This window comes from Watersipora subatra, chromosome 5 (genome assembly GCF_963576615.1).
Source record: "Watersipora subatra chromosome 5, tzWatSuba1.1, whole genome shotgun sequence".
Lineage (NCBI taxonomy): Eukaryota > Metazoa > Bryozoa > Gymnolaemata > Cheilostomatida > Watersiporidae > Watersipora > Watersipora subatra.
In genome coordinates, this window is record NC_088712.1 from 28,965,557 (window position 1) to 29,089,820 (window position 124,264).

The 124,264-nt window shown below is 35.3% G+C and overlaps 2 protein-coding genes across 4 annotated transcripts; both read left to right on the forward strand.

The window, feature by feature from the left end:
- The first annotated feature begins 2,369 nt into the window (after positions 1–2,369).
- LOC137396412 (centrosomal protein CCDC61-like) lies at positions 2,370–32,029 on the forward strand. Of its 3 annotated transcripts, XM_068082676.1 has the most exons (15): positions 2,370–2,520; positions 2,606–2,688; positions 4,695–4,855; positions 6,340–6,445; positions 7,490–7,536; positions 9,216–9,312; positions 13,822–13,839; positions 15,332–15,451; positions 19,103–19,275; positions 20,493–20,809; positions 22,286–22,396; positions 22,842–22,970; positions 24,042–24,199; positions 28,368–28,440; positions 31,382–32,029. In XM_068082676.1, exons 1-15 carry the CDS (start codon positions 2,370–2,372, stop codon positions 31,471–31,473), a joined length of 1,836 nt encoding a protein of 611 aa, XP_067938777.1. In that variant the 3' UTR covers positions 31,474–32,029. The 3 variants fall into 3 exon arrangements, with proteins under 3 accessions (XP_067938777.1, XP_067938779.1, XP_067938780.1); XM_068082678.1 differs by lacking the exon at positions 13,822–13,839; XM_068082679.1 differs by lacking the exon at positions 2,606–2,688 and having other exon boundaries at positions 2,400–2,520.
- A 6,714-nt stretch (positions 32,030–38,743) lies between these two features.
- On the forward strand, positions 38,744–112,003 carry LOC137396306 (sodium/glucose cotransporter 4-like). The gene is made up of 16 exons (XM_068082522.1): positions 38,744–38,845; positions 46,753–46,821; positions 54,757–54,861; positions 59,012–59,071; positions 65,506–65,610; positions 65,861–65,966; positions 68,986–69,066; positions 74,385–74,528; positions 75,101–75,219; positions 81,401–81,536; positions 82,819–82,935; positions 93,621–93,762; positions 94,432–94,594; positions 97,380–97,598; positions 105,845–106,040; positions 111,328–112,003. The coding sequence occupies exons 1-16, from the start codon at positions 38,744–38,746 to the stop codon at positions 111,525–111,527; spliced, it is 2,064 nt and encodes a 687-aa protein (XP_067938623.1). The 3' UTR covers positions 111,528–112,003.
- The last annotated feature ends 12,261 nt before the right edge of the window (positions 112,004–124,264 follow it).

A 124,264-nucleotide genomic window follows, 5' to 3' on the forward strand; every position in this document is an offset into this window, starting at 1 on the left:
GTTGCAGTCTGTAGTAACAGTCAATGATGAATTACTTGCTTATTCATACTACTATAAGTTCGGTATCATCTGGGCCTTTAGGCGTTTTTCATCAGCGCAAAATTACTGTACCGAGTCCGCTAGAATAAGCTGGCTGCTGAAACTAAGGTTGAACTAGGCGACTCCATCACTGCGGTCAGGTGCGGCGTTATTACTTGGAACCATTGAACTCAAAACCCCATACAAAATTCTCAAATTCAAAATTCTCATCATACAGGCTACTCCAGAAGTTGATCAGTTTGTGGAGATCACAATGATTTCAGATGTCTAATTTCTGTTATAGGTAAAACGTATAGTCTGTACAGCTGGCTACATTGTGCAAAAGCTAACTAAAGTGCTGTCGTGACATGGGCCGTCAGTCGCTGGTTACCACTAAGTCAAGTATCCAGTACTGACATTTCTATACTCTACTCAAGCTACAAAACAATGGAAGATTGGTGCGTCCATCAGACGATGTCATCAGCATCCTGCTAGTTGCAGATCGATACTTTCGTATTAATACAAAGCCAGATCCCCTCCATTGTGTGGTGTATGTTATCAGCTGTGTAAGATCTAGTGATGTGCTATGCCTTGGGAAACACCTTACGGACACGGAAGATGGCATATCCAACCACTGCGTCATTGATGAAAAACCTTATTCAGTCGTTTTATGTTCTTCGACAGCATCATTATGCTAAAATCCTACATTCAAACTGCAAGGTGCATCTGTATGGCATAAAATACTAAAGTAGTATTTTTTTAAAGGCCAGTAACAATGTAATCACTGTAATATTCATCTGTAGCTGTTGTTGTGCTGTTATTTCTAATCTGATTTAGTTCTAAGAAACTCTGATGCACCTTGGCTCAATATTCAGTAGTATACAAATCTCCTTTTACACATTTTCTGTAACGTGTATGTATAAGTTTAATCATCTGATTACACCAATGCCTGCATTTCCTTGTTTGCATTGTTTTGATTATCCTCTATTACAACTGTTTTTAAATTCCGTTTAGTTGTTGCAGTAGTTTCTTCCATCTTTTACAAATACTGTATTATACATATCATACATTCATAAGCTATTATCACTTAAATCTTGAAAGCGGTTTCTGTTTTGGCAGCATTTGTGTTGTTTTTATCGAAATACTTCACATGCTAAGTTTCTCCATTATGGTTTATGCATATGTAACATAATTTTAAAAATAATGGAAAAGTTGTTATTTGCCTGAATATATCATTTGCTGAGTTTATGTATCTGTAATACAACAGTTTGTATAACTAATATGGTCCACAAAAATCTATTTTACGTCTACTTATTATTTATTATATTCCACTCCATATGTTATAAATAGGTTTTCTTCTATCAGGGCACTCTAAACCTTGTGTAGGAGAAGTTTTTGTTAAAACCCAGCTAAAAAATAACTATTCAACATGTATGTTTCTCTCATTCTTCACTGTTTGTTTACAAACGGAACTAGTATACGATTAGCTCTCCAATATGGCGCCTGCATTACATATCGCTATCAATGTAAAAGTCACGTGATTTCCATTACAGGGGTTTTAAGTTCAGTTCTTGGCAGAGCCATCGAGTGTAACTCGATGGTTACACTCGATGGCTCTGGTTCTTGGAACGTGATGCCTGATACTCTTCCACTCCTCAGCATGATGCATCGTTTTTGTATTTGAGGAACTAAGGTTAAACGAGAGAAGCTATTTATTCTCTTTTAGCGAAAAGCCCACGAGCCGAACCGCCATAAGTTTAAAAAACATTTGGCGGCGCTGTTAGCCCAGCCGCTAAACATATTTGTATTTCAGTTAAATTATAGCTAAAAGTTTAGTAATGATAAACAAGGAGTCGCTAAATCCAAGTTGAAATTGAGGGCCAGTTGTTTACGATTGTGGCCTTGAGCGCACCGTTTGAAACATTTAAGGCTGTTGGCTCAAAGTTTTACTGAAGATTCTTCTTACTGCACTTAACGTTGTTTAAGTGATGAGGCGATACTGAATCACTTGTTTCTTTATCGACTCATATTACTTTTTGGAATTTTTAGTTTACGCCAAAAATAGGTGAGCAATGGTTAAGAAATGTTAATTTCCAAAATGTTTCCAAGCTGAAATTATAAACCCACTTCCGTAAATTTAGTGTGGATACTCATAGAATTTGTCTTTGGGCTTATAGTAATAAAAGGTTTATATGTGAATTAGAATCTTCAATTAATAATCAGAAACGTTCGTAAGTTTCTTTTGCCTTGCAATTGTTAGTCTGTGGAAAATATTAATCAAAGATCTAATGTAATCTAATTTAAAACTTCAACATAATAGAACATGGAAAAGCTTGTAATTTTGTAGGGTCATGCCGGAGAAAACATCACTTCAGGGTGCCTATAACTTTAGAGGCACCGAGTATGTCATAAACATGATAGTAAAAGGAGACTCCTTATTAACAGTTACGGTAGAAGATCGACTCACAGCCAACCAATGGAAAGGCTCATTTGATGCCGCTTGTAAGTGGTTGTGAAATTCACAAATTTAACATTTTTTATCTTTGGACTTGCTCTCTGGCATAAAAGCTTTGTTACTATGTTACAGACATTGAAGATATGACACATAAGACAGGAAACTATAAACAGTTTCACATATTTGTAAATATGCTGGAATCTGCCATATCTCAGGTAGATTTTTATATTTTTTCTATTGACTGCAGGTCATCAAAGCTTGTAGATATTCTTTCATGCATAGTCTATTACTATATTTATCATTTTTAATTAGAATATCGCATTGTTTAATGTAAATATTAAATATTTCTAACCAGTTTTTATCTTCAAAACTATGAGAGTTGAAATGATTTTGATTGAATATTGACCTTGCTAGTGCAATAACTAGCCTACTGACTAAGCATTTGGTTCTTAGTCAATCTATAAACTGTATAGCATTCGACTGGCTTTTAATGAAATTACATTTTATGGATGTTTCCATTTTTCTGTGGATGTTTTTTTAGCTTGTTTGAGCGAAAAGATGTGTATTTAGACATTGTAAAATAAAAAGTAACTATTGCTTATACAGTAGGTCTACTCAAAATTTTCCAACAATACCAAAGTGTATAAATAATAAGTACCGTAAAACCTCTATTTAAATGCCATGGCGCTCTATTTTTCAACCCTTTTTTATAGTGACGCTTAATTAGAGGTGACGTTCAAAAAGAAGGTGGCGTTGTATTTTTAAATAGCTCGTCATAATTTTGGTAAGATAAATTAAACTTGTTAGCTCTACAAATATATATTCAATGACAGGTAACATAAACAAAACCATATTCATAATACATGCATTAACAAAAATTACCATTTTCGAAACAAAAATATTTGCATTGTTTGCTCAACCAGTTGCGTTCTGGTCGTTGCTTTCGTTTTGACCCATTTTAACTTCTTCTAGCTCTTCAATACCTTCTACATTGTCTTCTGACCTCAACTCTTCTTGTGCACTGATGAACTAAACTGTTACGCGTTGCCGTTTAGAACACACCCGTCGCGCAAATAAAGAGAAACCATGTGTAATCTTGCACATCTGTGTTAAGCAGAAGTCGTAGCCTCAAAATGGTAGTGCAGATTCCATTGTGAATGTTAAACGGTTTTTCACATACGTCGAAGATTCAAAACCGCGTTAAACAAAGAACTACCATTAGCCTGATACAGTTACTAATATTTCTATGGTGTTGCTTTTGAAATCTTAACGAAAAACTGTCAAGCATTGGAGTTGAAGAATGGACATTGATACCGACAGTTACAACGAAAGGATTAATTGTTATTGCTGTAACCAAGTCATTATTAGTATCATCTTGTGGACAATTTTTAACTGATCACTTATGACTTAGAGATCAAAGAATGTCCAAGCGGCGCTCGAAAAGAGGTTTTACGGTGCATTTTTTCATGACGAGACCTGCTACCATTTATATTCACCAGTCTGTAGTGATCCTTTGTTTTTTGTTATGCCTGATTTTGTGAAAGTTATTTTATATCTAAACTAAAACTCACCCGTGTTAAAGATATTTATATTTCTGAAAGTTTGTCATCGTTGTATATGTCCAGCTATACATGCAGTTATATATGTCGCTATTAAAATGTTAGAATAAAGAATCAGCCATATGTAGCTGTTAAAATCTTTGAATGAAGAATCTAATATCGCAGGAGATTTGATCTCAGACTCTCCCATTCACCAGTTCGACGCCCTATCAATTTAGCCACATGAGCTTGATAGATTTGCTAGGCGATATATGTTACTATAAGGGAGCAAATACGCTACACTTTCGGTCACGACGCGAAGTCAAGGTGTAACATCATGAAAAGCCGTCGCTTTTATTATTAAGGTTACTCAAATTACCCATTGACAATGTGCCAGGCTAATAGCAAGTGGCAGGCAACTCTCATTACCTTTCATTGTTTATAAGCTGATTTTTAATACCCGGGCAACGCCGGGTAGCACAGCTAATATATATATGTATACACAAAATTTGGACAAATGATGAAGTGAGAAGTCAATGAACGTTTTATTCCAGAGTGTCTCTGAAATGTTTTCTGACACCTTAGTTCACTACATCAGATCGATGATGTCTATGATGTCTTACAATATATCCTGATATTCGATTACATATATTGTGTTTCTGATGTCACATGGCTTAATCTAGACTAGTGATTCAGTCACTATGGATTTGCTGACATTTGGAGATCTTGAGTTGTTGAGAAAAAGAAAAGCTGGTGTCGGTACTCACAGTATTCCAGGAGCCAACAACTCCTCGCTCACACAGAAGAGATATCTCATTTTAACCTATGCTGTAGAATTTGACAAGTAGGTGACAGTTTTAATATCATGCTATGTCCTAGACCATATACCAATGTTAGTATTTAGTGTATATAGTGATATACACCAATCAATTTGTTCCTTGCGGATTAAAACTCTCCGAAGATATACAGCTTGAGGTTTTAGTTTAGGCTTGTCTGGTTCGATGTAACATGAATTATTATTTGCGTAAAGCATTCTGATTGGCTGTGTTAGGAAAGAAAAGAATTGCTGAAAACTGATAAGTCAAAGCTTGTAAGAAATTGCAGTGAACTGTTATTGGTTACTCTACTACAGTAATGCTGAGACCTGGTTTTACATGAAATTATGTTATATGTGAAATCTTACGTTATTATGAAAGTCTTACGTTTTATATGAAATCTAAATTTGTGTACAGTAGAACCCCCTGCAACGCAAATAATCCGTTCCGAGGATGTTTACTTTATCGGGATTCCACTTTATCTGTAGCATAAAATACATGTAAATTGCCTAATCTGTTTCAAGATTGACCCAAACTCATCTCTCTAGTCCTTAAAAATGAAATAACTTAACTCATTAATTTAATGAATGTACAGCACCTGTGGTGTTATTTATTAGTTTGTATTAAAATTTTTCTCCTTTTTCTTATTATTTCCCTTGGTTCATTATTACAGTAATTTTATGTCAAGTTAAGCGCACACTTTCAACATGAATTTATATAAATTGTTTCAGTCTTTTTTTATCTACAGGAAATTCGATTCTACAAAGAAAAGAAAAAATATTGTAAATTCATTTTATATACATAATATAATGATAACAGATGCCCCTATCCATCGGTTTTTCTCGTAAGCGCGACCGAAGAGGTAATGATATTTTTAAGGCTAATTATGGAACTCTCGTCATTCAAATCTGATTTGAAAACTTGCACCAACTTTACACTTTGTGTAAATGAAATTTCTTACCAAACATGAAGCAAAAATTTTACATAAATTCTTTACACTATGCGGAATTAACGTAAAAGGAAGTTTACAATATGGGCGTGTCTACTGTGTATTAAGAATTGGTTCAAACTTGTGCAGTCTATAAACAGCAATGACTGTGGTGAGTTTTCATCATAAGTCTTCAGTGATAACTTATTTTGTTTGAAGGAGTTTTAAATTTCTATGTGGAGGTTAGATCAAAGTTTTTTGAGAAACCTGTTATATATTGTGTTAAAATTTTAATTGCTATACTAAAGTACAAAAGAACAGTTGCAGCTCTTGTCCGATTTCTGTTGTTGTTGCTAGAAACATGAAATCATAATCATTATCGCAAAACTTCAAACCTTTCTTGTTGCAAACATGGCCTGCCTTTTTAAATTACTTTCTCTTACTGTGTGGCTGATTTTGTTTAAGCATATTGTGGAGTAATCCACCCTACTTGTGACCTTATTCATCCAACTCTTTCTATCCAATGGACTAGAGGTATTTATTAGCTCATGTGTCATAGTCTAATTTTTGTATTCTTTGTTACAGAATTCACTACCCGCTTCCTCTGCCCTACGCTGGCAAACCAGACCCAGAGGTCTTGCAAGAAACCATTCGTCGTCTTCAGGCAGAAGTTAAAGCACTTCGTGCTCAGGTAGCATTTTTGCGGTCCTAGGTTAAATTAAATTTGTACATCATTTAATCTATACTCTTGTGGTTGAAGGTTGAATCAGTGTAGTATCTGGTCTTCATTTTCATATATTTTCAGTGAAATTAGTATACAATCTTATCTTGAAACTTTGACAAACTCTCTACTGTCAGACTAAGCTAAATTAAGCTGAACATGCAATGAGGTGTTTTAACCATAAGATCTAGGCTTCGCATGTTCACAGACAATAAAGTTACTTTTTTCCTTTTTCATATTTTATAATGAAAAGTGTCTGCGCTGTTTTTGAGTTATTTCAGTAGCCTTCAGTAAATGTTATGTGTTTCTTGAAAAGTTTTTTATGCCTTTGAAATGTCTCTGCTTCATAAATACTGGTAAGACGTGTTGAAAATTGAGGAAAAGTTCTTTCTTTTGCTTTTACAAAAGAAAAAAGGTTTTTTGCTTTTACAACAGTACTTTCTTTTGCGTTTGACCAGAAAAACAGTTTGAAATGTTACAGGTCCATTAGAATTACTCTGCAATGAGTTACTTTTAAACCTCCAATTGAATGCCACTACAGAAGAAGGGTTGAAAATGAAGCGCCATGGCATTCACTTAGAGGTTTTACTGTATTTGTAGTTACTCTGTTAGATGCTGATCAGGATGCCCTCCGCAGTGTTGCCTTGTTAATATCTTATGTATTGAGTTGTTTTGATAAGCTGTAATATTTACTGCGGTCCTAAGGTACACCTAGTCTCATCTGTAAATGATGCCACTCACATGCAATACGAGTGTTGATCAGTTTCATCACAAAGTAAATAAACAAACAAACACGATGATTTGTCTTAAGTGTTCTTAGGCGATCAGGTCATTAAAATCATGAAATGTATGCCCAAAGATTTGCACGCCGGTTTTAAGGGGCCTTTTTAAAGTTGACTGCTGCGTTTATTTTAATCAGCGACTCTCACAGACAAGATTTGCGAGATAGTAGATTACAGAGTTCCCTGTACCTTGAGATATTCTAACTGTACGTACAGTAAACTTTCTTTGTAGGACTCCAAAGACTACAGAATAAGGGAGTTGGATAAACTGAAGGCAGCGTGAGTCTCTCAATCTTCAATTTTATTGGATACTAGTTTAATGTCCGGCGTTGCCCGGGTAATAAAATTATTTGCACAGAAAATTTATGTTTATTTAACAAATAACTACAGTTACCATTCCAACTTTCCAACTTCATATCATGATAAAAGTGTTTTGTGCAGTTTAATTGAATTAAGAGAAAAAAATAAAACGGCTGTAAAGGTTTTTAAACTTTGTCAAATAACTGTAACTTCATATCATAATTCTCATGTTTACATATGTTGGAGTTATGTAGTGTTCTCATGTCTACGTATGTTGTAGTTATGTAGTGTTCTCATGTTTACATATGTTGTAGTTATGTAGTGTTCTCATGTCTATGTATGCTGTAGTTATGTAGTGTTCTCATGTCTATGTATGTTGTAGTTATGTAGTGTTCTCATGTTCACATATGTTGTAGTTATGTAGTGTTCTCATGCCTATGTATGCTGTAGTTATGTAGTGTTCTCATGTCTATGTATGTTGTAGTTATGTACTGTTCTCATGTCTATGTATGTTGTAGGTATGTAGTGTTATCATGTCTATGTATGTTGCAGTTATGTAGTGTTCTCATGTCTATGTATGTTGTAGTTATGTACTATTCTCATGTCTATGTATGTTGTTGTTATGTAGTGTTCTCATGTCTATGTATGTTGTAGTTACATGTATGTAGTGTTCTCATGTCTATGTATGTTGGAGTTATGTAGTGTTCTCATGTCTATGTATGTTGTAGTTACATGTATGTAGTGTTCTCATGTCAATGTATGTTGTAGTTATGTAGTGTTCTCATGTCTATGTATGTCGTAGTTATGTAGTGTTCTCATGTCTACGTATGTTGTAGTTATGTAGTGTTCTCATGTTTATGTATGTTGTAGTTATGTAGCGTTCTCATGTTTATGTATGTTGTAGTTATGTAGTGTTCTCATGTCTATGTATGTTGTAGATATGTAGTGTTCTCATATTTATGTATGTTGGAGTTATGTAGTGTTATCATGTCTATATATGTTGTAGTTATCTAGTGTTCTCATGTTTATGTATGTTGTAGTTATGTAGTGTTCGCATGTCTATGTATGTTGCAGTTATGTAGTGTTCTCATGTCTATGTATGTCGTAGTTATGTAGTGTTCTCATGTCTACGTATGTTGTAGTTATGTAGTGTTCTCATGTTTATGTATGTTGTAGTTATGTAGCGTTCTCATGTTTATGTATGTTGTAGTTATGTAGTGTTCTCATGTCTATGTATGTTGTAGATATGTAGTGTTCTCATATTTATGTATGTTGGAGTTATGTAGTGTTATCATGTCTATATATGTTGTAGTTATCTAGTGTTCTCATGTTTATGTATGTTGTAGTTATGTAGTGTTCGCATGTCTATGTATGTTGTAGTTATGTAGTGTTCTCATGTCTATGTATGTTGCAGTTATGTAGTGTTCTCATGTCTATGTATGTTGCAGTTATGTAGTGTTCTCATGTCTATGTATGTTGCAGTTATGTAGTGTTCTCATGTCTATGTATGTTGTAGTTATGTAGTGTTCTCATGTTTATGCATGTTGTAGTTATGTAGTGTTCGCATGTTTATGTCTGTTGTAGTTATGTAGTGTTCGCATGTCTATGTACATGTATGTTGCAGTTATGTAGTGTTCTCATGTCTATGTATGTTGTAGTTTTGAAGAGTTAAGTAGAGAGAAACAGAACGTCGAACAGGAGTATATTCTCTATAGGAAGGAGCTAAAGCACACTGCTGCTGGTGCAACTACTAAGGTTGGTAACCTTCCTCTGATTGGCCAGTCAATACAAATCGTAAGCCAATCATTCTCCTTATTTGTCTAGTTACTAAAACCTTTTCATTCGAGCTGGATTGTTTCTTTCTCATATGTATTTGGGTAAAGTCACAGTATTTCCGTTATTATACAAGGGACATCCTGAAGCACTTAAACTAGAATTGTGCTTTGAGTTTTTGGATTTTGGTAAACAATTTTCTCATGCTGAAGCAGTTCAGTAGGATGAACAGTTTAAGACAAAAAACTTTAAAATTGCTCAAGTCAATCCATAATTATAAGGTAATTAAGGCCCATCATACAAGGGACGCAGAAAAATCGCTAAAAACGAAACTTCAATTTTAGGCTGAAAACTCTGTGAAGTATATGCTCACATTTTAAATTCCTTTTAGCTGATGTTTGCTATGTATGTTTCAATGTTCAGTGTGAAAGAACTAACAGATTCCATTAATGTTTCTCATTAAACCACAGATTATTTACCACTAAGTTTGATCATACAAGGGACATCATACAACGGACATTTCGGATCACTTGATTTTTCCACAAATTTTATTGATAGACAGTAAAGTATCTAGCTAAAAGAAACAACAACCATTTTAATGGAATACTACATCTAAAACTAGCATGCACTGAAACCAAAACTAAAGCTATAGAGCTAAAAAATGTTGAGTTTACAGGAAGTGACCAGACATGTCAAAAAACGATAAATAATTGATATCTTAGATAAATATTGGAAATTAGATAAAGAAATGACAAATAAGATCACAAGGACATGCACCTTGCAAATTTACATGTATTTACGCTTATATTGACTGTAAGCAGCTTTGACTGCCTCAGCATTCAGCAGCCGATAGGCTCGACAATTGTTGTCGCATGGAATGAGCTCTGGGTTAATATCGAGGATAAAGTTAGAGTGGGTGACTTCGATATCTCTTGGGGTGGGCCACATCCATTTCTCTCCATTTCTTTTCATGTATTCGATTTTTAACATTTTAGATGTGACATCTTGTACTTGTCCGATGTAGTACTCTGTATCATATGCAACAGCCACCAGTTTGTTGTATGTACTAGCACTGTTTGACGGTAACGTGGTTGTGGTCGAGGTAGTTGTACTCGCATCAATCTGAGTTGTGAAGTCGGACCAACGTTTGGAAGCCACGGAGTCTTCAACAACAAATAGATGGTGTGCTTTTCGAATCCCAGGGAAAGGTAGGGCATGCTCCCACCTACTCTGTTCTGACAATTTAACCTCATCCATTTGTACGAGCAGTACGTTGATGTTTTTCAACACATTTTTCGCTATTTTAGCGAATGTATCCGCAGAGTTGACAAAATTCTCACTACTAAAGGATGAAAACAGAACCTTGCGCTTGGCTGTAACGCCAATACCATCTGCTGCACCCTTCCCATGGCCTGTCTCAAAAAACGACCAATCAGCAGTCGCATTAAGCTCATCTAAGTGGTGTTTGAGGTTTTGAACGGTGTAACGGTTCTTAAATTGCGAGCTTGGTCCGTCTGTAAAATAATGAACATGCTCAAATTCTGTATGCTTCCTCATGTCTTCTAAAATAGCTTTGTTAAACGCATATACACTGAGTTTGTCATGGTTAAGACAGTCACTTACTACGATGTAATTTCGGTGTTGTAAGTCCGCTCCGTCGGTCAGCCTGTAGTACACTACCGCAGTAAATATTGTTACAGATATTTGGTTATAGTACGCAGATTGTATTTCTACCGGCTGCTTGCAAACGAAATTTTCGCTGAAATCTTCATGTATTAGGACGTGACTTGGTGGGAGTTTTTCTTTTAACGCTGCCAGCTCTCGCTGCTGTCGATGGTCCCCATACTTATGGATTGGATATTTTCTGAGGTTTGTTTCGAACAATTCAAGAGCTTCGGAGCATGATAGAGTTTTCTGTATTTTGTTAACATACCCGTTTTCTCCTGATTCCCAACTGTAGAGTGTTATCTGGGTGGTTAAGCGGTCTCGTAGTTCATGAATCACATGGTCAATTTCTTCCGAACAAATCTCACACTTCCCTTCACAGCATGCTTCATTGTTAAGATCGCATAATGTAGCCTTTGTCATCTGGTGCATGTTACTGATGCCTATCGGAATTAAGCTGGCCTGGTGGAATGCTGTAAAGCACAGTTCGGAGTTCTCACATATAATACATGCACAAACAACTTGTTCATTTTCACTGATAGGCAAAACATATGGAGGTCGTAGCGATTTGAATTTAGTTAGTCCTATGGTAATTTCTGGGTTCTTCTCACAAAATATTACATAAGCATCAGACAGAGTGTAACATAAATAGCGTTTTTGATAAGAAGTCCTTTCACCATTCTTCTTCACTGATTTATGATCTTTCATCCCTGGCATGATTCTGCTAATTTGGTTCTCGAGGTAGAAGTTTATTACACACTCTGTATCTGTGTCAGGCAAGGAATCTGAACGTGTTTTCCTGCAAAAGAGAAACGGAAGTTGCTGTAGCTACATTTTACAACCAAAAAAGACCCTTGCAGAAGTTAGGGATTGATCCATCTAGAAAAAGTGTGGTAAAAATATGATGTGAAAGCATAAAACGAAGCATGTTATGATGCACATGTGGAAAAGATTATCATTCATGTCTATCTTACCTTTCTTTACTATCGAGTTGGCGACGAGCATGTTTCACCGCAATATCCTTTTTGGATGGCGTCAAATTGGATAGAGCTTTTCCGAGAACTATTGCTCGCTTAGTAGGGGATTTTGGCAATGCCTTCTGTACCTTCCGTGATGCTTTTCCTGTAAAAAAATTAGAGCACTTGGTTATTAACCTTTGATACTTGTACTTGCTACAAAGTGATCAAAGTCAAAATTTTATAACACAATTCTTATTAATTAAAACCAATGCAATTGAACTGATTGATTTTGTTACAACTTACCAAGTGCTTGAGTAGTTGTGCATCCTGGTGTTGACTGATTACTGGTGCTTGCTTTCAGCTCATGAGCCTTCTGACGCTGAGCAGCCTTCTTGAGCCGTTCCTTCTCTCTTCGAGTAGCCCTTTGCTCCTCTGTAAGGCTGGCTGTTACTTTTGCCCATGCCTGGCGTACTTGTTGCGAATGCTTAGCCTTGCACAGCTCTGGATTTTCCGATTTCTTTTTAGCTATATATTTCCTTTGCGCGGCACAATGAGCTGCAGGCCTGTCTTTGACAACCTTTACCGTTGACATTCCGGTTGAGACAGGCAGCTTGTGAAAAGTAATTGTTCTATTGCATTGACCAGCAGCAGTGTCTTGATGGGATTATTTATTAAGGTAGCCAGTCAGGCAATCACAAGCCGACAATGCTATGAGAAAATATGCCAAGGCCAACTCATGAAGCCATCACTATTCAGATCGCGAGAAACTAAATTTCGACATAATGGGATTAAGTGCAATTAGGCTGGGAATATGTTGGGTACAGAAAAGATTATGGCCTTCCTCCACCAACAATGGTTAAGAAACCACTAACCATTTAAAATTAAGTTACGGACTGCCGAGTATAATAACTTTCGTATGTATGTTAACTATACCTCATGAAAATTGTCTAAAATAACATGGCCATCTTTTCAACGCTACTATTGTGTCATGAACATTTTCTTAATTTTTCTCAAGTAATTAAATTATTTTAAAAAACTAAACATGCCATCATGAACCTCTCATGGTACTATCGGAAAATTCTAACTATAAATTTTTTCACATGATTTGTTTTCAAAAAAAACAAAAAAATGGTGCCCAAATTATCATACAAGGGACACGCATGTATTTGGAATGCCTCTTAAGCAAGATTTATTAAGGTTAGAACTTTGGAAACTTTTCCAGTCATAGAAACTTAATTGGATTAAGAGGTTCCTGGTGACACAATTTGCAATTTAAAATATGCATCTAAAAAAATCCAAAAAATCCAATGTCCCCTGTATGATCACATAATCGTCTCTTGCTGCTTAATTTTCTCAATTTCATGAAAATCGTTCATTATTTTTAAAAATCATTATTAGTTATGGAAAGTTTGGACTTTTAGCTTTCCAATGATGTGTAAAACTTGGTTCTATGATAAAACTTAAAAATCACATCTTTGGTTTCACAATACTGTGATTTGACCCATTTATGAAAGAGATATGTTTTGGTAGGGTTCTCTTCTTTTCTTGTTGGCCACTTCATCTTTTTTTCACAGGTTTATTTGTCGCAGGTTTACTCATCACAGGTTTATTTGTCGCACATTTATTTGTCGCATGTTAATTTGTCGTAGGTTTATTTGTTGCAGATTTACTCGTCGCAGGTTTACTTGTCGCAGGTTTATTTGTCGCACATTTATTGGTCGCATGTTCATTTGTCATAGGTTTATTCGTCGCAGGTTTACTTGTTGCAGGTTTATTTGTTGCAGGTTTATTTGTTGCAGATTTATTTGTTGCAGGTTTATTTATGAATAGAGGGTTAATAGTTTAAGCTTGTGTTTATATTCACTAGAAAACTGGAGAGCAAAGGGTAAGGTTTATTATTTGCTTACGTTTCTCACTTATTAGTTGATTATTTCTCTTCTTACTAGCTAGAGAGCCTGTTCACACTCGAGTCTGATCAACTTATTGTTCCACTTCTTCTTATACCATGATTAGTTCATCAGCTCTCGGGCCTAGAGCACCCTGTGAACACATGGTTAGGGTTTGATTCCTGAACAGGCCACTGATGGTGACTAGAAGGCCATTCAACACCTAAACTGCTTCTTCATACCGCAAATCTAGTTAGGGTTGTAATTATAGTGCGTAAATTGATCAGTGATTTGTCATATGACAGCATCTCTTTGGCTCAGCTCAGATAGTAGCTCTTGCTTTAGTACTTGACAAACATTAGCAGAGCTCAAAACAGACTTTTCATTGAATAGGACATTCAGACATCACATATCCTACATAGTTGCGTAGGCAAATTTTAATTTGCTTGTAGGAAGTAGCGCAGTGTTACCGTTCCTACAAAAACACAGCATTGTTATACAATAAATTCTAAGGGTAATATTTGTTTCGAAATATTAGAAAGTGCAAAGTTGGAGTCTAAATTTTGATTATATTAATCAGTAGTGCATTAAGTCAAACGGTAAAATTACTTCCTGTTGAAATTTATAAAGATACTGACGCTAAAGAATCGAGTAAATTCGAAATATATATACCAGATATACAGTTAACTCTCTTGACTCATCTGCATTTACATAGGCGAATAGTCTGTGACATAGCGTTCTCGTTACATAATTCAGACCTTGAAACGATGATATACTAGTCCTGCAGTAACTATCCTGAAAAGAAATCTATATAGAGCAACCTGCAACAGCCAATCACCATCGCTGAAGTGATGCACATTGCACAGACTGTTGCGGATGTTCGGTGAAATTTCGGAAAAGTTTGGCATACTGCTATTATTCTCGACAAATCCGCACTGCTTCAACGATATCCTCAGTTTATGGTACGCATAGTCAGCGAATAAGTGATGGGAGGACAACTCCGATATACCACAATACACTGTGAACCAGTCTTTAGCATCACTGACAGTAAGAGGGAATTTTACGGTGTCTCTCCTCTTTACACAGCACACTGGTTTTTGGACAGAAAGTTCTTCAAATGTTCCCCTTATCCACCTCTTGATGCTGTATGGTATTACTATGACTCATCAAGATTGAAAAATGATGAGTATGGACTGTAATCAGCAGTTGATGGCCTGTGGTCTATATTAGTCAGCAGCCTGTGCTCTACTGCCCATAGTCTATTATTGTCCGTGGTCAATACCATAGGTTATAATTTTTAGGTTGATCCCAAGATATGCAGAATGTGGTAAAATAACTAAAACAAACACATAATTATCCTAACACATTCAAACAAGTAAAGTTTAAACTTCACAGTTGTAGCTTCTAGTAATTTGACTGAATGAACTGCTTTGATTTCGTTTGCTAGCTAGAACTGTCGAGAGAGCTTAGGGCATTCATGACTGGTTGCAGGAGATTCGGGTGCTGAAGGGAGTTGTCAAAAACCTTGAGGAAGAGTTGATGAAGGAGAAAGCCAAACACCAAAGAGCAACAGCTAAAAAAAGAAAAGAATGTCAGGATTTGCACGAAGAGGTTGGCAAATATTTGCTATAATAGACACATAGAGGAGGAGAGCAGATATTTGCTATAATAGACACATAGATGAGAAGAGTAGATACTTGCTATTATTATAATAGACACATAGATGAGGAGAGTAGATACTTGCTGTAATAGACACATAGATAAGGAGAGTAGATACTTGCTATAATAGACACATAGAAGAGGAGAGTAGATACTTGATATAATAGACACATAGATAAGGAGAGTAGATACTTGCTATAATAGACACATAGATGAGGAGAGTAGGTACTTGCTATAATAGACACATAGATGAGGAGAGTCGATACTTGCTATAATAGACACTTAGATGAGGAGAGTAGATACTTGCTATAATAGACACATAGATGAGGAGAGTAGATACTTGCTATAATAGACACATAGATGAGGAGAGTAGGTACTTGCTATAATAGACACATAGATGAGGAGAGTTGATACTTGATTTAATAGACACTTAGATGAGGAGAGTAGATACTTGCTGTAATAGACACATAGATGAGGAGAGTAGATACTTGCTGTAATAGACACATAGATGAAGAGAGTAGATACTTGCTATAATAGACACATAGATGAGGAGAGTAGATACTTGCTATAATAGACACTTAGATGAGGAGAGTAGATACTTGCTATAATAGACACTTAGATAAGGAGAGTAGATACTTGATATAATAGACACATACAGTAGATGAGAAGAGTAGATACTTGCTGTAATAGACACATAGATGAGGAGAGTAGATACTTGCTGTAATAGACACATAGATGAGGAGAGTAGATACTTGCTGTAATAGACACATAAATGAGGAGAGTTGATACTTGATTTAATAGACACTTAGATGAGGAGAGTAGGTACTTGCTGTAATAGACACATAGATGAGGAGAGTAGATACTTGTTATAATGGACACATAGATGAGGAGAGTAGATACTTGAAGTAAAAGACACATAGCTGAAAAGAGTAGATACTTGATATAATAGTAATCAAGTCTTTCAACTAACTCATCATATTTCGGTATTATCAGAAACATTAAATAAGTTCTTTTTTTTCCAAATTTTCCAGTTTAGGCGTGATTTAGGCATATTGGGTTACTTCAAGGCCCAGTTATTAAATATGCTTATGGGTTATTTAAACCTGGATGAGCATCTTTCTGCGCAATTTCTGTTTCTGGGAACTGCTTTTTTCAATTGCGGTAACAATAAACTGAGATTGTTTTTAGTTTTCAGGTAGAAAGTGCAACTCAATACTGTTTTTGCCAGGAACTAATTCTTCCCTGCAGATGAAAAATTTAGCAGTGAGCTAAAGTTACTCAGTTATTAGAGTACAGCCAGATGTCAATATACAAGGGTAGTCTTGTTTAATAAAGTACCGTACTTTTCGGACTATTAGCCGCTACTTTTTTCTGATGGTTTGTGAGCCATGCGGCTTATATAAAGGTGTGGCTATTCTGTGGTGTTTTTTTTCCCCGCTAGGGCGCATTAACCGTAATCTCCGGTTAGTGCGTCTCTAGCGGAAAAAGAAAACACGAAACAATTCCTAACGGTACTGTTCCGTTAGGCACTAGGCTAAAAAGCATCTGCTAATTTGGAACAGTGCCTAACGGCACTGTTCCGTATTGACCAGCAAAGTTGCTGCCGTGTTAAAAAGCACCGTCATTGGTTCTGCGGCCTATACAAAAGTTGCGGCCTATGTATTGTTTTATTATCGGTTTTTTGAAAATAAAGCAGATGCGGTTTATATAGGGGTGCGGTTAATAGTCCAAAAAGTACAGTAGATGCTCCTGCAATGTACATAATTCGTTTTGAAATGAATACTTTATAGGATTTTTACGTTACACGAACCATGAAATACGTCTAAATGGGCTCATCTCTTTTCTCTCCAAAGGGCAGCAACAGAACAAACAATGTGTTCAAGGCTAACTATGACTCTCTCATTATTCAAATTGAATTGGAGTATTTGCACCGACTTGATGCTTTAGTAATTTTTTACGTAATGTCAAGTAGAAACGAGATAAAGTCTTTAAATTTTGTGGAATTTACGTAAAAAGAGATTTATGTTATAAGAGCGTTTACTGTATTTGCTTCCTATGTTAAAACTTTTATATGTTATTGTAAATACTTAGATTATTAAAAGAATACATTTCATTTTGTTTAGTTTGTTGCCCAAAAACAATGATAATGGCTTAAAACGATCACAGGTAATATTAAAACAAATGCAATATATGAAATATGTAAAAAAATCTAAACACCTAAATTATATGTAAAAATTAAATGATAATCATAATCTGTCAGGCATTTAATGCGTTAAAAAGACGTTTATATGCGTTAAAAAGGTGTTTATATGCGTTAAAAAGGCGTTTATATGCGTTAAAAAGGTGTTTATATGCGTTAAAAAGGCGTCTATATGTGTAGCTACTTGATTTTAGAGATGTGTGAATTTTATTTTCTCTCGACTCTTATTTTCATTTTGTGTTTCGAGATATTTTAGGCGTCATTTGTAGGATGTTACTCTATGTTGAGACGAATACTTGCTCAACTTTTATGTGATATCAAAAATTTCATACGTAGAGGTGATCAGAAGTTGAGGTTAGACTGTATAAAGTGTGCCCTCAGGTCACAATGTCCGTGGTATATGATTTTTTTGCCTTATGACGTGGAACATGATGTTTTTCGTCCCCCCATATGACATTTTTTTGCCATATGACATCAACAAATATTTCTCTAGAAATTCCAATTTGGCAGTCAGTTTACTGAATACGTCGGAATAATGAAGATGCCGATATGCTATTCATCTAAATACTTCCCACAGCGCTTGAAAGAGATCCGATGCTCACTCTCTCTCTCTCAGTTCAGTGTTATTCGTTATTAGTTATAGGGAAAACAAAACCGGAAACAGATAGATGATAAAATTTAGACGATGAAAAAGTTAAAGTTTAGTTTAGTAAAATAGATACTAGACATTATCTTCAAGTGTGTGTTTAGTAAGCTAAATTCATCTAAGTTAAATTGAAAGCTTATGTTATACATCTGTCTTGAAGGTAAGAGCTTCCTATAGTATGTACTGCACGTACTACATTGTAACGTTACATCTTGTTGCAGAGCATAATCGGTAAATACACTAAATACACTAAAATTACTGTATGTAACTATAGTTACTAAGATTAATATACTATTTTGTTACTGATTTTTAATATGTACAACACTTATATAAAATTTTGATGGTTTGTATCAGAGGGTGTTTGCATTAGATATTTACTACAAGTTTCTGTACCCCTCTATATGATATTTTCACCTTACTATACCAACACTGGAACCAATTAATATTGAATGGGGGGCTCTACTGTAATCTGCTAGACTCGTTAAATACATGTAACACGTTAGAATGTTAACTTGAGTTTTGGAGTTGTGCTTTTACATCACAATGAGTTTCTGAGAAATAGTTTTATTGCTCAATTTTAAATCTATTGTTTTTAATGTTATTACATGGACAAATTATTGTAAACTGCTGGATGACATCATATCCTGTTTTAATCTATCATTCTTAAGTAGTGCGAAGGCTGCGCTCTTTTAACTAATAAAGTTATGTTTGAGGTTAGTAAGTGTTTAATTATATCTAACTAAATATGTACTTGTAGGTCCAGGAACTGCGAGTGGCAGAGAGAACTCTTAAAGTCAGAGTTAAAAGTTTGACCAATGAATTGGCAGTTTACAAACGAAAGGCAATTGCTGTTGAACATAGTCAACCAATGGCTCGACAAGGGAGGGCGGATCGGCAGAGAAACAGTGTCTCCTCTTTCAGTAGGGATAGGTCAGTAGTGTTAGTGGCGGAGCCATGAGACACATTGTGTTGACCTAACCAGTTGTTAGTAATAACCTATTCTGTTGTTAGTATTGACTTATTCTTGTTAGTACTGACTTATTCATTTATTAGTACTGACTTATTCTGTTGTTGGTATTTACTTTTTCAGTTGTTAGTGTTGACCTGTTTAGTTGTTAGCATTGACCTATTCAGTTGTTAGTATTGACTTTTTCTGTTGTTAGTACTGACTTATTCTGTTGTTAGTACTGACTTATTCAGTTGTTAGTACTGACCTGTTCAGTTGTTAATACAAACCTATTCAGTTGTTAGTAATGACCGATTCAGTTGTTAGTACTGACCTATTCAGTTGTTCGTATTGACCTATTCAGTTGTTAGTATTGACTTATTCTGTTGTTAGTACTGACTTATTCAGTTGTTAGTACTGACCTGTTCAGTTATTAATACAAACCTATTCAGTTGTTAGTAATGACCGATTCAGTTGTTATTACTGACCTATTCAGTTGTTAGTAATGACCGATTCAGTTGTTAGTACTGACCTGTTCAGTTATTAATACAAACCTATTCAGTTGTTAGTAATGACCGATTCAGTTGTTAGTACTGACCTATTCAGTTGTTAGTAATGACCTATTCAGTTGTTAGTACTGACCTGTTCAGTTGTTAATACAAACCTATTCAGTTGTTAGTAATGACCGATTCAGTGGTTAGTACTGACCTATTCAGTTGTTCGTATTGACCTATTCAGTTGTTAGTATTGACTTATTCTGTTGTTAGTACTGACTTATTCAGTTGTTAGTACTGACCTGTTCAGTTATTAATACAAACCTATTCAGTTGTTAGTAATGACCGATTCAGTTGTTATTACTGACCTATTCAGTTGTTAGTAATGACCGATTCAGTTGTTAGTACTGACCTGTTCAGTTATTAATACAAACCTATTCAGTTGTTAGTAATGACCGATTCAGTTGTTAGTACTGACCTATTCAGTTGTTAGTAATGACCTATTCTGTTACTTTTGCTGATCCTAAATTTTCTCTTTGCACTATATTACCATAGTATATCTGGAAACACTCCGCTCAATTTTTGCTGCAGTTTTTCTATTTTTGTTTTAACTTTTGATGCAAGTTATACCAGTGATAGTGTATATTAATGTAGTTTAATTTGGTTTATTTCAGGGATGCATAATCTAAAAATTTTTTATCTGCCAGGTCAACTTCTCGAGACAGGGGAAGGCCGGCATCACGAGACAGGGGAAGGCCGGCATCACGAGACAGGGCCAGGCCAGCGTCACAAGAGAGGGGGAGGTCAGCATCTCTGGAAAGGCCTCGATCCGTGGAACGACGCACAAGCTCTAGGTATGGTACACCAAGCTCCCGGCTCACCTCTCCTTTAAATAGGAGGACAACTCCGTATGATAGACGACCATCACCATATACAAGAGAGTTGAAGAATGCTGACATCAGAACTAGGTCTAGTCTAGGTAGAACTCCTTCCCCCGGACATAGCTGTCGACCTTCACCGGCAGGTTGGTAATTTAGAATTTAATTGGGTAGAAACATGGAAGTCTGGGAGATGTTGTATACAAATCTGTATAAAATAACTATTGACATTTTAGACTGGTGTAAAATACAAATGGGTCATGATCACAGAAACCATGGTTAAGTCGGGTGTGTGAGATTTGGAGCTATCTACACTAGCAGAAGGAGAAAATTCTCACAATTGTTTTGCAAAAAAGATTTTGATTTTAGCTCAATTACAGCAGATTTTATGGTTAATAAACTGAATGCATGTTCACCATTAGTGCGAAAACATAGTTCTGAGAAACCTGGTGTTAAAGTTTGAGAAATGAAAACCAATGCACAATTTTGTCTACATTTCAAAACGTCATAGCAACCAATATCAAGAAATTGTGATATTTATCTAGATTTCTGTATTTATATCCAAAAAATTATGCTGAATTTAAAAATCTAAACAGATATTTGCTAGCTGTCATAGAAACAACTGTATATCTATTAGAAAATGTATTACTTATTTTTAATTTTGCAGATATTAAAAATGGCTTGGCAGTAACTCGATTTTGGGCACAACGGTAGTATCACCAACAAAATCTTTAGAAAAAATAACAGTGACATATTGCACACCATCAGACACTATATTCTCCAATCTTGTAAATTCGAATGATTATTCTTATAATTAAATATTATAAGAATCGTTAAGAAAATATCATCGTCATTCTCCTTATTTTCACTGCTTTCGACATCAGTTGGAATACCAAAGTACTCATTAGAAGTGTCCAAAATGTCAGAGTTATTTTTAAAATCGGCAAAAAAGAATCGATTACTTTTATCGGACACCATTTTTCAGCACTTCCTGTTTAGCATAGCAACGGTTTTAAGGGGGTTTTTCCAAAGGTTAGAGACTTCTATTGGCTAAGCTGACTTCAGATTCAGAAAGATCACTCTTTGATTGGTCCAGATGCATGTGTTGCAAAAATCGTTACCAATACTATAAATTCAGATAGTCCAGCTTCAAAGTCGGATAACTAAACTTCGTGATTTGCGACTTCACCATGATTTCTGTGACCATGACCCAAATTGTTATTTTGGTTACTGGGCATATGAGACATAACAAGCAGAATTTAGTTTGTTGATATGTCACAGCTGGTGATTGCTGTGTCATGGTGGCCTTGCTATGTTGTTGACAGGAACAGCTCGCGCTTGTCATGTCATGGTGGCCTTACTATGTGATTGACAGGAACAGCTGGTGCTTGTCATATGGTGTCCTTATTGTGTCATTGACAGACACAGCTGGTGATTGTCATGTCATAATAGCCTTACTATGTCATTGACAGGCACAGGTGGTGCTTATCATGTCATGGTATCCTTACTATGTCATTGACAGGCACAATAGGTGATTGTCATGTCTTGGTAACCTTATTGCGTCATAGACAGGCACAGCTGGTGATTATCAAGTCATGATAACCTTGCTGTAACATTGACAGGAACAAGAAAGCCCAGATTTGATCCGACAGCATATATAGCAGAAAAGAAACGACAGCAATCGACACGCTCTAGGTCTAGCCCTGGAATGTATAATGAAAAACACAATTCAGGTAAGGCACAGTGACCATTAGTGTCGGCAACTGAATCTCGTATGAATTGAGGTTGATTGTTTTTTCTCGTTGCTCCTTAGGCTCAGTTATTGCCTAGAAACTTGCTAGCTTCAGGTCTAATCCTAGTTGAGTCTGTTTGCATAAGCTTTTGGCAGTTTTCAGCATCCTTTGCAGTACATTTGAGCTAAGTTTGTAAAGTTCATCATGTTGGCTGGCTGGTACTTGTCAGCACATCACCTTAAGTTTTGTCAGTGGCAACGGAAATCTTATATCAAATTTGTCACAGATTCCCTCAATTCTCAAATATTTATGTATGCATCATAGAGTTATGAAAGAACTTAGTCATAGAGTTATACATGTGGCATGGAATAGTAGGCTATTCACTGGAAGACTGCCTAGTTCTCCGCTGTGTGATGACGGTTGAATGTTGTTGTGTTGTCTACAGGCTCGGGTCGGCTTCGGCCTGTCAGATCTTCTCCTGCGCAGGCTGACTATAGGTGTTCCAGCAACATCTACAGGGGGCGGAGTAGGGAACGGACTGTAAACCATGTTTCACGAGGAAGGACTTCTTCTGGTGAGTGCTAGCGACTTGAAAAAGGTCATACAATGGTTTATGGCATTCATGGCCGACTAAGGCTGTTGAAGGAATCCTTATCCAAGTCGTAAACTTTGTGAATATGCTTGAAGGAACTCTACGATCAAAAGTACAAAGCTGTTTCTTCTGACCTTCTCGCTAGTAGAACTTGTCAATTGGATAGAGATAGTGTTAGATAGTAGCCACTGTAAAGCAGCATCTCATTTGCAAGACATTCAAATAAAGCATTTGTTGTGTGTCATAACTGTTGATCTGTAATGCTTTCTAAAACTGTTCATAATTCATGCCAGGCCGTTTTTGTTCTAAAGTGTTGAAGTTCATTAAAGGGTTACTTACGTCAAATTTTAAAAAGTTCTATCAGAAAATTGCGATACTTTTTTATCATTTAAGATTTTGTTTGGTGTTTGAGGTGATTTGACTGCCACGATGTTTCAAGATTTAAATTGACAAAACTTGATCTCGGTTAAAACGCTCATAAAAATGATGTCTCTAAAGATCACCGCCGTAATCATGTTTTCTGTTTGTCCCTATCGCTATGACATCATCGGCTATTGTGTTCAAGTTGCAGTTTACGCGTTTCTATTGACCCATATTTTATTTTGTATTTGCTGATTATTGTTAGAATAATAACTTCAAATATCGCCTCAGATATTTTGCGATAGATGTTTCAAATGATTTAAAAATTGTTTTTCAGAAATTGTCTGATTTTTTTTCTCTAAATGCTGAGTAAACATATAAGTACCAATGCCAATATTTATCACATACAAGCGATATGCATGATTAATGAATCACAGCATATCCTTTTCTTCCGAGTGTCTCAGCCACACTCAAGTTCTACCGATTTCAATCTTGAAACATCCTGGGAGTTAGATCACCTGAAGCAACAAATGAAATCTCAAATGGTAGAGGAATATTTATACTTTCTGATAAACTCTTTTAAAAATTGGGTGTGGGTAACCCTTTAGGGAAGTAAATTTTGCGATCTCCTGTTGGACATAGTCCCATAATTAAGATACAGGGTTGATGTCTGTGTATGTTTCTATATCGCAGTTGAAAGCCTCGGATCAGTTGGCTCAGCTAGGAGATCTTCTAATAGTTACTATAGTGATGGGAATATGTCAGACGGCTCACAGAAGGGATCTCGCTCTAATTCTAGGCGTGGACGTAATGTTGGATGGGAGAGTGACACACCATCAGAGCACCGATATGTATGTCTGACCATTTCGATATTCTTGTTATTAGTAGTTCTTGACTGCAAGTAGCAATCCAGAAGCTTCTAACCCGACATTCTAAGTTAGGTTTGTAACTTGTATGGTTTGGAAATTCAGCAAATGCAAGCATTGACTGTCGCTGACAAGGTTTAGTGACGCTTTAAAAGAGGAGAAATCACTCTATACTGCTTGGATTTTAACTGGCTAATAAGTTAGCGCCAGTCTGTGGCATTTTCCGATATCTCAAACTTACTGTAAAACCTCTATTTGCGGTTGTTTCATCATTATACATTTTTTCAGATTCGTTCAGAATGTGATTTAAAATATTACCTGAAGACTAACTTTTTCACTACCGCATTAAATTCTGCCCGAATGATTATTCTGACCGAATTAATTCAAACAGATTTGTGAAAAATCGATATACCACTAGTATTTATGCAATATCTCGAGAATCAATGCAGATATGGTTTTACTGTAAAATGAATTTTATTTGTAACAAGATTCTCTACAAGATAAGTATAAAATTGTTTAGTGAATCCCACTCTCACAAAATTTTCTGACGCTTCCTTTGCATTGAAAGAACGCGGTGAGTTTATTATTGCCATGACGATAACGATTTGGTTTTTCCGTTTTAAAAAACAATTAGAAATGAAAGTGCTTAGCAAAAATTTTTTCGGTTGGTTGCACATGATTGGCAACAAAGTTGTTTCATTGGAGACGAAATTTGATTGGTCTAACTAATGCGTAGGCTTTGTAATGAAAAGAAAAGTGAAACCCTATTGATAAGCTTACGGTCTGTACTTCTATTACTGCGAAAGCCAATACATCGGCTTATGGTAGCGAAAGAGTTAAAGAGTTTTGATGAACGATGAAGATACTATGTTGAGAAACACCGTACAACACAGTAGCAGACATTGCTATGGCGCATTCTAACTTGTAACAGCATATTCTGACTTTGGAATATTAAAAACGTTTCAAAAACTTTAAAATGTTATTCGTCCATTTTCTAACTTCAAAGCTTTTTAGGGTTTTTCATTGAAACTTTGAAAGTGACACTATAATAATAATAATTAATAACAGTATCATGGCATCATGCTATTATTTTAATAATCAAAGTAGTTCCTCGTTTAACTGAGTCTGATACTTGGATGTATATGGAAAGCGGTTTAATAAACATGCTGAGGTCAATAGCAGACGATCTGCCCACATGAGAGTACAAAATATAGGCGAGATTAGCATCACTTTACCCATAAGACGGTTAAACTTATTTTCCCAAAATTCTGATGAGTTAGTCGAAAAATACAGCGCTACCCTTTATTTGAACGCCACCTCTAATTAAATATCACCATCTGAAAAGGGTTTAAAAATAGAGCACCATGGCGTTCAAATAGAGGTTTTATGGCAATAGTAATCTCACTGGCTGTATCTCACTTCTTTCAACTGTATGACTGACTATCTTTAGTTTTCAAAGTTTGATACTCTAGTTACTGCCATGACTGAGTGGTAAGAAGATATTCCTTACCTTAAAAAGGATAAAATGAATATAGTTTCTTATCAAAGGCTAACTATTGCAATTTAAGGGTAAGTTTTGTTTTTATGTTATTTTTCTAAAACCATGTGAAGACAACTCTGTTTAGCAACTAGTAAGGTGTTGTAGGGACATCCCAATAAACATACATGTGCAAATATATTCTTCCTTCAAAAGCGTAGGGAAAATTATAAGAACAAAGGTAGAAAAAATTGTCTGGATTGTTATTTTTAATTTGAAAATATCAATAACAAGTTTAAATGAAACTGGCCGGTCCAACTCTATTTAAAACTGGAATTCCATGGACGCATCCAGGAAGCTGTAAAAGATGGCTGACAAAGAGTAGTTGGTTTACTTTGTTCATGGTGATATTTTATCTTTTGAGAACTACTTTTGGTAAAATCGCTACTACAATCCTACATAACTTAGTACATACCTTTCAACAAGTTGTTATTTTCTGGTAGCCTTGTTCATCTTTCTTTATGCAAAGTTTGATTTTTTCAAAGGTCATCCTTAAAGGTTGACTTGCAACAAAGTTCACATTACAGTTATTTGATATGAAAAGATTCACCATGTCTTACTCTGTTGTGCTGTAGATGTAAAATATGTGGAAATGTGATTACAAGCTCTTAAAAGCTCCAAAACGAACAGTTAATCGCAGCCACACGAGAGCGCCGTAGTTTGGATTCTCTTTCCAAAATGGCTCAAATGTGACGTAGCTGTGGTAGATGGTTTCTGTTTACACTTTTATGCAACCTTATTCGTCGAAATATTTTCACAAATATATTTCACGCATTCAATAAAACCATGTCTATTGTTCTTACGCGTCTGTTTTATCGTCATTGTAATGCTGTCACTTTTAGCAGTGATATCTTATAACCTACTGTAAAAATTTGTTTAATTTTTCAGCCTTACCTTGAAGGAGTAAATATCATTGTCTGATAATCATGACGAGCCTGTTGGTCACTTGTGATAATCAAAAAGTGCTGCAGAAATTATTTGCCAAGTATTGGGTCACATGATCAGATTACGACTTGCCAATTAGACCAAACCGAAACAAAACTGTAAAGTAGCGAGCATCTATATTTGATACGGGGTTTTCGGTAAAATCCAAAGTGTTTGTCATAAACTAGTGCTACGATAAGTTTTATGTTAAGCCTTTTATTGGCCTTTCATTTCACGTGAGAACATCACGCGACAAGACAATAAATAAATTTCATGACTACGTCAGAGAAATAAAGAGATTTCGATCTACGGCGGCTTTTGTTTTTGAAATTTTAAGAGCTTGTAATCACATTCCCACATATTTGGCACCTACAACACAACAGAGTAAGACATGGTGAATCTTTTGATACCAAATAACTGTAATGTGAATTTTGTTGCAAGTCAACCTTTAAGCAGTAGATATTATTATCAGAAGCCTAGCATATATTTCATATCAGGTTATTCAGAGTTGTGCCAACCTTTTTTGATGTGGAAATAACTCCGGTACCCATTAAATTGCTTAATTAACTTCCCGTAGAGCACAACTGTAACGAAAACAATTATCAGTAGAGTGCAACTTTAATGAGGTCAGTTACCGATAGGTCACAGCTGTAACTAGGTCAGTTACCGATAGATCACAGCTGTAACTAGGTCAGTTACTTGTAGAGCACAATTGTAACTAGGTCAGTTACTTGTAGAGCACAATTGTAACTAGGTCAGTTACTTGTAGAGCACAATTGTAACTAGGTCAGTTACTTGTAGAGCACAATTGTAACTAGGTCAGTTACTTGTAGAGCACAATTGTAATTAGCTCAGTTACTTTTAGAGCACAACTGTGGCTAGATCAGTCATTAAAATTATTTTAGCTTACCAATGTTACAAAAGTAGAACAACGTCTCAACTATTTGTGAGTTGAATAGTTCTGTTGTTGTTTCTACCCTCTGACCATCTCCTCTATAGACCACTCTTCTTTAAAAATAGTGGTGATAACTTAATAAAAGGCTTTGTTATCACGTGAATGGTCATCTTTCGGGTTCTGACTTATTTAAAAGTTGTTTCACATCGCCACAAAGGGCTCACTCTTGGAGTTCTTATGAGAAAATAATTTTATGGTATCAACATTTTATGTTTGAAAAGGGTCTCTGCTATAGCATTACCGCTATAAATGCATATCTCAACATCTTCAAAGCCATTTAGTCTTTGACATTAGAAACAATGTCAATGAACATAGCTTAGTTTTTAATATCAGATGCAGCATTTCAGTAGACAGAGATTAGGTTTTGTATTATGTGCTGTTTTGTGTATCAACTCATTCTGCATTTAATTATTGCTAATGTTTTCTCTAGCAATAATGGTGTAACCATCTTCTAATACCTGCAGAAATTTTTGAGAGATCCTAGATGCCATAGCATGAAAAACCTAGTGACAAACCTCTTTCCTTGGTGTTCAATATAAATAAGAGCTAAAGAAATTAGGTTTAACAGATAAAACCATGCTAACATATATAATTGATACAAAAACACAAGGTCTATCATTACTGCAGTTATTGGTCTGGAGGTAATCTTCTCCTGAGTGAATAAACAGACTCTTTGTGTTTGAAGGTTGATATAAAGTACTAGTTATCAACTGTCTGTGCTACTTGTTTGTCTGTAGGTGACAAAGTCTACACCGAATACGAGTACACCAAATGCTCAGCGACTGAAATCATCAGGTCACATATCTCTTGGTAAGTAAGTAATACACTACCAGGTATTACACTATATTATAACTCTGATAGGTAAGTTATACTCTACCAGTTATTACACTATATTATAACTCTGATAGGTAAGTAATGCTCTACCAGTTATTACACTATATTATAACTTTGATAGGTAAGTTATACACTACCAGTTATTACACTTTATTATAACTCTGATAGGTAAGTTATACTCTACCAGGTATTACACTATATTATAACTCTGATAGGTAAGTAATACACTACCAGGTACTACACTATATTATAACTCTGATAGCTAAGTAATACACTACCAGGTATTACACTATATTATAACTCTGATAGGTAAGTTATACTCTACCAGTTATTACACTATATTATAACTCTGATAGGTAAGTAATGCTCTACCAGTTATTACACTATATTATAACTCTGATAGGTAAGTAATACTCTACCAGGCATTACACTATATTATAACTCTGATAAGTAAGTTATACACTACCAGGTATTACACTATATTATAACTCTGATAGGTAAGTAATATTCTACCAGGCATTACACTATATTTTAAACCATAACTGTCACGAACAACTTTTATTGTATTTACTAGGTAAATCAGACACGCTGATTCTGATTTTGTAGTCAAAATAAAGATTAGTCCACTAACCTTCAAAGTCATTTAGGCTTTTTTAAAGCGTTTCAATATCCGTTTCGAAAACAACACAATCGGCATTACAAGCTCCGCCTATAAATATGTGACGAAACCTAGCTTTTTCAGAAACGGAAGTTAGGAAAGTTTAGTCCGATTTAGAATAATAGAGATGGGTGTCTTAAAACCCATTATTATCTAAATCCAGCCTGTAAAATAATTTCAGTTTTTTATGAAAGGGATATAAACTATTTAAAATTGCTTGCAGCTTGTTACATGACGTTTAAATGGGCTGGACGCCGAGAAAAATGAGCTCAAAAAGCGCGGTTTTATCACGAGCTAGCGTTGTTATCGCGCTTTTTAAATATGCAATGCTAAATAGCTTATCTACCTTTCAGAAAAGACTGATATTATTTTTAAAGCTGGATTTAGATATTAATAGATTTTAAAACAGCCATCTCTATTATTCTAAATCGGTCTAAACATCTCTACGTAACTTCTGTTCCTAAAAAGCTAGGTTACGTCAAGTATTTATGGGCGGAGCTTGTTATGCCGATCGTGTTGTTTTCGAGACCGATATTAAAACGCTATAAAAAATCCTTTATTACTCTGAAAGTTAGTGGCCTAATCTTTATTTTGATTACAAAATCGGAATCAGCATGTCTGATTTACCTAGTAAATGCGATAAAAGTTGTTCGTGGCAGTTATGGTTTAACTCTGATAGGTAAGTTATACACTATCAGGTGTTACACTATATTATAACTCTGATAGGTAAGGTATACTCTACCAGGTATTACACTATATTATAACTCTGATGGGTAAGTAATACTCTACCAGGTACTACACTATATTATAACTCTGATAGGTAAGTTGTACTCTACCAGGTATTACACTATATTATAACTCTGATAGGTAAGTAATACACTACCAGGTATTACACTATATTATAACTCTGATAGGTATAAAGTTATACACTACCAGGTATTACACTATATTATAACTCTGATAGGTAAGTAATACACTACCAGGTATTACACTATATTATAACTCTGATAGGTATAAAGTTATACACTACCAGGTATTACACTATATTATAACTCTGATAGGTAAGTAATACACTACCAGGTATTACACTATATTATAACTCTGATAGGTATAAAGTTATACACTACCAGGTATTACACTATATTATAACTCTGATAGGTATAAAGTTATACACTACCAGGTATTACACTATATTATAACTCTGATAGGTAAGTAATACACTACCAGGTATTACACTATATTTTAACTCTGATAGGTAGGTTATACTCTACCAGGTATTACACTATATTATAACTCTGATAGGTAAGTTATACTCTACCAGGTATTACGCTATATTATAACTCTGATAGGTAAATAATACACTACCAGGTATTACACTATATTATAACTCTGATAGGTATAAAGTTATACACTACCAGGTATTACACTATATTATAACTCTGATAGGTAAGTAATACACTACCAGGTATTACACTATATTTTAACTCTGATAGGTAGGTTATACTCTACCAGGTATTACACTATATTATAACTCTGATAGGTAGGTTATACTCTACCAGGTATTACACTATATTATAACTCTGATAGGTAAGTTATACTCTACCAGGTATTACACTATATTATAACTCTGATAGGTAAGTTATACTCTACCAGGTATTACGCTATATTATAACTCTGATAGGTAAATAATACACTACCAGGTATTACACTATATTATAACTCTGATAGGTATAAAGTTATACACTACCAGGTATTACACTATATTATAACTCTGATAGGTAAGTAATACACTACCAGGTATTACACTATATTTTAACTCTGATAGGTAGGTTATACTCTACCAGGTATTACACTATATTATAACTCTGATAGGTAGGTTATACTCTACCAGGTATTACACTATATTATAACTCTGATAGGTAAGTTATACTCTACCAGGTATTACACTATATTATAACTCTGATAGGTAAGTAATACACTACCAGGTATTACACTATATTATAACTCTGATAGGTAAGTTATACTCTACCAGGTATTACACTATATTATAACTCTGATAGGTAAGTTATACTCTACCAGGTATTACACTATATTATAACTCTGATAGGTAAGTAATACACTACCAAGTATTACACTATATTGTAACTCTGATAAGTAAGTTATACTCTCACAAGCTCAGTGGTACCATGTAACCATGTTCTCCGTTGTTGCTAGGACAGTTTGTTATCACTGTTGTCACGATAATGGTGACCATTGTAGAGGCAACAGATTATCTAGACCATTCCGCGGACATTGACGATATTGATGCACGGCTTCAGCGGATCCAAGATATGATGAAAGGTGGCATCTAAAATATACAAGAGCATTTTTTGGAGCCTCTCTTTTCCTTCTAGTGCCTTTCTCTCCCTTCTAGTACCTCTCTTTCTCCCTTTAGAGCCAATTACTGCTCCTTTTTATATGTCTGCGCTTATCTCTATAACTTCCTCCCTGTCTCATCTTATACCTCTACCCTTATTGACTCGTCTGCCCTATATTTGAGTCATGCCTGTCTCAATGTTTCGTGTCTACCTAATTACTCCTCACTCATAACCCTGACCCTCATCTTGCCACTCTCAGCACATCTTATGACTAAGCCTTGCCATTTTAATCTTGGTATTCAGTTACCCAGAAACCAACTCTCTGAATTGACTTACTTTTTTGATAGTCTGACAGTCGTGTCTTCCCGTTGTACAGCGTGCCTTGACTCACCAAACCTACGGCCAAACTGCACCCATTCCTTTATTTAGTAATATATTTATTTTCAGTTTTAACTCCTTGCATATATCATAAATATTATATTGTTCTAGATCATGTTTGGGTGTTGTGTTGATACTAGGTGAATGAATAAAATGCGTTTCTCATTTTTAATTTCCAAACTCCCTGCGTTCCTTCATCGTTCTTTCAAAGTAGAGTTTGCGACTACCTAGACGTGGCTGGTCACCACACGGTTTTGAATAATGTCCTGGGTAGAACTTTGAGAATAGATTTTTAAGAATCACTCATAAAGTTCAAAAATGAGTTGCTTGTGTTCTCCATCTGTGAGGGTATTCAATGGGTGTTGCCATGTTGAGTCGTATTATCTTACCTTCAATGTAAAAGTACTGAAGTCAAGTTAAAATACCTTGCCATAAAGTAACAAGCACAACTTTCTACTTAGTCTAATTACATAACAAATAGTCATCTATTTGTATGACCGATCGTTATATATTTCTATAATATATAGTTATTTATTTCTAACAAGTATTTACTTATTTATATAACAGATAATCATCTATTTGAATAACAGATAGGTATATAAATATATAACAAACAGCTTTTTATTTATGTCTATATATTTAGCCATCTATTTATATACTGTAATTGATTGCTATTTATTTCTATAAGAGAGATTAATTTATTTATGTAACATACAGTTATCCATTTTTATAACATCTATTTACCTATTTATTAAGCAGTTACATATCGGATATTGGTGCATTTTGGTGTGGCTTACTTAAGCTGTTATATTCAATGGGTTTCTTCTGACGTTCAATGTTGTTTGAATACTTTGTTCTACCAAAGAATTTCCAAAGAACGAAGTTCTGTTCAAGTACATTACACAAATGTCTCTATTCAAAGTTGTCTGTACATGGAGTCATTTGTATTTAGACTCATTTGTACTTAGAGTCGTCTGTACCTGGAGTTGTCTGTCCTTGGAATCATTTGTATTTGGAGTTGTCTATATATGCATATGACAACTAAATAAATTTAGCCAAACAAGACATGAGTGTTTAATTACGAAATGGATAATAGGAGGCTTCACAGAGTGATGAAAACATTAAAAAGTACTGATTTTCTCATAAATCCTTATTCTGGTGGAAGATCTGTCAAAATTATTCTAATCTAGTCATGCGGTAGCCCCTAATGATAAGGTAGACTCTGACTAGTACATGTATTTACCTTTTGATGGTTACAGGTAGAACAGTGAGTTTGTTGCCAGGTTGCTTCAATTTTTAATGAATGCTTACCATAATCTCCATCCACCTTGAACCAGTTAGGTTCCTTTTTTTATATAACTGTGGTAGTGGTATATAGACAGTCATTGGTAATAAGTTTTTTTATTCAAAAGAGTTTGGCATTTCACTAGGTGGCAACACAGTTGACGCAATTAAAAATATGTAGAGGAGCAGGGGTACAGGTAGTTGTAGAAGGTTAAATACGGGCATATGAATAATATAACACACTAAATGCAATAGTAGATAATTGCAAATTGAAACGTCATGATGTCCATAGAAGGAAATTTTAGCACACGCTCAGAATCTTCAAGTAATGCAATATACCTGTATCATACATCAATGGTTCGAGCTGCATTCACTCAAATTCTATTGATACAGTATTTTTGCTTGACTAGCCTCAACTTCAACAATCTTTTCTAAAATATACCGCAAAACCTCTATTTGAATGCCATGACGCTCTATTTCTCAATCCTTCCCATATAATGATGCTTTATAAGAGGTGATGTTCAATTAAAGGGTGATGTTGTGTTTTTCGAATAGCTAGTCTGTATTTTTCAAATAGCTCGTCAGAATTCAGGGAAAATAAATATAACCCTTTTTACGGGTGAAGCAAATGCCGCCTATATTTTGCGTTCTCCTACGCGTGGAGCGACATTAATCCTTTGGGGCGCAAGAAATCTGTATAACTCACCTTCAATGTGTAGATCTCTAAAAACATTTACATTGGGAAGCCGAGGAATATCTCTACCAGTTGATATATTGTCTGCTATTAACCTTAGATGGTCTTATAGCCTGCTTTACAATTTGTTAGTTTTCAATTTTATATTTCACTTTATATTTGAAGGTATATTGTTATCTTATACCTATATTAACAATGTTACATAAAACTCATTGCACTCATTGATATGTTTGCTACAGTTTGCAGCCGAAACTGAGTTTTTATGTGCCATAGAAGAGGAGTTATGAGCCTCTATCCATCGAAAGCCGAGTATAGATAACGGCAATGGTGCTATCAAATAATACCATATGCTATAAATCAGCAAATTTATAAGTTATATAATAATAATAATCTATCAAACGCTACAAATATATATTTAAGAACAAGTGATGTAAGCAAACCATATTTATAATACATGAAGAAACAAAACCTAACATTTTTGAAATATAAATGTTTGCATCGTTTGCTCGGACAGTTGTGTTCTGATTGCTGCTTTTGTTTGGACCCATTTCACATTCTTGAAGCTGTTCAATACCTTCCACTGTGTCTTTTGATCTCAACTCTTCTTTTGCACTGCTGAACTAGTCGATATTAGCATCCAAACAATTTTTTAGCAGATCAAAACTTACGCGATGCCATTTTGAATAGAAACTTATAGCGCTAATATAAGGAAACCACGTGTTATCAAAATAGCCTCAAAATGTTAGCTTCAAAATACGTAATAACAGATTTTCCATCGTAAATGCAAAAACTTTTTCCCACATACATTGAAGTATGAAGACCGTGTTAAAAAAGAAACTACTATTAGCCTGATACAGTTACTGAATATTTCTATGGTGTTGGAAGTAATTGTTTTTTATGTAACCCAAGTCATTATTAGTACCATTTTGTGGACACTTTTTTACTAATCACGTGCTATTATGGATTCGTAAAGATCAAAGAATGTCAAAGTTGTGGTCAAGTGGAGGTGGCATTCAATTAAAGGGGGATGTTCTATTTTTCTACTTTTCTCCTATCGTGGCGGTCAAATAGAGGTGGTGTTCAAATAAAGGCGTCGTTCAAATAGAGGTTTTACAGCTCCTGTATGATATCCTACTGATTCCAGTTGAAATCACTCACGCTGCAATGATACAGCCTTTCTGATTGACTAGCCTCTATCTTAACAATCTGTACATTTAAATCTCAGTGTCCGTCTGTCTGTTTATCCAGTTATAGTGACAAAGTTTTAGCAATGAAAAGTTTGTTGCACACTGGGTTTTGAATTCGGAACTTCCAGTTTGGCAGACAAGTATTTATCCAATAATTATTCGGTCCAGTTGGAATAAATCATGCTCATACTTATTACATCTGCTAGTCTTTCATGGCTTCACGCTTAACACTCCAGCTTGTGAAGTGTGTGAAGCTTTACTATAAGAAAATTATGTGACGATATATGAAGAAAATTACTTAAACTATTGTACAGAGCCGTATAGCTTCACAGAGTCTCGCGACCAACGGAAGAGTATATGTGAGCTCGCTTGATTCCAAACAAACAGGCCGCACCTACTATATTTATATAAGTTATAATGGAGAGGCCGCAACATTAACCAACAGCAATTACTTCCATTGGCAGTCGCTTTAACGTTGATTGTTGTATCATATACCATTTGAAAGAGGACAAATTTCCCTACAAAAAGCTACTAATAACATTTTTGTAAAAACGTAAAGTAAATGCAAAAAAGAGCGGTATTGAGAGCGAGGTATGAATATTCCATGAGAGATCAGTATGTCGGTCGGGTTCGTTTGGAAACAAGCGTTTTTGTTTACGGTTTTTGGCGCAGGACTCTGTGGAGCGATACAGCTCTGTTATTGCAAGACTGTTGCAATCAGTAAAGAGCTGTAGTGGGCACTGCAGCTGGTACAGTATGAATTACAAAGAAATAAACACAGTACACAGAAATAAACAAACACCTTCATTTAAAAGTTAGAATGGCAAATGTTGTATATGTTGATTAAAAGTATATTTTCTGTGTAACAACTTTTTTATCACCCGTGCCATGCCAGCCATTCAGTTAGTCATTACTTTAATAAAAGCTCTGTCGTCCTGCTGTCTTGTCTGCCCAGCTGTCCGAAGCCACCTTTGGAGATTGAAAGAAAGATTGCATCATACGGGATTCAAACTTTGAACTTTTAGCACAGTAGACAGATGCTCCAACGCCCGCACCAGCCGCATTTGGCTATGTGGTATAATATTTGGGGTTGCTAACAGAATCCTACATTTACAGGAGTTTCTTGAAGCATTTAGACCAGAGTGATTTTTTTTGCTAGTTTTAGAACTTACGGATGCATTTATCAATAAAATATAAATTATCAATAATCAATTAATCAATAAATTATCAATTATCAATAAAATTATCAATTTAAAATAATCAATTTAAAATATAGTGAAACGTTTAGACAATCTCTACTATAATTAGAACTGTGTCTGTCTGAAACTCGGGAAAAAATTGCATCACATCGAATTCAAACTCGTAAAGTCAGCGTATCAGCCAGACACTTTACCAACTGTATCACTCCACCACATTGTTGCTTATTGGAATAATTATGCTGATACACCGGACGACCACTTATGACGCACCCGGCAATGAGGGTATTAGTAGCTACAATACTTGAGGCAGTAGCACTTATCATACTTTATAACACTGAGACCGTAAAGATTTTTTTGTAATTTTATTTTCACAGAAAGTTTCCTGGTAGATTTGGCAGGCACTCATGTCATGCTCACTCTCATGCGTGTGAGTAATGGCCAGATGGAAAGGCATAACGTATAAAGCACAATCATGGGGAGTATAAGTAGTATTCATTACAGGTACATATATATGAGCCAAAGAATATGTGTATCCAGTTTTCTTTTGTTCATATACTCTTATATGTAATGGAAAAGCAGAGACTGATCAAAATTTTAGCATTGAATCACAGATGTTGCATATAGCTCAGTAGGGGTTTTACCTCTCCACCCCTCACTCAAACTGCCACGCTCAAGCCATAAGTCTACAGTCCTTGAGATTTCATGGATTCTCAGTGAGTTTGATTGTTTTACCAGATTGTATCTCACAGCCATGCATGCGTTTCAATATTAGCTCCTCCACTTCTCTATGTATACATAAGTGATGAGATTAAGGAAGAAGACTGCCTGAGGGAGCTCCTCGCTCCCATAAGCCGTCAGGTGATATTCTTTCCTACTACTGAGAGTTCAAGTGGGTTTATGAAAGTCAACAGAAGGTGAGGGCGGCGGACTAGATATACGGGATAGATGAATATTATTCAAGCTAGCAAAGTGACCGTGTGTCTAGTCGAGAAGTTATACCTTTTACATCTCAACTAGTAGCGTGTATATTGAGTCTGGAGCAGACAATTCCTATGAGATTGTATAATAAGCAAAACAGTACATTTATACAGTGAGTGTTTAGTAGCCAGTGTATAGGGCAACGGATTCAATACTTTCAAAATATATCTCAATCAATAAAACCAAAGTTTTTAATGATTAGTCAGACAGACTCAACAAGTTACCATAAGTCCATCCATTTTCTGTTTTTTGTGACACGACTTCAATTGTTTTCAATTATGATTAAATCAACCTATCATGAAAGTATCATTATAGAAAAAAAAAGATAATATAAAATATATCAAAAACAGAGATTGCGAGTCATCCAATAAAGTGGTAGCACTCGTCAGCACTAAATTGACCAGAAGTTGTTCAGTTGTATGTGTTTAGGAATCAGTTACTTTATCTGATTTTACCAACCGAAGCTTCCGATGTCAGTTCACTCGCTGTCTGGACACATTACTAAATTTATTATTAATATCATAGCATTATTAGGTTTCATCACAGTTTAGGCTGGTGTTATTAGCAGTCATAGACCTAGTTTCACTAGGCTGAGATAGACGCTGCCTGATTGAGGATGTTAGCTAATCTTAATAAGCTTGTCAATTGTAACAATGGATATTTCTCACATGAACTCTCAGTAGAGCCATCCAATCAGTAACCCGATGTTTGGCACCAAGAAGTCCTACTACGACGCGGATAACTTTTCTGTTGTCTTCCACATCTGGATTACCTCCAGTGCCAGGTAATAGCATTTCTCAATCTTCTCTGATATCATTATTGTTGCTATTACTAGTATGCTGGCAGTTCCACGCGCCCTGAGAGATTGTCATGTGTAATAACTACATGTGCAACTATGTTTAGCTCAAGTTGAGTGGTGCAGATAGTAGTGTGCCATGCTGCGAGTCTGAATTTTTGGGTTAAATACTCTGGTGGGGCTGTCTGTTTTTCTTTATTATTTATTTTTTCTTAAGGGCTGCATTATTGTACCATCAATGCAGCCCTTATGAATGTTTTGCTACAAGTTGTTCCAATTGTTGATCACTATGGGTTTCCTGCAAAAACAACTTCAAGTACACTAAACTACTGCAAATAGATTGTGCATATAACTGTTGCAAAGAAAAATATTTTATTATGCGGACAGTATCATTTTAAAGGCTGCATAAATTTGTCTACAACGCTGTCACATATAAAGCGTGAGCACGCTGGCTTCCTACTCACTTAGCATAATTTGTCCTAATCAAAACATCCCATCTGTTAGAACTTAAAACCCTGTCTCGATGCACTCGGTTCACGCCGTTACGTAGGGCAGCAACGATGACTGCGCTATTAATAGACAGTGCGCGTTTGTTTATGTCTTTCGCTATCTGTCATTGGTCGAACTCATCTGACAAGACATGACATGTCTTTTCAAGGGGTCTAATTAATGCATACAACAGGCATTGTCCACAGCCCTAGTGAAGAACACAGATTGAGCGTAACGAAGTTAATCATTCAGCCATACAATGTCTGTGCTGGAAGACCTCGCTGCCAACTCGAAGTTACATTGGAGTGATTATTTTGTGCTTGTGCTCTATTTTCTCATTGTCATTGGAGTTGGAATATGGGTATGTAATTCCATGTCTATGTCTGTCTTACTGGTTGCATAAGCATTAGATTATCTACTGCAATCAGGTTAGCCACCAACAAATACTTTGTAGATGCCTACTACGCTGCAGTTTATCTGTTTAGCCCAATTTACAGTCTTAACGATCTGAGTGCGGGTGCTTTACTAACAGCCCCTCAAGTGGATTGACAGTTGGTTCTGGTACAGAAACCAGCAAAAAGAAAATTGTGTTAAAATCCATACAGCTCAATTTATTTGCCTCTTTAATCCTAACCAGTAAATTTTGCATAATTTTTCGTAGCTCATCAAAGTTTTTGTTAGAATTTAAGTTCTTTTATTGTTATTTCAAGGCAGCAACTCTAACAAGTCTGAGATAAAAGGGTGTATTCATTGTGTCAGCCTGCAGTAACACTTCAAGGCCAATTCTTTATATATAGATAAAGGTCCCTCATTCTAGACCAAGGATGTCAAACTCATTTGCACAAGGGGTCGAAATTTAAGACACACTGCAGGTCACGGGCCGAAAAAATTTTATTGAACACAATAAAACTACATGTTTATGGAACATAAATATGAATAAAAACATACATGACTATCATTCCGATACAGATTCCGATACAGATTCCGATACAGACTTAATCCTTAAATAACTTATATTTAATATTTTGCTCTCAAAAATATTTCTTGGGAAAATTATAGCATTGTCAGTAAACGTATACTTAAGTTTCCTATTGGTTATTAAAAGCTCTGTTTTCAGAATCAACTTTTCTAACTCTGTAATATCTTTTAATAGCTAAACTTAATGAATAAGAAAAGTACACAGTAAGGCAGCTGGAGTGTTGCATTATGGGATCTGTAGCCGAAACCCCGTATTGCTTCATATTGATGGGTCATGAATAATGATAATGTAAAATGATTTTGCGGGTTAGATACGATTATATAGTGTGCTGGATTTGGCCCGGGGCCGTGAGTTTAACACGTGTGTTTTAGACCCTATTAACAACTTTTCATTAACTGGGAAAGCACTTAGGATAGCATGAGTCATTTTAACTGAATATTATATTGTTTCATAATGAAACTGCAAGCTTGCAGAACTCAAATACAAATCAAATAGTTCTTTTCACATTGTTTAAAGAAATGCTGTTTTAGAGATCACTGAAGAAACATAATGATTGCAGTACACCGAGTCTGATAGAGTGTGTTTATTTGTCACCGGTACCAAAAACCAATAGTTTTAGGGTAAATCTCGTGTTGCTGAGAAAATTTTTAGCTTTGTCTACTCTTGATCCTTCATTACCAACAACCAATCAGTGGGTCACTAGGAACTAACGTTTTGACAGCAGCCATTTCTAATTTTCGATTAATTAGAAGTGCCCTTGGTATTTTGAGGATATCTAAAGATCTAATCGGCTTGAAACTTTGGAATTATACGTAAAACCTGTAACTCACAAGGCTACCAAAATGTCGTGACTACATGAAACCCAAAGTGCAGAAAAACAAAGCAAAACGGGGCTGCTGAGTTTACTAAAGAGTTGAATCAGTTGGGAAAACAACTCCCCAAATAATCTCTGGCCCAGACCTTAGTGTTAACATTCAATCTTTATCTTGTCTTAATCTTTATAGTGTCAGGCCTGTACTTCCTGGTTGCAAGTTGGGGGTGCAAATGTTAGGCGACTAGTTATGAACACCTGGGGATTTGGGGGCGGTGTGAGCCCCCAACAGGGTTGGGGGCGGCGCCCCGAAGCTTTGGGCCTTTTAAGCATCAACAACCCTCAAATTATGCATAAATGCAATCAACTGTAAGCATCGAAATCTACATAAATATATTGTTTTTGGTTCACGGTAGGTAACAATTTTTCTTTTTCTTTATTTAATGAACGGTATAAAACTTATGACACTTATTGACAAGCTTGGGGGTTTTCTTCACACCCCCACTATAAGCAATAAACTACAGTCCAAGTGAATGAGCTTAGACTGCACTTCTTAGTACTTAGCCGCCAAAAATCACAAAAATGTTGGGGCGTCTCAGCCATACAGCCGCCCCAGGGAATACAGGCCTGGTGAGTGTACCCAAGGGTTGATCCTGGAGTCAGTTATTTTCATAACAATAATTGTCACCAAGTTCATCCAGCTGATACATGTGTAATGACAAACAGTTATAATATCATTTACTACATGTATTGATGCTGGTTGTATTTGAGTCTGTTCAGGTTAGCATGCGCTGTTTCCATTTTTGCTTATGACCGGCGCCCTTTGTGTAGAAACATAATGCTGCAAGAACTCAGTGCTGTTTCAATGACCGGCAGCTCGTGCCAAAAATAATTCATGACGTAGACAGTGGCTGGCACCGCATCAACATTTTGGGTGGGATCTCCATATTTTTAGACGGCAAGTGTCAGTTACTAAGATGTAACAAACAGTAAAATACGACTTGTAATCCAAAGCAGAACTGTGAACAAGATGAAACAGAAAATAGAGCGCTAACTAAAATGTGTTGTTTCACCTCATAAGAAATCCCTAAATTGGCTTGTTTATCTTTCTAATGGTAAGAATATGGGCTGACACATTTTTATGAGTGACTTTTTCCCATGTAACCTGTGAAAAACGAGTTATCTAGGGATGATGGTCCCCAAATGTAAATGTTTTTGGCTAATAGCTCACATTTTCATTTGTACAAACTATTGTCAAGTCAATGTTGTCAAGTTAATTATCAAATTAAATTGTCAAGTCAGTGTTGACCCTCCAACTACTCCTAACTGCCTGAATGAGAAGAGGAGAGGCCAGCTAAACTGTACATAAATAGTTCGAAACAGTTTTTTCCAAACCAAAAATGGTGCACCACACGGGTGTTTCGATTCCAAACACCGACACTGAATCACGACAGAATGAGAGCGACACGGCTGTTTCCACGATGGCATTGCAGCGCCATATGGGCCTTTTACGGGGACTTTATGGGCCTTTACGGGGACTTTATAGGCCTTTACGGGGACTTTATGGGCCGTTATGAGGATGTGTCGCCACACTATCGCTGTATGGAAACTCAGTAATCGGCATCCTGTTCTTGGTACAGACAGAGCTAACAGCTTTCAAGATCAGTTCACCTTCTAGGTTGGGTTCAATCACCAGAAAAGGCTGCAGGTGGTGACAAAAAGATCTTCCAGTCTTAGCAACTGGACATCTCTCCAGTCACCAAAGTTCCGTTACTACATGCCCAACAAATATCACAGAGCCAGTCACTATATTTTCATTGTGCATCTGATACGGACTCGGAGTTGTGCGCTCATTGAGTTACCATGTGATAAGTGTTTCAATGGACAATCGCATGTTGTTGATTAACTCAGGAACTTTGTTACAAAAAATAGCGATTGCTACATCAGAGGTTGTGTCCGCGCATTCGGAACAGCTGAAATTGAAATAGAAACTGCTGAAATAGAAAAAATGGTTAAAATGGAATAGCTTGCTCGGTACTTTTTTGCTCATTATTCGCATAAGCTATTTTCAACATTCGCAAACATGAAACATCTAGTAAAAATTGACGAGTAATAAAAACTGACTGGCTTGTGGATTTGTGCTATTTCCATTTTACTGATGATACAAACTCATGGTAACGTAATGATGGTTGGTGCAACATCGCTCGTAGAAACACGCACAGCCTCTTCTTGTAGACATGCTAGATCCATGAGGAATAATCAATCATATACGCATTGGAGCAGTTGGGAGAAGTTGATGCTGTTGTTGCAGCATTATTTCTTAGTTGAGATTTTTTGCTAGTTCAAGTTGCGGCGGAAGGAGGGAAGACATACTCAAATGAAATGTACAATCATTAATGAAAAGACATACTTTGTTTACTTATCAGTCCATCAGTCAGTATATAAATAGACTCACAATGTTAGCTGTTCAAACATCAGACTGTAAGCGTATTACATATATACTTATGAATGATTTTCTAACTTGTATATTTGTTACCATATTCATATTGTTCCACATTATTAAGCCTAGGGCCAGTGAAAGCGCATATGCTACCTGTTAGACTGGTAGAATGACAAACGAGACACTTTTCGCAGAGACATCGGTGTGTAATAGCATCTATCATGCACAAAGCATACTTGTGCCAATATCCTATTAGACCTACCTCAGTAGGCTCTTATCTCATTGTCATCAGTCCTGCAGATTACTGTTACTTTCGACAGAGTCAAATTACTTAAAGGTTTACTTGCAACAACATTCACATTACAGTTATTTGGTATCAAAAAGTTCAACATGTCTTACTCTGCTGAGTTGCAGGTGCAAAATATGTGGAAATGTGATTACAAGCTCTTAAAAGTTCAAAAACGAACAGTTAATCGCAGCCATCACGAAAACCTCGTAGTTTGGAATCTCTTTATTTCGATGACGTACACAAACATTGTGGTTATTGTTTTGACACGTGATGATCACGTGAGTTGAAAGACCAATAAAAGGCTCAATATAAAAACGTCTTGTAGCACTAGTTTATGACAAACACTTCGGGTTCTACCGAAAAGCCGTATCAAATATAGATGCTCGATACTTTACATTTTTGTTTCGGCTTGGACTAATCATCTAGTCGTAATCTGATCATGTGACCCATACTTCCTGCCAAACAGCGCGAATAATTTCTGCAGCATGTTTCGACTATCATAGGTGACCAACAGGCTTGTCATGTTTATCAGAGGATGATATGCATTCCTTCAAGCTAACGTTAAAAAATTGAACGAATTTTTACAGTAGGTTTTGAGATATCAGTGCTCAAAGTGACAGCATTACAATGATAATGAAATAGACGCGTAATGACAATAGACATGGTTTTATTGAATGCGTGAAATAAATTTGTGAAAATATTTCGATGAATGAGGTTGCATGAAAGTGTAAACAGAATCCATCTTGTTCAACTACGTCGCATTTGAGCCGTTTTGGAAAGAGATTCCAATTTACGGCGTTTTCGTGATGGCTGCGATTAACTGTTCGTTTTTAAGCTTTTAAGAGCTTGTTATCACATTTCCACATATTTTGCACCTACAACACAACAGAGTAAGACATGGTGAATCTTTTGATACCAAATAACCGTAATGTGAATTTTGTTGTAAGTCAACCTTTAAGGGTTGTCTAGCTTTTCAACTTGCATCCATTTTTTCTTGCAGTTTTGCGCAATAATTATAGTTTCATATGCGCTTGCACCGAACCATTTTTTATTAAAAAATATAAAATGATTTTTCCCATTCAAGACATAGCATGTCATTCGCTGGTGCACAAAATGAACTTGATAAATTTACTGTGTTCAAAGATCAAAACCAATACAATGCGTGAACTCACAACAAATTACATATCTATTTATCGTAAAACCATTATTTGAATGCCATTACGCTCTATTCTTCAACCCCTCTCTTAGAGTGGTGCTTTATTAGAGGTGACCTTCAAATAAAAGGTGGCGTTGTATTTTTTAAACACCTTGTCAGAATGTTGAGAAGATAATTTAACCTTTTCACAGGCAAATTGAATGCCGCCTATATTTTGCACTCTTTTTCGGGCGGTGTGACATCAACCCTTTTGTATTCAAGAAATTTGCTAACTTACCTCCAACTTGTTGTAAATCTTTAAATAAATAGATTGAGCTGATATGTGTCTCTACCAGTTGATGTCTATTGCATGCTATTAACTTACGATGATCTTAAAGCCTGCATTGCAATTTGTTGGAGCTTTAAAGTTTTTTATTTTAAATTTAAAAGCATATTTTTATTTCATAGCTATATTTAACAAAGTTGCATGAAAGCTCATTGCACTCTTCAATATGTTTGCTACAGTTTGCAGCAAAAACTGGCTTTTTATGTGCAGCAGAAGTGGAGTTACGACTGTCGATCCTTTGTAAACTGAGTTCAGATAACTGCAATCATGCTATCAAATAACATGCTATAAATCTGCCAATTTATAAGTTTTATAATAATAATCCATCAAATGCTACAGATATATATATATATATATCTTATATATATATATATATATATATATATAAGAACAAATGATATAAACAAACTATGATTATAATGCATGCAAAAACAAAAAGTTACATTTTTAAAACAAAAATTCTTGCATCGTTGGCTCAGCCAGTTGTGTTCTGATTAGTGCTGGGCTCGGGTAATAAAACTCGTTAAACTCGTAGGTTTATCTTCTTTTGAGTCTCGGGTACTAGAAATTTTGAGTATTTCGATCTAGCGGGTTCAGTTTTTGACTTGCGAGTTCAGGTTTTGGTACACGAATCCATCTAGTAGAGTGGACAAAACCTTGATCTATTACGCCCTGCGCTCTCAGCACTGTTTAGCAAGCCGCCTGTTAACGCTGTGAGCACGAATATTGGTCGATAGAAAATAGTAAAAAACAATAAATAAATTGAATAAAATTATAATTGCATTGTAAATTTTAAGCTATGTCTGATGTTTGGTAATTTTAGACATAAAACCTGTATGAACAAACCCGATACCCGAAAAACCCATTGGCCTAGAAGTACTTGTGCCAAGCACTACCAGCTGCCCGGTACTAGAAAAACTCGAACGGAAGGGGGCGAGTCTAAACTCATTGGCTTAGAAGTACTCGTGTCCAGCACTAGTTCTGATTGTTGTTTCTGTTTCGAACCATTTCATACTCTTTTGGCTGTTCAATACCTTCTACAATGTCTTCTGACCTCAACCCGTTTTCTGCACTGTTGAGCTAGTCAATATTGCCGTCCAAACAATTTTTTAGCAGAGCAAAACTTTCACGCGATGTCATTTTGAATGAAAACTTCTAGCGCAAATAGCGAGAAACCGCATGTAATCAAAATAGCCTCCAAGTGTTAGTCTCAAAATATATAGTAGCACGTTTTTCATCGTAAATGCGAAAACTTATTCTCACATACATAAAAATATCAAGACCACGTTAAAAAAGGAACTACTATTAGCCTGATACAGTTACTAATTATTTCTATAGTGTTACAATCAAAGTTTTTAACGAAAACACCTGATGATTTGGAGTCAGAAAATGGACTTCAATACAAACAGGAACAGCGAATGGATTAATTGTTATTGATGTAATCGAGTCATTACTAGTCCGGTTTCATGGACACTTTTCCATTGATCACTTGCTTTTGTGGGTTCGTAAAGATTAAGAATGTCAAATAGTACCAGTCAAATAGAAGTGGCGTTCAAATAGAAGTGTCGCTCTATTTTTCAACCCTTCTCCCTTAGTGGCCTTCAAATAGAGGTGGCGTTCAAATAAAGGTGGCGTTCAAATAGAGGTGGCGTTCGAATAAAGGTGGTATTCAAATTAAGGTAACGTTCAAATACAGGTTTTATGGTATATAAATCTCTGTGTCTGTCCAGTTATTGTGATAAACTTAGGAATGAAAATGAAAATGACTTCGTACTGAATTTTAAATTGACGCCTCCAGTTCTGGAGGCGGTGAGCTCACCCGACTACATGTGTCCAACAAAGCATAGTGATTAGTAATAGTGAAGATATTAGTCACATCGGTTAAAATATTCATAACGACATTGAGTCACTTGTGGCGATCACCAGCTGGCTTCAGTTTTTTCTTGACAAAACAGCTCAATTTTGTCTGGTCAAGCGAAACAGCACGTAATATTACGTAGATCTAGTTTACTTGCAAATGTCTCCAGCAATGGTCGGTTCAATTGTCATTCAAAACCCTTTTTAGCTATGACCGAGCTTTATACTACATATCAACATTTTTACCTCTTTGAAACAAGAGCCAGAGCTAGCTCGTGTCCTACTTGTTTTCATTTGCTCCATAATGTGGTTGGGTTATGCAGCAATTCAGTAGATCGACTGAAGTTCCTCGAGCTAAACGCAACTGTTCATGAGATATTAAACGATAAACCCCTCTATTTTATATTTCAGTCCTCCTGTTTGAACCGAGGGTCTGTCGGGGGATACTTTCTAGCCGGAAGAAATATGAACTGGATCTTGGTGAGTCATTTTGTTTTCATACCAAATCATCTAAGCATTTATAAATATTTGCTGTAAAACAAATGCTGATTGTCCGATTTTAGTACTTTGCAACACCATGACTATCTTTTTGACTTCGTCAATTCTCTGCTATAAAAGGAAATAAGTTTTACTTACAATATGCCACTATATGCGTCTTTTTGTCAAAACTGTATCATGGTACTAAATATTATAAAGTAAGTCAACCAACTTATGCACTACGCCGCACCAATCTCCAGAAAAACTCACAGTTTGAAGTAATGAGTATATTTTTGCAGATAAATAATTATCACGATATAAACATATACAGAGAAGACACAAGAAGCTTCTGTTGCTTCTTTGTGATTGCTCATATTTACACTCTCCTGGCTGACTAGGCTTCGCCCTCCAGCTGGGTGCCGAGTCGACCTTTTGCTGATCCTACTGAGGGCTGGCCATCCTATGACCCGGTCGCCTATCCTTGCTGGCACGGCTGGCTCCCGCCACAGTATTTACTTACTTGAGTTGCCCCTATTTGCCCTGTCCTTTTGTCTTTCCAAAGTTCAAAAGTTTTTACATCCAAAGCATATGAGAAGTAGAATATAGGGTTTTTTTAAACGCATAAGAAGTCAAAAATTCGTTAAAAATCTTCAGTATTTGACATTTATACTCATAAGCTAGTAGTTTGAATATCTATAGCATTTTTATAATTTGTTTTTAAATTAACTTTAGTTTTCAGGTAGGTTACACAGTCAAACCTCGGTTTGATCCCTCTAATATAAGAATACTTTGACATACTGCACTGTAGTTCAGCCAATATTTGTTTTCACACCTGGAAGAATTTTCAACAAAAGTGCCTAAAGTTTCTTAAAACAACACAGTTTAGTAAATTAATATATACTTATTCAGTTATCCTTCACATAGTTTTGTTCTAGGGTTTTGGAATGATATCAAACAGTGCTCCGTACATTCACATTTTGGTTTTTAAACCAAAGATTCCAAACTAGTTAATGCAAGTGGGAGTATAGTGGCAAGGAAAGGAATGGTTTTCTAGAATTAAAACTATAAATATTATAAAAAACATGTGGCAAACATCATTGGATAAATTCTTAATTTTTAACATACTATGTTTGTAGTTTTTAAAACCGTACAGATTGGTAAATCAGTACATATGCACTCAGTTGTCCTTGACCAAGTTTCGTTCTATGATCGGCATGCATTCCTTTGTAGTTTTAACATTCCAGTGAAATTTGCTCAAGTAAATGTAAGTTTTTTCCTTCCCTCAAAAACCAAAAATTATAGAAAACTTGAGGAAACATCTTCAGGTAAAATTGTTAAAAATCTATGAAATCATCCAATAATTATTATGAGGGAAAAATAAAGCCTGAATGAAGTAGAGAGGAAGTGCAACGGTTGGATGAGTTGATTAAAGGTGAAATGTAACAAAATACGTTGTTTTGAGGATAATAATATTTGCTGAGAACATTTGACAAGTTTGACAAACAAAGCAAATATTGAAATTGATCAACTTCAAATGTTAAAGTTTGACTGTATGAGCAACCAAATTTTTATCATTCCAGTGAGCGCCCGTTCTGTAACGAGATTATTGCTAAAGAAATTATTGCCAATAAAGTACTATATACATTATATATATATATATATATATATATACTAGCTGTGCCACCCGGCGTTGCCCATGTAACAGAAGAGTCTTTGGATAGAAAATTGATTTGTATTTAACATATAACAACATTTGCCATTATAACTTTCAAACTACATATCATGAGAGAAGTGTGTCGTGCAGTTGAAATAGATTAAGAGAAAAGTAAAAACAACTGTAAAGGTTTTAAAACTTTGTCAAACAACTGTACCTTTCAAGCTAGTAGCCTGGCATAGTGTCAATGGAAAACTCCACTAAGCTAGTCAATAAGGTTGGGCTTCCAATGACGGTAAGCCATGACTTTGAGTCTGTATTGTTGTCCAGCTCAGCTGTGCTAATAATAGCTATAGCAGGATTTCCAACAGACGACACACGGACTTTGAGAAATATATACATGTATATAGATATACAATGAGAACACTAAAAGCACGGATGGGTTTGTGATAGCGTGAACAATGCTATCACAACTGTGATAGCGTGAACAATGCTATCACAAACGATCGCCGATTTATTTTGGTATTACTGCGACACTCACTATGTTTCCATGACTCGCATAATTAGCATGATTCGAACGATTTGCAAGTTGAGTTGCTTCCGAATTCAGCGTTTCAATGAACACCTGCCGATGAGGATTTAACGCCAGCGCTTGACCCCATAGGTCAAGTATTAGCCTAATTAATGACTCTATAAATAGCTAGCAATCTTGTTTTGTCACGCTAAGCTTAACAGCAATCGTTCGGAATGTTGGCGGACTGAGACTGCTGAAATCGAAATAAAAAACGACTGAAGCGTAAAAATGTTTTTAATGGACTAGCCGTGAATAATCTAATCCGCATGGTTCGCAAGTGCCGTTTCCATGATTCGCAAGCATAATGGATTCGGTAAAGTTTTGCGAGTAGAAAAGCTCGCTTAGCTTGCGGATTTATGTTGTTTCCATGATGCGGATGGCTTGGGATTGGCTCAAATTTGTGAATTATGCGCATCATGGAAACATAGTGATAGTGTGAACCAGCCTTAAATTGCTTCTTGCGCTTGGCATGTCTCCAGTCATCAGGGTTGCCTTGACCCTCAGTGCCGACATGTCAGACATTTGAGCAACATTGCTCTTAACAAGAAGTAAAGTAGGCATACTCTATCTCCGAGGGATTGCCTCCCCGCACATACACCCGTGATGCACACAATTACTGTAAAACCCCTATTTGAATGCACATCTAATAGAATACCACTATAGGGGAAGAGTTAAAAAATACAGCTCCTTGGGCACAAATAGAGATTTAATGGTAGCTCTATATTTCTACTGAGTACTCTTGTGTTCGGCATGTCTTGGCAGGTGTACAGCAACCAGAAGTATCTGTTTGACATAAAATATTGGCTGAGATAGTTGGCTCACAAAATAGAATGCTTTGTTTATCTATTATGGGAATGTAAAAACAATGAGGTCTGTTTATGACCTACTTATTTCGAAAACGAGCACAAAGGGCTTGTTGTGCTGCTGATTCCTACCTGCGAGCATCTGTTTCCTTGGACTAGCTTCACATAATACTGACATGGCGTCAGCATGCACAAACACTGACCTGAGAGCTTTAGCTTTAGAAATGTGGAGATCTGTAGCTCTCTACATACATGACTGGTAATAAGATATTTCCATCTGCTGCCGTACCCACACTGAAGCAGTTGCAAAAAGCAATGAATGTCGTCTTACTTGTTATGCAGTCTTATATGATATTTTTTCTTACTGAATCTGGCTAGGCTATTATCTACTAGCTGGGCAGGCAGGTTTGCATGCGTTAGTTTGGCGGATAGCACTATTAGGGTCACCACCAGCGATATTTTAAGGAAATCGAGCAGCAACCTGCTGTTAAGAGGTCAGAGACTCTAGACAACTAAGAAATGACTGCTCTCTATTCCTATTTGTTAGCAAATCTGCGGCAACTCTGCGAGCCATGAAAGTATCACTGATAAAAAATAGAAGATTGTGAGGGCAACTAGAAAAGGTGCTCTTAGGCTATCCTACATTTAGCATAGCAGGTACTAGCTTGAAAACCATGAAGGTCATAGAAAGGTAACAGTAAAATACTTCTGGCTGTCACAGAAGGTGTCACTGACTGTTTGGCAGCGAAAGGGTTAAAATGTTTGAGGACAGCAAAACTACAGCCAATGAGTAATCACATGGTTTTTAAATTACGGTGATAATAGTATGATACTGGTATTAATCACAGACAAACTCCTTAACAACAAATAAACAAACTCCTTAACAACGAGTAGACAAACTCCTTAACAACAAATAGACAAACTCCTTAACAACACATAGACTAACCTCTTAACAATGCATAGACAAACTCCTTAGCAACGAATACACAAACTCCTTAACAACGAATAGATAACATCCTTAAACCATAACTGCCACATACAGCTTTTATAGTTTTTTCTAGGTAAACCGGACACGCTGTTTCCAATTTTGTACTCCAAATGAAGATTGGTTCACTAACTTTTTAAGTCATGAAGGCTTTTTTAAAGCATTTCAATATCCGTCTCGAAAACAACACAATCGGCATTACAAGCTCCGCCCATAAATATGTGACGCAGCCTAGCTTTTTAGGAACGAAAGTTAGGGATGTTTAGTCCGATTTAGAATGATAGAGATGGGTGTCTTAAAACCCATTATCTAAATTAAGCCTGTAAAACAATCGCAGTCTTTTATGAAAGGTAGATAAACTATTTAAAATTGCTTGTAGCTTGTTACGGGATGTTTAATAGGCTGAATGCCAAGAAAAATGAATTTAAAAAACCGTGATTTTATCTCAAGCTGGCGTTGTTATCGCTCTTTTTTGAGCTTATTTTTAAATATGTAATGTTAAATAGCTTATCTACCATCCAGAAAAGACTGAGATTATTTTGAAGCCTGAATTTAGATAATGAGTTTTAAGACACCCATCTCTATCATTCTAGATCGGAATAAACATTCCCAATTTCCGTTCCTAAAAAGCTAGGCTAGGTCACATATTTATCGGTGGAACTTGTTATGCTGATCGTGTTGTTTTCGAGACCGATATTAAAATGCTGTAAAAGAGCCTTCATTACTCTGAAAGTTAGTGGACCAATCTTTATTTTGAGTACAAAATCGGAATCAGCGTGTCTGATTTACCTAGAAAGAATGATAAAAGATGTACGTGGCAGTTATGGTTTAACAACGAATACACAAACTTCTTAACAATGTATGAACAAACTCCATAACAACCAATATACAAACAACATTGGGTCCATATCAATGCAGCCATAGTTATATTGACAGTAAAACTAGTTTTTCTGGTGAATATTAGGTTGTCTTAAACAAGGCGCTACAACTACGTCAGACACAAGAATTGCAAGCATGACGATGACTATTAATTATTTTTTGAGGAAATCACTTCTATTAAAATAAAGCAGCCTATCTGTAGCTTTTTTTATAGACTTTACTGCTGCCAATCTTTAATTCAGAAGTTGTCAAACTTATTTTAGTAAAAGTTTGTTCACCATAAACAAGATGCGACACTCAATGGAGAACACAAAGATGCCAAATAAATTGAAAGACAAGAACAAGTGAACAGAGCGTAAGATTTATTTTGAAGCAACGAAGAAAATGCTATTTTATAGAAAGAGGAGTCTTTAAAAATACTCGTATTACTTCAAACAAGATGGCAGTATTATCAAAAGGATCTACATATGTATGATAAAATATAATAGTAATTCCTCTCATCAAATACCACAGCATACTCATCGGTTAATAATACAATTGAGTCACTCAGAGAGTGATGAAGCCATTGATTGACATTCGACCCATGGAAATCATCAAGTTAGCTTTTGTCATGGGAATGAGAGATCGCTATCAGCAAGTTAAAATCCTGACCGCTGGAATACATAAAGTTCCCCATTCCTAACATATCTCATGAGCTGATACTTAATAACAACATATAATAACCACCAAGATAAAATCTTACTCTCGGCATGACAGCGATTAAATTGCGCTATTTCCTAATTCTGATTATTATGGAAACTAGTAACCTGGCAGTCTAGGTAAGAGATAATTAAGTGCTATAATTACATGTACTATTATTCTGCAATGCTAGTGAATAGCTGATTAGAGCGAAGCTAAATGTGTCAGGTTCGAATCCTGTACTGTGCAATCGTTTTTCTTATTATCCAGTCATTGCTTCTGACAGACAGATGAGACTGCATTGACTTTTATTATAGTAAAGATTATCGACTCAAAGCTGTATCAAGTGTCGGTTACAGACACCTGTTATTGACAGTAAATCATATGCTTTGCTGACTCAAATATGGGCCAAATTCATTCAATTTGGCTAACTGCTGACTTTCTCTGCATTAAAGCAAACTGATGCAGTCTACAATTATAATATTAATTAAGTCTACCTACATGTATGTTACATACGCTGTAACTTATCAAGATAAACAGATTTGCATTTTCCACTTTGCTATTTAGCTTTCTTAAACATGAACTTCTGCAAATCTTTGTAGATTTTATCAGAAAGTGTCGGTATTCTTCTATCATTTGCGATTATTTTATATGTCTGAGGGGACCTGACTGTCAGGATGTTTCAAGTTTTAAATCGACAAAACTTGATCGCGATTAAAATGCTCAGAAGCAAAGTATATACAAAAATGACGTCACTAGTTGCTATCATTGCATTGCGATGGTAGATATTGGCGATTGTGTTCAAATTGCAACGTTACGTGTCTCTATTCTGTCGATCTCTTTGCAACTATAGATGTCATAATTGCACTTTCGTTTGATCTGAGCATTTTAATCTCGATCAAGTTTTATAGATTTTAATCTTGAAACAGCCTCATTATCAGATCAGCTCAAACATCAAAAACGCAAATGATAGCAAAATCTTTTTTTATAAGCTGTATAAAAAATAAAAATAAACGATGAGAAAATGGAAGTGTGCAAATAAAAAAAGGTTACTGTTGCAGCAAAAGCTCGTTGTAATCAAAGTTTTGATGGACCCTACTGGTACCTCTAGATACTGGTACAAACTTAAAAATGAGATATCCGACGTTCTTTGTCCGATACTTTATCTGACCAAATGGAGAGAGAATGTAGAGGCAATTCCTACTCTAGATAAAACAATCGTTCATTTCAAAAGCATTTAGCTTTTACAGATTTACTGAAACTGGAAATATGAGTGTAACGGCACATTTGAAAATTACAAATTAAAAAAATAGGATGTAATGGTAACAAAAATTAGCTTAAAAAATACAAACGAAAAAGGTAATATTAATTAATATTGTACATGTGGACCCTTGCCATACGAATTTAGTTCATTCCAGTGTAGGGTAAAAATGTTGTATAAAGGGGTATAGACACCCATAGTAATTATCTAATGTAAACAACCTCTAGTAACAATCATCAAAATTTTATATGCGTGCTGTACATATTAAAAATTAGTAACAAAATAATATGTTAATATTAGTATCTATGGTTACCTACAGCAGCTTTAGTGTATTTAGTTGTTATGATCTGCAATGAAATATAACATTACAATGTACTATGGGCAGTACATATTTTAGTATGTATTAAACTAAACTTCAACTTTGTCCTCAGCTAATTTTATCACCTATCTGTTTCTAGTTTTGTTTTCACTATAACTTATAACGAATATCGCTGAACTGAGAGACAGTGAGCATCGGATCTCTTTCATGTGTTGTGGCTGGGTAGCATGTTCAATATTCCGACATATTCCGACATATTCGATACACCGACTACCAAACTTTAGTTAATATCGTATGGCAAAACAATTGCTGTATGACGAGGGCGAAAAAGCATTATGTTTCACATCGTAATGTAATGTATACAATATAATGTATACATACATTATATTTATGGTATGTATGTTTAAATATAACAATCATACACATAAATATAACACATATATATCAGGTCTTCACTCATGAGTGAATAATACAAGTGTTGACTAATAATTTATGAAGATTTGAACCTAGATTGATTGAACAAGTTTTACCAACGGCTGATAAAATATTTTTTGTGTTAGTACCATATCTATGGTATTTAATAATATTAAATACTATAATATAATGAATATTATAATATAGTATAATATTTATGAATGAATATAGTATATAGCATATAATATATAATATAGTATCATGTTTATGAATTATAATGAATATGTAATACTTAATATAATAAATATTATAATGACCACAATATTAATGTGATCATTATACGTGCATCACAGCTTAGGGATATTTTGTAGGTTGGAGCCTCACTGTTTGCCAGTAACATTGGAAGTGGACATTTTATTGGCCTTGCGGGATCAGGAGCTGCTTCCGGCATAGCTATAGCTATATTTGAACTGAGTGTGAGTGGTCTTATATATACATCAACTAACCCACACAAACTGGCCACATGTGGGTACACACAGCCACTGACCACATGTGGGTGTACACAGTCACTGACTAAAAGTGGGTACCCACAAAAACTTGCCACATGTGGGTACCCACAGCCACTGACCACAAGTAGTGCCCATAGTTACTGACCACATGTGAGTGCCCACACAAGCTGACCATAATTACACGCCTATGGTAACCGAGCATCGGTAAGATCTGTGAAAACTGTGAGCTCCACTATATTAATCTTAACTCAGTAAGCAAAGCCCAAAAACTGTGTATGTATTAATGTGTTCCTCTGAAGTAGCCTAAAGCCTGATTCCCATATCGATTGCGAGACTCCGGCGGTAACTTGCGCAGCAAAACGCTTGCGACGTTAGGCTCGGCCGCATCTGTTCACATATAAGCTGCATCGCTAAACATAATCGTGTAATCAAATAAAATGTTCACTCGCCATGCCGTTTCTATAATGGTGACCTTCACCCGTACAGTGCATTTCGGGAAGGTTTTGCTTGCGGCCTTTTGCGAAATTTGAACAGCGCTAAACAATTGCGATGCCGCCGGCAACTACCGGCGGTCCTTGCGATACCCGGCGCGTAGGTTACCATTTCACCGCTAATAGCCTGCGGTGCTGTCGCCAGTGCTTTGCGACGTATATGGGAACCAGGCTTAAACTAACAAGTTGTAGGAGTGTTACCAAAACTACATTGGAAGGCCTTTTATTAACTGGCAGCATCAGTTAATAAAATCTTTGATCCATAATGACCATACCAGAGCCTGCATGTTTACTAAGACAGCACAAAAGCTAGACGCTGACCTCTGTCACCTGTTTTCATCATTATTTTAAGCTAGACACATCACATTTTCTGTACTTTTAGGCTGAGACCATTTGAAATCTGTTCTGTTCCCTCTTTTAAATATGTAACCCTTTCGCTGTGAAAAGCCTTTATAACAGCTAGCCTTAGTACCTATACAACAACATTTATCACGAATCACAGAGTGGCAGAACCACCCAAAATATTGCTACATAAATATAGGATATCGGGTTATCATTTTACCAAAACGTGAACCAGTTAGTTTTCTTTTTACGCAGAATTCGCGGCATAATGTCGCGGTTTCCAATTTTTTAAATTTTTAGTTTAGAATGGAAATTGTGAACAGCGACCTAAACGTACTTTTGCTAGTGAAATTCTACAACATTTTGTCTCAGCTATTTCTGATCAGTATATATATAATATATTTTTATATTAAAAATTATGGGTCAGCATTTTGGTCAAACTGCAAAAACGATAGCATTTTCATTTGCAGCAGGTTTGACCAATGATATACAGCCCAAAAGGATAGCCGACGGCTATCATATGGGCGGGGTTTAATGATGGAGCTCTATTAGGATTGTGCTAGCCTGGGTTTCAAAGCAAACACAACACTCGCGGGGCGGTCGCGTTGCCTTGTTAGGTTTTAGAAAACACGAATCGCTGTTATCGTTTCATTAGCTTATTCAGCCAGTAGACCCCGCGGGTCACAATAGCAAACATTGAATTTCTGCAATGTAGGGGTAATACCTAACCAAAATAATGTATCTAATCAAAATAAAACATTTCAAATTACCTACTTTTAGTAATTTTAAAAATAGTAAAGGTCGTAGTATATGCCTAAAGTTGAATATAATTACCCGAACAACGGCATTTTTTTTCTAGTATATTTTGCCACTCCTGATATAAAACGACAAAGTCTTTTATCGGTTTCACATTGTTTTACCTTGCCAATAAGATGGGACAGCAGGCAAAGCTGTGCAGTGTAGTTTTCATACTCAAAATCTAATGCAAAACCGAATTTGAGCTATTTTACGATTGTGACTATTAATATCACGAATGCTTGTGAATGGCAACTGACTGATCATAACGGTGACAATATTGAGATACTATATTTATTTGACAACAAAATGAATTCAACAGATAAGTAAAATAACCACTATAGTTCATAATATTCGTAAATTTACAAGGTGCTTTATTCAGCATATTTGTTTGTTCGGGTGCCGTGTTCGGGTTAATCCCAACAGAGCTTCATCATTAAACCCCGCCCATATGAGCGCCGTCGGCTATCCTTTGGGGCTGTATATCATTGGTTTGACTAAACTAAAAACTATTAAACACGGCGGTTTGTTTTTGTCAAATACATTGATTCTTGTGCAGAAGTTTTTGCTAATTCCCGTTAAAAGCTTTATAATTCTTTTATATATTTCAGCTCAATTGCAGAGCACCTCTTAGCTAATACCCTTCTGTAGGAGCTGCAAAATCAGTCTGTTTACATGAGCAATTTAACGTTTCCATGTTATTGAAAAAAAGGAAAATGCTTTTTATCTACTGCTCTCCTGTTCTCCGTTCTCTTATATGGAGAGTTCAAATATACCAGATTCTTTACAAGTTTAAGATTTTAGGTGAAGTTCGCAGGCCTGTAAGTGGGAGAAAATGCGCAATTGACCTTTTTATTTTTATTAACGATGGAATGCACAAAAATAGTAATTTAAGATACTGTTTTTTCCAGTTATGAGTCTTTCATCTGAGAGAGAATTGTTCAAGGGTGCCATGTGCAATTATATAAACATATTTAAACATGCAAAGCCAAGATAGGACACTCTTAAAATATATTTATATTTGGCTACAGTCACTAGGTTGGCTGCTGGCCATAAAATTGGATGAAGTTCTTCGTCCCTATCAAAATTAATAATAAACGCACTTAAAAAGAGAACTTCAGCACAAATTGTCTACATTCTTTATGGATCCTAATATCTTTGATATAATTAAGAAAATGAAACAGTTTGACTCTCTTGTTTATGACACGACAAGTATTAACTTAATAAATACTAGAAAACAATATAGCAACTTATGTAATAAAAACAAACCTAGCTAATCTGCTGACAAATTGCTGCCATACTGGCTTTAGAAATTAAACAGTGCTAAAAGATTAGGCATTGTGAATTGTTGAAAACTGAAAATTTGTATTGTCATTTATTTTAAGAAAAAACACAGAATTTTCGATCGGTTAACAATGGAGTGTGGTAGACATAACGATGCATACCCATCTAACATCTTAGAACACAAGCTATTTTTAAACCCAAGTGACGGGAGTGGTGTATAAGAAACATATAAAACATATTTGTAACATGAATATAAATGATTTACCAGTTCGTATCATGTTGAACCTAGCAATCAGAGCTCACAGTTTCTTATCAGACTGTAAATCTTTCACAAGCGTATTCTGTATACGACACATCAACAAATAGGCACTAGAAAGTTTGAGATAAACTCTATGTTTCCAAGACACGAATGACTCGCATGTTTATGCTGTCCCCAGATAGCAACAGTAAAAACCCGCAAGCCAAGCGAGTTTTGTTTCACAAATTCTTAGCAAATGCTTCATATTTGGGAAAAATAGAAACAGCACTTGTGCGCAAAAATGAGCTGCGCAAGCTATTCCATTTTAAACCTTTTCCACACTTCAGTCGCTCCTACATTAATGTGAGCATTTCTGAATGCGCCGCTATGACCTCTGCAATAGAATTACTCATCCTTTTTAATAAAGCATTCGAGTTAATCTGCAACATCTGAATTTCTATTGAAAAACTGATCGCACAGTTAACTCAATGTGTGCACAACTCCAAATCCACATCATCCACGCAATGGAAACAGATATCTTTACCAGCTCGCAGATCCTTTGAGTCCAACTGGTGCATACCACTGGTTATCGACTCAAGTCCTAAAGTCAGACATTTGAGCAGACTGGTGATTAGCAAATGAATGCTGTAAACTTGAAGAAAAACAACAGAAAGTTGCAAACAATAACCTGCCACAGGGTGTCACAACTTGACAGCTAAAGCTGATAAGAGGTTGACTTAGCATATGTGGATACTCACAAAATTGCTTAAAAATTGGCGCGAAGCTTTTCTGGCGTGAAGACATGTTTTTATATCATTATATCTTAGTATATTTTAATGACAAAAACAAAATAGTTATTTTACCATATTTACTGTTGCTGATGACCCCATGACCTTATACAGTGGCTGAGCTATTAAACAGATATAGCTCATTATAATGCTGCATAATTATTTGATATATGTTGCAGGCAATATTCATACTCTTGCTCCTTGGATGGGTATTTGTACCTGTGTACATCACATCAGGGGTAAGTATGTCATAAGTGTACATTGTATCAGGGGTAAGTCTGTCATAAGTGTACATTGCATCAGGTGTAAGTATGTTTTAAGAATGTAAGTCTACAGTGTATGTTGCATGCCTTACAATTATATATAGTCGAACCTTGAGATTCAACCTATAGATTCAACCTATAGATTCAACCTAAATATTCAACCTATAGATTCAACTTATAGACTCAACCTATAGATTCAACCTATAGATTCAACCTATAGATTCAACCTATAGATTCAACCTAAAGATTCAACCTATAGATTCAACCTATAGATTCAACCTATAGATCCAACCTATAAATTCAACCTATAGATTCAACCTATAGATTCAACCTATAGATTCAACCTATAGATTCAACCTATAGATTCAACCTATAGATTCAACCTATAGATTCAACATAACTCAATTCTAATATTTATTTCAATCACAGAACCATCATATGTTGGATCTATACTGCTACAAGAATATGCTGTAATTTATTTATTTTACTTCACTACCCAAAAATCCCGTAGTCGTAATAAATGCTTAAGATAATTGCTCATAACGTTAAAGCAAATGAATTTTGTGAGACTAAACATAGAAAGGTAACTTAATAAACTAAAACTACAGTGGAACCTCTGCGTACAAAAGATTCGTACATATGAAATTTTTAACGTGACGACGAGTTTTAAGTAAACGACCTCTAGTTGAAATTTGGCTTCGACTTACAAAATATGTTTCTAGCTACAAAGCCTTTCGTATTTTGGTCCTATGTGCTTCCCATGGGTACGACGTGCAACGAGTCTCACTCAGTTTCATTTGCCGGCGAAAGTCCTTAAATGACAGATATTTTATGTTCATTCGTCATTTTATTTGGAGTTATCATACACCATATGCAGAGTAGGAAAACTTTTGTTTTTAGCAATTCAAATTCTATGTTTTCTATATTATAGCAGCTTTTTAGTTCGTGCGGATGTAATTGAATCTTTCTGTTTACATTCTTACAAAACATTTATATTGAGCAAAAAAAAATTACAATACAAACCCCGACCTCTTCTGACCTCCAATTACCCGCGGCCTTCGCTTAGCCTCGTCTAGACAGCCAACGACAAAGGTAAACAAACATACCGTAGCTTTTATTCATTAGATCTCTGTTTTTTCTTTCGACGCGTACTATTTTATTTATTATATAACAATATAATTCTAACATGTATTTGTTTCAGGTTTTAACCATTATATGTATTTATAATTTAAGCCAATGTTATGTCCGAGTTTTTGTGAAAGCTTGTAAGAATTAGAGCATTTTTATGGTAAAATCAATTTCTACTTACAAAATATTTTGCTTATAAAATGACTTTTAGAACCAATTATTTTCGTAAGTAGAGGTTTCACTGTGATCAATATAAATTGGTTTTTATTGTTAGTTTACCTTAGAGACACATACGCAGACGTATAGGCTAAGCACTGCATAGATTCAGAAGTTCAGGTGGTGCTAAAGACATATGGCATAACATACTCTAACATAGACTAAAGGTTGTGGTATCACAAGTAGAGGTTTGACTGTATGTTAAGGTGATCATAAGTAGAGGTTTGACTGTATGTTGAGGTGATCATAAGTAGAGGTTTGACTGTATGTTGAGGTTATTATAAATTGAGGTTTGACTGTATGTTGATGTGATCATAAGTAGAGGTTTGACTGTATGTTAAGGTAATCATAAGTAGAGGTTTGACTGTATGTTGAGGTGATCATAAGTAGAGGTTTGACTGTATGATGAGGTGATCATAATTAGAGGTTTGACTGTATGTTGAGGTGATCATAAGTAGAGGTTTGACTGTATGTTGAGGTGATTATAAATTGAGGTTTGACTGTATGTTGATGTGATCATAAGTAGAGGTTTGACTGTATGTTAAGGTGATCATAAGTAAAGGTTTAACTGTGTGTTGAGGTGATCATAAGTAAAGGTTTGACTGTATGATGAGGTGATCATAATTAGAGGTTTGACTGTATGTTGAGGTTATCATAAGTAGAGGTTTGACTGTGTGTTGAGGTGATCATAAGTAGAGGTTTGACTGTATGTTGAGGTTATCATAAGTAGAGGTTTGACTGTGTGTTGAGGTGATCATAAGTAGAGGTTTGATTGTAAGTTGAGGAGGTCGTAAGTAGAGGTTTGACTGTAATGCATTTTATCATCTCACGCATAAACCCATATTAGCAACTGTCACTGATCAGCAACCTCATGTTTGTTTATGCAAATCTTAGCTAGGTACTTGCACTGAGCAATCCCTTCCATGTTAGCCATAAAATTCAACTGGTATACGCGCATAGGTCATTTGTGTAAGCCTTTTAGGGATATTTTATGACAGCCGCTACATTCTATGAGAGCAACAATTTAAATTATCCCGCTAGTTTATTGCAGTTGATCCTTTGAATCGCTCTTCTCGATACGACTATAGCTTAGTTCATAAGCTGACTGTCATCTCCTGAGATACATTGTAATAATAGTACGTGTGAGCAAAGGTAATACTAAACGCTCTACTTCATGTCATTTAAGGATGGTGCTACCTTGACAAATTCTTCGCATTTGTTCAGGATAGTTACAGGGGCAGACAACTTCATTTCAATCAGGAGTAATTGCTTTTTGGATTAATATGGTAATTGCCTGACACACGAGTAGAGACAAAAATATTGACATTGTAACTATGCAACCTATTATTCATACAGTCAGCTGGTAGACATTATGTTACGGGCAACACATTGAATCTGCAATTTTTTGTAGGATCTCGGCCTAATACTTGCTGCAAGAACTAGTTTAACTGATACCATACACCTATACCATACATATACATACCATATACCATACATACATAGTTTAACTGATACCATACACCTATACCATACATATACATACCATATACCATACATACATAGTATAACTGATACCATACACCTATACCATACATATACATACCATATACCATACATACATAGTTTAACTGATACCATACACCTATACCATACATATACATACCATATACCATACATACATAGTACAACTGATACCATACACCTATACCATACATATACATACCATATACCATACATACATAGTTTAACTGATACCATACACCTATACCATACATATACATACCATATACCATACATACATAGTATAACTGATACCATACACCTATACCATACATATACATACCATATACCATACATACATAGTACAACTGATACCATACACCTATACCATACATATACATACCATATACCATACATACATAGTTTAACTGATACCATACACCTATACCATACATATACATACCATATACCATACATACATAGTATAACTGATACCATACACCTATACCATACATATACATACCATATACCATACATACATAGTTTAACTGATACCATACACCTATACAATACATATACATACCATATACCATACATACATAGTTTAACTGATACCATACACCTATACCATACATATACATACCATATACCATACATACATAGTACAACTGATACCATACACCTATACCATACATATACATACCATATACCATGCATACATAGTTTAACTGATACCATACACCTATACCATACATATACATACCATATACCATACATACATAGTATAACTGATACCATACACCTATACCATACATATACATACCATATACCATACATACATAGTACAACTGATACCATACACCTATACCATACATATACATACCATATACCATACATACATAGTTTAACTGATACCATACACCTATACCATACATATACATACCATATACCATACATACATAGTATAACTGATACCATACACCTATACCATACATATACATACCATATACCATACATACATAGTTTAACTGATACCATACACCTATACAATACATATACATACCATATACCATACATACATAGTTTAACTGATACCATACACCTATACCATACATATACATACCATATACCATACATACATAGTTTAACTGATACCATACACCTATACCATACATATACATACCATATACCATACATACATAGTATAACTGATACCATACACCTATACCATACATATACATACCATATACCATACATACATAGTTTAACTGATACCATACACCTTGTTTATGAAAAGATCATAAGATCCTAAAATATTGCTGCTGTCTATCAAAGAGACAGTATTTAACTTCTATTACATTATTTTGAAAGCCAAAAAGTTCTGTTTAAATAATATTTTATCAAATTTTTTAAATAGTACAGAAATGATTATCGAGTTTCTCATTTTTAGCTACAATAAATAGTTACTAGAAATTCCCCTGTCATACACCCACGACCAAAGTGATATTGAAAAAAAGAAAGGGTACTGATGGTTGAGAAATGCTATATTAGCAGTCAAATGGCACTGCAATGCAATAGGATAACTGCAATGGTAACTGCAATGGTAGCTGTAATGTACTGGGTGTTACTATGTACAACAAACAGCAATAATGAAAGGAAAAGATTATATGTTTATATCTCTCCCCTGCAATAGGAGAAATATTAGAAGTAAAATGCACTGATATTATTAGAATAACCAATATTATTAATATAGTAATACAGTAATAATAGAAAACCAATGCACAATTTTGTTTACATTTCAAATTGTCATAGCTAACAATATCAAGAAGTTGTGATATTTATATAGATTTTTAGAAAATTTATTTAGTAAAACTATTTAGAAAAAATAATAACAGTAACATATTGCTCAACATCGGTCACTATATACTTCGATCTTGCAAATTCGAATGCTTATTCTTATAATTAAATCTTATTATAAAATCGAATAACTATTCTTATAATTAAATATTGTAATAATCTCATAAGAATCGTTAGAAAAATATCATTGTCATTTCCTTTACTTTCACTGCTTTGGACATCAGTTGGAATACCAAAGTACTCATAAGTGTCCAAAATGTCAGTTACTTTGAAATCGACAAAAAAGAAACGATTACTTTTCAGTACTTCTACGTTAATTACAGAAACCTTCGGCAATTGGACAATGCCATAGACTGGTGAAATGTGCACATTTTTTTGTGTGAAATGTGCACGACTTAATGGTTCTATTCTCTGTCGCTCGGCGTTTCATTTGCCGGTCTTAATTTTGATAAAAATAAGGCTTGTCAAGTTTTAATAACGATTTTAGGCCGAATTAATCTGTCTATTTATGTATAATCCGATCATATGGGTATGGTTTAGGAAATTTTCTACTAATAATAAAGACTTGGTAATATATTTAAATAGGTTTATATGTGTTTTGTATCGTTATTATACTTAAACGACTTCATTGAAAAATGGTTAAATTTGTTGATGAGATTTCGGTACAAGGGTTGCGACGGCCGTTGATGAATAATTTTCGTGTGTTGTGTGCACATATGCATTTACCATAAATCTCCCAAACAATTGCTTCGCTCGTGTTTGGTCTGGGAAAAGTAACCCAATGTTCAACTCTCAGTATATGCACTCAAATGATGAACTGCATAGACAGCGGTAAAATACATAGTTGGCAGCATTTGAACCCCGTCATATTAAAGGGACAAACCAGAGGAGACAAATCCAAAGTGGATATTGACAAACCAATCATGTTTAGAGTTAGTAGAGTTCTCAAGACACCTTTAAAATCGACAAATCATTGAGAGGTTTCTGCTGTAACATTGCGAATGTTTCTAAACAAATGCTGACAAGTTTGCAGGTTCATTCCTTAATCTGCTTACATTAAAATCTAATTTTTACTATAATAAGACCTGCCAGTCTGTTCGACAGTCTTGGTTAAAGATTGAAAAAACGATTGCATCGCATAGGATTCTAACTCACAACTTTTGGCATGATGGACCAACAGTCTAACAACTGAATCAATCAACCAATCAACATTTATTAGGAATAAATGTAAAGATATTAATTCTCTGTGCTTTTTTGATACGATCTCTCATGGCACATCAGACTACCAGAGGACTCAGCCGTCGGTCTATCCGAAGCCTTGTTTGAAGGTCAAGAAAAAAGATTGCATCAGATTGTATTTGAACCTATAACATTTAGCCTAGCAACCCAACACTTTTATATCTGAGCTGATCGTCCAGCACGCTAGACAGCCAGGGAACTATGTAGTAACTCATCAAATGAACAGAGTGTAGTTTCACGAGACAAGACTTTTTCTATCGAGAGACAAATCTATTAGACTTTACCACTGGCTACATGCTAGTTTTCTGTTGTTTTTACACTGACCGTCTATTGCTCTTTAACCCTCTAGATATTTGGACATCTATGGGTTTCTAACACTCCATCTCATTGGACAGTTAACGAGTCTGTAACACTCCACTTCATTGAACAGTCTATGGGTCCCTAACCCTCTATCACATTTGTCATGATAGGTTTACACGATGCCAGAGTACTTGAAGAAGAGATTTGGAGGGGAAAGAATACGTGTTTACCTGGCTGTACTTGCTGTCATTCTCTACATATTTACCAAAGTTTCTGTAAGTAGTTCTCTCAACCTTTTGACCTTGACACCGACCTCCCGCTGCATTCCATGTCAGTGATGTTCAGTCTGCGTAACTGTAAATTCGGTACCTGCCTTGGCACACTTTTTAAAAAAATTGGTTTACAACTTTTGAAATATCAAATTGAAACATATCTGTAACGTTGATGCACTGTCGGTGAACCTGCAGTGAAACATCCTGTTGCGGATACTTGTCTAAAGTTACTATCAGATTTTCTGTGCTGCAGGCTGACTTATACGCCGGTGCTGTCTTCATTGAGCAGAGCATCGGCTGGGATATCTGGGGGGCCATTATAGCTCTCCTTGTTTTGGCTATGCTTTTCACTATAGCAGGTAAGAGTGACATCTCTTACTATAAGCTGGTAAACTTGAACAGCGAGCTTTTGGTTAACGCTAAAGCTGCCTCATAGTTATAGCATTTTGGTAAGTTGCCATTCATAACTGATTAACAGAAGTACGAGTGAGTCATGTTCGGTCGACAGGCCCTTTTAAGTTTTCTGAAAAATCAGACATCTATTCAGTGTCGGAAAGTTGAATGATCTTATTTCCATGTGATGAGTGTCTGGCTGAAACTTTCAGTTGCAATGTACAGTGCACCCTCGAGATACAATTACCCTGATAGACGATTTTTTCACCTTACGAAGTCAAACATTGTGATATCTTCACCTCGCTATACGAATTTTATTTCACCATACGAATTTGAGAAAAATTTCGCCCGAGCTAAAATTTGGCCGTCGGTGTGGTCATAACACACGTCAAAATAAAAAAGACACCGAAATATAGTTTGCCGAAAACATTCTTAGAACGTTTAGAAGAGACACGATGATCGACTTCTCTCATGTCCTCGTGAAAAATTTCGTGTAAAATACACAAGCGAGAGCAAATGTTCATTTGTAGCGTTATTATATCTTTTACTATAAACTTTTAAGTCAGCATACATATATAACTACAAGTATCTACATTTAATTCGTTATCTATGGAATCTGAGACCGATACAAACGTTACAAAATGAAGGAAAAATGATTTCTATGTCAACAAAGTTGGATGTCGTAAATAAGAAGAAAGGGCCCGTATTATTAACATTGTCAAGGAATATGATCGCAACCAATCAGCACTTGCAATTATTATTAAAACAAGAACTCCATTAAAGCAAGCACAAGAAAGAGCTTCCGACTGAAGATTTGAATGAGCTAGGTCATGCACGCGATCAGCATTCAAAAGGAGCAACCATTTAGTAAAGGCAAGGATGTAAAAGATACAGAAAACCCCACATTTGCAGAAATATTTCAAGTGTTTAATTTACTGATGTGGACTGGTACATTAAAATAATGCATGTATAATATATATTATTTATCTCTTGTGTGGCATGTTTTTCATATTTTATTCATTTTATTTCTTTCCTTTTGATTTTATGTTTTATTTTCTTGTTTAACCATGTCTTTGCATATGGTCTTGTTATCTCCTACGTGAATACAATTCATCGTATGTATGTATGTAACTCATATAACTAGCTACTCAAGATAGTTGACGCATCCACATTACTTTCTGAAACTTGCTAAAGCCCTGCCCTCTAGGGTATAAATACATACAAACTTTGTATGTATGGTTACATTGATTCTTGTGCACATTTCATACAAGACAAACTACTGTACCACATTCTCTGGATCCTTTTACAAGCACTAGCAAGCAATTTTCTGCATTACACCATCAATTTTTTCTTTTAAACCAGTAGAAAAATTGGACAGGAATGGACAACTTCTTTTAGCCTGCTAAAAAATTCCAATTCGTTACGTTTTAAATTTATTTTGAAGTGTACAGCACCATAATTAGCATTGATAGGTTTTTGCCTCCTCTCTGCTTTACTCGCTACATGTACCAGCTAAAGCCACGTTACTCCAAAGGTATGTACATCCTGTATAGAAAATAAAATTTTATTTTTCTTTTCGGTAGCCATTAAATGGTCAAGTGTGCGAGAGGCCGCTTTCTATAACTGCATCGCTCGGCCTTATTGATTTAGGTTGAAAAAGGTTTCAACCAGATAGGCTAAGGTTTATAGTGAAAGTGAAGATAGGAACTGCTGAAGGATAAAATTTCGTGATAAAAAGTTGAAATTCAGTAAAATAGTTCAAAATACATACTAAAACTTAGTTTTAATTGTAGGCTTAGCAAGCTAAACTTACTTGAAGTGAATTCAAAGTTTATGTTATGCGTACCTTTTGAAGGCAAGAACTCCTTACCATACGTACTGCATTTGGTACACACATTATAATTTTGCGTTTTATTGCAGATCATAACCATTAAAATACACTAAATACAATACAGTTACTGTAGGTAACTATAATTACTAAAGTTAACATACTATTTTGTTGCTAATTGTCAATATGTACACATTTTTATAAAAAAAAATTGACGATCTTTACCAGGGGGTGTTTGCATTGTATAATTACAATGGTCTCTATACCCCTACATACGATTTTTTCACCATACGATACCAACTCTGGAACGATTTAACATCGTATCTCGAGGGTGCACTGTATAGATGTATAGCTTTGTTTTGGCACCTGGAAACATAAGCATAAATGTGCCTTTAGACTAGTGTACCTAAACCTTATTTAGTTTTTTTGTGTGCTAAAAAATAACATGTGAGTGATGAAGAGGGTTACAGGCTTGCGAAGGCCACGGGCTACCCAATAACTCTGGTTGTAATGGGAATAAACAGCCATCACAATTAACAATAATATTCGGTAGAATACCTTTTACTGTGCTGAGTAATTTTATTTGCATTTTACTGTATAGACATCAACGAAAAATACTTGGCGCATGGCATAGGATTATAGCTCACCATCTGTAGATTTAGTAGAAGACAAAGCTTCTACTAGAAAGAATTGAAAGTTTATAGAAAGCTGTTGAACTTTTTATGCGATAGAGGCATCGTGGTTGGAATCCAATTATGTACTCATGACCATTGTGGAAGAATGACATTAATCTTAGCGATGGTCGGGTACACGATGTTAAGCTCGAAGTTTCCCTGACAGTGGCTATGCATAAGCTTCTATGAAACATCAGTAAAACGTAGCCTGATTTAACGTTTACTTTGATGTGATGCGACTTCTTGCAATATAGCCAACAGGCTCGGTAAATGCTGAAATTTCTTTTATTCACTTCATTCACAAGTACCCCCTAATCGATAAAGTAGCCATGGTGTCAGCTGCAGACCGGTGAAAGCAGTGAGAGAGAACAACTCCGAATTTTAGGCCCACATAGGCTTTACCAGTTGCACCCCCAGTCAGGGATAGATAATTCTCCCATGTAGCCTTTTGAAGGGTAAATATGAATACCTTTTCTGTTGCAGGCGGACTGAGTGCTGTGATATGGACGGACTTTGTACAAGTGTTTATTATGGTCATTGGAGCTTTCGTTCTTATGGTCTTGAGTAAGTTGCTTAAAGGACCTCTGATGTTAGAAAAATCTATTGGTTTTGAGAAAATAGTTATGAGACTAACAACTAATCTGCAATGATTTTTTATGGAATAATTTATAATTGATTTAAGTTAGCAGAAGAACAGGTAAATTATGAATATGACCTTGGTTCACGACAGCTTTATAGTTAGCTTTCATAGGAATATCTGAGTCATATGGGAACGCATCATTTTATACACAACTCTCTTGCAGAGCCCAACTACTTAAATGTACCTCAGAACTTAAGTCTATCTTCTTCTGCTTATCATCATGAGCAATATTATATTATTGCTATTATTATTATTATTACTATCCTTGTTGATGTCCTCAGCTCTTCAGCTGGTGATACGTTGGTATCGGGCTTCAACCCCTAACCTGGGGTATCCAATAGAGATGCCCCGATTCTAATTTCACCAGCCGATTCAGATACCGATTCGATATACCGATTCTTATTGAAAAATAATCCGATTCAAATACCGATTCAGATCTTTTGGGTTGCATAGATAATTGTTAATTTTATTATGCAAATATAAATATAATGCAAAGAAAATATAAATATTCATGTATTATTTGTTTGTATTTATGGAAAAAAGACATACATTCATATACTGCCATACCGTGCATCTAGTAGCAAAACAGTCCATGGTTCATGAAATCTGTTATTAATAATGGTAATTACTGTTAGTGGTACAGCTTTATCTGTAATAATTAAGTCTTTCTTCTACTGCTGAACGAACTGCCGCGCCTGTACTGTTTAGAGCAAATAAATGTTTCGTTTAATTACCGTTAGTGATTCAATTATCTCAGTGAGATGTCTTTATCTTCTATCACTATCGATGTAGCCAGTAGTACTGAAGGCTCACTTGCCACAGATGACGGAGGACAGGCTAAATACCGATAAGCCACTGAGGTTAATTTATGCGATACAAACGATACATCATATAGTCAGGATCAAGAGACAGATAGATAACTTTATGGGTTTATGCATCGGCTGCTCAAATTACTTTCGTAATGCTAGTAAATAGAAACATTACACCGCATTCTTGTTTCTCATGATTGTTATTTTGTTCGTGATTGGCTGCAATAAATCATATCGCTGTAATTGGGCAATACCGCACTTTGTGATTACGTCCTGACTAAAGCCAAAATATTCCTCAGCTGTGTGAATGTTTATTAGGCTATAGACATGAAATAGATTGTGTGACAGGCTCGGAATTCATTAGGTAAAAAGAAGGAACTTGCAGCTGATGATTTGTTATTAGTGTAGCAGGCTAAAATACGGTTTTCTGCTAAATAGTTGACCTGTAAAAAGTATCTGAAGTTTCCAATTTTTTAAGAAAAGATCGGCCGATACCGATTCAAATACTTAACACCCATATCGGCACCGATACCGGGTCCGATATTAGAATCGGGGCAACTCTAATATCCAACACCTTTCTCAGTATACTCACTGATCCTAGTAAGGCAGAGAATTGTACTCTATCTACTTCCTTCTTCTCTATGTCTAGCAGCTGCATTTGCCCCCACGGTGATTGATACTACCGTCGCCGATGTTTTTCATATTCTTCTTATCTCTCCTGCCATGTCTTCATACCTCTCCACTTTCGTTTTTTCTGTTATCCTTGCGTCTTCTGACACGGCTATGTTGATGATCCATGTGTGGTCGATCTCTTTGTCTTGCTTAACATTGTCTGGTCTGCGGGCTGATATGATTTGGTCTGTTTGTATAGAAAAGTCCCACAGTATCTTTGCTTTGTCGTTTTCTGTCACACTCTCTGCCTGATGCTCGTACCAATTCCTCTTGTGATCTAATCCATACCGCTTGCACAGGTTCCAATGAATCAGTTATGCAACCTTGTCATGTCATTTCTTATACTCGGTCTGTGCCATTTTCGAACACTCACTGAGTATATGAAAGGCTATCTCTTCCCTGTCGTTACACATTCTGAAAAATAGTGTTCCTCGTTGTTTCTCTATATGAACTTTCTTCCATCATGTTGGTAGTGCCTGATCCTGTGTCACACTAGTCCTTCTGTTTCCTTTTTCATAAATCCATTCTTTAGACATTTGTAGGTTTTCCTTGTGTCTGTTTTGTCTGCAATTTTGGTGCATTGTCTATGTAGTGCTTTGTCCTTCCTTTCCTGTTGTTTCTCTTCTGCCTTGGTGTCTTTATACTCTTGCTTGGTCTCTTCCTTCTCAAAATTCTTATTACTATTATTCTCCAAAAATTAATTATTATTGTTATCATCATTACTGTTTTTATTATCAATATTATTATTATCTCACTGTACTTGCTGTTTCATTTTAATTATTTTGTATTAAACAGAATACTTTACCTGTTTAATTTTCATAAAAGTGACAATTTAGGATCTCCTACGTTCATCGGCTCTAAAAATATGAAACAACCCAACTTATTAGCATCAAGTGTTGCGGAGGCATTGTTAAAAATCTGCAATCAGCAGCATTTAGACATCATCATTTCACGGAGAGCATATGGGTAACAAATCTACATTTGTTTTTTGGCCTAAACCAGCATTTGATAAGATTACTATTATTGGATAAAGATTGTCTATAATTCAGGTAGGTACAAGACTTCCTTAAGTACCTGCAACAAATTGTCAACAACTCAGACTTATAACAAACAAGTAAAGTGTGTACTCAAGTTGATATGCGTTATTAACTAAATATCTTGTTAGCTATATATACAAATGAACCCCAACTTACGAATGAGATAGGTTCCGAACGGCCACTTGTTAAGCGAATTTGTTCGTAAGTTGTCTCAGATAGTTATTTTGTACGGGACGTATGTTTAAAGATTATATAAGTATGTTTAAAGGTTGACTTGCAACAAAATTCACATTACAGTTATTTGGTATCAAAAGATACACTATGTTTTACTCAGTTGTGTTGTAGGTGCCAAATATGTGGAAATGTGATTAAAAGCTCTTAAAAGCTCAAAAACAAACAGTTAATCGCCGTCATCACAAAACCGCCATAGATTAGAATCTCTTTCCAAAACGGCTCAAATGGGACGTAGATGAACGAGATGGCTTCTGTTTACACTTTCATGCAACCTCATTTGTCGAAATATTTTTGAAAATATACTTCACGCATTCAATAAAATCATCCATGTCTATTGTTCTTACACGTCTATTTCATCATCATTGTAATGCTGTCGCTTTCAGCACTGATATCTTATAACCTACCGTGAAAATTTGTTTAATTTTTCAACCTTAGCTCGAAGGAGTACATATCATTGTCTGATAAACATGACGAGCCTGTTGGTCACCTGTGATAATCGAAAAATGCTGCAGAAATTATTCGCGCTGTTTGGCAGGAAGTATGGGTCACATGATCAGATTACGACTTGACGATTAGACCAAGCCGAAACAAAACTGTAAAGTAGCGGACATTTATATTTGATATGAGGTCTTCGGTAAAACCCAAAGTGTTTGTCAGAAACTAGTGCTACGAGAAGTTTTATATTAAGCCTTTTATTGGCCTTTCAATTCACGTGAGAACATCACGTGACAAGACGATAACCAAATGTAATGACTACATCAGAGAAATAAACTGATTCCAATCTACGGCGGCTTTTCGTTTTTGAGCTTTTAAGAGCTTGTAATCACATTTCCACATATTTTGCACCTACAACACAGCCGAGTAAGACATGGTGAATCTTTTGATGCTAAATAACTGTAAAGTGAATTTTGTTGCAAGTCAACCTTCAAGGCTTGTATAAGTAACCTATATCGGTTTGTACTGCGTCTGAAGATGTATGCAGCTGGAGAGAAACTGCTACTGTAAAAGAATTGTTGCTGCATTTTTAAAAATGTTGCTGAACGTCTCGAATACATTAGCTGAGTAGTTTCCTAAAAAGATTAAAAGGAAAGCCGCACTACACGAAAAAGGCGCGCAATACGAAACCTAACTTACAGCATCTCTGTACGAACATTTTTGACGTACGTACAACGCCGTTCGTATCTACATTGTTTGTAACTCGAATGTTCGTATGTAGGGTAGCATCTGTACTGTAAGTAAAGGGATCTTTTTATCTTCTATTCTTGTTATCTATTGTTTTTACAAACTGTATTTGGATTATTTTGTGAAAAGGTGAAATCACCTTAACCTTATCAACAGAATCAACAGATAGGATAGTGTCTAGACCAACGGTTCTTAACATGGGTTCGGTTGAACCCAAGGCTTCGATGGGTTAGTCGGTCTCAGGGGTTCAGTGAAGGTCTCTCTTTGGCAACAGCAGAAGTCACACTGATTTGCAAGGTCATGTCTTTATAAGAAGATATATGTAATTTGTTGTGAGTTTGGAATTATTGAGTTCGTCGGATTTGTTCTTTGAACACAGTGATGTTAATGCACAGTTGATTTCGCCTTCCAGTAAATGACATGCTTATGTCTCGAATGGGAAAAATCATATATTTTTAATATAGAAGGGTTTGATGGAAGTGCATATGAAAATAGTGGGTTCAGTACAGCCAACAAGGATAAGAACCACTGGTCTACAGCCTAGATTTCAGATGATAGAATGGGATATAATTTACCCTTAGCCTTAGTTACAATGTTAACAAATCGCCTTCACAAATGTAATGAGAGCGAGAGGTAACAAATGTTTTAATCTTAAACTATTTAACAGTCTTATTAACATAGAAGTCACACTTGTTCCTATGTGACACTGAGGCTATCACAGACCTGCTTTTATGGTCTTTTATAGACCTGCTTCTTGGTCTATATATAAAAGTGAGGCTTTGAACGTTGGTTTTGACATTCAATTTAGAATTATCGTACTTTTCGGACAATTAGCCGCTACTTTTTTCTGATGATTTGAGTCATGCAGCTTATATAAGGGTGCGGCTAATGTGTGGCTTTTTCTTTCATTGTTAGGGCGCATTAACCAGAATCTCCAGTTAGTGCGCCTCTAGCGGTGAAAGAAAATACGAAACAATGCCTAACGGTACTGTTCCGATAGGCACTAGGTTAAAAAGCATCGATTAATACGAAACTGTGCCGTTAGGCACTGTTCCGTTTTAAAAAGGAAAGTTGCGGCTGCGTTAAAAAGCACCGCCTCGAGTTCTGCGGCCTATACAAAAGTGCGGCCTTTGTATTGTTTTATTATCATTTTTTGTGAAAATAAAGCAGATGCAGCTTATATAGGGGTGCAGCTTATAGTCCGAAAAGTACGGTATTTAAATGTCTTGTAACCACCATCTGTCCATTTTGTACTACATAAACTGGTGTATCCACAGTTTTGTACCATACTACTCCTGTTCATGATAGGTTTTCTTAAGATTGGTGGGTACAGTATGCTGGAGGAAAAGTTTACTGGTCCAGAGGCGTGGCCAAACTTTACAAAAGAGTACGTCTTCCACACGACACTCGGGCTAAATGTAACTGACAAGCAAGAACAGTATGCTGAGTGTGGTGAGCTTTGTTACACGTTATTACTAGCAGAGTGCAACAAGATGTGTTACCAACCATCAGAATCTTTACTATAATAATAGCCATGTCCGTCTGTTCATCCATCTCTCTGAAGCCATTCTAAGGGCTTTAGGAAAAGAGATTGCCTCACATGGGATTCAAACCCAGATATTTGGGTTCAAAACCAAGCGCGCTACTACTGCACCACTTGTTTGCCTTTCTGCACAGAGGAATAATTATGCATATAGTTATTACACATGATGATAATCTTTTATGGCAGTATCATCTGACAGATTTCATCCGGCAATGTCAAGCAAATAATTTGCTCAAAGCAGAAGGTGGTGTTGTGGGTAAATGGCTATTCCTTAATTATTGGTGATATCCTATTTTGAAAACCTAAGGCTATTATAGTGTTTCAATATTATTATTTAGTCTACCTAGAATGGGCTGTATTTGGTCTACATGTCAAGGATTGGCTAGGTCGATGCTCAAAGTGATTATGCATAATCCAGAACAAGTAATTTTCATAGAAGTGCCTATTATCTCTATATCTACTGTAAAGCTATCTATTGAAGGTTTAACACACAAGAATGCTTTTCATCTAATGAGACCAGCGGATGATGGCTCCTTGCCATGGCCCGGTGTCATCTTTGGCCTCACCATCTCCAGTGTTTGGTACTGGTGTTCAGATCAAGTAAGTCAAATACTTACCTTTGTTTTTTAGAATAAATTTGTTTTTTAAATAAAGTTTTTCCTTTTTGTCGAAAGGAGTGAGTTTGGAAAGATCTTGGAATAGATTAGGCAGTTTACACGTATTTTACTGTTCTTATAACGTAAATTCCCTACAACACAAACGTTCCTGGAATGGATTATTTATGTATTAGGAGCGTCTACTGTATTTATAAGTGTACATCACATCAAGTGTAAGTATATTATAAGTATGGAAATCTACAGTGTATGTTGCATGCCTTACAATTACTTATAGTCAAGCCTCGACATTCAAATTAACCCTATTCTAATATTTGTTTGTATGTCAGAACCATCATATGTTGGAGCAGATACTGTTTGTATGTCTGAACTAGTGCTGGGCACGAGTACTTCTTGGTCAACGGGTTTAGACCCGCCCCCTTCTGTTCGGGTTTTTCGAGTATCGGGTAGCCAGTAGCGCTAGGCTTGGGTATTTCTTTGCCTACGGGTTTTTTGGGTATCGGGTTTGTTGATATGGATTTTATGTTTAAATTTTCTAAACAGATATACATGTATCTTCAAAGTTACAAAGCAATTATATTTCTTTTCAATTTATTTATCATTTTTCACAGTTTTTATTGACTGACATTCGTACTCGCAGCGTTAACAGGTGGATTGTTAAACAGTCAAGATAGTCTGGGGCTACAGGACATTTTCGTGTCAACAGGTGGCAGAAGATAGGGTCTATGGTAGCTTAATACTTAAGAATGTTCTATGGACCTCTCTGACTTTTTGTAGATGGTGCTCCAAATATCATAAAAAACTTTGCATTATCGGCTTTTTCCGTTAGTAAGGCTTGTTGGCTTAGTAAAACTTGGTTATAATGTATTATGTAATCCATAATAGCTAGATGTGGTAATCAATTTAAACAGAGTTATTAAATGTTCACTGCTACTATCAACGCTGATGGCTGTTTCTAACAAGGCGATAGCGGAAACAGACTAAGGACCTATGTGTTATCGGTGATAGCGAAGACGCGCGTAATAAAAAAGGCATAGATTTGTTTACGAAGCCGATTTGGCTAAATGCGCAAATAAAATTTGATGTAAGTTTTTCTTCTCACCTTTTAATGACAAGTAATCACTGCTTGACTACAATATTTCTAGTAGGTATAGTAAATAAGGTATGATATGTTTTATTCTATCTATTAAATTAAAGACTCGTTAAACCCCATTGTCATGCCTCCTTAGCAAAAATGACACAGAAATGCCCTGTGGTCCCAGACTAAGAGCGCAGGGTACAATAGACCAAGTTTTTGTTAACACTACCCGACGGATCCGTGTACCAAAACTCGAACTTGAAAGTCAAAACCCGAACCCGAAGGACCGAAATACCCGAAATCTTTATTACTCGATACTCGAGAGAAGATAAACCCGCGAGTTCAACGAGTATTACTACTCGTGCCCAGCACTAGTCTGAACCATCATATGTTGGAGCAGATACTGCTACAAGAATACGCTGTACTTTATTTATGTCAATCCACTAACGTATTCACATGTTTGTTTTTCTAAACTCCTGGTAAAAGTCATTACTAATTACCCAGTTTGGTCTTGTGAAATGCTTTATGTGTATAGCAAACAACTTGAAATGTTGAGTTTGACCAAAGGCTGATATGGTGTCTAGTACTTGGGAGTTATATTCCCTCGAGAAGCTTTGGTGATTCACGTAGGAAATATCTTAGTTCAACAGTCCTAATTTATAGGCCGAAAGTGAAGTGACACACGCCCTTCCTGTAAGTCATCTTTTACACATGTGACCTTAGTTGTAGGTCACATGTGTAAGAGATGTAACACATAACATTGAGTGTAGGTCATCTCTTACACGTTTCGCCTTAGATGTAGGTCAACTGTTACACATGTGATCTTAGTTGTAGGTCATTTCTTACACATTTGACTTTAGTTGTACAGTGTACCCTCGAGATACGATTACCCTGATATACGATTTTTTCACCTTACGAAGTCAAACATTGTGAGATCTTCACCTCGCTATACGAATTTTATTTCACCATACGATTGTAAGAAAAGTTTCGCCCAAGTTAAAATTTGGCGGTTGTGTGCTCATAACGCACGTCGAAATAAAAAAAGACACCGAAACATAGTACGCCGAAAACATTTTCCGAACATTTAGAAGAGACACGATGATCGATTTCTCTATGTCAGAATTCCGCGTGGAAAATTTCGTGTAAAATACTCAAGGCAGAGGAAATATTCATTTGTAGCGTTATAATATCTTTTACTATAAACTTTTAGTCAGCATACGTATATAACTACGAGTATCTACACTTAATTCGTTAGCTATGGAATCTGAGACTGATACAAAACGAAGGCAAAATGATTTCTATGTCAACGAAGTTGGATGTCGTAAATAAGAAGAAGGCATCCGTATTATAAACATTGCCAAGGAATATGATTGCAACCAATTAGCATTTGCAATTATTATTAAAAAAGAACTCCATTAAAGCAAGCACAAGAAGAAGCTTACGACTGAAGATTTGAAGGAGTTAGAAGGCCATGCACGCGATCGGCATTCAAAAGGAGCAACCAATTAATAAGGTCGAGGAGATAGAAGATACAGAAAACCCCCACATTGGCAGAAATGTTTCAAGTGTTTAATTTACTGATGTAGAATAGTACATTAAAACAATACATGTATAATATATATTATTTATCTCGTGTGGCACGTTTTCATATTTTATTCATTTTATTTGTTTCCTTTTGATTTTGTTTTATTTTCTTGTTTAACCATGTTTTTGCAGATGGGCTTGTTATCTCCTATGTGAATACAATTCATCGTATGTATGTAACTCATAGAACTAGCTACTCAAGATAGTTGATGCATTCACATTACTTTCTGAAACTTGTTAGAGCCTTGTCCTCTAGTGTATAAATACGTACAAACTTTGTACGTATGGTTGCATTGATTCTTGTGCACGTTTCATACAAGAAAAACTACAGTAACACCTTTTTTGGATCCTTCTACAAGCGTTAGCTAGCTAGCAGTTTTCTGCATTGCACCAGCATTTTTTCTTTTAAATCAGAAGAAAAATTGGACAGGACTAGACAACTTTCTTTCGCCTGCTAAAAATTCCATTTCATTACGTATTAAATTAACCTTCAAGTGTACAGCAACATAATTAACATTGATACGTTTTTACCTCCTCTCTGCTTTATTCGCAACATGTACCAGCTCAAGTCACGTTACTCCGAAGGTATGTACGTCCTGTATAATAGTAAATAAAATTTCATTTTTCTTTTCGGTAGCCATTAAATGGTCAGGTGTGTGCGAGGCCGCTTTCGATAACTGCATCGCTCGGCCTTTCGTATTGAACTCTGGTTGAAAAAGGTTTCAACCAGACACGCTAAATTTTATAATGAAAGTGAAGATAGAAACTTATGAAGGATAAAATTTCGTGATAATAAGTTGAAATTCAGTAAATTAATTCAAAATACATACTAAAACCTAAATTAACATACTATTTTGTTACTAATTTTCAATATGTATCGCATTTTTATAAAAATTTGGACGATTTTTACCTTGCATTTTTCCATTGTATAACTACAATGGTTTCTATACCCGGACATACGATTTTTTCGCCATACGATGCTAGCCGTGGAACGGATTAACATCGTATCTCGAGGGTGCACTGTAGCTCTTTTTTAACAAACCTGACCTTGGGTGAAGGTCATCTCTTATACTTATGACCTGGAGTATAGGTCATTTCTTACACATGTGAACTCAAGTGCAGGTCATCTCTTACACATGTGACCTTGAGTCAAGGTCATTTCCCCCCCATGTGACCATAGGCGTAAGTTGTTTCTTAAATATGTGCCCTAAGGCGTAAGCAATTCTTTTCATATGTGACCTCAAGTGTAGGGAATCTCGTATGTCTTGGGCATCTTTTGCATGCTAGATATTTAGTAGCGCTATTTAAAAATTTGCTGGATAGACTATACTCATAAGCAAACACGATGGGCTGCCTTTGTCTGGTAGACTTTAGTTTTATAAAATTATTGGTTGGCAATTGTTTGAAAATCTCTCTTGTTATTTTGTTGATGTTTGGTTTATTAGCACAACAACCTTTTATCGTATGTAAAGAGTTTATTTTTTCTGCTGAGTCAATTATGTACATTTTGGATACGTAGGCCAATCAAAAATGCTGGTAGTTGTCAAAACATTAAAATCACTTTAAGGAAAATGAGCAGACAACTTCATGTATTCTCTACTAGCTCTGTCTATATAGCATTAGACTAAAGCCTGGTTTAAACTATATCGCCGTAGGTCCGCGTTTTCCTTTCGGCGTTCATCGTCAATTATGTGAACCGTAAACCGATTGCATCGATGAAGCAACTCGGAGACATCGGGAAAGTTTGCAGCTGTCAAACTTTCCCAACATTTCACCGATCCTCAACCGTCCTTCAAATGTGAACCATTTCAACGATGGTAATTTGCTGTTGCCGGTAGCGTGATACATTTATTTCCGTTTATTACCGTTGCTGAGGTACTAGTATTCGATTCCAGCGCGTGAAAACAAAGAGGTCTCTTCGTGAAAATTTAAAAAGATAAATGAAAACACTACATCACGGAGTACTTCCTGATGCAAATGCGGATGGGTTTGTGATAGTGTAAACACGGTTATCATCGACAATCACCGAAGTATTGTGGAATCAACTCCGAGATACGGCGATACCAGCCTGTGAGCCAGCCTTTAGATGAAGGCAAAGTTTGATCTACATTGTGTTGACCTAGTTAAACCATACAACTTCTGTATTATCATTACTAGTATGCATTCCAGTCATGTGCACTGTGAGAGATTGTCATGAGTCATCAGTATATTGTAAAGGAAACTGTCGAGTCTCCTTCACTCCACAAGACAGTCAAGCAGTAACACCCAGTGTAAACTCCAATGAAATATATGCAGTGAAACTCGGATAACTCAAACTTCACGAGACTGAGCGAAAGTGTTCGAGTTATCAGAGAGTTCAAGTTATCAGAGCACTGTCACAAGTCCATGTATTTATTAGTAAATACATGTACACATACATACTATATATAAATCACAAGCATAGATCACTTGTTGCAAATTAAAACGCTTCTAATGTAAAGTTTTGAAATTTTTTTTCAAAAGGTATAGATATTTTTCTATCACTTGAGATTTGTTTGTTGTTTTAGGGGATGGGACCGCCAGGACGTTTTTAGATTAAAATTGGCGAAACTTGATCGCCGTTAAAACGCTCAGAAAGAAAGACATTTTTTTTCTGAGCGTTTTATCCAAGATCAATTTTGCCGATTTTATTTTAAGTTCATTAGAAGGTTACCTCGCTTTTCCTTGCTTTCGAGCAGATGTTTGATAAAATTTGGTTTTTCACAAACCTTTAGAAAAATTGTTAATGAAAATATTTTGCCGATGATGGTAATAATGACACCTAAGAACTACTAAAAGTTTATGTTTATCTCTATGGCTTGGAATAAAGTGATATTCTAAAGCGATAAAAACCGTCTCGGTAGCCGTTTGGCAAAAAACTGTTCGAGTTCATGATGTTAAGGTCGAGTTATCTATAAAGTAATTTATCATTGCGTGGGAACGGACCAAACAAATTCGTTCGAGTTAACCATGTGTTCGAGCTATCCGAGAGCGAGTTATCCGAGTTTGACTGTATTTAAATAAATAAATATACATCAGTATACCGGTAAGATTGGCAATAGATCGCATGCTAACATGCAGAGAGTTTGCCCATACAACTCTACCTTAGCATTCGATTCACGCTCCTTTTATATCTTTTCTTTCTTTTTAAGGTCCTACCTTTTTTTTGCGTTCGGTTTTCTATTACGGTCTTCTCGATTGTCCGAGTGTTCTCAAAGTTGACCGAGTCTTCTCCTGTACCCGGAAGGCTTGGCTCTGTGAGCGTGGCAGCCAGGAGATCGATCGCTGTGGCTCTGGTCATGGCGCTATGCTGTAACAGTATGGAGAATTATCCCATAAAGTGGTGTAGTGGTAGCATGTTTGCCTTTAAATCTGATACCCTGGGTTCGACTACCGTGTGAGGCAATTTTTTTTCCTCAACACTCTTAGCTGGGCTTTGGACAGACGGTCACTGCTCTTATTATAGTAAATATTCTTGTTGTCATAGGTGATTGTGCAAAGAGCTCTGGCAGCAAAAAACCTGGTGCATGCAAAGGCCGGGACAGTCTTCGCCGGGTGCCTCAAGATTTTACCTCTTTTTATCATGGTCATACCAGGCATGATCTCTCGACTACTCTATCCAGGTGAGTTTTAACCCAGTTGGCATTATACGCTCACTAGTGTTATGGAGAGATAGTGTTGTTATTAATATTAGCATATTCTTGCTCTTTTATATTTCTATGTGGTTATTATTGAAGGACTCCCCATTATAACAAATCAGTTTTTAGCCAGATACCTGGGCTTCTTTTTTAAAACTCTGATGCTGTATGCTTTTTATTTTTTCCTAAAGAAGGCAGGTTTACTCCAATCAGTCATAACTCATTCGCAATCGACAAATTTTTATACAATTTACTCTAGATACATGTGACTCACCCACTCGAAAGTGCATCTTTTATTAGAACTTAACTATTCAAATTGATAGAATTAAATGTTAAGAATAACTTTGGAAAATGAAAAGTTTTTTTTTAATTCAATTTATGCATTCCTTCACTGTCTTACCTCATCTGACTCTGCATATTCACTTCCAGTCAACAAAAAATTCATCGCAACCAATCAAGTTTGAAGTCGACATGATGTTTTTCGGTTTTGTTTTCTGCCAACATAAGTTTAGTATTTTGATTATAACCATAGCTGAAGAAATAAATTTTTAATTTTTTCCGATTAACCAGATGTTATTTTTCATAACCAATCAAAATTTTTTTCATAACTTAAAAATAACAATACTTAGAATGGGTAAAGTTTAAAGGTAACTCACACTGGTTGCCTAGCAATGATTAAAAACCACTAGTAATACTCACGATGGTTGCATATGAGTTAAGCATGTTTACGTTGTTGCGTTTCACTTTGGAAATGGACGATGGAAATGCAATATTATACATAGCAGAGAAATATGCTCAAAACATAAAGGCCGGGAAGGATAAGGTGTAAGCCAGGTGGGAGGTCTGTAAAACTGCCAAAAAAACTCCGGATAGGATTTTTCAGGAAGCCAGGAAGGATTGTGGGTAATCAGAAAAAGCTGAATATTTTTATGAAAGAAGCAGCATGCTATTACCTACATGAAATCAGAATAACAAAGAGACAGATTTGTGTAAAATAGATGTATAAAAAGTGTATTGGGGTATATAGAAAGGCTGTTGTAAGCAAAGATTTCGGCCGAAACAGATCTCCATTATTCTCTTGTTCAAGCTGAGCAGGATTTTAAATAGTCTTTAAGAAGAGTATTATTCCAAGGACAGCAAGCAATAGTATTACTATTATAATATTACTGTTTTATATCATTATACTGTTATTATCATGTTATTGATTTTATATTACAACTTTCTACTGCTTTTTTGACACCTAAATTCTCTTGTTTGTTCTCTCCAGAGTTGGTAGCTTGCGCTGATCCAGATACCTGTAAAGAGATCTGTGGGAATGTAGCCGGCTGCACAAACATAGCCTACCCTCTTCTTGTTGTCAAACTCATGCCTAACGGAGCTCGCGGTAAGTCCCTAGTCTATTTCTGGTAATGTTGTAGTTCGTAGTCTATTTCTGGTAATGTTGTAGTCCCTAGTCTATTTCTGGTAGTGTTGTAGTTCCTAGTCTATTTCTGGTAGTGTTGTAGTTCCTAGTCTATTTCTGGTAGTGTTGTAGTTCCTAGTCTATTTCTGGTAGTGTTGTAGTACAATATATAAAAGCATAAGACAAAAACCCTAGCTGGTATTGTTATACACACTACCAAAAGGGTTGGCAGACTTTTACTGAAGTATCACGTTTTACTTATGGTTGGAGCCGTGTGAATATAATATGTAAATAATTATATACAGTGCACCCTCGAGATACGATGTTAATTCGTTCCAGGGTTGGCATCGTATGGTGAAAAATTCGTATATCGGGGTATATAGACCATTGTAATTAAACAATGCAAACACCCCCCTGGTAAAAATCGTCAATTTTTTTTATAAAAATGTTAACATATTGACAATTAGCAACAAAATAGTATGTTAACTTTAGTAATTATAGTTACCTACAGTAACTGTATTGTATTTAGTGTATTTTAATGGTTATGATCCGCAATAAAACGCAAAATTATAATGTGTGTACCAAATGCAGTACGTACGGTAAGGAGTTCTTGCCTTCAAAAGGTACGCATAACAAACTTTGAATTCACTTCAAGTAAGTTTAGCTTGCTAAGCCTACACTTAAAATAAGTTTTAGTATGTATCAACTCTTTATCACGAAATTTTATCCTTCAGCAGTTCCTATCTTCACTTTCACTATAAACTTTAGCCATCTGGTTGAAACCTTTTTCAACCTAAATCAATAAGGCCGAGCGATGCAGTTATAGAAAGCGGCCCCTCGCACACTTGACCATTTAATGGCTACCGAAAAGAAAAATAAAATTTTATTTTCTATACAGGACGTACATACCTTTGGAGTAACGTGGCTTTAGCTGGTACATGTAGCGAGTAAAGCAGAGATGAGGCAAAAGCGTATCAATGCTAATTATGGTGCTGTACACTTGAAAATAAATTTAAAACGTAATGAATTGGAATTTTTTAGCAGGCTAAAAGAAGTTGTCCATTCCTGTCCAACTCTTCTACCTTTTCTACGAAAAATTTGATGGTGCAATGCAGAAAATTGCTAGCTAGCGCTTGTAAAAGGATCCAGAGAATGTGGTACAGTAGTTTGTCTTGTATGAAATGTGCACAAGAATCAATGTAACCATACATACAAAGTTTGTACGTATTTATACCCTAGGGGGACAGGGCTTTAGCAAGTTTCAGAAAGTAATGTGGATGCGTCAACTATCCTGAGTAGCTAGTTATATGAGTTACATACATACTTACGATGAACTGTATTCACGTAGAAGATAACAAGCCCATATGCAAAGACATGGTTAAACAAGAGAATACAACATAAAATCAAAAGGAAACAAATAAAATGAATAAAATATGAAAAACATGCCACATAAGAGATAAATAATATATATTATACATGCATTGTTTTAATGTACCAGTCCACATCAGTAAATTAAACACTTAAAATATTTCTGCGAATGTGGGGTTTTCTGTATCTTCTACATCCTCGCCTTTACTAAATGGTTGCTCCTTTTTGAATGCTGATCGCGTGCATGACCTAGCTCATTCAAATCTTCAGTCGGAAGCTCTTTCTTGTGCTTGCTTTAATGGAGTTCTTGTTTTAATAATAATTGCAAATGCTGATTGGTTGCGATCATATTCCTTGACAATGTTGATAATACGGGTCCCATCTTCTTATTTACGACATCCAACCTTGTTGACATAGAAATCAATTTTCCTTCGTTTTGTAACGTTTGTATCGGTCTCAGATTCCATAGATAACGAATTAAATGTAGATACTTGTAGTTATATACGTATGCTGACTTAAAAGTTTATAGTAAAAGCTATAATAACGCTACAAATGAATATTTGCTCTCGCTTGTGCATTTTACACGAAATTTTCCACGCGGATATGAGAGAAGTCGATCATCGTGTCTCTTCTAAACGTTCTAAGAATGTTTTCGGCAAACTATATTTCGGTGTCTTTTTTATTTCGAAGTGTGTTATGAGCACACCGACAGCCAAATTTTAACTCGGGCGAAACTTTTCTCAAATTCTTATCGTGAAATAAAATTCGTATATCGAGGTGAAGATATCACAATGTTTGACTTCGTAAGGTGAAAAAATCGTATATCAGGGTAATCGTATCTCGAGGGTGCACTGTATAATGTATTATATATTATAATGTATATAATTATAATTATATATAATATCATATAAAATACTTACAGTGGTGTGTGAAGTAAACTGAAAACTTTAAGAACTTAAAAACTATTACTTTATTATGACAAAAACGTGATAAACTGTGTACCACATTTTCGTACCTGTAAATCGGTCAACGCCTCAAACAGTACACAGTAAATAGTTCTACTATCTGTCGCACGGCTTTATTGGCCTTTCGTAGGTCAGTCGAAACTATTAATAAACCAAGCTGTTCAAGCGTTTTGTGGCGATTTGTGACAAGACTTTATCGTTCTATTCTCTGTCGCTCGGCGTTTCAATTTCCGGTTTTAACTTTTATTAAACGAAGCTCTTCAAGCGTTTTGTGACGATTTTCGTCCTAATAAATCTGTCTATTTATGTATAATCCGATCAGATGGGTTAGTTTTAGGAATTTGCGGTAACCTTTCAAAGGCTTGGTAACATATTTAAATAGGTTTATATGCGTTTTGTATCATTATTATACTTAAACGACTTTACTGACAAATAGTTAAATTTGTTGATAGGATTTCGTTGCAAGGGTTTGGTGACGGCCGTTAACGGATAAATTTTCGGGAGTTGTGTGCTCATGTGCATTTATCATAATTCTCCCAATCAATCGTTTCACTCTTGTTTGGTCGTGGGATTATTATTTTAGTATTAAAAACAAATTCTAATTTACAATTTTTTTACTCATTATGAATATGTCAATATCCATAAATTATATATTAAATTAATCCTCATTTGTCCTCATTTTAATTATGTAAGCCGAACAGCTGTAAAATTATGCTTTTCTTTTCTTTAAGTCATATACATGTATATGACTTGAAATAGGCAAATAAAAATGTATGTGATGTGATCAAATCTGTTCAAATTGTTTTCTTCAACCATTAAAAATGAAATGTTCAGAATTCAACCTACATAACTATTTAAGAACATAATTTTACAGCTGTTTGGTTTACATATTTAAATTTTAAATAAAACGAAGATTAATCCGTAAATATGAATTTCAAAATTCATGCGTATGTGTGTACTTGGGTTTGTCCAGCTATAGCTATTAAAATATTGCAATACAAAATCCGTTTTATTCTGAATGTGATCTCAGAACCTTCCGTTCACCAGGCAAATATCTTACCAATTAGGCTACGCGAGATGCATTGAATTTTGAGCAGGTATGAGTCACGTTACGCAATGCAATGTGACTAAAGCTTGCTCTCAGGGCTCATATTAGTAGGAGTTTACTAGTAGTACTTGGTAAGCTTATTAGTACTAGCGTACTCAAATCAGCCATTAGCAATGTGACAAGCTAATGGCAAGTGGTAGGCAACTACATTAGCTGATTTTTAATATCCGTGCAATGCCAGGCATTCTGCTAGTTTAATACACGTTTATAATTTATACCATATATATATGTATATATATATATATATATATTAACTAAAAGCAAGTGCAAAAGCATATAAAAAGAGAACTCTACACTAAAAACCTAAAAGATAATTAGTGGAGTATGAAATATTTGAAAAATTATTGCGAAAAAAGTAAACTTTTAGTATTTGCGCTAATACTAAAAGTTTACTTTTTTTCGCAATAATTTTTCAAATATATATATATATATATCACATAAATGCATAGTGAGTGACAATGTTGTAAATGAGAATTTTAGTTTTCCAACGAAGGTGTTCAGTTTAATTCGCCGTCGCATCTCTTGTTTTCTGTTTTTAGTTTTATGCAATCCTTTGCATTTCACAGGTTGATTTTAGTGATTTGCAGATTTAAATAAAAATCTCTTATGCAAAGTTATAGTAAAATACAACATCTCATCTATTGAACTGAAAATGTGTATTTAATGTTAAAAAGCAGTATGTAGTGTTTTTGTATTGACCTGGAAAAGTTTGCCAGTATTGAACAGACCAATCGTATGCAAGCAATTTGAAATACACGCACTAGTGATGTGTTTTGTATCCTCCTACAAGGTCTTTCGCTCGAGTTTAAGGCCTGAGTATTTGCAAGTACATACGCCATCACATCCCTATATACTTCATCTTGGTATGCGGGGCACTCCTAAACTTTTGATGGGCATGATGAGAGATTAGAAGCTGCAGCTGTATCACATACCAGGCCAGCAGTAAACTCGCATTGTTATTGAGCTGCTATACAAACTTATATATATTTTAATCAGGAAGATTTCCTCGAGGAATAATTTATAATCGTTGGTCATGTCAGCTTATTGTCATTATTGCTTGTCTAGCTAGTTTAATGCTTGGAGCGGCGCATTGTTAATATATCCTTTATGTCATTATTATTGCATCATTTATCATATTATCGTTGCTCCTTTTATTTTATTACTATTTTATAATTTATTTTATTATTGTTGATCAATTTGTTTGCCCGCTCAACTCTAGTTTGAGCAGCATTCACATCTTGTAATCCATTATTTTTTGGCGTCATCAAATCGTTTGCATATGCGCTCGTTCACGAAAAAGTCGCCATATTTGTAGAAAATGATCGTTTTTTATTTATTTAATAGTACTTTTTGGTGTTGTTTTAATACTATAATAGAAAAATTGCAAACAGAAGCATCATTTTCAAAAATTAATTGCCAAAGCTTCATGTTTTTAACGATAAAATTGTCTATAAAGATGGCCGGCAACGATAAAATGACGTCACAAAAAAACGAAGGATTGTGTTATGGTTGCAACCAAGTCAACTCAATACTTGATTCTGTGATGAGTTTTAATGATACAAGTTGTGCGTGTATGCAGTGTAATGCCAAGGTTCCTACAGCACCTAGCACTGTCAAATGCACACTATAGCAACCCTCCCATTGCATCCAGCGCTACACGTTGGGCAGTAGGTAATACTGCTTACCGTGCATTCAAAATAATAAAATAACTGAAAATAGCTGTACTGAATATACATGTACTTAATAATAGTTATAACTTAGATAATACTTATACTGTATAATGCACGGCTGTGACACGCTTACTGCTGCTACTGCATTGCTAATGCAACTACATAGATATCCAGGCAAAAATTATAGTAGCTGTAATGTATTTTACATCTGTGCATCATGATCATGTACTTATCAATGCGTATTTATGATTTTTCTGTAGTGGTCATAACCTTGATTGTATCATTTATTTTAATATTGTTGCATCATCTATTTTATTATTATTGTGTCATGCGTTTTAGTATCATTGTATTTTATTATGTTGTTCATTTTAATGTTATTGTACAATTTAGTTTACTATATTTTCTATTTTAATATTATTGTATTTATTTGAGGCTTTTGTAGAACTATGCTTGAAGCACATAAATTATATAATCTTTTTATTATATTGTTCAACACATCAGAGTCTTTGCTTTCGAATGAGCCTATATTTAACACACAAAGAATAATAGAACTATGAAAAACAGGGTGTCAAAAGTATGTCCTGCAATAAAAAACACTCACTTGTGGTTCCCACATTGTGATGTCATAGTTATCATTTAGCCTTAAATCGTCGATCCCTTTCACTGCCATTTAGGCTGCGCTTTTCTGTGACAATCGGTGCTCTTAAACCCAGAGAACGCTAATAATAAACTAGGATTCTAGATAATCAACAACGCCCGGGGATCGTGCTAATGCTCGACCAGTACAAACACATGTTCTGGGTTAATTATGCTTCAATAAATATACTGTCGTTGATAAAGGTCATGAAATCACATCGATTAAATTGTGACCTGCAGTTGTCTGGCCCTAGAACTATATGTCAATCGCACTTTCGCGAGATCACGCAATTTCTTGAAATTAATTAGTCTCAGTCGTGCCCCTCAACATCACAATAAAAAGAGAGGGCTAGTGCATAATATCATCGGGAAAACATAGTATGGTGCTTGGAATCTGAGTCATTTATCAGAGAAATATCTGTACATGGAGAGCTAATGAAACTGATTCCTTTGTCATCTTCATTGGTTCTCTGGAGTTGTCCTCCCTTCGCCTGTCATTAGCGTCATTATCGTAGTTGCTAAATATAAGCAGTAAGCAATAAAATAAGCAGTAAGAGCACACAACAACGAATATGAAAATTGTGACATCACAATTTTCGAGCCTATACCATTGAACATTTATGCTGTAGAGCTCTGGGGAAATCCTATAAACACCAACCAATGTCTGTCTCACCATGTGAAACAATGGCTCATTCAAAAGCCAAGGCTCTGATGTATTGAAATATATAAAATAAATTATGTAATTTATGTGCTTTAATATATTTATGTCTGCTCATATAATTTGTCAGGAAGACAACTCCTACACTCATTACATAAATCCTAATTATTTTAGTAGCAATGGTTAATAAACTCAAGTTTATTGCGTGTCACAATTGATTCATCGCTGTCGCTGTCTATCTATGACTATTGAGTAATATTATATCGTTATTACAATAGTTTAAAAGTCAGCAAAGTTTAAACTTTAGTTCAGCTTTTATAAACTTGTTTAAATATGAAAACAGCACTGCGATATATCACATTGCCACTGCACTAGAAATAATCACACTGTCTGTTTAAAAACAAGTTTGTAATGTCTGCTTATGTATAAAATTTCATAATCAGCGCAATTGAATGGGTAAACGACTAGCCAAATGAAGCAAATCAATCTATGAAATAATTATTACTTTATGAAGTTTAAGGCATTCTCAAAGCTCAAGGTTAACATAGTATAACTAGTCAGGTATCCAACCTGATTACGGTCTCCTGTTTGTAGTAAGGTGAATTTGTCAGGCACTTATTTTAAAGGCTGTGAAAATAATTTGAAAATAACTCAATCCTTTCATAACACTGCTAAAACATTATTTTAAACCTTTTTATACATTTTATTTATAACGAAAATAAAATGGATTTTTTGAATGATTTTGTCTGGCACTTTCCTCGACCTTACAACACATTTGACATGAGGAGACGATTCCCAATAGTGATATATAAAAATGACACATTATATGAGTCAGCGGATGAAAGTGGAGTCAATCGTGGGCAGCTTTTCTCATACATGTATGATCTTCGTGCGTATCGCCCCATTTCCTGCATAACAGCCTGACTAAAAAGGTGTTAAGCGGACGTCTGAGCTTACATTTACACGATTGTTATCACTCAGCCAATCCTGCGGAGTTGGTCAAGCGCTACGAAGAGGACTATTAAATAAGCGTTGGGGCAACTAATCCGAGATGTGTTAGTGGATTCTCTCTCTAATCTTCAGGATATGACCCGTTTAACAGTCTAGGGTCTTCCTGCGATATAATTCATTTGACAGAACTAATGTTAGAATGGAGAGTCTAGTCAGCTGGACAAACTAAACTGACATTGTGTGAAACAAACTAGACTCCTTTGTTGGAAAACTAAAGGGTTGTTTCCAACATTGTTACTAGTTGTGAATTTAGTCGATAGTCATAAATTATATAGTAAATTAATCCTCATTTTGTCCCAATTTTGAACATATAAACCAAACAGCTGTGAAGTTGTTTTTATTTGCTTAATTTAAGTAATTTAATACACAAATATAAGATTTGAAGTCAATGAAAGCGGATTTGGGTTTGCAGCTGTTTGGTTTACATATTTAAAATCAGGATAAAATGAGGATTAAGGTAATATATAATTTATGACTATTGACTGAATTCAACAAACAGTAACAATGTTGTAAATGAGAATTTTTGTTTTTCACCGAAGGTTCCAGTTTATTTCTCACACCCACGTATGTACAGTATATATATATTCTCCATCACGTACAGACGGAAAAGATCCCTTGCCGTTTCATATGATAGCTGCATTTGAAGAGAGTTTTCACTTCAGCTCTGCCTTTGTTACATTGCTCTGCCTTTGTTACATTCGATGGTGCAATATCTATTATAAGCAATATATAATTAATTAATATTATATTATATATTATTTATATAATATTATTATATAATATTATATTATAATATTATGTAATATATAATTTATGGTTGACTAAATTTCCAATTAGCAAAAATGTTGTAAATGAGAATTCTTGTTTTCCTACAAAGAGGTCCAATTATTTTACACAACTTCTGTAGAAGTGAAAACTTGAGAATTTGTGATAATTCAACCTACATTACAGTCAAGCCTCCTTGCATAAGAATTTTTGACATACGAAACAACGTTGTAATTTTGAATATCTGGAAAAATCTTTTTAATAGTTGTCATGAAAGTTTTACATTTTAGATATTTAGTTGAGTTTTAGGTTTTAAAGGTATCCTGATGATTGCCATGGTTTAGTTTAACACACTAGTCTACAGTCAAACCTCTGTACTCTGTAAATATAATCTGTAACAGGATCTGCTTCATATGTTAAAGGCGTCACGCATTGAATAAAATGTTACTATAATGAAATAATGTAGTTTGTTTAATTTAATCCGTAGGCTGAAAACTTCATCCCGGCATCAAAATAATGAATTATAGAAACAAGATCTGGAAAACTACATGAATAGTTATCCACTGCAAAAAGGTTTTTATTGTTGCTCCACTTTAGAGAAAAGCTGGTAGAGCTATAGCCCAAGCAATGGAGTGCGTAGGTAAAGATATGCATTGTATCTGGCTTTTACTCGGACTACATTATCTTTACAATAACATAGTGTCTTATACTTTAAAATTTTTTACTTTGATTAAATTGTTAATCTCAACCTTTTCACTTCCACCTTTGAAAAACAGAAAATGTTATAAATTATTTTATAGGTAGAGTCCATTAGTTGCTCAAAATTCTATTTTATTTTAAAAGCTTCCCTATAGGCAATGTCGAGCAAGCTGTGAGTCCAAGATGAAGGCATATTCATCACCTCTTTGCTTCTACAGACCTCTAAGCTGGTCGATAAAATAATTAGATATAATATTATTAAGGTCATCTTATGGTCACCAAGTTCACTCGAACCAGTCAACCAATCGTCACTATTATTACAAACTAGTACTCTGGCAGTCCGGTGAGCCATAATAGATCATCAGGTGTAATAAGCAACTGCACAATTATTCCAAAATATGGCTGATTGGAGCGGGTGGTGTTGGTTGACCATGCTGAAGGTTGAGAGTTTGAATCATACTGAAAGCTATGTTTTTTCCTAACCTCTAAGCGTAGCTTCGAACAGACAAATGCAGCTCTTATCATAATAAAGGTTTTAAAATACAGAGAGCAAACAACTCCAACTAATAGTGTGAAAATGGGTTGCTTTATCAAAAGTTCAATAAGTCAATCTCTATCTTTTTCTCTACAGTTCTACTGCTTTTTAATTGAATGAGATACAAACTGAATTGAGATATTTTATGGTTCAATTAGAAAGATTTTGAAGTTGTGAGGATTATCTAGTAGCTTGCATAATGAGGTGGTTAGATTAGCAGTGGGAGGGGTGAGGTTGGTTTAGTTGCACAACTGCTTACAAGACGAAATGTTCAATTTTCGACAGTCTAATCGTAATCTTAAAGACTTTTGATAGTCATTGCATCCAGATTTGCTTTGTTATAGAGTAGGGATTTCATAACCACTAATCAACTCCTTCCTCAAAAGTGTTCTTTGTGAGCTGAAAAACAAAGGACTATTTGGTCAAAGCTTGCAATATTTGCAATAACGAAAGCTGTGTTAATTCATCCATTTTTCCGAAACCTCCCTTGGAGGTTAGCAACAACGACTACCTTCGACAGGATTTGAACCTGCTAAATTCGAATTGGTAGACGAACACTCCACCATCCACCATCTGAGTCAATCAACCACTTTGTCGCTTTATGGAATAATTGTGTATGGAGTTATTACACCGGGTGATCTCACACTGCCAGGCTACCGGTATCCATTAGTTGAGGCATTTTCTGAAAAGTTTTGCTACTTACTTCCCTTCTGTTTATTGTGGAGGGTTATAGATGTTTATGGAGTCTTCAAGTAGGAGAGATTGGGAACATTAAGTTACTCTTGTGAGAGTTGTTGACTCCTGAAAGAAAAGAGTAATATGAAAAGATGGAGAGTGGTTGAGTCGAGGTTATGAAAAGACTAGGAACTGGTTAGGTCGTTCATGATGCACTGTGAGCTCTATGTATTTAGCTCTATGCATTTAGCTCTATGATGAGTGATTTTGTCAGACTTAAGACAACTGGTAAATTATAGAGAGAGTCTGCTGGTATGGATGAGGCTGCTGTGGGTATTAGCAATGCTTGATGTTTACGCCTGCTTCTTTATCATGATTGGCTAGCTAAATGCCTTAAAATTAAATCTGAATTTCACTGAAAAAATGTAGTTCACTTTATAATGAAAACTAAGTATAAAACAATATATGTAATTATGTAATATATGTAATACATTTTAGAATAAACATTGCTTTAAAATGTAGTTAATAAAGACATATACTAAAAATAAATCAACTCACTACTCAATTTTTTTCACAGGTCTTATGTTGGCCGTCATGATGTCAGCTTTAATGTCGTCTCTCACCTCCATATTCAACAGCAGCTCAACCATCTTTACTATGGATATCTGGAGAAGGATCCGGAAGGACGCCTCAGATATGGAGCTGATGATAGTTGGCAGGTAGGTGATAGGTTGCTGGTTGCTGCAATGTTGACAGAGTTTGAAATACGATGAGATGCTATGTGAGAGGGCGCTTTGGCTGCTATCTGTAAGTCAAACATAATAGTTAAAAGGTTAAACATAATAAGGCGGGAACGCCGGAGACACGTTGACTGAATTCGTTGCTGACTCTGCAGGCATTGAAACTGCGGCTGGCTCTAGCAGCCTACTTTAGTATATTCATGTGGATTGGTCGACCTTGATTGATTGATTGTGATTGGCTGATTGTGATTGGCTGATTGTGATTGGCTGATTGTGATTGATTGATTGTGATTGGCTGGTTTGTCCTCAGTGACTACGTGTGAAATGACTTCCGAACCAAATTCACTGAAAAAAGTGGTTGGAGTTATCAATACAGTTAAAAATATTGTGTCGCAGTTCTGAATTTACGTAGTTTTAAAATATAATTATTAAAATCTTATACCGAAAATTATATTATATATCGTGTGTGTCAAAAAAAAGTTGAGTATCAATGTCAAGGATAAAATATTTTACCTGCATGTTCCGCTTCCATTGTGCTTTGTGAAGAGTTCATTGCCGAGTCTTATTTCACATATAGTGTGTTTCAGCATCATATAGTGTATTATTGCTCTAAGTACTATTACCATTCTAAATCAGTTGTTATTGTAGAGTTTTTGTCCTGGTTGTGGTGGCGATCAGCATTGCCTGGATTCCTATAATTCAGAGCATATCGGAGTTGTTCCACTACATTCAAGGCATCACATCCTTTTTGGCACCACCTGTTTGCGCTGTCTATGTGCTGGCAGTTTCATGGAAGAGAATTAATGAACAGGTAGCCTTAATACAATAGTTGGCATACGGTAAAACTTGGAACTTTTCAGTTCCTGCTTTGTGATATCTTTGACTCGGTGGATGACTCAATGTCAAAAGTGTGTAAGAGAAAACAACTCTGCTCATGCGCTTAGCCATTGCTTGTTCAAATGTAAAAAGAAAATGAGGGAGAAATAGTGAGGAGAGAGAATAAGGGGAAGTTGGAAGAGAAGTGTAAAATAAGACAGAAAAAGATGGAGAGATGAAAAGCATGTTCAGAGTAACTTAAAAATTCTTTTGTTTCAAGTTTAGGTTCCCGGAGTTTCAACCAACTGTGAAACTTCGCAATAACTTTCCCCCCATTATGCTATCTGTTGATATCAAAAGGCTATTACTTCCACCATTTCATTAATCGGTGTCACATTGGCCAACATCATATTAGTAATGGTGCAATAGTTCAAAAGAAAAGGCAATACTAATCCATATTTGAAGAAGTTTATGACGCAGAAGATGTGGTCTTACCTAAAGCGCTGAGTCATGATAACGCGCAGGGCGTATCCTAAGCTACACAAATGTGAGAATATCCATGTAACAAGGCAGCTTGTAGGTGAGACATCTGTAAGGATTTACTAGAGTGCACGCTTACTAGCTATTGCCCAATAACTATGTCTCCAATAGCCCAATAACTATGTCTCCATGACGAGGGTGCCACAGGTGCCCCTCATCCTCAAGATGGAAAAGGCGAAGACCTGCGAGTCAAGCGAGTTTTATTACTCGCAAATTCTTATCTAATGTTTAATGCTTGCTAAAGATGAACACGGGACTTGCAAATGCCGCGCAAGCTATTCCAGTTTATACATTTTTCAAATTTCAGTCGTTCCTATTTCGAAAGCAAACAAATAAACCTCTAAAAGACTACCATAAAGAAGTCTATAGGGTTTGATAATGGTAGAAGTTGTTTATGATGAGATGATAAAAAGTTTTTTATTTGTTGCTGCTGTGTGAAAACAGTAGACTTTTTTTAGGATGACCTTCTAATAAAATAATGCTTTCATATATTCTGAATATGTCCGTTTTTTATTATGTTTTGAGACGTTTTTGTTTAATTTTAAACAAGGGGGTGCGAGATTGCCCTCCTCAATGGTAGGGGGTTCAGCTATGAAACCAAATAGGAAAGCGCTGTTTTAGGGTAAATTGATTATAATGACATATTATGGCTACGGAGCAAAGCCATTTCAAAGCAGCTTAAAATGATAGCGAACCAACTTGAAAGAAATAATTAATTCGTGTGGATTTATGGTTTGCAATACATAATGACTTTAAACATTTCATACGGATTTATTCCAATAAATACAGTGAAACATGGATAACTCGCCCTCGGATATAGCGAACACATGGTTAACTCGACTGGATTTGCTTGGTCCGTTCCCACGCAATGATAAATGGCTCTATATAACTCGAATTCAACACTGTTATAACGAACTGTTTTCTGCCCAACGGCTACCGAAACGGTTGCTATCGCTTTAGAAAATCACTTTATTCCAAGCCATAGAGGTAAACCTCAACTTTTCGTAATTCATAAGCGTCGTTATTACCTCCATCGGCAAAAATTTTTTGTCAACGATTGTTCTAAAGGTTTAGTGAAATTTGATTTATACTGCTATACGATGAATAGCACGGACTGGCCCGGCCACGGGCGCAAGGATTTTCGCCACGCACATACAAAACAAAAACAGCATGTTGTTTTTGTTTTGTATTTGCGTGGCGAAAATCCTTGAGTGTGTGACCCGGCTAACCCGTGATGGTTAGTTTTCCGACGTTGATTCCGTGTTGAATTAACGTCGGAATGTTGAATGTTTAAAACGTCTTAAAAATGTTGTAATCAAACGTATACGTTATCTTAGCTAAAAAAAACTATTCATCGTTTGACCTAAACACAAAATACGTGTGTATATTCAATAAGTATCCATTCAAAAAGCGTGAGTGATATACAATATACCGTAAAACCTCGTAAAACTTTTAATTGAACTGCCTCGGAGTGTTGCTCTTAACGAATCCCAGGTAAAGTAAGGTAATCTTTCCATAAACTTCAAGAAAGATCGGCAAAATTGATCGTGGGTAAAACGCTCAAAAGAAAAAGATGTCTTTTCTTTGAGCATTTCAGCAACGATCAAGTTTTGCCAATGTCAATCTAAAAAACGTCCTGGCAATAACATCACCTCAAACAACAAACCAATCTCAAGTGATAGAAAAATCTCTATACTTTTTGATAAAAACGTTTTAAACTTTACATTAGAAGCATTTAATTTGAAACAAGCCATTTGTGCTTTTGATTTATATTATAGTTTGTATATGTTCATGTATCTACTAATAAATAAGTAAATACATGGACTTGTGACAGTGCTCTGATAACTTGAACACTCTGATAATTCGAACACTTTTGCTCGGTCCCTTGAAGTTTGAGTTATCCGAGTTTCACTGTATTTAGTAAACAATAACAAAGTAAGTCAACTGTGTTGAAAAATTCTGCTGCAGCCCACAGTGATCTTTTCATGCTTGTTTTACATTCAATTTATTTGCTTCGGCTTCGAGAGTCTCTGTTAATCTTTCCGGAACAATCTTTGCAACTACAAAAAATAATCAAGCCTTTTTATTTCATTCTAAACAAGAGGGTGTGTGATTGCCCTCATCAGTCTTAAGGTTCAATATGTCCGACAAATTTAAGAAGCAGAAGCTCTAGAAGGACAATTAAACTAGGCAATGCTTGGCTAAACGATGGCAATGGTAAGTTCTGATCATTATTGCAGGGTGCATTCTGGGGCCTCATGGTGGGTCTCGTTGTCGGTATGATACGATTCATCTGGGAGTTCAGCTATGGCCCAGCTCCACCGTGCGGTGAGGAGGATACCAGACACGCGCTCATCTCCCAAGTGCACTATCTACACTTTGGCATCATTCTGTTTGTCATTGTTGTCGCGGTTACAGTCGTGATAAGCATGCTCACTAAACCGATTGATCCTTGCCACGTGAGTTATAGGCACCTTTTAGTAGTACGCTTGGAATTTTTTGACATACTCAAGGTAGTCAGTTAGTTTGCACGTTGTAAGTTTTGGTTCTACAGTAGAGGCTCCTATATCATAAACCTCCTTTTATGTGAATTTTACTTAATTTAAAAAATTTATATAAAGTTTTTTTTTTTCAAGAAATTCCATGTAACGTAAAGCATAAAGTCAGTGCAAGTTCTAATAAGGGCAAGTTGGCGAATTGGAGTCCATTTGTTAGCTTTAAAAATATTGTTTTTGTTCTTGCCGCATTTAAGAAAGAAAATGACCTATAGCGGTGTCTATTGTATTTTTATAATTTGTAATTAAGTTTAGGCATGTGCAATATTTTTTTTGTAGCGTAGACCTTACTGTGAAAAATAAAGTTTAAAAAAAGATTTAAATTGACATTGAAAGTTTACTCTATTTTTAACTTAATGTAAAACTACCGTAATCATGAACTCTAAAGCAAGTGAAAATGTTAAGAAGAAGGGAAAAGTTGTTTACCCTAGGGCACTTATGTATTCGCGGCATCTAACTTTCGCATTTTCGCGGCAACATCCTCTCGCGAAAATTTCATGAACGAAACTAAACTATCATAACGAACGAGCAAAACCGCGAAATTAAATGGCTTTGTTTATTGATATTCACAATAAAATCGTCATATTAGAAATGCAGGCAATTTCGTGTGTGGTTGGCTCATTGGGCAATTTTTGCTAAACTCATTATAGCTAATACACCGACTGAGTAGCATGGCAAAACAAATTAAGATAATAACTTTTTTTGGAAAAATAAGGATAATAAGATAAAAATAAGATAAATGAGGAAGATGATGATATTAGTTTAGTCATTGAATTTGTAACTGATGAGGATGATAGTCTGGTAGGGAAAGTCATAAAATTGAATAATAATTATTGTGGTAATGAATTTTATTACCAACCAAAAGCAATAACAACCCGGAGCCGTGGCCACCGCGGCACCGCGTGCTATAAATACTTGAGATCTAATATTGGTACCACATCAGTCACGACAGCAGGGACCTTGAAGTCATTGATTGTCCAGGAAACAAATGGCAGCAAGCAATCAAATTGCATTATTGATCTCGCCTACACATTTCTACCTGCGGTTCACAAATACAAACTACCGTACTTTTCGGACTTTTAGCGGTGAAATTTATAAACAATAGACTTCGGCATCCAATCACAGGGCGTTGTCAATTTCAATGTCATTTGTCATCATAACAACAAACGACCCGATATCATGGGCTGTAGGGCAAAAAGTCTGACATCACTGTTACTACAGATAATCAATAATATGATAACATAATATATAATAATAATATGTGGATTAATCAGCAAGCATGATCAAACATTTAATTTATGATATTGCATTTTAGTATTACTTGACACAAAAATCAACACCGCTTTTCATTATTTCAGTTATATTATCCTTTCTGTCACTTTTTATTTCACAACACCAAAGGAATGAAGAGTAATTAAATCACTTGCCACCAGTAACAAGCTCAAAACATGACTGTTTTCGGTTTAACAATAGGCGGTCCAAACGTCATTTATGCCGAAGTCTATTGTTTATCAATGTCACCACTTTTAGCTGCTACTTTTTTCTGATGATTTGAGCCATGCAGCTTATATAAGGGTGTGGCTAATCTGTGGCTTTTTCTTTCACTAACGGTAATCTCCAATTAGTGTGCTCTAGCGGTGAAAGAAAATATGAAACAATGCCTCACGGTACTGTCCCGTTAGACACTAAGTTAAAAAGCGTCGGATAATACGAAACTGTGCCGTTCTGCACTGTTCCGTTTTAAACGGCAAAGTTGCTGCCACGTCAAAAAGCACCGTCCTGAGTTCTGCGGCCTATACAAAGGTGCGGCTTATGTATTGTTTTATTATCGTTTTTTGGAAAATAAAGCAGATGCAGCTTATATAGAGGTGCGGTTTATAGTCCGAAAAGTACGGTAGTCCCAAATTGAAAAATATTTCGTACCAGTCAACTAGACCTGAGGAATCTAATGATGTTTGTTCCACTGCATTTATTTTCACATCACTATATTTTCACACTCATCAGAGCTGCGAAATTAAGTTGCAGCGAAATTTTACTCTGTATGTTACTCACGAAACTAAATACTAGCAAAATATAAGTGTCCTAGGGTATATAAACCGATAATACCAGTTATTGCACAGTTGTTAGATTAAAGTAAAAAGTTAAGTTTAGTTTTGTTCATTTAGAAGGGTCAAGAGGTGAGTTTAGGAAGATCTTGAAACAGATTAAGCTATTTCCATAATTTTAAACTTCGTGTAACGTAAAGTCCTTAAAACACAAATGTTTTCGGAGCGAATTATTTACATTTCCGGGGCATCTACTGCATAGAAAGTGTCTATGGCTATTTTCACAAAAAATCCTTGTGACATTGGGGTAAAGGTACATTGCAAAATGCTAATGCGAGGTCAACCTTGCAAGAACCTTGAAAGTGCAACAAACAGGAGCTTGTGTCCTTGACTTTTATGCAAATCTATTTTACTATGCCGGTGCTAACGTATGTTGTATGACTTTTTAAAAAAAATTTAAGAATGTTTTATTTCGGAGATTTTTATTATTTTGAACAATGAAATATTATTTTAAGGCAACTGAGTTTTTATAACTTTCTTTCAGTAGGTTTAGGTTTCGATTTGACGATCAGTCAGCCAATGGCTGTGAAGTATCATGTTTAAATACACGCCCGTATGTATACCTGAGCAAAGCACTACGTATACAGAAGGTCCCCTACTTACGAACATTCGAGTTACGAACAACGGTACATACGAACAGGTCTGTGCGTATGTCCGACGCTATTAGCTACCGTATTACCGACGTGTTAGCGGCAGAAAGAGGCACTACTCGGAAACACCACTCAGCATCCACTTTCCTCTGCCCAGTTCGTTGCAGTGCATAAGTTCGTGAACGTATCTGCAGTGCGCAAAGAACTTTTTTTTACTGTACGTATTGTAAAGGAATTGTACGAATTTGCCGGCCTTTACTTGGCACGATCTAGACTAATAAATAAAGAGAAGAGAGTGCGTGTAATTTCATTCAGCTTTTTATTACCAAAGGAAATTTCACTAGCCGAGGAGCGTACGGCTATCTCATCTGCTCAACTAAGTGAGCGCGCTCCTTTATATACAATAATATCAACCGTTCCGGCTAACGGCAAACTGTAAGAACACCGGCTAAACAGGTGAATAAATAGGATCGCTAGTGCGTTGTATGACAACAATATAAGGGACGATAAGTGATAGCATAACAAGTGAAACAACGATATAATAAAAAGACAACACATACAAAAAAGACAACAACGATAAGTGATAGCATAACGATTAAAACAACAATATAATAAAAAGGACAACGCATACAATAAATGAGAAATGCAACGTCATGGCCCGGCGTCCACCACAGTATTCTCTCAATTTTATTAAATTTTTTTTTCAGTACAAACCAATACAGGTTACTTATACAAGCCTTAAACATACTTATATAAACCTTCAATATACAGTGAAACATGGATAACTCGCCCTCGGATATATCGAACACATGGTTAACTCGAATGGATTTGCTTGGTCCGTTCCCACGCAATGATAAATGGCTCTATATAACTCGACCTCGGCACCGTTAACTCGAACAGTTTTTTGCCGAATTCACAAACGTGGTTTCCGTTCAATTTATTTCGAAGGAGTTTCCACTAGTCGCGGAGCTGAGACTACTCTGCTTTCTTAACGAAAGCGCTTTTTATACGCGTATAGTGTACATATAATTTTCCCCCGTACCGTATAATGGAACCGAAAAAGAAATCGTATAAAAATGATTAATAGGGTCGCTAAGACGTTTGCTTAGTTACGGCCAAGCTATAAACGTTAGAAGGTATTAGCGATAAAAATTTAATAAAGATAGACACAGCATGCAAAATACATATTGTAACAGTGATTATATGCGGATACATAAAGATAAGATGTCACAAATAGGCTCGTGGCTTGGCGTCCGCTACAACAGACATCCACTTTACGATGGCATACGTGGAAACCTTCTGACAAACTTAAAGTACTCGAGGAAATCGAAGCAGGACAAAAGCTATCAGCATTATCAAAAAGAGAAAATCTTCCAAAAAGTACGGTGTCAACATGGATTAAACAAAAAGAAAGAATAAGATCGTTATGTGACCAAAATTCATCAAGGCTAAGAGATCGTTCAACGTCGCACGATGATTTGGATGGTGTATTATTGACTTGGTTTAGACAAGTGCGTAGTGAAGGCGTACCCATAGAGTTATCTCCCCCTAGAGTGATAACTGCACGAGCGTTTCCGGTGCCAACAAGGAGCGTTTAGGCCACGCCTCTTTTTTGTGCTAGTCAGTCGTAGTGATTGACTAGATCAATAACATCAGCTATGAGAAGGGTTAAACAAGGATCATGAATTCCAGTTGAGATAGTTATTAATGCTCATATTAAAGAAATGATGATTATAGTTTATTACTCTAATATATGCTTATTATTTAAAGAAATTCAATACCTACCAGGGATTGCTAAACATATTATGGAAATGTTTACTTTTTCATTTCCATAAACATAAATATTTCCATAATTTTAGGGAAATGGATATGGAAATTTTATTTTACAAGTATGGAAATGGTATGAAAATGGAAATAATATGGAAATGAATTATGGAAATGCTATGGAAATGGAAATAATATGGAAATGAATTATGGAAATGGAATTAATATGGAAATGAATTATGGAACTTTTATGGAAATGGAAATAATATGGAAATGAATTATGGAAATGGAAATAATATGGAAATGGAAATACTATGGAAATGAAGTAGGGGAATGGAATTAATATGGAAATGAATTATGGAAATGGAAATAATATGGAAATGGAAATAATATGGAAATGAATTATGGAAATGGAATTAATATGGAAATGAATTATGGAAATAGAAATAATATGGAAATGGAAATAATATGGAAATGAGTTATGGAAATGGAATTAATATGGAAATGAATTATGGAAATGGAAATAATATGGAAATGAATTATGGAAATGAATTATGGAACTTTTATGGAAATGGAAATAATATGGAAATGAATTATGGAAATGTTATGGAAATAGAAATAATCTGGAAATGAATTATGGAAATGGAAATAATATGGAAATGAATTATGAAAATGGAAATTGTGACATACACGTAATCCCTGATACCTACATGACTTGCCAAGGCACTGAATAGATAGTGAGTGATAGTGAAGGTAATGCAAGCAGTTACTCATAGATAACATACATAGTCATACTGGGGTTGTATAACATTGGTGTGATGGGAAGCTAATCAACTGCCATCAACTATGAGCTGTACTACGTGGTGTTGCCCGAGTAATAAAAAAAGTATTTGGACAGAAAATTTATTTTTATATAACATTTACTATTCTAACTTTTAAACTTCATATCATGAGAAAATATTTTTAAGCAGTTTAAATGAATTAAGAGGAAAAAGAAAACAACTCTAAAGGTTTGCAAGCTTTTTCAAACAACTACAACTTTTAAATTTCATATCATGAAAGAAGTGTTTTGTTGAAATAAATTAGGAAAAAAAATAAAAACTGTAAATGTGTTTAAATGTAAAATAATTAGCAAGTAATGGCTAAATATAATCTGTTTAGCTATGATTACAATGAAAAATTATTTAATAAATAAGGTAATAAAAAAGTCTATTTTATTTTTATATAATTATAGTTAGTAGAATTAAGTATAATTTATTTTTATTTAACATATAACAACATTTACCACTTTAACTTTCAAACTACATATTATAAAAAGTGTTTTGTGTAATTGAAATAAATGAAGAGAAGAGAAAAAATAAAAACAACTGTAAATGTTTTCAAGCTTTTTCAAACAACTACCACTTTTAAACTTCATATCATGAAATAAGTTTTTTGTTAAAATGAATTAAGAAGAAAAATGAAACTGTAAATGTGTTTAAATGTAAAATAATTAGCAAGTAATGCTAAATATAATCTGTTTAGCTATGATTACAATAAAAAATTATTGTAATCATAGCTAATTTTTATTACTTTATTTAATAAATAAAGTAATAAAAAGTCTATTTTATTTTTAAATAATTATAATTCAGTATAATTAAGTATAATTCATTTTCATCTAACATATAACAACATTTGCCACTCTAACTTTCAAACTTTTTGCTTGCTTACATCAAGCAAAGATGTCCACTAACTAGTGGACATCTTTGCTTCAAGCTAGTCTATGTATTTGATTGATATGTATTGAAAACTAATACTACGTACAAGGGCTGTTTGTGAACTGAGGTGACAATGAATCACTCTATCACCATACAATGTCAATACTTTCAGTTGATGGCAGTCGATTAGCTTCCCATCACACCAATGTAATACAACCCCAGTATGACTATCTATCTTATCTATGAATAACCAATGATATACAGCCCCTCATGTGTGGGGGCTGTATATCATTGGAGTATCTGATTGCATTAACTCACTTACTTAACACCATCTATTCAGTGGCTTTGCAATGCATGTAGGTATTGAATTGCTTTAAATAATAAGCATATATTAGAGTAATAAACTATAATCATCATTTCTTTAATATAAGCAATAATTACTATCTTAACTGGAAATTCATGATCATTCTCATGGCTGACGTTATTGTTCTGTCGATCACTACGATTGACTAGCACAAAAAAGGGGCGCGGCCTAAACGCTCCTTATTGGCACCGGAAACGCTCGTGTTGCTGAATGCACAGTTATCACTTTAGGGGGAGATAACTCTATGGGCGTACCTATCGATGGGCCAATTTTGTTAGAAAAGGCTAACAAGTTTTTAAGGACTATAATAACTGTTTAAAATCTATTTCTACAATAAGTCACACTGTTGATCTTTGTCAAAAAAATACCTTGTCACAGACTACACTCGATAAGTTTTTTAAATGAAACAACTGATCAGATGTAAAGCATGCTTTTTTGCATTGGTCATAAATGTTTACTTATGTCCAGTTTTAAAAATTATCAGAAAGAATAGATATTTTTCTATTGAGCTGAGATTTGTTTGCAGTTTTAGGTGATGTGACTGATAAGATTAAAATTGGCAAAATTGATCTCGAGTAAAACACTCAGAAGAAAAAATGTCTTCTGAGCGTTTTAACCGCGATTAGGTTTTGCCAATTTTAATCTGAAAAAGTTCTGGCAGTCACATCACCTAAAACAGCACACAAATCTCAAGTGTATAAAAATATCTATACTTTCTGATAAATACTTTAAAACTCTACATCAGATGCCCTTTAACTTACAACAAACAACCTATACTTTAGTTTTATATATACATGTAGTTTGCATATGTATCTACTGATAAATACATTCACTTGTGACTGTGCTCTGATAACTTGAACGCTCTAATAACTCAAACACTTTCGCTCGGTCCCGTGAAGTTTGAGTTATCCATGTTTCACTGTACTTATATAGCCCTTAAACATAAATTATAATACAAAATATAGCACTGAAGCAACTTACGAACAAATTCACCTTACGAACGATCGTGAGGAACGTAACGCATTCGTAAGTTGGGGAGCGTCTGTATAGCAGTAGAGTTGACAGTCATTAAAGTGGTTAGTGAAATAGTGAAGTTGAGCCCAGCCCAAACCATCCCATAAGAGTCAAAAGTCAACATACTGAATTATTTGATTCTGACTTAAAAACGATCACATGTTGAATTGTAAAAATGTATTGCAATTATTTAATTTGTAAAGAAGCCAAGAAAGAATGATATCTACTTGAACTACAACTGTCTATAATAGGATTAAAACAAATGCATTACATAAAACTTTTTAAAACCGTAAGCACAAGCATCTGCATTAGATGTAAGTGTGTGTGCTTAGGTGACTTTATACTATATCCATACCGTATGTTAGTTACTAGTACTAATACTCATCATATACATGTCTATACTATATACATGCCGCATGTTAGTTAATAGTACTAACACTCATATACATGACTCTATACTGTATACATACTGTATGTTAGTTACTAGTACTAATACTCATCATATACATGACTCTATACTATATACATACTGTATGTTAGTCACTAGTACTAATACTCATCATATACATGACTCTATACTATATACATACTGTAGATCAGTTACATTTTTATATAGCTCCGACGACTAACCTTCCCATCAAGGTTTGAGGAAGGAGAGAGGGTTGAGATGGATAATGGGGGCCCAGCTGTAGACACCACTGTAAAAGAAGAGGGGTCTGTTGTGCCCCTGCAGAGCTTCGGTAATGAAACTGGAGCTGATTCTACTATCGTCATCGACAAGCCCAATGCTGACGATGTCGCAGAGAGAAATGGTGAGCCTTTGCTTTTAGCTTTAGCCTTAGGTTTACTGTTAGGTTTCCATAGATGCAATGCAGTAACCGTACACAGTTATGTTTTCCCCATCATTGCAACTAGAATGTGTTTTTGAAACAGCCAAATTCTGAATTATCGTATACCCTCGCACATAAACCAAGTTTAACACGAAAAGATTTACTAAACTAACGAGTAGATGTATGCACACATACCGTAAAACCTCATTCGAGGCTTTCAAACAGAGGTTTTACGGTATGCGTGCATACAAACATACCTTTATTTAAACGCCACCCGTTTTTGAATGCCACTATAGGAGAAGGTTGAAAAATAGAGCTCCACCCTTTAATTGCATTCCACCTCTATTTGCCCGCCATCTCTATCTGATCGCCACTTTGACGTTCTTTGATCTTTACGGACCTTCAAGCGATCAGTAGAAAAGTGACAACAAGATGGTAGTAATAATGATTTGGTTACATTATTAACAATTATTTGGCTGTTGCTTTTCATATCAAAGTTCGTTTTCTAGCTCTAAAGTTTTACAGTTTTTCGTTAAAACTGAAAGAAGCATCATGGAAATAATTAACTAGAAATTCCACTGTCATACAGCCCACAACCAAAGTGATATTGGAAAAAAGAAAGGGTACCGATGGTTGAGAAATGCAATGTTAGCAGTCAAATGGCACTGCAGTGCAATAGGATAACTGCAATGGTAGCTGTAATGTACTGGGTGTGGGTGTTATTATATACAACAAATAGCAATAATGAAAGGAAAAGATTATATGTTTATATCTCTCCCCCTGCAATAGGATAAATGCAAAATTGGCCAATATTAAAAGTAAAATGCACTGATATTATTAGAATAACTAATATTAATAATATAGTAATAATATAAAACCAATACACAATTTTGTTTACATTTAAAAACGTTATAGTTTTTATAATCCCATAAGTATAATCTCATAATCTTAAAATCTCATAAGAATCGTTAGAAAAAAATATCGTCGTCATTTCCTTTACATACACTGTGTTGTACATCAGTTAGAATACCAAAGTACTCAAGAGTCTAAAATGTCAGTTACTTTGAAATCGGCAAAAATGAAACTATTTCAGTACTTCTACGTTAATTACAGAAACCTTCGACAATGCTATAGACTGGTGAAATGTGCACGTTATTTTTTCGCGAAATGCGCACGACTTTATCGTTCTATTCTCTGTCGCTCGGCGTTTCAATTTCCGGTCTTAACTTTTATTAAATCAAGCTTTTCAAGCGTTTTGTGATGATTTTCGGCCAAATTAATCTGTCTATTTGTGTATAATTCGATCAGATGGGTAAGTTTTAAGAGAATTTTGATAATTTACAAAGACTTGGTAACATATTTAAATAGGTTTGTATGTGTTTTGTATCGTTATTATACTTTAACTAATCTACAAAACGATGATTAAATTTGTTGATGAAATTTCAAGACAAGGGTTCGTCTCATTGTTGATGAATAATTTTCGTAAGTTGTGTGCACATGCATTTATCATAAAAACTCTCATACTTCGCTTCCGCTCGTTTGTTCGTGGGATAACTTTATTAAGCTAATAGTAAGATATCGCGCGGGGATATGCGAGAATATACAGTAGTTGTTTTACGTCTTCTGAAAGTCACTGATGCTAAGATTCCAGAACCACCATTTAGATTTTAGACCAATGTATCCTACCTGCTAACTTTAGATTTTAGACCAATGTATCCTACCTGCTAACTTTGTTTACTAATATGCAAGCTAGTAATATCCTTAACACGATTGCTGTTCAATATACATTACAATGTAATGATACACCGTAATATATATAGTTTCCATACTTGTGGTAAAATTCACAACCAGATCAGACTTTTCTCCATAGATGCAAATGGCCATGATGTATAAAAAACAGTTTGTTTTAATATTCGCTCTGCATCCATTACAAGTATGAATAGATACCCTTACATTTTCATTATTCTAGAGCATCATCATGTGATACCTCTGTGTGATACCTCTATGTGATACCTCTATGTTTGTGCTGCTATTGTTTTTGGGCTACGATAAAATGAATAACAGTCGAGTTATTTTACTAACAAGCATGTTCTGATCTGCAAAGAGCTGCTATAAAATATCTTTTGAGGTAAGTCTAAAGACTGTACTAAAACATTTTTAGCATCTTTGTGAAGAGACTTTCAGCCAAATATCTTCAAAAAGTAACCACTAGACAGAAAAATTATGGTTATTTTTAATCCAGAAGCGTGTCTATAGAACAAGTCTAGCTAATCTATACAGATTAAGGAGATTCTTAATCCATTTTAATCTGCAGATTTAAATTAATGAAATTCCTAACTTTAACTTTAGTTCCCATTTTTTATAACCTAAATTCATAAAATGAGATCCAATGCTGGCTTCTAAAAGGTTTGCAGTATTTGCGGTGCGAGCAAATTATTGTTCATAATCCCCTTTCGTGTCTTCGTGTTACGGGTTTATTTTGCGAACCAAGTCTACAGAGCTTTATGCTATTTTCAATTTTTTTACAAACAACACTCTTTGCTAATGTAAATTACAAAGAAAAACAAATATAATATTAGTGTCAAAGGAAACTATCAATATTCCATAGAACTATCAATATTCCATAGAACTATCATTATTCCATAGAGCTATTGATAAGGTAAATCAGATCTTAAGAATTGATCCTGGTCATGTCTCCAAGAGTTTGTCGAAGATATTGCATTACAAATACAATTTTCCTGTATATTGTAAGCAAAACAGAGTGTTTATATATATTACAAATATATTGAGAGTTGAATAGTAGATTATAATACAAGCCATCCTACTAGGGCGATTGATTCATACGTGTGGGTCTGTATGTCTCAAATCATCAGCATCTCAAATCATACAAGATATGGTGTTGTTCTACCATATTTTGATGTCAATCCACAGTGTTCATCAATCTTATGGTAGTAACAGGACCTATTTTCTCTAACTTGTTATCTAGCTTTGGAAAACTGAAACCCCCGTATTGAGTAAACCCCAGACTTTGAGTATTAAACTAGTACTCTGTATTAGTATATTGTACTAGTACTTGTATAATTATTCTTCTCTGTGTGACCATCAGTCGAGTAGTGAAATGGTAGGGTGCTTGGCTTGGAATCCAAACATACAGGCTCAATTCCTGTATAGTGTAATATTTTTCCTAATGCTCATAGCATGGCAGGGGACAGATGCGGGTATTATATGCTCATTATTACAATAAAGACTAACTGAATGCCCGGCGTTGCACAAATAACAGAATAATTCCTAATGGATTTTAGTAACTTACCTTGAAAAGCTAGATCTTCACTAAAGTCTTTCCCAAAACAATATTAGTGTTTTGAGCCGGCTTAACAATCAGTTTGACTTAACAGTCAACAGTGCTAGTTATTAACCCCAAGCAAGCGCTCCATGTGTGAGTAGCTTAACCAATGTAATGACTGTTTGCCGAAGGAATCTATTGTATTTGGTGTAGCTTATTGGTTAAGTTTGACGCCTTTAGCCTCTAGATCTGAACCTCCAAGATCAAACCCAGTGCCGTGCAGATTTTTCATTACTAGAGTTTAATTGATATAACTGGAAACAGGGTTTAACAACAAGGCAAACGTTGAGATTTATATATATATATATAGATTACTAACTGTGCCACCCGGCGTTGCCCGGGTAACAAAAAAGTCTTTGGTCAGAAAATTGATTTGTATTTAACATATAACACCATTTGTCAATCTAACTTTCAAACTACATATCATGATAAAAGTGTTTTGTGTAGTTGAAATAATTTAATAGAAATAAAAACAACTGTAAAAGTTTTCAAACTTTGTCAAATGACTGTAGCTTTCCAACTTCATATCATGAGAAAAATGTTTTGTGCGAGTAAATAAATTAAAAAAGATAAAACGATTATAAAAGGGTTTAGAACATTAGATGTAAATGTGAAATAATTAGCAAGTAATAGCTAAATTAAGTCAGTTTTGCTACGATTACAATAAAGGTTGATTCGGTAATGATACAAATATTACGAACTGGGAAAACAAAATAAAAATCCTGAATATGTTGAATGAATAATAACAATTATTGTATAGAAGTGTGTGTTTAACCCTTTCACTACCATCCATCTACAAAAAATGCCGATGTTGCTTCATGATAAGCAATATTTTTTCAATTTCAAACTGTAGGACATTTTTGTTACATATTTTATTTTACCAATATGTTAAAAAACACTGCCATGCAATAATTTCAATGTATCTATACTTTGTGTATTAATAAAGCGATGTGAACTATGATCGCTACGAAGCTAAAACGATCCTCTACAACGTTCCTTACTCTTACAAAAATATTACTTTCACCACCATCAGAGTCACTGCTGCTATTTTAATTTTTTGTGTAATCATGAAAATCTGAATCGCCTATAATGTCATCAACACAAGTAATTATCTGTTTTCTAACTTGGGAGATACTTACATAAAACTTACACAAAAAATGTTTGTTTTCAAGTTGGAATTTCCCAAACCAGAACTGCTTTGTGATTTTAGGCTAATTTTATAGAGAAACCTTCGGACAACACTGTTATTATTATAAAAGGCCTAAAGATTATTGGTTATGTTGTCAACAGATAATAAAATTAAGCTATTACGCAATTGCTGGGAAACTCGCAAAATTGTGCATATGACAGTCGACCATAGATTTTGCATGAATGCACATACTGCAGTGAAAGAGTTGAAAAAAGTTACTGTTCCACCAGAAGATATCTCTCAAAACTTTGAATACGACGATACTATTATCTCTCGATACTGGTACAAATGTAAAAATGAGATAACGTACTTTGTCTGACCAAAAGAGCAAATAATGTCGAGGCTCTTATCATGAATACAGTATAATTGTCCATGTGTGAAGAATTGGCCTTGTCCCCAGGTATAGTATTTAAAGCTTACAAAAAATATTTTTCAACAGGGGCATTCTATTTTACCAATGCGGCTATGCGTTAACACATAGTCGCAAAATAATCAGCTTATGCTATAGCTATAGCCGGAGAGACATGCATACGGACGGGCACACCAACTTTGAGAAATATATATAGACAGAGGCATCATGATGTGTGGGCACAAAGCTAAAATAATAGCTATAGCTGGACAATCAAAACGACGAATACACATACCAACTTTGAGAAATATATAGATAGTAAAAATTATTTTTGTGTCTGCTGCTAATTATATATATACTAATAAGTAATTTATATTCTATACCGCAGCACGGCTGCCTTGGTACAAGAAGGCAGTCTATTGGATATGCGGAGTAGAAAACATGGATGCCTCTAGTCACGAGAGCCAAGACGCTGTACCAGAGGAATGCATGAACATCGAGGAGGACCCATTTTGGTCGAGAGTTGTCAACACTTGTGCTATTCTGCTTATGATAGCTGCAGCCTTCAACTGGGGTTTTTACGCCTAGTATTGCTGGAATTAGCATTTCTGTCGGAGCCTCGACAAAACATCAAAGACAGAAGATATTTAACATGTAAATTTGCGTCATCTATGCATCATTTTGACACAAGGGATATTATCTTGGCATTATATCGGATATCCCAATTAATATGCATACTTCTGTTTTGGTTTAAGATATATTTCATACCAAATTTTGTTCAGGATCTTAGTACTTCAGCATGCATGCCATGTAAGTTGTATTTTGTAATACTATTTATGATTTTATCTCCTTTCAAATGTATTAAACCAGATTGATGGTATGAGAATTGAAATGTTCTTTAAAATGGCTTGACAAAAACTTCTAATCCACTGACAGTTCAATAGATAATATACAATATACATTACCATTTAGTTGACTGTGTCCCAAAATATATTTTATTTTTAACCAAAAGGCACCAATGTTTTTATCTATCTTGATGTTCTAAAATATATTTACGTTTATTGTTGGTATATCATTGTGTGTATCATCGTTGGTCGTTGAAAAGCAGATACAATCAATAAGAAAGATTTGCAGCATTACTGCGCTTCATCATTGATCTGAAAATGTCTAGAAATAATGCTTGCTGGGTCTGACATGATTACCGTACTTTTCCGACTATAAACCGCTCCCCTATATAAGCCGCATCTGCTTTATTTTCAAACAACGTTAATAAAACAATACATTGGCCACACCTTTGTATAGGCCGCAGAACTCAGGACGGTGATTTTTAACACGACAGCGACTTTGCTAGTTAAAACGGAATACTGCCGTTAGGTACTGTTTCGTATTAACCGACGCTTTTTTACCCAGTAGCTATCGGAACAGTACCGTTAGGCATTGTTTCATTTTTTCTTTCACCGCTAGAAGCGCACTAACCGGAGATTCCGGTTAATGTGCCCTAGCGGTGAAAGAAATAACCACAGAATAGCTGCACCCTTATATAAGCCGCATGGCTCAAAACATCAGAAAAAAATAGTGGCTAATAGTCCGAAAAGTGCGGTAAATAGCCTTTGCATAAATAAACAGTCGTACAGAGAGACAGTTAAACCGTTGTATGTCAAGAGCATTCACCAACATGGAGCTCACCAGAAACTCAAGTTTGATAGTATTTTCAGCTACTAGCGCCCTGACTGTCTCCACTATACCATGAGAGTAAGTATGTGCACAATTATTCCACAGCACTGGAAGACAGTCGGTCGGTGCAGGTGTTGGAGTGTCGGGCTAGTAACTTAAATGTCATGAGGTCGAATCCTGCATAATACAATCTTTTTTCCGACTTCCAACCATCACTTCGGGCAGACGCTGCTTTTATTATAGTAAAGACAAGCACTCTTGCAGTCTCTACTGCCATGTGACATTGTCAGATTAGCAAATAACTGCACAGTTACATGGATTCTGGAATGTGACAAGGTCGTTGATCTATATAGGTCGTAGAGTGTCAGTTTCCAAGCTGCAAGTCACCAGTTCAAATCCTGAACAATACAATCTTTTTTCGTAAACTTCAAGCACGGCTTCGCACAGACAACGTACTCGGCCCTTATTATAGTAAATAATGATTGACCTATCTCATTATTCTAAGCCTGTTTAGGATGTATAGCATGATAAGAACAGGCAGGTTACAGAGTGTTTTCAAACTCGCTTATTATAACATATTATATACTTATTATATCTAACTTATGCTTATTATGGTCGTATGTAGATGACTTGGTCACGAGAACAAAATCACTTAATAGAACTTATATATTATACCTGTTTTATACATTGTATATATATTCACAAATGTATTCACATTTGTATGCAAAATATACAATATTTGTATATTTTGTATAAGAGACACTTAGACTAGAGGCATGTGTAATACTATATATGCTAATATCATTTAGCATGTATATCTTTACAATTTCAAAGCAAATTTCAGTGAGTAGCATATGAGGGCAGCACATAAATGTAGCATATGAGGGCAGCACATGAATGTAGCATATGAGGGCAGCACATAAATGTAGCATATGAGGGCAGCACATAAATGTAGCATATGAGGGCAGCACATGAATGTAGCATATGAGGGCAGCACATGAATGTAGCATATGAGGGCAGCACATGAATGTAGCATATGAGGGCAGCACATGAATGTAGCATATGAGGGCAGCACATGAATGTAGCATATGAGGGCAGCACATGAATGTAGCATATGAGGGCAGCACATGAATGTAGCATATGAGGGCAGCACATGAATGTAGCACATGAGGGTTGAGCACTACGATATGAGCACTTGAAGTTTTACCAATATTGTTTTACACCAGATCATCCTTGCTAATATGAACAACATAATACTTTCGTGAACAGTAAGAAGGCCGTTAAAGTGATGTATATTACTATAGAACAACAACTTACCAATGAAAGGCTTATTTAAATTAAACAACAACAAAGAACACCATCTATGTTATGGTTTGCCCCTTTGCATTTATGTAATGGAATTAGATTAGTGCTAGATAATGTTACCATAACCTGACCAAAGTAGTCAAACCCTAATTAATAATTGATCGAGGAACAAGGATTATGAGTTCAAACTAGTGACAAAGAAATAAGTAGAACAGATGAGAGCTGAGTATTTAATATTGAAACAAGCTAGTGAAACTAATCTAAAAATAGGGGTGACATTCTACTGCAGCCTACTGCCATGTACTGAGCAAGTGGTTTCAAATTCCAAGTAGAGATGGTCAGATACAATCAAGTGGCTCCAAAAAAAAGTGGACATCAATTTTTCAACCTCCTCTGTTTTTGTGAATGATATCATTTCTAACTCTTCAAATTATGCAGTTAACCGAAAGCATAAGAGAGCGAGCTTTGGTGGCAGCTTTTTTTGAGACTGATTTTTGCAATACACCCGCCAGCCAATTCACTACATAGGCATTACCACTGGTTATGAGACCCGTATCAAAAAGGCGTCTCACAAATTTTTACCTTACTTCTTTCAAAGACTCACAATGAAAGAAAAGTTTTTGAGGATGTTCCGCTTACATATCTGACAGTTAAACGAGCCAGTCGGCAAAGATGCATGAGAACAGACCCTGTTGTCAACCAGCCCCGTAGCAACTCTCCACGGAAAGTCTCTCAACCTGAAACTGATATATGAATCATGTACTGACTGCTACAGTTGTGCTTCTTTTGTCAGTTGCATGGAAAACTTGTGTATTCTGCATGTTTTATCCGACAAAAATTTGGAATGTTCTTGTGACTTCTAACATGTGGCCTAACATCTGCTTTACTGTGTGAAAGGCATTTTTACCAACAGGTTTATTGTTTGCTCAAAGATGTGCTGGAGTTTTTTGTATTGGCCAACCAACTGTGGGGTCATTGGCTATTTTACATGATCTTCTCTGGAATTAGCGGTCTAAGAAATCTTGCAGCGTGATATTTCACCTGACTTACAGGGTGGTCCTGCTGTAGTGTTATCTTCTGCGATGTTGAGTGCAGACAGAGACATCTAGCTCCGTATACAATATGGTCAAGTCCCCATTCAACTTTCGCTGAACTCTGCAGCCTACATAACTCACATAATCAATAAGTTCAAATGCCATAATCTAGAACATCCAAATACCAGCAATATATGTCAGTTAGTTCTACCTAATCACCACGAGGACCTTGCATCACTATTTTCAAATTTCATCAATGCAATGAAATACTATCAGCATACCATTATAGGAAATGTAGAGCGTGCAAACAAAGCAGGGGAGACAACCAGCTTCACTAAAATTTAAAAGTATTTATGTAAGCTTTGTCCATAATTTAGAGCAGTTGTCACTTGTCCAGCTTGTCACTTGTCCAGCTTGTCACTTGTCACTTGTCCAGCTTGTCACTTGTCCAGCTTGTCACTTGTCCAGCTTGTCACTTGTCCAGCTTGCGACAACATCTTTAAACTAAGTGATTTTGACATGTTGCGTTGCGTGATGCATGAGCCTGGTACTTAATCTAGAGAAGTTGCCACCTGCTCACCCTGCCACCTGTTTGGCATAAAATAAACGACTTGTGAAAAGAGCCCCACCAGCCTACTCAGTGTATAGAGCAATAGATAGAGTCGACGCTCATGTGGTACATCTATGATTGTATCAGGTTATTAATTAATTGAGTAAATCTAAAAGAATGCTCAGAGGGAATGTCAAGATTTTCATATAAATGTTTCTTACCAGCCTAGTGACTCAGCCTTAGCCTTAGCCTAGCTGGCTAATGGGCTGGAATAATCCACAAGTCGCTGAGGTGGCTTTTATTGCTAGCTAATTATAAGCATTTAGGATGTCTCAGAGCTGAGGCTTAAATGTTTAGGTCACAGAACTGAAGCTAAAATATTCAAGAGGTCACAGAGCAGAGGCTAAGAATATTCAGGAGGTCATAGAACTGAGGCTAAAAATATTCAGGAGGTCATAGAACTAAAGATCAGAATATTTAAAAGGTGCCAGTACAGAGACTAAGAATATTTAGAAGGTCACAGAACTGAGGCTAAGAACGTTTAAGAAACGCAGAAAACGAAATTATTCAGCAATTAAATTTTTAGATTGTGTAACTATCACAGAGCTTTATCCATATTTTTTTCTTTTTCTGATATATTAGAGCTCAAACTATTCAAATTGTGGGTTATTTTATGTATGTTTTTCATTATTTACCATCAGAAGTATTACTATTAATTTTATTATTACTAAACTCAGTTCACAAGACAGTTTTATTAGGTTTGGTAAATAGTATTGAGTTTAATTTATTTTCACTTGCTTCTAAAAGATTTTCAAAAATTATTTAAAGTAGTTTTCTTATTTTGTCACACGTCAAGCATACCGGCAAGGCAGAGGCTACTGAAGTTAGAGAGACAACCTTGGCAGGAGCACAAGTAATAAACACCAACATGTACCAATTGTTTCGCTTAGGGCTTTTAATAAAGCTCGGTGAACCTTCACGTTTTTCAGGTTTATACAGCAGACTGCTCGCTGTCATTCCAACTATGAAAATTTATGAAAACTCTTGGCTCAGGTTTTGCTCTTGACATATTTTGCTATAGGCAGTCTACCAGTACAGGGGTGTATACAACCAGGTGCTGAAGGGGATCTTCCATGTTAATTTTTCTTCATAATACCCATTTTTCATTGGTACAATGCCTCTGTCTCTCTGATCACTCGTTCCCTCCTTTGCTTTCTATTTTCCCCTTATTACCTTCCTCCCTTGGGCCCCTTATTTGGACCACCCATATTTGAAAAAGCTGAAACTTGGCATAACATACACAAAGGAAAAGCTTGTAATACTAGTAGCACAGAAATAATGAAATCATATTTCTTGGATTAGTGCCAATAAAACATAGAGGTAACATAATTAATTAAAGTTTTGACAAAGCGATGATATATATGCTCTGTCTAATCCATCTCTCGATGTTACGACTTCTTTTGTAAGCTGTAGTGCATATCTACCAGCTGAAAACCCGGCATGTTCAAGACAATGACCTCGTTTGTAAGCTGGAGCTTATTTAAGATAAAGCATTCAGTATAACATCCATCAGATTTATTGCATCATTTCCTTTTTTCTTTACTTGATTACCATAAATATAATTTGTTTTTTAGCCTATTGTAATATTTAACGGAAAAATAATTAATTATACTTTGTTTTGTAGCCTATTGTAAGATGTAACTAGAAAATCATTAATTATAATTTTTTGTAACCTATTGTAATATTTAACGGAAAAATCGTTAATTATAATCTGTTCTGTAGCTTATCGAAAGAAGAGAACACAATAATCTCACAACCATTTTAACTCATAAATTTTCCAAATCAAACTGTCATTAAGCACTCCGTGGTTATTTTCAGCTGCATCAGCTTGCTGTTTTTTTTGTTATGGTCTATATTTATAATCTACTACAGCAAGAGTCGTCAGTCGGTCTGAAGCCACCCTGAGAGCTTAGGAAGAAAATTGGAGTGTACCACACGGGAATCAACTCAGATAGTCAGCTTCCCAGCCAAGCCACTCCACTACCTGTGCCACTCGACTACTTGCGCCACTCCACTACCTGCACCACTCCCCTACCTACGCCCCTCCACTACCTGCGCCACTTCCCTACATGTGCCACTCCCCTACCTACGCCCCTCCACTACCTGCGCCACTTCCCTACATGTGCCACTCCACTACCTGCGCCCCTCCACTACCCGCGCCACACCACTACCTGTGCCACTACCACCTTTACACATTTAAGAGTAATTGTGGAGATATTTTTTATGCATGATGATCTCTCACGGTGCACCAGGCTGCCAGGGTATTAGTACCATATTATTAAAATAGCAAGTACAATATTAGTAAGTAATATTGTTAATAATATTAATAAGTAATATTGTTAATAATATTAATAAGTAATATTGTTAATAATATTAATACATAATCCTAATTTAATATTGTTAATAATATTAATAAGTAATATTGTTAATAATTTTAATAAGTAATATTGTTAATAATATTAATACATAATCCTAATTTAAGGTAATCCTATTTACTGTTGGAGAATTAAAACAATTAAGTTACACCCCAGTTAATTAATTTAATTTAATGGCATTTAATAGTTAATGAACTAAACGCCAGGGTACTAGTTGTAAACTATTTGAAGTAGACAACCTTTACCATTCTGACAGAGGGGTTGACATGTACAAAGCCTCAAAATTTATGACAAAGGATTACATCATAGCAGTTAAAAGGGATTGAGAAAATGATGTAATAGCCAATATGCCAATTATAGTTATGTAACTGCGTTGACAATAATCTTCTACCATCTACATGTATCGGTAGCATTTCTAATCTTTTAATCTTTCCAATCTTTGTAAACATACGGCCTTATGTTTTCATTCATGCGCTCACTTTTTTGTCATGATTACAACATATGTTACTAGTAACTTGTGGTCTTTCAAGACCACAAGTTTCTGTCTTTCAAGACCACACACCTGTTAATCTCAGTGATCAATGATCAGAATATCAGGGATGTTGCTCTATATGTATACTGAACAACATACGAATGATATTTTCTATTTATATATGTTTATCAAAGTTTATAGATATGTGGGTATGCGTGTAGTTCCAGCTATTGCTATTAAAATCTTGGAATAAAGAATCCGTGTCGTAGTAGATGAGATCTCAGAACCTCTGGTTCACCAGTCCGACACCTTACCAATTCAGCCACACGAGCTTGATGGATTCACTAGGCAATATATGTCACTATATGGGAGCAACTACGCTACCGCTCTCTGTCATGACGCAAAGTGATATCATGACGTCATGAGAAGCGGTAGCTCTTACTAGTAATCTTACTCAAACTATTCATTAGCAATGTGCCAGGCTAATAACAAATGTCAGGCAACTCTCATTGATTATAAGCTTATTTTTAATACCCGGGCTACGCGGGATAGCCCAACTAGTACATGTATATATACATATCTAAAACCTCTAATTGAACGCCACCTCTAATTGAACGCCACCTCTATTTGAATGCTACCTCTATTTGACCGCTACCCTCAGAGGAAGGTTGAAAAATAATATGCCACTCTCTAATCGAACGCCACCTCCATTTGCTCGCCACTTGAAAATCCTTGATCTTTACGAACCCTAACATCAAGTGATCTGTTGAAAAGTGTCCACAAAATCCTATTAACAATTAATCTTTTACAACAATAACAATTAATTCTCTCGTTGTCCAACTCCAAAACTTCTCTTTTTCTTCGTTAAAACTCTGAAAACATTATCATAGAAATAGTTAATAACGGTCTCAAGCTAATATTAGTTCTTTGTTTAATGCGGTCTTGATACTTCGAAGTAAATGTATATAGAGGCGGTTTACATTTATGATGGTACGAAGGTTACGTTTAGCGAGCAATACTTTTACGGGTTGCATTTGTGCTAAATGCAACCCGTAAAAGTTTTGCTCTGCCAAAAAATTGTTTGGTCACTGATATCAACTAGTTCAGCAGTGCAGAAGAAAAGGTGAGGTCAGAAGACATTGTGGAAGGTATTGGACAAACAGATGATGTTCGTTCTATCGGAAGCAACAATCAGAACGCAGCTATTCGAGCAAACGGTGCAAATATTTTTGTTTAAAACATTGATTTTTGTTTTTGCAAGTAATGTAAGTATGGTTCATTTATGTCACTTATTCATAAATGTATATTTGTTGCATTTAATAGATTATCATTATATAACTTATAGATTTGCAGATTCATAGCATATTATTTGACAGCATTGTGGTGGTAATCTGATCTTACAATTGATTGACTCTCATAACTCCTTCTATTGCACAGAAGAAGCTAGTTTTGGCTGCAAACTGTAGCTAATATATCCATTAGTGCAATGAGCCTTTATTCAACAATGTTAAATATAGATATAAAATAAAAATATGTTGTCCAATTTAGAATGAAATAAAAAATGGAAGCTCCAACAAATTTCAAAGCAGGACACAGGCTATAATATTATCGCAGGTTAATTGCAAGCAATAGATATTAATTCAGATTTGCTGCAAGCAATATTATTATCTCTCATTATAATAACAAGCCTAGCTTTTTGTCACAAGCTGTGAGATTATTTATGACTTTAGCTAATATAAACAGTTTATCTTCTAACAATGTTCATTGGCTGGTTTGTGAGGCCACCTCAAAGGATCACTTGAGGGTGTGCTAGTTTTCAACTTTTCAACACAAGGAACATCCGAATTAATAGTAAGTTCATTTCTTCTACTGTAACTACATGTAATTTTGCACTTTTTTAATGACTTTTTGCGCATGTACTAAACTGAACCTAATTGTTATATTCCAGAATGCTATATGATTCACAGCAGCTAGTCATTAATATCTCGCATACTTAAACTGGGGCAAGTTGTACTAGTATTTGGAGAAGATCTCCTAACAATTGTAAGTTTAATTACCATACTAGTTGTGCTACCCGGCGTTGCTCGGGTAATAAAAAAGTCTGGACAGGAAATTGATTTGTATTTAACATATAATAACATTTCCCATTCTAACTTTCAAACTACATATCACGAGAGAAGTGTTTAGTGTATTTGAAATAAATTAAGAGAAAAATAAAAACAACTGTAAAGGTTTTAAAACTTTGTCAAACAACTGCAACTTTTAAGCTGTTAGCCTGGCACACTGGCAATGGAAAATTCCAGTAAGCTGCTAGGCTTCTAATGACGGTACTCCATGACATTGGTCAGCCCTGTTGTCCGGCTACAGTTATTCTAATAATAGCTATAGCCGGAATGCAGACAGACATACGGACATACTTTGAGAAATATATATTTATATGTTCAATTGAACTAATGCATTTGCCTGTTTTCTTTTACTAATCACCCTGTATATTTTTTCTTAACATTTGTGCACATCCTCTTTCTGTTTATAATTATGCATGATTTGCTGTAGGCCTATACAGGGCACAATGAAACGAATTAAACTAATAAAGTAAATATCAACTGACAAGATTTAAGAAATCTATTCAGTGTCGCCATTCATACATCTTAACCAGTTATTAGAACAGATATCAACGAGTAGAAATATTTCTCGATATCATGATGCATATTTATTAAGAGATCTTTGACAAGACGGAATAAGTTAGCAGATTTATAGCATCCAAAATTTTGAATACCGTTCCACCGGAAAAAGAGGGCAAATATAGGCGACATTCGCTTCACCTGTAAAAGGACTAAATTTATCTTCCAAAACTTCTGACGAGCCATTTGAAAAGTACAACGCCAGCCTCTATTTAAACGCCATGGCCAATTGGCCAGCACTATAGAAAAAGAGTTGAAAAATAGAGCGCAATGGTGTTCAATTAGAGGTTTTACGGTATATATAGTATTGAAATTTATCATAAGTAGAACTGAAACCACATTGCTCAACATAGAGTGGAACTGCATAAATTAGTAGAGAACTAGATAGAATACTTGTCTTGGTTAACTCCTGGCAGTTTTGTATTTGCGCAGTCATCACGCTGTGGATCTCATCCCATCAACTCATCAACTGCGCAATCACGAAACTGCTAGTAGTTAACCAAGATAAGTCTCTCCTAATCTATATATCTACATCTACATGCAAAATATAGGCTATACATGTAAATATATTTAGCTTATGACCCTTTGCGCCTGCTGCATTAACTTTTTCCTTAAAGCACCTACATCTCGCGGAAAAGCCGGAAAATTTTTGCATCTTGTCTTTGAGGAGTTGTTGCCGTAGCACTGCAAGCAAGATATTTGTTCCTTAAGTGATGATATCAGAAGTTGATCAATGTGCATGCGATGGTAATCTATACAAAGTCTATAAAACCTTCTAGAGACTCTGATTTTGTTCAGCTAGATACAGATTCGCTAGTAATACAAATAGGATAACCACAAAAGGCAAAGTGTCATTATGAACTAAATTGCCATGATTGCATATGTCCTCATGTGCATAAAATTGCACAACATTCACAAGGAGCCAAGTTGGGTAATCCTCCAAATACATATCTATCTTTATCCTCATGTATTCAATACAGCTGTTCATTTTAATCATCTTTCCTTAATTCACATCTTATAACCTTGTAATGTCTGTTACACTAAAAACCAAGATCTACTTTTATTTGCGCAATTGCAAAGAATGCTTGTCATGCAGCCTCATGAGGTAATTTAAAGGTTCATTGGCTAAATGCACGGCCTTGCCCAGGTAATAAAAAGTCTCTGCACAGAAACCTTATTTTTATTTCACATATACAACATTTACAATTCTAACTTTTAAATGTCATACCATAGGAAAAATGCTTTGTGCAGTTCAAATAACTTAAGAGAAAAAATAAAACAAATGCAAAGGTGATTAAATGTAAAATAATTAGCAAGTGCTGACTAGATAGTCTGTTTCGCTACAATGATTGCAATGAAAAATGTTTTTCTATTGATACAATAAATACTAACTGAGAAAGAGAAATAAAAATCCTGAACATGTTGAATTAATAAAACCGTGAGTATATAGAAGTGTTTGTATGAAAAAGGTTACTGTTGCAGCAGAAGCTTGTTGTATTTAAAGTTTCAATGAACCATACTGGTACCTCTCGACACTGGCACAAGCATATAGCAGTGAAACACATGAGGGTACTTTGTCTGACCAAACAGAGAGAGAATGTAGAGACAATTCCTACTCGAGATAATACAATTGTTTGGGTGGAAAGTATTCAGCTTTTACAAATTCATTTATAAAGAACCGAAAATAGGAGTGTAGCGGCACATCTGCAATTGAAATGGAACATTTGAAAACTACAAATTAAAAAAAATTAATGGATTTTCAAATGGCTTTTAAAAAACAGTTCAAGTAAAAACAATTGCAAAAGGTAATATCAATTAATAATAAGAACTACATATTTAACTTTAATCGGAATAAGAATAGATATTTGACAACGATAAGAATGGCTTAGCCTGCTGGATATGCGGGGCATCGGTAGACTTGCGATTTGGATGTCATGAGTTCTAATCCAGTGCGATGCAGATTTACTGTTGCTAGATTTTATAAATTCTATAGTAATATGTGATATATTAGTATATCATGTTGTATTCTATAGTAATATGTTATATATTAGTATATCATGTTGTATTCTATAGTAATATGTGATATATTAGTATATCATGTTGTATTATATAGTAATATGTTATATATTAGTATATCATGTTGTATTCTATAATAATATGTGATACATTAGTATATCATGTTGTATTCTATAGTAATATGTAATATATTAGTATATCATGTTGTATTCTATAGTAATATGTGATATATTAGTATATCATGTTGTCTTATATAGTAATATGTTATATATTAGTATATCATGTTGCATTCTATAGTAATATGCGATATATTAGTGTATCATGTTGTATTATATAGTAATATACGATATATTAGTTTATCATGTTGTATTATATAGTAATATACGATATATTAGTATATCATGTTGTAATGACTCGTTAAGAAGAGGTGAATGTTCCTATAATATGTAGTGCTACATTCTATCATCACAGTATTTTACCTGTATGTTATTGTTGTTTTATACAGTATTCTTTGATATAATTTGGATAATAGAAATATTTCTTTGTATTTTTATAGCAGACTACCAAGGTGTAAGAGAACAAGCAGGAGTTGTAGTCTCATGTTTTCAGATGGGAACAGATGTTGCAATGTGACTAGTTTTTAACCCAGACTGGGTGGGTCAACAGAACAACATGCCAAAATTACAAAATACACATTTTACAAGAATTAAATGAACATAAATTAAATTCAATAAATAAATTTGAGATTTTCACGTATTTATAACTTCCAGATCTATCAGTTTGTTTTCTTCTAGTATGACCTTGATAGGACATTACAGATAAGCTTACTCTACTTTCTTCCTGTAACTACTTTAATACCTTGCCAACACTGCACATCTTCCCCTACTTAATCTTGGTTTATCCACCCCTTGATTCTCTCAGGATTAACTCTCAGGACAGCTTATCAATGAAGCCAGTAGATTTTCACTGTCAGTGACAGCTTAGATGCTCAGTCTATGGGTCACAAACGTTCCTTACTCTAACCACGTTCTACCGTACTGCTAGTGTCATTATTGATATTATTGCCATAACATTATGGAAATAGCTATATTTTCTCTCGCTTCGTTACTAGGTAAGTATTAATATTTATTGAAATATGTATAACATTATGTGACTATT

Bases quoted from the DNA above. Each gene is read 5' to 3' on its own strand.
- LOC137396306 (XM_068082522.1), top strand. From the start codon at position 38,744: ATGTCTGTGCTGGAAGACCTCGCTGCCAACTCGAAGTTACATTGGAGT. The intron at 38,846-46,752 runs GTATGTAATTCC...TTTATATTTCAG, and splicing joins TCATTGGAGTTGGAATATGG to TCCTCCTGTTTGAACCGAGG. The intron at 94,595-97,379 runs GTAGCCTTAATA...TCATTATTGCAG, and splicing joins GGAAGAGAATTAATGAACAG to GGTGCATTCTGGGGCCTCAT.
- LOC137396412 (XM_068082676.1), top strand. From the start codon at position 2,370: ATGCCGGAGAAAACATCACTTCAGGGTGCCTATAACTTTAGAGGCACC. The intron at 2,521-2,605 runs GTAAGTGGTTGT...ACTATGTTACAG, and splicing joins AGGCTCATTTGATGCCGCTT to ACATTGAAGATATGACACAT. The intron at 24,200-28,367 runs GTATGTCTGACC...GTTTGTCTGTAG, and splicing joins CACCATCAGAGCACCGATAT to GTGACAAAGTCTACACCGAA.